The 144179-nt window shown below is 40.5% G+C and overlaps 1 protein-coding gene across 1 annotated transcript; it reads right to left on the minus strand.

Moving 5' to 3' along the window:
* Positions 1-8081: 8081 nt before the first annotated feature.
* On the minus strand, positions 8082-113740 carry LOC114662687 (insulin receptor-like). Its single transcript, XM_028816306.2, has 21 exons — positions 112854-113740; positions 93737-94285; positions 28013-28337; positions 23908-24050; positions 23629-23782; positions 23320-23534; positions 23025-23151; positions 22624-22874; positions 22212-22379; positions 21931-22129; positions 21456-21736; positions 20785-20927; positions 20336-20492; positions 20093-20195; positions 19163-19230; positions 18863-19092; positions 18662-18772; positions 18427-18586; positions 18187-18316; positions 17963-18097; positions 8082-11049 (listed from the first exon to the last, which is right to left on the minus strand). Exons 1-21 carry the CDS (start codon positions 112930-112932, stop codon positions 10695-10697), a joined length of 4083 nt encoding a protein of 1360 aa, XP_028672139.1. The 5' UTR covers positions 112933-113740; the 3' UTR covers positions 8082-10694.
* Between the last annotated feature and the right edge of the window lie 30439 nt (positions 113741-144179).

Consider the following 144179-nt stretch of genomic DNA (forward strand, 5'->3'; position numbering starts at 1 on the left):
CACAGTGCAGTCAGGTAAGTACCGTTCTCCTGACAACCAGCAAACCCAGACTCGTCCATCGGATTGCCAGATTTGTCACTGTCTGCCCTGCTTTAGAGTCCAGTGGCGGGCGGTGACCTTTCCACCACTCCATCCGACGCTTTGCATTGCACTTGGTGATGTAAGGCTTGGATGCAGCTGCTCGGCCATGGAGATCCATTCCCTGAAGCTCTCTACGCACTGCTCTTGAGCTTTTGGAGGTCTGTAGCTATTGACGCTGCAGAAAGTTGGCGACTTCTGCACACCTCAGCATGCGCTGTCCCCGCTCTGTGATTTTATGAGGCCTACCACTTTGTGGCTGAGTTGCTGTTGTTCCCAGTTGCTTCCACTTTGTTATAATACCACTAACAGCTGACCGTTTAATATTTAGTAGCAAGGAAATGTCACAGATGGACTTATTGCACAGGTGGGGTCCTACCCCGGTACCAGGCTTGAATTCATGGAGCTCCTGAGAGCGACTTGTTCATTTAAGTCTGCACGCCCAGGTGCTCAAGTTTATACACCTGTGCCCATGGAAGTGACTGGAACATCTGAAATCAGTGACTTGGAGGGGGGTCCCAATACTTTTGGTAATATAGTGTATATTTGTATGTTTGTAACAAAATAACTGACTCAAAAAAAACTGAATTTATCTTTTAGCTATCTTTAAGTCCTTTTTTGTTGTCTTCATTTATAAAAACATTACGATACGATTAACACAGCAAATACATGAGAAATAAAAGGACGACCTGGCCTAACATTCAGGGGGCTGAGTTAACTTATCTGACAGTCTGAGCATTTTACATTTTCTAGTCACTTCATCAAAGCATCATTTACACATTTTTGTTAATTAAATATTTTTGTAACTGTGAGTCATATTAATAAATAACAGTGGTTGTAAAATGTAAATACATGCATCAGTAAAGAACACAAAATAAGCTTCACAGCCTCTTTAGTCTTATGTTTCCCTCGGTAAAACTAGTGAAAAAAACGTTCAATTATTTTCAGCAAAAAATATGTTACTATGTGTAACGGAAACATGTTGTCACACACGTGCACGTTGGGGAGAGCTTAAAGGCTCTGGTGGTGGTAGTTGAACACCGATCCACAAGGTGGCAGTGTAAACTAATGCCTGTTCTCTTCCTCCCTCCAGCATTTAGCTAGAAGTGTAGCCATCTTGGACTGTCTAATCGCAGACTCAGGTCCTAAGGGATAGTATTTCATTGCTGAAAAGCCTTATTTAATTGACCTATTATATACATGGCCGTGGTGTCACCCCCAGCTTTTTTTCTTTTGTCTTTGTCATCTTTTACAATGTAAATATCAAAACGACATCATAAATACAGTAGGAAAGACATGTCTATAGTCTACTGCTGTGCTGATGCAGATTTTAGCATACGTCCTTCACTATCAGGAGAGTACAGGAGTGTTTTTGCGTGCACTTTTCTTTAATATTTTTTTATTCTGTTGATTGGGTATGAGAGGATAGAATGTCAGTGACTGATCTGCACAACCGACGCAGCCCTTGCATTATTGCAGGCTAGTACAGCACAAGGCTTAACGGCTTTCACATTTCTCCAGAGTGGAACGCAAGTTACTGCATTACGAACCGTGGTTAGTGGGCTAGCATCTTTCTTGTCCTTCTACTTGATCACAATCATTTGTCTTTTTTCCAGGTAGATAAGTCACCCGTTCTGTCATACAGTGCCATATGGATCAGTGTCAACATCTGATAACCAATTCACATTGTTAATCACTATTGCTTGATTCAACTTCAGTTTGTTCTAAAACGGCTTCTCATATACACAGGCGCCATTGTGTGTTTTTGTTAAAGGCTCCACCGCAGTCATGAATACTGATGAGTTACCATAGAGTGGCAAAACATATAGAAACTAGCCGACACCCGCCGTAGCATACGGCCGTGTAAGAATAGGAACAGAAAACAGTGAGAACGGAATTCAGAAATCAAGAAGAAATAAATACTTCTTGAAAGACGCAGTGTGCATGTAGAATTTCCGGTCACGCAGGATTACATGTGAAAGTGATAAATAAATCTGGCTTTCCGAATTTACATACTATGGCCATGGCATCCTGATAGCTTTGTTGCATGTATCTTGGACTTCCTGGAAATGTGGACAGTAATATGATCATTTTGCCTACACGTACGTTGTTATTTTCAGCGTTTGCTTGCAGTGCGTCTGATAGTTCGACGTGCAGATCTTGTTGATGTAATCTGAGATAGTTGAGACGCGTGCCCTCTGTTTTAACATACGCATCTACGACGTACTGTTGGAATACTGTAGTTTGCCGCTGGAGTGCAAAAAACTAAACGTATTCCTCATTGCTAATCTGTACGTGTAAAATTGGCATTGAGTAAGCCTGATTTGGTTGGCGGTTCTTTTATCGGGAACATGTTGTAAATCTTTGTGCCAGCCAATGTCTCCATAAGGGAATAAAAGTAGGTAAACCAAAGGATCACAATTCATATTGAGCGTGGAAATCTGTTTACAGGAGTTGCCTATGGGATAGATGCAAATGTCCCTTTCAGCAGGCGTTGCGCCATCTTCTCCAATGAAAATCGCTGCAACATCGGTGTAACATGTCGGGGCATTGTATCGTCGTAAATCCTGCCTAGGGTTTTCCTTGCAAACCATTCGTACAGATGCTGTTGGATTGGACTGAGCGATTTCATGCATGTGATTGTATGATTTAGCGATGGGGTTGATGGTTCTGAGCATGGAATCTAGCTGGAGAAGTACGTTTTCACTGCATGCAGAGTTTGCTTTATTTTGTAAGCGTACTTCAGTAGCTTGCGCTGTGTCAAAAACATACAACTGTCCATATCCTGGAGAGGTAGAAGTGTTAGCGTATAGTGAAGAGATTTGGTGATAAATTTGCCGGTGTATTTTAAAACAGTATGGTCCGTGGCCAGGAGGTTGAGTTATCTGTGCACCCATGGAAGCAAACGCTAGAGAAGAGTTGTATTCTCGAATGTGTTCGCGATAATTTTTAGCTTCTGGTGTTTGCTGTGTAAGAAGCTGTTGTAAAGACACAGGTGACTCCCGCAACGGTGGTAAAGCTACTATACCATTGTGGCAGCACCTCGAGTACTTGTTGGCTGTATTACGCTCAGCAGGCCAGTATAGTGCATGACATGGAAGAGGACGAACAGGAATCGAGAAATGCCGTGTCGACTGCGTGTGGGCAGGACTGATTTTGAAGTGGAAGCAGGACGAACCAGAAGAGAAATATATAAATATTCTTGATTTTTTTAATTGCAGCATTTTATCCACTAGATGGCTTTTCTAACTTTTGTGCGCGTTATTCGGGCTTGTCAAGGATCATAAAAGTTTATCCCGAGAGACACTCTGGCTTAACCATTTTTACACCAAATTCCAACCCCGAGAAAAGCTTGTGGTTAACACCAAAGAAGCTGAAAGCATTTTGCAATATCACAGAGGCTTGTGGTGGCACAAAAGATTCCAACTCAAGTCATAGAAAAATGCAGTGATGGATGTGCTGTTGTTATTTGTGGAGGGTCTATGACTAACTAGAATTCAAATTTCTTAACCAGAACATTTTTAAATGAAGTACCGATGCTGCACACAAGCTTGATGTAGAGCATGCTGATAAATGATGAAATCAGAGAACTGGTCAATCACTGTGACCTGCAGGTAAAGCAGCCATGAGGTTGTTTTTAACGTGCTTGAATATTCGCTGCATGTCATCGAGCCACAGCTAGGGAGCTTGTTCCCTCTTTCATTCACTTCTACATAAGTTGCTTGCATTTATTTTTATACTCGCAATAAATTGGCGTGGCATGTCACATCACAAAAAAAATCACAAAATCAATTGTTTTTGCTTCCAATGAAATGTGGATCCTTCACATAAGAAGAAAGATGTTCATTCCCTGTCTGGAAGCGTTTACACACACGTCTGCCTGTCATTTAGTATTTAAATATGGAAATAAAATCACCAGAGGTGTGCATATCCTCAAGCAGAAGGTGGCAGCTGCTAGGTGAGGGCTTGGGGGCAGAAACTTTCCATGTAGTGACATTTTTCTGTGGAGAAAACGCAGTAACGTGCACAATGATGTGTTTTAGTGGGAAAAGACGCAGCACGTCACATTTGTCTTGATGTGAACAAGAGGCAAAGCAGAATTTGAGTGGAAAGGGTTATCTGCATTATGCAGCTACAGAAAAGAACACCAGTTAAGTCTGTGCCCCTGAGGCTTTAGGGCAATGTTTCTTAAACTATGGGGCGTTCGTTTAAAACACTGCAAAGAAAAGAACAGGTCACGGCTCAAGGATGTGACGACTTTGGGGGTTATGTGAAGAGTGAGGGTGTCGGTGTAGAGTGCTGTGACAGTGTTTTGAAATGAAGTATCAGTGGTCATGGACAACTGATCAGTTCCTCATTCTGTGTACACCTTTATGGCATACTTTAATAATAATAATAATTCCATCCATCCATTATTCAACCCGCTATATCGTAACTACAGGGTCACGGGGGTCTGCCAGAGCCAATCCCAGCCAACACAGGGCGCAAGGCAGGAAACAAACCCGGGGCAGGGCGCCAGCCCACCGCAGGGCACTAATAGTAATTCTTTACATTTATACTGTATAGCTCTTTTCTCATTACTCTCAAGCGCTTTTCATAGTGAGTGAGGAGCCACTTCAACCACCTTTAATGTGTAACACCCATCTGGATGATGTGATTGCAGCCATTTTTTGCACACTCACTACATTTTAGCTGTTAATTAGTAAAGTGGTGACAGATTATTAACCAGTCAGAGACAGGGGATGAACAGGAGGCCAGCACGACCAGGCTGTGGTGGGCAATTTAGCAACGACATCGGGAAACATCCTACTCTTTACGAAGGATGCTCAGGGATCTTTCATGACCACAGAGAGTCAGGTCCTTGGTTTTACGTCTCATCCAAACTACGGCGTCATTTTCACTGCACTGGGACTTGAGGATCCACATTCAGACCACAGGGTAAGTGTCCACTGCTGGCTCTTCCAAGCTTTCCCTCCCAGATGCTCAGCTTCAGTCGGATGACCACTTCTGAAGTGCAGGTGCTATGGCTTCATCTGAATCTGCAAGTGAGGTGCAAAGAAGACTTTGCATTAAATTTAACGTTCCTTGGTGAGAAAGAATTCTTTCTTGCCACACTATTTTAAAGCAGTTTGATAAATATCAATCTACTGGTAGTGCGAGTTGTGAGACCACTTAGAAAATACCGGAAAATATCAAAAGGGGGAGGCAAGCAGTAGACATTCAGCACAACGTTAGACAGTAGACTTAACATTTCAAACTGGACTGTTTACTGAATTATTCAGCAAGCTTTATCATATTACTCATATAAAGTACACAGAGTATATATATATTTTTTAAGAGTAATTGACTTTTCTTGTTTGGTTAATTGAACTGTTAAATGGAAACTGGAGTATGTTAACCTGTTTGCAAACTCATTTAGAAAAATGTATTGTTAATGGTGGAGCTCATTGGAAAAATGTCATCTTTTAATGCTGTTTAAGACAAGGTAAATGACAAGCGTTTTAACTAATTCATCCCACAACTGCCACCATGAGTCAAATGAGAAAGTTAAGTGGCCTTTCATATTACACTTTCTAAAATGTTGTGCGTGTACAGGGTATGTTTGTTTGTGTGATGGGATGGTGTTGTGTCCAGCGACTGCTCCTGACTTGCACACTATGGCTGCTGTGATAGGCTGCAGCTTCCATGACCCAACTCGGAATAAACAGATTTGGAATATAGATACACAGAGTATTGTTATAGCAATACGTCAGTCTCCCACTTTTTTGGAAGCATATTAGGGTCACAGAGAAGGGAAAGAAATACAAACACAGTGAAAGAAAAACAAGTGTATGTCGAGAATAAAGTCAACATGACAACTTTGTTTGGTTTGTCATTCAAGTAGAATGTTGTAAACTTCATCGTAAAATCAATGTTGAATTTACTCGATTTTCTCAAACCCCGTCATAAGTTATGTAGCACATTAAATGCGTTGTGTTAAGTGTTCCCCAACCCAGTTGTTAATCACTACGCGCTTCTTAAACTGACTTCCTCTTGTACTGAGGAGGCACAGGATGCGCTCGCCGCACAGAATCCATTCACTTCATGATACTCCTGCTCTCTGAACATCTAGAATGCTAAGATAAATACTTCATATAATTTTAATGATAAAATGCTTTAAAGCAGGTATCAAACACGTGGAGGCACAGTGGCGCAGCAGTTGCACTGCTGCCTCGCAGCAAGGGGGTCCCAGGTATACGTTCAGTGTAAAGAACCTTTATAGCAGGTGTGGACATAAGGCGACACCAAAGACTGTAGATATTGAGAAGCACAACCGTTCTTAGAACAGTAAGTCAGGACTAAAGTTTTGAACTGGATCATTGGAGAGACAGAAAGCCAATGGAGAGACAGAAGGAGAGGATTAGTAAGAGTGAAGTGAGGAACAGAGAACACCAGTCAAGCAGCTGCATTCTGGAGGAGCTGGAGAGATCTGACTGCAGATGATGTCCCACCAGGACAGAGATGCCGTAGTCCAGCTAAGAGAGAACAAGTGTCTGAACAAGGAGTTGCATGGCATAATAGTGAGGAAGGATTGAATCCTGTGAATATTATGAAATAAGAACGGACAGGACTGGGTCGTTGAAGATACATGTTAGATGATTGAAAGTGAGGAGTCATGCCAAGATTCCTGACCATGTGACATCTTTTAGGGTGAAGTTTAGAGGCAAATCTGAGGAAGGAGAATCAGAGGGTAAGTACAAGACATCTGACTTTGAAATGTTAACTTTACACTGATGATCATTCATCCATGAAGAGATGGCAGAGAGACAACTGGAGATATGGGCTTAAACCTATGGACTAGAAGACAGAAATGAGAGGAAGATTATATATAATGATCCATTACATTTATATTTTATATATATATATATATATATATATATATATATACACACACACATACACAAAGATACAGATATCATGAGGAAGGGGGCGGGACACACCCCTAGAAGATGCGGTCGCTCCTCCAAAAACGCCCTCTTAAACGCTGATAGAATAGGAACAAATATAGATTACCTCATCTTTGCTCCTCACGCGTCACTGGTTGTATTGAAAGCCCGTGCAGCATCTGTCCTTTTTTGTTTATTGCTTTGTGTCTCTCTCTCCTAGACAACCTCTGCTCCTGTTGGGGGTCCCGCTCCCGACACACACCCCTATAAAGAACTGTCCCCTATGTCTACACACAGAGCTCGTTTTACTTCTGAAAGAGACATATGTTTGAATAAAGTTCCTGTCTGTACAATCTCCTGTGTTTCTGTGCAATTCTGTGACCCAAACGTGACAATATAGACAGAGAGATATCTATAGCTACAGTATATGTATATAATGTATAAAATATAGTGACAGTGTGGAAAAGATATTAGAGGTTTGGAAGAATCTTCTTTTCAACCATAGTAATACATATAGCTAAAGTAAGATGGAGGGTAGACCCAATCATATCCAAGTGCAGAGCAGCTCTAGGCCAGCAGTTCCACAATGGAAGTCAAACTTCAGGATTAGCGTGTAGTATCGACAAGCAGCAACATCACTTCCACCATGAAACTGCTGGTGCAGACCTACCGTGATTTATGGTTCTGCAGTTGGATCCTTCGCGGTAGACCATCTATTAACATTTTGATCGATTCTTCTCCATCGTACAACCAAAATGGTGTTTATAAAGATCTCTCATATTGTGAACAACTTTTCTATTTTAAATCGCTTTTAGTTTCTTAAAGATGAGGCATGAAGCAGTCAGTGGCTCACCATCCATACTCTTATTAATAGAGAATAATGATGAACACATGCAACATCTGGAAGCAAGTGTAAGAGAAAAATATTTGAAATGGATGAAAATGAGTAACCTGCTCCCAAAAACAAATCTCCGCCATAATGGAATAGCCTGCCCTGCCCGGCCTGAATTTGAGCACAAATTAAAGAAAAAAAAAACATGGGGGTTGGACAAAAACCAAAACACACACCCACTAAAATACTCTTACAATTTTATTCATAATTTTAATATAAACAGTTAATTGTTGAATAATTTACACACAGCAATTTTTATTTTCATATTTTAACATTTGTACATGTCACTGCTTGGCTCTGCTTGAGAAATGTTGAAAAAATAAATTGTCAAGCTTCAATAAATCATGGCACATTTGATCTTTAATATTATTTTATTATTTTTTTTTACAATTAAACAAGAGGTATCCTGTGGGACTGCACAGCATTGTGGGAAAGAGAAGCAGCAATTAAGAAGAGAGGAAAAAAACAAAAAACAGGACAGAGAATGGGATGAGCAACAGTAATGAGCTTTCACCCTAAATACAGGGACCTGCACACCTGTTTCCAGATGGAGCTGTGAAACTCATCCATCCCATAATATCTTAAGCGTTATGAAGCCAAATCTTGACCAAATCCAGTCCTCCCCCCACCTCCAAACCCACCTTCCTGACACTCTGAGAAAGACAGGACACTGAGAGACAACACCGCCTAACTGGGGTCCAGTCAGCGTCATCACTTGGACACGAGTCATCTCTCAGCCTGTGGCTGGCAAAGCAATGATGTCTCCCAGGCGCTTTGGATGATCTTGCGTACCTGCATTCTCCGGGGTACCACCTCGAGTATCAAACACCTACTGTGGAGGTCTTGGTAGCCTGCTATCCTCAATTTGCAGAGCAGCCAAACTATCCTATCTGCGTCAGGGTGAGGTGGGCATGCCATATGGACTGCAGCCCTAAAATACTGAAAAAAAAACTCACCTTCTCCACAAAGAGAGGAGCTACTCTGTGCCTCCCCAAGCCATTCCATGTCCGTCACTGAACACCTGGCTACAACAATACAGTTTGGCCATGCGAGGGTGCTGCCAGTACAAATGCCATGTGGGCTCATCACTTGCCTGCTCCTCAGGAAGCACAGCCGTGTCTAAGCGGACCCTTTGGCTCCATTTCACTTCAAAGAACACTGTGGTAAGATGCTGGGATGTGTCAGGCCAACAGATGAGAGGAGGTGCTGGCCCGTTTTCTGTACCCAGTACATCAAACATGGCACCTGTTTAATACGAGACAGCCCAGGAGTTGGAGCAGCACTAATGCTTTATAAACAGCGCCCACAATCTGCAAAGGCTGAACGCACAGGACAGCAGCAAATTAGGACCAGACGTAGGGCAACGGGGGGGAGGGGGGAGACTGGCATCGAGACTGGCTGCTTGGACTCAAAAACACTGTAATACATCTGGAGATCTACACACACACACACACACACACAAGCACACACCTCTCCTAAAAAACACGCTGAGGTAGACTGTGCAGAACAGACGAGCATCTCTTGCGCCCCGCTGTTCCGCCCTGCAATCAATAAAAAAAGCACGTGTTCTAGATATGAAAGCTGGGTTTGTACAGTGATTTCTAGTGTATTAAAAATAAATAAAATATTAACGTCTGCTTTTCATTTCAAATATAAGATTATCTCCTAAATTACAAAAAATTGTGAGAATTCATTTTTTTTTTCTGCTACTGTAGTGTGAGTCACGAAGGACATCAACCAACATAAACAGCATTTTTCTTTGCCTTAAAACTCTGTGCTGGACAATAAAATTATTTCACAATATTTACAAAGAAGATAAAAAAAAAAAAAAAAATCCAAAAAAACTGGTAGCGATTGTGTAATGGTGGCCTCGACGTCACCGCCGCTGCTCAAACAGGAATCCACTGCTGCCAGATTCCTCATGAAGAAGGGTCAGAAACAGCACTGCATCGGAGCTGTGGACACGCGTGTGCCTGCTGAACCTTTCAAAAGATTACATGGACTCAAATTGTCTGCTTTTTGGCCAAGCAGCCCGAAAAATGGCACCTTGCTGCCATCCTTTCCCCACTCTAATGACACCCATCTCTCCACCACCCTCCCAGTACAGGCGTCCACTAGTGAATCTGCACAAATTTTAAGTTAGCCAGAGACAGCAATGCTATAATTGAGAGGAGGCCTACCAACCCATTTGCCCATCATCTCCCTCCCCAGCACTCACCATAAAGCTGGTGCATCTAGAATTGTGCCCTGCCTCCTCCTTCAAAAGGGAAGAATACAAGTGGGCTCCTGTCACCAACGTGAGGCAATCCCGCATTGTGTCATTCCTCTACAGGCGGGCTCCCCTGCGGTTTTCAGGATTCATAATCCCCAAAACAACACCCCAGTCACATATCCACTATGTACAAAATCTAGAAGATGTGCTTAGAGCAGCAGCTATTGGTCAATCAGTGGAACTGTCCTATCTGTGTGTGTGAAATGTAAATCCTTCAGCCATGGCATTGTGGAGCTCAGCAGCAGTCATTCCTTTCAACTATGGTGGCGTAACTGTAAGGAAACCTGGGTGCCACCAGCTCCGCCTCCCCATCTTGGTGGCTATGATTCAGAACACTTGGCAACAAGGAAAATAAAGAAGAAAGAGAGGTGAAGAATGGTTTGTGAGCCCTTCTCTTTCTCTTCCTGCATCTTGCAGCGCCCATTTGAGAGGCACAGTCCTGTCCTGAGATCAGCCCAAGGGCTTTTTTTTTTTTTTTTCAGAAAGAAATCAATAGAAACATGGCCCCCAGGAGCAGCAGGGGATGTTAAGAGGGGCCCGACCTGGGCAGGGATAAAATGCGGCCATTCTTCTTGCCACCGTTCATGTGTGCATAAGGCACGTGCTCCTCATAATTTCCCTGCAGCCCCACTGAGGGTCCGTTGTCCTTTCCCAAACTATCGTTCCTTTGTGAGGATGAGGAGGGGTCCAGAGGAATGCTCTCCATGTTCTCAAAGTCCATGTCTAATTCCTCGCTTTCTGGAGGCTTGTTCTCATCACTGTAGAAGAAAGACACTTCCTGATAGCTGGGATGAAGGTCATCCTTGAGCATCTCAATGATCTCCAAGAAAGTGGGCCTCATCTTCGGGTTATACTGCCAGCACATGTGCATCAGGTTGTGACTGTGGGGGCAAGAGAGGCATCGAGTTAGTCACGTTAGCAGCTGGAGCAGACCACTATACTCATGCAACCCCATTCAACCAAACACGACTTCCCTAAAATCACCTGCACTTTAGAGTCCCATGCAAACCCTCCTCCAGCACACTTTCATGCATACAAGCAGATACACCAGCCGATGGCAGCAACACCTCCACCTCAGCACCAAACATGCACCCACATGCAAACATCCCAGAATGTCTGAAGAATTTTCCAATCTAAAGCAGAATGTGCGTTTCCTTACAATGATGGCAACTGATCCTGGACTTTCTGCATCAAACAATCAACACACCATGCCACTTGTGCTACGGCACTAGAATAAACTTGTTTCTAGAAGGTGAGATTAGCTTTTCTACAGCCATTAGTTTCACGGTCAATTAATCTGGAACTCCTGAAGATCACCCACATTTTGTTTGGCATGGAACCCTGTTCACTAGGCAATTTCCACTTTGGTACACCATTATGAATTCCATTTTCCCACTAGGATCTCTCTGATGGCGGAGTTATTACCCTACCCAAGCAAACAGAGGTAGGGCTACAGACCTTTAAATGCTGTTTTATGGTTCTTTAAGACTTTAAAAAGAAAAGCAGACATATTGGTTTTTAAAGTAATTTTGGTAGGATAACTACTCATGGAAAGACTGACTGCAGTCTCGACCCTTCTCAGTTTGAACAACAATGAGCGACCCCTGTGAAATGGAGCTCCACAGCCTTAGAAATTACGTGCCTCAAGAATCTGTTTACTGAGAAGTTGACTTTGATGATTAGGGCCAGTCACTCGGATGTGTCCTGTTCAGGACAGGCCTAAAAAGGCCCAGCTGTTTACTTAAGTTTTCAAACTGATGACCTTAATTAGCCCTTTAACTGAGTGGAATGCATCATGGGTACAGTTAGCATGTTTGCTTACACTCCATGCCAAACTAATGAGAAGCATGAAATGATGGGCTTGTTATTTCTTTTAAGTCTCACTTCCACCTATGAAAAGAGACAAGTAAATTCACTGTGAAGAATAAGCAACAATGTGTTAAATTAGATGGGGCAAATGGTTTTTCAGTGGGACTGTATACTGTGTGTAGCCACGTACATATTTCATCAAGCCTGTGTTTTTATTGAACATTTTCTAGACTTTAACTAAACTGGATTTTTACAAAGTGCAATGTACAAAAATCACCAGAATTACTCATTCCTTATAGGATAAGTTTGATATTTTTCAAGTCCAAGTTATTTCTTCACAATCATGGTCAGTGTTGGGGAACATTACCTTTAAAAATTACTTACAAAAAAAAGGAACTAAACATATTATATAGTTACTAATTAATTATAAAATGTAATGTGTTACTTTTTCTTTTGTATGAAAAACTGCACATTTCATTGACTAGCATTTATTACTAAATCCTAAGCCTGTGCATGAAACCGACCAGAAACACAGCCAGACTGATTTTCTTGTGCTTTATGAATACGTTTACTCTTTCATGTGCCGTGAAGTCAGTAACACCATTCCCATTTTTCTGTCCCCACTGAGCCCCAAAGATTTGAGGTGTAAACACAGGCCACCCGAACACACTGTTTCAGCATAGCAAGAGCAAATACCTGGGTGAAATCGAAATGGACACTTTACGTTTCCAATAGTGGACTGCACACAGAAAACACTTTTCTGCTTAGTTATGTGAATGAGCCATGAAAAGGACCGACACGACATCCACCACATTTGTTTCTTTCCTTAAACCCAGTGCTGTTGCGATAATCAATGGCTCCCTGTGACTCTAAACTATGCCGTTTAAATTGACCCCTCAGCACATGCAGGATTAAATGTATACTTATAACATTTGTCAAGTTCTTTTCACTTGATTGTACGCATGTTTGCCCTCTTCCTTCACTAGCTGTCACTAGGCCACCAGAGTGCATGCGTACCCAGCGGTATGCCGACAGCAGCAGGGAACATCTTTTTATTAAAGTAATGCTGGTACTTTTACTTCAAAAACACAAGTATTGCATTAGGTTACTTGTTACTTTAAAAAGTAATCTGACTATATAATGCATGTTACTTTTAATACATTACCCCAACCCCAATCATGGTATAGAATTTATTACTTTGCCACACAACTGTTTAACAGTGATGCACATTTTTTTAACATATAGCTACCATGTAGGGCTGGGCCATATTATACCTTTCACGGTAATACCGGTACAATGTTAGGCAATGATAAGAAAATGAAATATCGCAATAGAACATGGCTAAAACGCACATGCGCAGTGCCTTTGTTTTCATACGCACATGGCGGAAAAAGCATGGCGGCGACGGAGAACGAGAAGGGCGAAAGCAGATCGTTGAATGAAACAGATGAACCAGAATTGGTTTGTAAAAATGGTGCAACTTGAGTGGTGTGGAACTGGTTTGGTTTTCGCCCATCAAATACCCAACAAAGCACAATTTTTTGTAGAACAGGCAAGCGGGCCGTCGTGGCAAAGGGAGGAAACACCACAAGCCTATTTCATCATTTGAAGCAGAAGCACTTGTTGGAGTACAACAAAGCTGTTAAAGCACGTGAAGAGGCGTCCGCTTCAACTAGCGTGGTGGTGAGACCAAATAAGCTGACTCAACAAATAATCGGCGTAGCTTTAAATAGCTGCACGCCTTATGACAAAAGTAGCAAATGCTGGGGGGAACTAACTAATGCAGTGACGCATTGTTTTGCCAGGGATATGATGCCCATTCAGAGTGTGGAAAGAGAAGGTTTCACAAAGATGCTTAAAAAGTTCGATCCACGCTACAAGCTGCCCACCAAAAAATACTTCTCTAAAGTCGCCTTGCCTGCTTTATATGAAGAGGTCCGTACTGAGGTGTCAAATGCATTATCTTCGGTGGAGTTTTTTGCGTCCACCACAGACATGTGGTCAAGCCGAACATCAGACCCCTACATGAGCCTCACAATACACTACGTGGACAAAGACTGGAAGCTACAAAACAAGTGCCTTGAAACAAGTTTTTTCCCCCGAGGACCATACAGGGGAGAATATAGCCAAAGGCTTAAAAGAGTTCCTCAGCTCGTGGAATCTTCAGGAGGAAAAACAAGTGTGTGTGACGACTGAAAACGGGGCCAACATTGTGAAAGCCGTCGCACTCAACAACTGGACCAGACTTTCATGCTTCGGACATCGCCTGCACATTGCAATAAGTAAGTTAATTATAATGTCAGATTAAGCATTTCTTGCATTAGTTTATATGATGGTAATAATACTGTTTTAATTAATCTTTAGTTGTCTCTCTATTATAAAAAGAAATCCTGTCCCCTGTCCTGATAGTCTACGATACGTGATTTTTCTCGGAAGATAATTTAAAGACCCGCGAGACGAAAGAGACCTGCCACGGTGCGTCTCACGGGAACATAGAATGAGAGTCCTGCAAGACACACCCTACTTACAAGCAACATAAAAAAAAATAACAAATCAGTAGTGTAAAGGCAGTCATGCAGCACACACAGCTCCAGGGCTCAGTGCATATAAAGTGTATAAGGTCAATACGGTAGAAATGAAACATCGACGATTAAACGAAGAAGAAAGAAAAGCGCTGAGAAAAGAGACGCAAATGCGTTGGACAGAAAAAAGAGCAAAAAAAAGAATAATCGAGGTGCAAATTCAGAAAATAAGGAAAGTAATTATCAGCCTGGAACAAGTGGAACTGAAAAAAAAGAACGTCCAATCCGGCTCTTAAATAAACGACAGTGAGTAAAATGACAAAGTAGAACTTCATAGAGATGTTTACAAACGTTGGTGCTAAACACATGCAGAGCAGGTTAGAGACTATGAAACCAGGGAAATTAGAAAGGCTCAAAAAAAAAAATAAAGTTGGCGCTATACACATGTGGAGAAAGTCAAAGGATATGAAAGTAGGAAAATTAGAAAATATAAAAAAGTAAAGATCGCAGTAGCGCAAACAAACAAACTGCCTCATTTAACTATGCACAAGTCTCACTTTGGTTTGGCACAATAATTACTAGACTATTGCACCTTAACACTTAATTCTACTTTATTCACATAATTGTACTTATTTATTATGTTCTACTATACTGTTATCTTTCAATCTATGACTTTTTGTTAATCTGATATTCTTCTAACTTTGCACAGTTTTTGATAAGCGGATCAGGATGCATTTCACTGCGTGTTGTCCTGTATAACTATGCATGTGACAAATAAAGAAACTTGAGAATTTCAAAAACGGAGTTTACTGCACATGCATTGGTTACTTTGTTCATGTATATATATTTATCTGTCTGCTTATTTAAAAACATAAATTTACCCCAGGAGTCAAAAACGTTCTGTCTAGCCCTTGTACAAAAACCTAGACAAAAGCTGGGGTATCACCTTGGTAACCCCATGTACATTTGGAAATGTGAGAGGAAAATAGCTCGACTTTACAGACAGGAGTCCAATGCAGAACTCTACTTACATTGTTACTTTGTAAAAAAAAAAAAAAAAATTAACTGCTGATGATGTCGATCGTTTTGTCTGTGCTGAAATTCCAAACAGAGAAACCTGTCCTGACCTCATTAAAAAGATTCAGCATATTGGGACTCGCAAGATTACAAATATTGTTTTTACAGAAGTTCTGAAATAAAAGTGAAACTAATGAAATAGCAACAATTCAAAGAAAAAACAATTTTAAAAGTGTGTATCCGGAAAAACCAAACACGGGGGTTGGCGAGCGAAGCCCTCTAGTCTTTAAAAATGAACAGGCAGTCTGGATGTGGGCAGTTGTGCTGCAAGATATATATAATGTGCGTGTGTGTGTGTTATACATAAAACTCAAATGTCTCACATTCCACACCGCATTAATATTGGTGTCAAGTAATGAACTGTGTTTCCTTTTAAATGTATGTCTTTTAGAAAGAAGTGTGAAGGACCCAAGGATCAAACGAGCAGTTGGAGTGGGAAAGAAGATTGTTGCTGCTTTTGGCCACAGCTGGAAGCGCCAGCGAGCTCTGCAGGCTGCTCAAAAAGAACTGGGCCTACCAGAACACAAACTCATAACTGAATGTTGCACTCGTTGGGGTTCAAAGCAGAGAATGATCCAGCGGCTGCTGGAACAAGAAAAGGCTATAACACAGGTTTTAGCTGCTGATAAAACCACAAGGCACCTCATGTTGACATGGCAAGACACTGAGGTGCTTGACTCGGTCAGCACTGCATTGAGTCCACTTCTAGAGTTTACAGATACTTTTTCTGCTGAAGAGTATGTGACCATTTCATGTGTTAAGCTTGTTCTTCAGATGTTTAACAATGACATGTTAAAAGTAAAAGAGAGTGACACTCAGCTGACCAAAGACATCAAAACAGCAATACTTGACTACATGAACAAAAGCTACAAGAGAGGCTTGTTAACATGGCTTCTCTCCTTGATCCACGTTTTCATACAGAATATTTCAGTGAGAGTGACAGCGAAGCCATCAAAGTTCAAGTCATGAGTGAACTAGAGCATCTTGTGTCACACCAGGGTAGCGCAGCCACAGGTTTTTCAGAAACACTTCCTACATCTTATGGAGACCAAACAAGTCAGGGAGCTGTTAAAAAGCCAAAGAGTCGTCTCAGGAGCTTTTTGAAGGGACCAGTTAGTGGCAAGACAGATGTAACTGCAGAAAGGTTATTATCTGAACTGAGCAGTTATGTGAATAGTCCACCAGCAGACAGTGAGTGTGATCCTATTTTGTGGTGGAAAGTTCACACAGTAAACTTTCCCCACATCAGCAGATTAGCTAGGAAATACCTCTGCATTCCAGCAACTAGCTCTGCATCTGAAAGGTTGTTCAGCACAGGTGGAAACGTTAGAACTTGTCAAAGGTCCTCCCTTAAGCCCACATCTGTGAACATGTTAGTGTTTCTGACAAAGAATCTTAAAACTTGAAATGTACAGTAGAAAACTTCCATGAGCAGTAGCAATAATTTATCCATGTTTTTTGTTTGTTTGTTTTGTTTTTACTCGAGAGTTTGTGCAATTTTATTATTTGACTTATTTATTTGGCACACTGCAGTTTTATGTTGCAAAGCAACTCTTTTTAAGTTTTGTGGATATTATACATGGTTATGCTCAGGATATGTCAGCCCATTTCCACTGGAAATGCCTTTTGGTTAAACTGTCAGCAAGGAATTTGCATTTGCACTGTTAAATTTTTATATAGCTTTAATGCACATAAAAACAGCTGCTTGTTTAAGTGAAAATAAATTGAAGGGGTTTTTTTGCACTAATAAAGTTGTGCAGTTGTAAAGTATTTTGTCTCGTGTCAATCATATCGTCAGTTATATCGTTATCGCAAATGTTCAAATATATATCGTGATGAATATTTTTGGCCATATTGCCCTGCCCTACTACCATGTTCTTACATTTTATAATGTATGTAAACCCCGTCACTGCCAAAAAAGGCCACTGCTCTGCTGGGCCCTTGAGCAAGGCCCTTAACCTGTAATTGCTCCAGGGGCGCTGTACAATGGCTGACCCTGCGCTCTGACCCCAAGGGGTATGCGAAAACTAACAAATTCCTAATACAAGAAATTGTATAAGGCGAAATAAAGAACAAAAAAAAAAACTCTAACTTGAAAAAATACCAAAACTAACCTTTAACTACCTGCTGTGCACAGATACACACACACACACACACAAGACAATTCCATAATAAACATTCAAACCCAGCCTAAAATACACCCATAAGCCTCTCTTATTCTACCACACATACACAGCTACGTATTTCCACCAGACATGCACATTCCAAATCTAACCAATCAAACAAACCAGGCTTCAGCAAATGTGCTCCTACGCAGCCAGACAGAACTCACCCAGAAGTCTGACACCTGCAAGTTAACCCCCTATCCCCCACCCAAAATACTTACAGTCTCTCAGGACAGTTGTCCGGACGATCCAGGTATCCCCCATCCATAACAAACTTGAGCACCTGTTCATTGGATAGTCCTTGGTACGGCTGCTCCGCTAAGCTGCTGATCTCCCATAGAACTACTCCAAACGACCTGACAAATAAAGGACAGTCTCTTTAGAAACACAAAGCACAGGTAATGCCATGTCCATGAAAATGCCTGTGTAGCTCCCAGCCCTTTACCAGCAGTCTGAGTGGGAAGTGAAGACACCATCTTTCAGGGATTCAGGTGCCATCCACCTCACAGGCAGAAGCCCTTTTCCTCCTTTGCGGTAGTAGTCCGTTTCATAGATGTCTCTGGTCATTCCAAAATCTAAAGAAGTATATGTAAATTAAGTTTTGCCCACTCCAGCAAACTGAAACAAAATAGCACCTTGCAACCCCCCAACTGACTCGGATTTCACAAGGTCTGTCGGGACACACCTCCAATTTTTACTGTGAAATCCTCTGCCACCATGCAGTTCCTGGCAGCCAAATCTCGATGAACAAACTTTTTGAAATTGAGGTATGCCATGCCATCTGCAATCTCTGCTGCCATTTGGATCATCTCTTTTAAAGTGGGTGGAGGCCGGCCTGGGTTGTTCTACAGGGACAGATAGCAGTTAGCAAGTAAAATTGCAAGAGCTATCCAAAGCTATGTCCGCAAATGCACACTTACCTCGGCTTCAGGTCGCAAGGAACGCAAATAAGTCTTTAAATCACCATGGCTCATTAGCTCCATCACAACCAGAGTGGGTTGGCCTTTGGACACAACTCCCAATAACCGCACCTGGTGAACAGGGAATTCACAGCCAATTAGAAAGGTAAGGTCAAGCTAATTCTGGGTACCTGCACAATTCATTTCAGTAGATTCCCTTACCACGTGGTGGCAGCTGAAGGCCTTCATTACAGAAGCCTCATTAAGGAACTCTATGCGTTCCCTCAGACTCGCAGATTCATTTACTGTCTTGACTGCCACTCGGGTCTCTGACTCTCCTCGGATAATTTCCTTTGCAATTCCTTCATAAACCATGCCAAAGGAGCCTTGACCAAGTTCTCGCAGCACAGAGATCTTCTCACGTTCCACCTCCCACCCATCAGCCACATACACTAAAAGAAGCAGGAGGCTGTTAGAGTGAAGTCAAACCTACTAATTAACCCCCAATGTCCCACTACGTACCATCACCAGTGCTCACATACTCTGGGTTCGATGAAGCATACAGTGGTCCTGTGGGTCCTTCGGTTTGCCTGTATTATAGGAGAGTCACAATGAAAAACTGTTGTAATAAACACTTATAGAACTCACCACTGATAACACACTTCAGGAACCACACAGACCTTGGAAAGTTCAACCTCAGAAGGACACACAAGGCATGAGCTGACCAGTACAAGAAAAGCAAAGATCTGATTTCCACCTTGTTCATTCACAGTGGACTAAAGCGATGTTCATTATGCAAAAATAACATTACATGTTCAAATTGTTTAATCCAATTCAAAGTGCCAGAAAGCCAAAGCCCACCTTGGCAGTATCACACACAATGCAGGAAAAAACCCACGACAGGGCACAAGTACATTAAACAGTGGGCTAATGTTGAGATGTGGACAGGGAACTGAAGCATCTGGAACACTGGTGTAACTTGTCAACCCAACATCAGACATAGGACTCAAACCCAGAATCCTGGATCCATCAGGCAAAACATTTACCGCTGTGCAAATAAGCCATCCTCTCATGATACACAGTGCTTTTAGGGTAATAATGCTAATACTCACCAATGGTATGAGCAGACAAAATAGGCTTGAATTGCAATGCAGGATCATACAAACATACACACAAACATACTTTTAATCACGTACACAGTCCGACACTGTAGTATACAGTAATGTCGTTACAACTGAAAATGCAAAATACATATCATATACTGAACTACACACACACATTCGTGGACAACCTCAGAAACAAAGCTACATAGCCACAGGTAAGATCACACTTCAGTATTAATTTAAGGAAATATACATCAACACTAAATACACTTTCTGCCACACACATGCATACAAGTCAAGCAGGCAAGCCAGCCATACACAAGTAGTTTCTCTCAACTGTAGCACTTGCCTTTTCTTTATGACAACGAAGACCCCTGCAAACACCAGAACAAGCAAGACGATGCACACCACCAGACTGATGACAATCTTCAATAGATTTGATGGGTTATCTCCTGCATGAAAAAAAAGAAATGACAATACACGCTATTAAAGTACAGGAAGATTTTGGCTGCTGGAAAAATATAATACAACTTCTTAAAAGGCTATAGTTAGAATAAGAGGTCTCCACACTATCTTGCTGGGTAGAACTCACTCTCTGGGACATAGAAGTAGGAAGGTTCAGTCCAAGATCCATTTCCAGCCAAGGATGTGGCACGGATGCGTACAGAGTAGTTTCCAGAGTGCAGTACAGTCATTTTGTACCTCCTTTCGACAGAGTAGACACGTCTTGAGATACAACTGTTAAATTCCTATTAGTCACAGGGTTTATATAGAAAAAAAAAACGGACATTGTGACTATGGTGTCAGGTAGAGCATCCAGCCACTGCTTATCTACTTGGTCATTCCACTTTCATTCAAAGGCCTCCCGCTTACTCTCTGCTGCAAAGTTATATCCAGCACATCTTAGCATCAATTCCTAAAGTGCTTCACTAGTCTTCTAGCAACTCTATGTTCCTGATGGTCATTTTGCTTAACTTCACATTCACCATGTCCTAGTCTCAAGTTTCTAAGTAATTCACTTCATATGCAGCACACACTCACCTCAGTATCCCCAACTCTTTTGTACTTGATGTCATAAAGGATGATGAGACCATTTGGTGCTTCGGGCTCTTTCCAGCTGATATGAATCTGGTTATTTTCCAAAACCTCGTGTGTCACAGGACCAACGATGTCATCAGCTTTGGCTGCAAGAACATCAGAGACACAGTATAACATCCATCATCATGTTGCAATCAACTACAACACTGACATACGAACCTATCACCCCTTATACTGTAATTACTATATTTTTTGGGTTTATTTGTGGAATTCATACATTTTTAACCAATACATCTTTCACAGAGCAGGATTTTGTAAAATACTGCTCCCTCACACTTTTATTAAGTGAACAAGGCCCAAGGTGAGAGATACCGGAAGCAGCTGTGCTACCTCAGCAGACGTGCCACTCAGACTTTCAATCTGCTACAGTGCCCGTGGGTTTCTGATAGTAACCAGGCAACCACTTGTTTTCCAGTTAAATAAAAATCTGCAGAGGAAAAAACAACCTTGCAAGATCAATTGGGGGGCACAAATCAGATGGCCTCCAAAGTCTGGCGCCGTATCCTGCTTTATAAAAATCAACTGTTCCCTTGCTAATAGTTTATCAAGTTGATAATAGCATCCCCACAGGAAAAGTTTAGTCTAGGATGAAAAGTCAGCAAAGCTACTGCTACCTTCTGGCATTGTTCTGGCACTGACATAGGCCGCCACACTACAACTCTGAGATTGTATTAGGTTCTCATTGCAGGCGTGGATCTCGATCTGGTAGCCAGTGAAGTGGCGCAGGCCAGAGATGACCATAGACTCCCGGAACCAGACCTTTTCGGAATACACTTGGTACACCTCCTTTGGGCTGCTTGTGGAAGAGGTGCTGGACACTGAGGCTGGTGTTGTTGGATCTCCTACAAAGGTGCTATTTGCTACAGCAGCCAGCTCCCTGCGCCGGCGTGAGGGCCTACAACAAGAAAAGTGAGATGATGAAGGCTGAGATAAATGCAGATCTACTTGGATCATATGTCCTTTAATAAAGTTAAATCTTCAAACTTTACTTACAGTGTTACTCCTCACATATCGAGTTAAAAAGATATATATATATATATATATATATATATATATATATATATATATATATATATTTTTTTTTTTTACCTGGGCACAAACACCACATTATGCAGGTAGTTTTCAAACATTTTTCTGTATGCGGACTCCTCTGCTTCACGCTTCAATTGCCGATCGTTTTTTGGACAGGTGCAGCATTCTCCAGTCTGATCAGAATCGTCAGTCTGATTTTGCTTATGAGCATCATCCACCTCCATCTGGGTTGGAGCTCGTGATGGCAGCTTCAATCCTGAAGAAAAACAAGAGTGGCTGGTGAACAAAGCCCACTTAACCCAAAGCCAGTATTCCAACTATACCTCGGACCTTCTTACCCTTTTGGCAGTAGTCAAACCTGTTGAGTTCACTGTCCTCTGGCTGCTGCTGCCAGTAGACCAGATAGTGGGTAATGTTGCCATTGGGCTCAGAGGGAGGCTTCCACTTTAAGATGATCTGAGACGAGGAATTTGACGATGAAACTGGGTCCAAAGGAACAGAAGGAGCTGTAGAAAAAAGCAGTGCACGTGGCAAAGTTTAAAGGGGGCCACTGCTTGCTCACACGTGCAAGTACCCATACATACACACAAAATACATCACTGCAAACTCAAAACGAGACCTGTGTCTCTCTGATAACTATGGTAAATAATGAGGGAACATTTTTATGGACCCCCTTCCACTTGCCACCCTCTATTTGGTCTGGATTACAGCAGTAAATAAAGCACACCCCTCTGAATGCTGAAAACTTACTGCTTGCATTAGTACGCACGTAGATAATCTCACTCTTTGCCCCTCGTGCCTGCTGTTCTTCAGATGCAGAGAGTAAAGTCTTGACATAAATTGCATACTGTGTCCAGGGTTTGAGCCCTCGTATGAAGAGACCTGGTAAGCTCTGTGACTTTGGATCTGCTGAACGAGGTGGAGGGTCTACGTCCACAATTGACCAGCTGTTAGACCCGCAGGCATCATGTCCATCAAACTCATTCACATTCTGTTGTGGTCTAGATGCAAAAATGTAAGCAAATCTTAGGCCTTTGGCTGTTGCCAAGAGAAGTTTGTAGGTATGGCTGAGACTCTAGGGCCCTCACAGTTTATTCATGTATATTCCCCATCCCCTAAACCCCACCCCCCTGTCCCAATAAAACACATACGCTTCTTTGTAGAACAGCATGAATCCCAACAGGTCTCGCCAATCTTTTGTCCAGAAAGCCTCCCAACGAATAATGATTTTGTCTGGAGAGGTCTTGATGCTGACAAACTTTAGAAGCTGCGTTTCACCTGGTGGAATAAGTAAAGCACATTGTGACAACAGGGATTAAAAATGCAAGGTTTTTTTGGCAACAATCCTGTCCTTATTCAGCCATGATTCACTTTTAGATTTGATTGAAGCATACACATGAGAACTAGGTTGTAAACTAAACTTTTCCTTGGTACATTCTCACTCACAAGAGGCTTGATCTCCATTTGTCTTGGTGGCAATGTTGTTTTCCTCATGCCGGCCCTTGGTCCCAGTCACTTCCTCCATGCGGTAGATCTCACTCAGGCACAGTTTGGAGTTCAGGTGGAAGAAGAGCTTGCCCTGGGCAATGGTCAAATTGTGTTTGGACCAGTCCCAAAGCTGACGCAGATTTTGGTTATCCAAGGCATAGAAGGAGTAATTCCTGAGGAAACCACATATCAGTCCACAGATGATGTTTAATTTCTGAACTTCTTAAATTCAATCTACACTATGTAAACATTGCTTTTAGTACTCACCCAACCTCACCCATCTCCTGTACCTCCCCACGAATTAGCTTAAGTTTACGGAAAAAAGACAAGGAGACTAGTGCATAAGAGCGTAAAATCTTCAGGTATCCTGTGATCTCCTCAATCAGTCCCAGATTGTTTTCCAACTCTGATGCAATATTGTCTGGAATGGGAACAACACAGGTTCATAAAAGGACATTGATTAAATGGTAATCAGCTTTCAAACAGCCACCTGACCTACAAACAACATTTCACATAAATGAGATAGTCCTCTGCTCCAGTACTCACTTCCTGCTCTGATGTTGATGACCAAGCTCCCATTAATAACGGTACACCCTCGAAGTTCCTGGGCAGCAGTTAATGAGTCTATTGTTTTTACACCAACCTCACATATTTTGGGACAGAGTCCTGCACAGGGAGTGCAATTCAACCTGGAAATAAAAAACCGCTATATTATATTATATATATATATATATATATGCAAAAGTAGGATTGTACACACTTATTTCTCCTGCAACAAAAATAACTGAGTAATAATCAGCCAAGATCTAGAAACAAGGCTTGTTCCAATAGCAATCTTCCTCACTGCCACACTTAAAGAACATGCCCTGAATTGATACATTTTTCTTGTACGCCATTTTTTGACGTGACTGCAGTACTTTACCTGCCAGATCATACTTTAGTAGCTATCTCTCTCATCACCTACTTTCAAGAACTGACTTATTTCAGTAAAAGGTCACACAGAGCCAGAACCTCCGTGGAAGATGGAGAGCAACCCTGAAATGTGAGTAGCAAGTCCAGGACCACCGATACCTCAACTGTTCTGTCTAAAAGAAAACTGACTGGGGTTTTCTGTACAAATATAATTTTAGTCTCCACTACATAATCTAAGATTAACATTTTCTTGAAGCAAACAAAACTATATACTGTCACACACGTGCGATTAGGAGGCAGCTAGATGGCCTAAATAACAGTACCACGCCAGACCTGGTACTAGCGAGCTGCACTAACTTTTTCTCTCTGTCCACTGTAGACTATCCATGGGAAATCCCACTAGGTGCCGGCGCTATTGATGGCATCACTTCCAGTACTGGTGCTATTGATGATGTCACTTCCGGTTTAGAACCTATGGATGAAAAGCCTTCCGGTTCTGGCCCTTTTTATGACATCACATCTGGGTCCAAGCCTATGGAAGAGGACCCTTCCACTTCCACCCTTGATGGCTTCACTTCACTTTCTGGACATTAAAGCCGCCATATTCATCTAAACTAGTCAGTTCTGTTTTGGACTCAAACCTGTGAACATCTCTTACAAAATTACCCAATTTGCAGCCAGGGCACAATATACGAGTGGCTGCCCCAAACTTTTTTCAATGTCTCCGGACTGTTATTGTGACAATACAACAAACTGAAAAAGAACAGAGACAGCTGAAAAGCGGTCATGGTCCAAAGACATACGCAGCTATGCCTTCTACCATTTCTTAAAGTTAGATAAAGCCCAGTTTCCACCAGTGCTGCCTTTAGAGGAGGATACTTCTAGTTATAAACATGACTAAGTCAGTAAAGTGGTAAGAGTCTTCTTGTCTCTGACATGGGCTAGGGCCCTTATTTCAGAGTTCATCTAATTTGCTGATATCTTTCAAATAGATAATCTTACCATACAAACCTAGAAAATTATATATATATAATTATATTAAATATATATATATATAAAATTCTAAGGATCGTCAGTCTGTCACATGATTACTCCTGAACCACTGGGGCTAGAACCTTGATCTTGATCTTATTGAAAGCTTATGACATTATAAACACAGGTGAAGTTAAAAATGTGAATAGCGGCAAACTCCACAAAGTTATGTCTTCACGTCTTTCCTACAGCAAACTGTGCAGGTAATCTGACTGAGAAGGTGACAAGATAAAGAACAGCAGTGACATTTTCCCAGTGTGAGGCAAACTTCAGAAGCTGAATTATATACAATTTATTTTTGTACAAGGCGGCACGGTGGCGCAGTGGGTAGCGCTGCTGCCTCGCAATTGGGACACCTGGGGACCTGGGTTCGATTCCCGGGTCCTCCCTGCGTGGAGTTTGCATGTTCTCCCCGTGTCTGCGTGGGTTTCTTCCGGGCGCTCCGGTTTCCTCCCACAGTCCAAAGACATGCAGGTTAGGTGGATTGGCGATTCTAAATTGGCCCTAGTGTGTGCTTGGTGTGTGGGTGTGTTTGTGTGTGTCCTGCGGTGGGTTGGCACCCTGCCCAGGATTGGTTCCCTGCCTTGTGCCCTGTGTTGGCTGGGATTGGCTCCAGCAGACCCCCGTGACCCTGTGTTCGGATTCAGCGGGTTGGAAAATGGATGGATGGATGGATATTTTTGTACAGCCCAAAATCACACAAGAAGTGCCGCAATGGGCTTTAACAGGCCCTGCCTCTTGACAGCCCCCCAGCCTTGACTCTCCAAGAAGACAAGGAAAAAGAAACCTTGGGTAAGGCAGTTCAAAATCAGACCCCTTACCAGGTAGGTTGGGCGTGTAGTGGGTGTCAAAAAGAAGATTGTCAATACCATACAAAGAACAGAACAAATCCTCAATACAGTGTAAAAATAAAACTTTTACAAGAACGGACCAGAATTTAACAGTAGATGATACCACATAATATGATTGGAAAATTATACCTCCAACCTCTGCAAACTTATTGGGGTTCTTGTCTTTCTTATGGTAAGCTGCATAGGCAAATTGATCAAGAAGGTAACATGGCTGCCTAACGTGAAGCAAAGCTACAGAAGCCGATTACATGATAGGAATAGAAACCATGATAGCGCCAACCTCTGCCAAGTTATCGAGGTTTGCCTCTTACTTACCACAAGCTGTATAGGCAAACTGATCCAGAAGGTGACATGGATACGGAGTGTAAAGCAAACTGCAGAAGCTGATTACGTGAGAAAAAGAATGAAAGCTTTAGCACATGGCGCAGCAATCTGCTGGTACTTGTAAACTGCTGGGGCTGGAACGTTGATCTTAGAAGGACCAGAGGTCCATGTGTTTTTAGGCAAAGATTAAACTGTGTTTCCATATGAAAACCATCATGCTAGTTGTACATTTGCATTACCAAAGATTGTGTCTCCCAAGACAAATGCTGGTTTGCCCTGTTTGACATGAAAATTTTACCGCTTAGTAGTAGTTCCTGTGAAGTTGCCAGGCCTGCTTACTTGTAAAGTACAGTAAGTCAGGCTTCCTGGGATATTTAGAAAAAGCTTTATTCATATATTCCCTTGATCCAGAAATTTACTGGTAAATTCCTAGCATACCCTGCATATGTGAAAGAAACTTCAGATTACAGAATTAACAAGTGCACATAGAAATAGCTCCTGGCATGATGGTCCTGAGCTGGAAAGGGATAAAAAGCTTGGTCAGAAGCAAATGGGCCAAAAATGAGACAACAAACATCTGAAAGACCCAGAAATATAGAAAACCCTGTCCACAGGATTACTACCTCAGGAAAATGAGACTGAGATGCAGGTGGAGGTGCACACAGCCCTAAAGTGTAAGAGATGGTACCACATTACCCTAAGCACTCAGGAGGAAAAGTGGTCACAGAGATTAGGACACTTAAATGTACATAAATACCAAAGGACAGTAGAGGGCATTGAAGCCACCCTACTTCCAAAACTGATTTTGGGACTTGATTGCCAAGTAACCCCAGGAGGACGTTTAAAATCCACCTCACATCACAGGAAGATGCCAGGATCTTGAGAGAAAGACAGAGGAAGAAAAGAAGAGAGAAAAAAATAAATGGGTGTTGGAGAAAGAATTGCTTTAGAGATATTTATGAAGCAAGTGAGTCAACCCAGCAGATAGACAAGGAACAGCCTGTAGCTTTGGCCAAAAAAGGCAGCTGATTATGTGTTGTTGTGTCTAGTTTCCTTTTATACTTTGAGTTCCCACTTGTGTTTTCCCCTCCTTTGTGTGTGCTATTACAAATAAATGCACCATTTTTGACATATCCCGTGTCCTTGGCATTAGTCTCTGTCTGATAAGGAATGAAATCTACATTTGCACTATGCACTGTTAAACCAAGTGCAGTAACATTATATTACATTTTTTTTAAGTTTTTAAGTATTGTAACTGATGTAGTCATTTGCAGCTGTGTGTCCTAGATGTTATCAGTCTAGGCAGTGATATTTAGTAACCTATTTATTCAAAAGAGGCTTGTAATGGAATTAGTGGTTAAGAAAATGAATCCTAAAAATGTGCATGTGAAAGCAAATGGGAACGGGGATATTGGTGGGTGATTAGAGCTGGAGGTCATACATATGTATGTGGCCCACCTCCGCACCCTTACTGTATCACTGAATGCCACAAACTCTTACAAAGGCAATTGGCAATCTCAACCATTACTTACGTGCTAGAGTTCATGGTGTATCCAGATGGACATTCTGGGACACATTCTCCATTGTGGATGACATACTGGTCACAATTTACATCCCTGAGAGGATTTTTGCACTTGTTGTGAAGCTCCTGGCAGAATTCAAAGGACACACAACGCCAGCCCTCAAATCGGTAGAAGCCAGGTGGGCATATCTCCACACAAGTGCCCTCATGAAAATAGTTGCGGCACACCACACACTTTCTTGGGTCTCCGGGTTCTGTACAGCTGCCCAAGCACTCATTGTGACAGCACTGGCCATCCAGAGTACACGCACGGTGCTTGCAAGATGTGGGGCACACTGCAAAGAGAGAAATAAGGCAGTTATGGCTTTGCATTCCGACTTGTGAAAAAAAAAATCATAACCAGGTAGGGTTGGCAATTGCAGATACACAGTCGCATCATTTAATTTGTTTTATGTATTATAATAAGACAGACAGCTAATGATGACAAACGCAACTAAAATATCATAAAAGTACAATGACAGCAAGCTTACTGATATATAGCCAAGTGACAAAAGTGGATCACCACAAGTGAAGAGCTATAAAGCTAGCGTAACAAAAAAAAAAATAAAATAAAATCAAATAACAATATGACATATCCACAGAACAAAAAAACATTCATTAACAATTTGACAGTCACAGAACAGTATGGTTTTCAGTCACTTCTTAAACTCAATGAGGGAGTCAGCAGTACAGATGGAGGTGGGAAGCTTGTTCTGCCAACTAGGAGCTACATGTGAAAATAGTCTGGATTGAGATTTTAAACCACACAGAGGTGGCATCACCAGATGATATTCATTGGCATACCAGAGTGGACAAAAAGGAGCATAGCACCTCACCAGTGTCTCCATATACACAGGTGCTGACCCACTGACTATTCTGTAGGTGAGCATGAAAGATATGAACTTAATGTGTGCTGCTACAGGGAGCCAATGCAGGGACTGAAAGAGAGCAGTCACATGTGTCTGTCTTGGTTGTTTAAATATACAATGGGCTGCTGCATTTTGAGCCATGTGCAGTGGCTTGATGGCACATGTGGGTCCTTCTCCCACTGGTGACTTGCAGTAGTCTAGATGTGACAAGGCGAAAGCCTGGACCTGAAGTTGTGCTGCATAATCAGTATGATAAGGTCTGATTTTGCGGCTGTTCTACAGATTCATAAATGATACATTCCATGCCAATGTGCAATTTAAAATATCTAAATAAATAATCCTATCAGATACATATTGTGGACGATTTTTTGTGACTGAAGACAGAGAAGAAAATTAAAATTAGTCAAAACCTTTTATTAATACATACCAAGCAAGGGTAAAATGTCAGAGAAACACAGTCCTAGGACACCGCACTTCATCTGCCTCGAGCGCAGATGTCCTTGTTCTTTTATACCTTTCTAATCTCCTGATCGTTGACCATGTAAGCAAAAAATAGCATCCTGACTCATTGTACTTTTCCAGTTTTTGTAAAGTCATTACCCTAAAGGTATATTTTCTTGTCACACACATCATCAAAAGAAACTTCTAGAAAGTATACATGCTTTTTGTCACGCACGCCAAACACAAACAAGTTTCATCACTCTGTCCTATTTTCTATACACACATACATTTTGTTCAATTACATCTTGAGCCTCTGGTGATCCACCCGAAATCCTCCTTCCGCCCGCACCGTGCCCAATATCCTTTGTCTCCCGAAGCAGAGGCTGGCATCTCCGCCGTACATCCCGATCTCGTCAAACGCGGTACCGCCGATGGACATGGACCGTCATGCCTCAGGGATACAGAGAAGCCCTTTGTGTTTCTGGTTAAGCTCTTGCCCAAAAATTTAAACGGCGTTTGGCCGGAAAAACAGTATGTAGATGGAAATCGCGACGGAAGAAAATTGTACAATAGACACCCAGAAATTGTTGCTGTTTCTGTGGGAAAATGGCCATAAAGTTTCTAAGGTTAAGCTGCAGCTAAACAAAACAACAGGTTATGTCTGTTTTAGGTATTCTGGGCTACTGCAGACAGTGGGTTCTAAATTTTACTGAAAGAGCACAGCCGTTGCAACAACTGGCTGAGAAGGCTCTGTAACCTCAAAATTTACTCTTTTATCTGCGCCTGCGCTAGGTTTGCCTGATCATTCTCGTCCATTCACTTTGTTCGTGGACGAAAAGCAGGGATTTATGAATTCAGTACTGACGCAACAACATGGAGATAAACAAAGACCGGTGACTTATTTTTTCTAAAAAACTGGATCCAGTGGCCGCAGCACTTCCTCCGTGTCTTTGTGCTATGGCTGCAACAACAGAAGCTGTATTAGCAAGCACGGATGTAGTTCTCATGAAATTTCTTCTGTCCTTTTCTTTTTTCTTATGTTTGTTTGTCCTGAAGAGTTGAACTTGCTTTTCTTCAGAGTCCATTTGTTTCTGTTTCCTTTGCTGCATTGTTTCCAAATATAGTGTAAATATAGAATAATACTGGGGTGAAGTGTGTTGAAAATGGTTTGGGTGATTTTGTGTGTTATAGAGTGTATTAAAAGGGATCCCTATGAGTATCAGAATGTACTCTGTACTTTGTCAAATGCTACAATTGAAAAATGGAGCGCCCTCAACCAGTTACGCAGTGGTCCAAGGGGACCGCCTGCTGGAAGCAAATCAAATTTCATAAAGCTAAGTGCACAAAACAGCTGAACTCGTAGCACTCACTTAAGCATGTCAGCTGTCCGAAGGGAAGATCGTAACAATTTATACAGATTCCAGGTATGCTTTTGGAGTCTGCCATGATCATGGAACACTATGGAAACTAAGGGAATTTAAGACCAGTCCTGGAGAGCTCTAACTAAAAAACTGAAAAAGATAATTATCGATTTGTGTAATTGGTTTAGCGCAAATGAATTGTCTCCACTTTTGTTTAAGGCTTGTAAATATACAAAAGTATTTTTCCTTTTAAACCCTGATCAAGTTTGAAGGGAAAATGCTCTTTTAATAATATTACATGAGAAGGGAGACAAGTTTTTTGGCGATAAGCGGAATGTGTCTAATTGTGATATGAATGTGTGTGTCTAATTGTGATATGAATGTGTGTGTCTAGTTGTAATATGAATGGAAGTTGTGTATTTTAGGTACTATAAAGGAAGAGCATGGTGACGCAGTGGTCAGCACACTTGATACGAATAAAGGTTCAAGCACGTATGTTTTCCTTGTTAATAATAAGCATGAAGGAAAAGACGCGTTTAAATATATTGCATAGATAACCTTTAAGCACAACTTAAGACCAGTACTGGCAAACCCATCCAACATCAGAAATTGATCGAATCCCTTTTAGAAGTTATAACCAAACCATCGGAGCTAGCGATTGTTAAATGTCAAGCTCACACAGGAAAACAGGATCCTGCTAGCAAAGGGAATGATTTAGCTGACCACTTTGCTAAAGAGGCTGCATATAATAACACACAAATTTCTTTATTCCAACAGAGAAATGACCAGGACCCTGATAATCAAATTATTTCTTTACAGAATGCAGCCACGGATATCGAAAGGAGAAAATGGTCCAAAGAAGGGTCCCTCTCTGATGGAGTCTGGACTCATAAACACACTAACAAACCTTTTCTCCCAATGATTTTCTCTCTAGTCTTGCAGGTTTGCGAACCTCGTTGAAGGAAATCCACCAGCAGGTTGATCAAGCCTGGAGGACCAGTTCCTTTTCCAAGGATTTATCAATTCCTTTGGGCACCTGGATCCTGGTTCGAGATACTCGGAGGAAACACTGGCACCAGCCTAGGTGGAGAGGACCATTCCAAATTCTTCTATCCACACCACACGCCGTGAAAGTTGAAGGACTGCCGGCCTGGATTCACGCCTCACATTGCAAGAGATGGCACCCTTGATTGCTGTGCTACTATGCTTTCCTTTTCCTTTGTCTACTGCCCTGGTCACTTTGACTTTCCCGTTGGGAATTACCACATCAGTGCAGTTTGATTTCTGCTCTATTATCAACTGTGGGACTGGTCGACAAGCCCAGTGGACCGGATCTGACAAATACGTGTGTATGAGGGGAAGTGACTGCGACAACTGGCAATGGGTTTTTGCTAACACTGGAACTGAGGACTGGGGTTATCAACCTTTTGAGGCCCAAAAATACGGTTTGAAAAATCGGTTTTCTATCATAAAAGGACATGCCTCTCATTGTATGTGCTGACAACCATTGTAACTCAGGTATTTATGTATTAGGGGTATATGTATCTGGAACAGACCCTTTAGGGAGATTTCTAATTAAGATTGACGATCCTGTTACTAACACCCCTCATTCTCTGGCACACACACCCATCTCCCCAACTTTTGGTTCAGATTTTTCTCCTGTTAAGATTATGAATATTTCCACCTTTTCATCCATTTTTTCAGTAGAAACTGGTTATGAGGATCAGAATAGATGGTTGCAGTGGGTTCTCTATTCAGCTAAGCAAGTTAATCGTTCTCATTGTTATGCGTGCGCTGCAGCCCGTCCCCATTTAGCTACAGTCCCTTTCCCATTATCTAACATTTCTGACCCCGTGGGGTTGCCCTGCCTTCTGTATTTATTCACTAATCTATCTATTCTTTTTCCCCCCACCCGTCACATGGATACCCCTATGTTTCAAACTCACGAAGGAGCGACATGGGTAGGTGAATTACCATTTTCTTTCTGTTCTCAAACTTTTCAGGTTAACTTTTCTCTGAACACCGTTCTGTCTTCCTTTCTTCTCTCCCAAACCACTCCTAGATCAGATATTTGGTGGATGTGTCGTAGGTCCAAATTATTTGCCACCTTTCCCCCTAATTGGTCTGGTACCTGTGCTCCAATCCAATTAGTTATGCCTTTTAGACTTCTATGCCTTTTAGACTTCTATCCTTACCTCCCTCTCCTTACATGGCCCTGGAGTATACATAGATGCTATTGGAGTCCCTAGGGGTGTCCCAGACAGATTTAAAGCTAGGGATCAAGTCGCAGCTGGTTTTGAATCTATCATACCCCAAATTACTATTAATAAGAATGTAGACTGGATTAATTATCTTTATTATAACCAACAACGTTTCCTTAACTTCACCAAAGACGCTATTGAAGACTTGGCAAAATCGTCTAGCCCTGGACATGTTACTTGCAGAAAAGGGAGGTGTCTGTGCTATGTTTGGTGATGCTTGTTGTACATATATTCCAAATAATACCGCGCCAGATGGATCAATAACTCGTGCATTGGCAGGCCTCACTGCTCTCTCTAAAGAACTTTCCACTAATTCTGGCATTACAAATCCCTGGGATCAGTGGTTTGCATCCTCCTTTGGGTCCTGGGGACAATGGATAAGATCTGTTTTCATTTCTTTGGTTGTGACATTTTGTCTCCTCCTCCTGGTTGGTTGTTGTATTATCCCTTTGTTTCGCTATATAATATCTAAGTACTTTACCGCCTCTATGGAAAGGGCATATGTGCTACATGATGAGCGCATGTCTCGTATAGCTTCTTCCATTTTCTCTCCCCTTTCCCTTTCATCAACCATTTCAAAATAGAATTTATAGGCCCACATCATTTTTGTTCAAAAAGGGAGGAGTGTGGAAACAAAAAAAAGATGTAATTGAACAAAATGTATGTGTGTATAGAAAATAGGACAGAGTGATGAAACTTGTTTGTGTTTGGCGTGCGTGACAAAAAGCATGTATACTTTCTAGAAGTTTCTTTTGATGATGTGTGTGACAAGAAAATATACCTTTAGGGTAATGACTTTACAAAAACTGGAAAAGTACAATGAGTCAGGATGCTATTTTTTGCTTACATGGTCAACGATCAGGAGATTAGAAAGGTATAAAAGAACAAGGACATCTGCGCTCGAGGCAGATGAAGTGCGGTGTCCTAGGACTGTGTTTCTCTGACATTTTACCCTTGCTTGGTATGTATTAATAAAAGGTTTTGACTAATTTTAATTTTCTTCTCTGTCTTCAGTCACAAAAAATCGTCCACAATATTTAGAAGTTTTCTTCAGCCTGTCCTTTGCTATTTAAATTATATACATTTTTAATCTAATTAATGAGTAGTCCTCTCCAGGTAACGGCTGGAGAGCTGACTTGTGTGTATCACGCAGGTAAGCACAACTTGACAACATTTGATGTCTCTGTTTTTTAATATTTAATTGTTTGTATAATTGTTAGTACCTCTGGTATGCTGTCTTGTTTGGTGGTCATTGTTTCTGTTACACAAAACTGTGCAATAACCTAACTGGAATAATTTAATATGCATAGGCAAGTGATTATCAAAATTGTTTTGTATTACAAATTAATCACCAAGTTAGTTCTGCTTCACAGAAACTTTTAATATGTTTGTAGCCAAATCGTGATTAATATGCAGCTAATTTCAATTAAAAATTTTAATCACACAAATAATAGTGATTACATTTTTTAATTCGAACAGCAGCATCACACTTAATGATTCTAATATAAAATGAACCAGATATTAGGTCACATTAAGTCTATCAATTGTATAATACAAAAAAAAAAAAATATATATATATATATATATATATTCATTCAAGTAATAGTAATTATACATCATGGTATATACATTTGCAAGAAAACCTTTGTAAACTCATAAAATCACCTGGATTTTTAAATTATTCATTTACAACAATGTGACAAAATCCTTATCTGATATGCAATAATAGACAAAAGCAATCAGTTTAAACACAACAACAACTGGATGACTTTTTGTCAGTAATGAAGACATTGTTTAAACATTCACACTGTAGGCTGAAAGTCTGTGAGCCTATAGGCCAATGTTTCTCAACCCATGGGACGCTGGACACCTTAAATGGGTCATCAGCTTAAGTTAAAAAACAAAGGTTAGGCGCACACGTGGATACAGTGCATTGCTGCACCCACACCACATGACAAACCACCTCAGGATCCCAGATTAGGACCCGAGTGCAGCCATGGAAGGGGTGACACCTCAGCACCACACTACTTCAGATGGAATGGAGCCAGTGTGAGGTTTTTTTATGGTGGCTGGAGTGCCAATTCTGCCACCAATCCCCAGGTTTTTCCCTGCAGGTTGCAGGGCCTATATGCAGGGCTGGATGCAGATTAATCTCATACCCAGGATGGTGCAATTGCAGGTTAACCAACAAAGTAGAGTCACCTTTGGCATTTACAGGATTCGAACTAGCAACCTTCCGATTACCAGTGCAGAATCCTGCCTCAGAGCCACCGCTCCACTCAGTTTGGCACCTACTCAAAGAGACATTTGGCTGAAATGATAGAGATATGTCCAGTTCTGAGCATGAAACATTTGGTTATAAAGACATTTGGAAACAAAGCATGCTACTTACAGAAGTAAATCGTTTTGACTTTTTTTAAATATAAAAATTCAAATTTTAAGGCTTCACAAAAAACATTGACGTGTTTATACAACAAGCCAGCAGGCACTCGGGGCATCTCCTCATTGCACATTGAACTGCCAAAAATAAGAAAGCACATACAATTTCAGAGCGAGCCACTATTCTAACTATATGCAACAAAAATTGAGACAAGTCTGACTCCTGCAAATTGAAACACATTCCTCTCTGCACTCTCTTCATGTACCCCTGAATTCATCAAACTTGTGAAAGTGAGAGAAGAATAGGTTAACCCATTAAAAAGACACATGGACACCAAAGTTCATTCAGTAATAAACAGCTATGAGTCAAATTATTTTTGGATGAGTCCTGTACATATTGCATCTATTATGTACACTGTATTTAACTGAAGAGTGTATATTTACAGTTATTTGCTAAAGTGTACCATTCAGGGTAAAATGTTGGTTACTTAACATTAAAGGTACAGGTGATAAAGGAACATCACTGAACAAAAATGGATAAAAAAGTGGGTCCCAAGACCACATAATGTTCAAAGCCACTGCATAGGCCATACAGATTTTCCAAAGGCCTGTGTTACAATCAGTGAGAAGAGACCGAGGGTGCAGTGCACTGTAATAAAAAAATAATACATAAAGTCAACTTATTGACAGAGTCTGCTCTTCTCAAGTAAGACCTGTTCACATGAACCATGCCCTAATCAAAGAAATTTCAGAGGATCTTAGAAGAACTGTACAGATTTATAAAACTGAAAAAGAAAAAAAAAAGCATTTCTGAAGGCCTGGACATTGATAAAGTCCACAGTAAGACGAGATGTCTACAAATTGAGGAAAGCCAGTCCTGCTGCCACTTCCGCTATGAGTAGGCATCCTGCTAAACCCATAGGAAAACAGCAAGTTCAAGTTCAAGTAGGCTTTATTGTCACTTCAACCATATACAGTTAGTACACAGTGAAACGAAACAACGTTCCTCCAGGACCAAGGTGCTACATGCAACATAAATTTACAACATAAATTAACAGAAAAACTAAACTAGTTAGCTAAGAGGCCTAGTTAGCTGGCTAGCAGAGACAAGACAGATTGACCTAACATAAATTACCTAACATGAATTACCTAACATGAATTACAACATAAATCAACAAAAACTAACTAGCTATCTAAGGAAGACTTTTTTTAACCAGACAGCAGACAACAAAGTGCACGTGCAATGTGCAAGCAAAAGCAACAAGTGACAGTGCGACAAAAACACAAACGTAACATAATAAAATGGTGTTGTGGTGATGGGTTGAGGTAGTGGAGAAACAGTAAACATTCCTTAGTTTAGCAGCATAAAAAAAAAAAAAAAAAAATTAGGAAGTAAAGAAGTTAGTGCAAAAAGTAGTTCAGTAATGGATATTGTGCAAAAAAAGAAAGCATTTACAGGTTGGTGTGTACGATAGTTTGGTAGTGTAGGTCAGTGTGTTTGCGCTTGTGTTGATTAGTCAGTCCAATCTCAATGTTTTGAGGTACTTGAGTTAAGCTAAGTGATAATGTTTGTGTGTGTGTGTGTGTGTGTGTGTGTGTGTGTGTGTGTGTGTGTGTGTGTGCGTGCGTGTGTGTGTGTGTGTGTTTATCAGTCCAGTCCCTTTTTGTTGAGGAGACGGATGGCTTGTGGAAAAAAACTGTTGCACAGTCTGGATGTGTGTGCCCGAATGCTTCGGTACCTTTTTCCAGATGGCAGGAGGGTGAAGTGTGTGTGAGAGGGGTGTGTCCGATCAGCCACAATGCTGGTGGCTTTGCGGATGCAGCGTGTGGTGTAGATGTCTTCAATAGAGGGGAGAGAGACCCCGATGATCTTCTCTGCTGTCCTCACTATCCGCTGTAGGGTCTTGCGGTCCAGTGATAAAAGAAGGTGAAAAAGAACCCCTGCAGAAATCTTCTAAAGTGACCAAAGTCTCGGTTCATTAATCCATTATAAGAACACCACCACAAATCAAGACATCATTACTATGAACATGGAGAGAAAGCTAATAAGCTTTTAGCTCAACAAATCCACAAGCAAGAAGTTCGCAATGCAATCCCAGCAATTGCCAGCACAAATGGAGACATAATCATTGACCATAAAAATATAATGCACACATTTAGAGACTACTATAAATCCTTATATTCTACTGAGTTTAAAGAAAACAAGACACAATCTAATGCATTTCTGGATGCATTAGAGATACCACAAATAGATACTCTTAGTGCAGAGGAATTGGATTAATCTCTGGCGCTACCAGAAATACTAGATACTATAAAGTCACTTCAGAGTGGGAAAGCAGCAGGCCCTAATGGCTACCCTACCGAATTTTATAAGAAGTTCTCCACTCAGCTAGCTCCCCTCCTATTAGCAACATTCACAGAAGCCAGAGACAATAAAATTCTACCTCAAACTTTTCGTCAAGCATTAATCACTGTGTTTCCTAAACAAAATAAGGACATATTACAATGTGCATCATACAGACCAACTTCACTTCTGAATAATGATGTTAAGATACTCTCCAAAGTCCTAGCTAGAAGGATGGATAAAGTGCTGCCTTCAGTAATATCACAAGATCAAACTGGATTTATTAAAGGCCGACATTTAGCGTCCAATCTTCGACGCCTGTTTAATGTAATGTACTCACCCGCAAAGTCAAACATCCCAGAGATTTTATTATCCTTGGATGCAGAAAAAGCATTTCATATGATTGAATGGAACTACCTTTTCACTACATTGGAGAAATTTGGGTTTGGCCCGAACATTTGTGCATGGATCAAACTACTGTATACCAATCCAGAAGCTTCAGTTTGTATTAACATTAATTTAGACTACTTTAAACTAGAACGTGGTACCAGACAAGGATGCCCCTTGTCACCACTACTTTTTGCAATCGCCATTGAGCCACTGCCAGTTCACTTTCGAAATGCTTATGAGAAAAAGGGGATGATCAGAGAAGGACTTGAACAGAAAATTTCTCTATATGCAGATGATATGGTACTGTATATATCAGACCCACAAAATACTGTGCCTACAGTCCTAACAGCACTAACAGAATTTCAAAAGATTTGTGGTCTCAGAATTAATTTGACTAAAAGTGTGATCTTTCCAGTGAATTCTCAAGCACACAATATTAGATTAGACACCTTCCCTTTTATTATTTCAGATCAGTTTAAATACCTAGGGGTAAATATCACAAGTAAATATAAAGCTCTTTATCAACAAAATCTCGCTGTCTGTATGGAAAAAATCAAGCAAGACTTGCATAGATGGTCAACCCTTCATCTCACTTTAAGCTGGAAGAATGAACATTGTTAAGAAGAATATCCTCCCTAAGCTTCTCTTTTTATTTCAAAATATTCCAATATACATTAATAAATCATTATTTAAGAAATTAGATTCAACCATAACCACATTTATTTGGAATTTAAAACATCCATGTATCCAAAGAGCGACCCTACAAAGGCCAAAGGCAAAAGGTGGCATGGCTCTACCTAACTTTCAGTTTTACTACTGGGCAGCAAACATACAACATATTAAAATCTGGACACAAATAGATGAACATATGCAGGCTTGGTCTACAATAGAAATAGAATCCTGCACTTCATCTTTATATTCCTTGCTTTGCGCACCAATACATGCAAATTATCGCCAATATACTAATAACCTAATAGTGCTTCACTCACTCAGAATATGGAACCAATGTAGGAAGCATTTTAAGATAGAGAATCTTTTATCCATGGCACCACTGCACGAGAACCACCTTTTTCAACCCTCGCAAACATTTGCAGTTTTTAATGTCTGGAAAACATCTGGGATTAAATCACTTAGAGATCTGTACATAGACAACGTCTTTGCATCCTACGATCAATTATATTCTAAATTTAACTGTCCAGCAACACATTTCTTTCACCATCTTCAAATTAGAAATTTTGTTAAACAGAACCTGCCCAATTTTTCTCATCTCCCACCTCCCTCTATGCTGGAAAAATATTCATCAGTTTCAAGGACTTAGACAGCATCTCTGCAATATATAAAACCATTTTACAGTCCCTCCCTTTCAAAGATCCAAGAGGACAATAGGAAAAGGATCTCTCCCTCAACATATCAGAAAAGGACTGGAAGGTAGCAATGCAGAGAATTCACTCGAGCTCCATATGTGCAAAGCATACAATTATTCAACTAAAAATTATCAAGCACATCTGTCTCGTTTAAAAATGTCCAAAATGTTTCCAGGGCAAGATCCAACCTGCGAACACTACAATCAAGTGCCAGCCTCACTGGGTCACATGTTTTGAGCCTGCACCAAATTAACATCATTTTGGACCAAGATTTTTAAATGCCTTTCAGACAGCCTTGGGGTCACAATCCCTCCTAATCCATTAACAGGTGTGTTTGGTGGACTTCCAGATGGGCTTAAAGTGGAGGACAAACGTAGACTTATCTTACTCATCTGGAAGAATCCCAACTCTCCCCTTTTAAGTCAGTGGGTAACTGATGTTTTATATTATTTGAAATTGGAAAAAAATAAAATTCTCACTTAGAGGATCTGTGCAGAAATTTTTCAAAACCTGGCAGGATCTTATCAATAACATTTTAGAATAAGCTTTTAAAGCACTGAGGAAGCAGATTCTCTCCCTATTCTCTTTTTTTCTTTTTCTTCTCCATTTATCTAGATTCACTTAATTTATTTATTTGCTTATTTTTACTAGCTTTAAGTTTTATTCTGCTGCCCATGCTCTCTTTCTCAGGGGTGGGGATTGATTTGTTTTCAATCCTATTCTTATAAAATTGATATATATGTGTATGGAATGTTGTAAGATTTCAATAAAATCAATAAAAAATTCAAAAAATAAATAAATAAACCACCACAAAAACATTTTTACCTGGCCTCAGCTCTGCAACAGACCCATAATACGTCTGGGCCATTCTGAAGACAAATTAGATCAAAATACAAAACACTGCTTACCAAAACCTCATCTCCGCTGTGAAACACACAGTAAAACGAGCATCATGATTTGCTACCTCAGGGCCTGGACAGCTAGCTGTCAAAGAGATGTAATTAACTCAAAATTACATCAAGAAATTTTACAAGAGAATGTCAAGGCAGCAGACCTTCAACTGAAGTTTATAATCAGACGTAATTCTGGGCAAAAGAAAAAAATGGCCCCAAAGTAAACCATTTTGTCACATAAAAAAAAGAACACAAATGCCTCCAAAATTACTATTAGTCATTATTTAATAAGTGTCACTGTCACTCCTGCTCTACAGTTGGGTTATGGTAAGCGGATTCCATCTGAAATTGCGTTTTTTTTTTAACCCACTTCTCCCAGTTTTACTTTGGTGTGCTGCCAACATAAATTATCTTGCTCATAAAACGGACTGCTTCATTGTTCAGGCTACTTACTGACTATTAAAACAGCTATGGCAATTTCATGAAGAGCAGTGAAAGCACCATAAATAAATAAATAAAAAGGTTTTGGCTATACCAACAGAGCATCACATTGAAAACCTACCATTGGTCCTCAAATTGTGAAAACTGACCACCTGTGGTCCACAAGCATGAATTAAGGGCTCTGCAAGGTGTCAGACATCTTATAAAAACCAAAGTAACTTTAAAGTTGGTCACATACATCAGTCCATTACATAGAAATCTGTCTAAATAACACACAATGATTACTGCCCGTCTGTCAGTTACAATAAAAGGATGCTCATTTCCAGGTAAAACCAGTTTTGCTAAATCTCATGAAAATCAGCTTTCAAATTAGCACTCCAACCAAATCGTCAAACACATTTAAGCAATCAACAAAGTCAAATAAAAATATGTGAAAAAACACTGCAGAGAAGTGTGCATCAAACTTTACAAATTTAATAACCTGAAGAACACGTTTTGTAAGAGAAGGTGCAGATAAGGGTACAAGCAGAACAAATGTAACTGATGAAGAAGTGCACAACAGCCGTGAAAGTGAAACAGCAGCGGATAATTACAACATACAAGTGAATATGAAGAAGCAAACATCTGCAAATATTAGAGAGACCACAAGAAATAAAAGAAAAAAGTCAGTGAAACTCTGCATCAACATTCACAACAGGATGGCGATTACCATCAATAGCAAACACAAAATCTCATTTAGTAAAGATCCCTGAAAAAAAATCCAGCAGAATTTGCATAAACAAAGGAAGAAATGATTCCTGAGCATTACTGCAGTGTGGTGCTATGTGATGTCTGAAAAGTTGACATCGTCACATTGTCATTTCACAACATCACCTCTTGGGTGGTGGGGTTGAGATGAGAGATGCTTGTGGATTAAAAATAACTAGCTGCTCTACGTATGCGCCATAGAAAGTGTCTATACAGGCCGGTGGGGGAATGGTCTGCAGGCGTTTTAGTGTAGGATGCAGGAGTTGGTTTGTCGTCTCACAGTTTGCCTCAATGCAGCAGACGTGGCAGCATTCTGTAATGTTATTACAATGACTCAAAGCAGATTCTTTCACAGTTCATTTAATACAAATCACAATGCCATATTCAATGAAACTCAAATTTGATCCGACTCTTCATAAAATTGATTTATATAAATATCTAGCAATAGAAAAGTAGAAATTACTAATTACTTTAACTCACTCAAACACAACATCCTCAGTTTTTCGCTTTCTACCATGTTCTGAACAAAATCATACTTAGTTGTGTTTCATCGTGGCTTGGGTGTAGCACATATTTTGCCTTTTCTTATCATGCATATAAATGACATGCTGCAAAAAGTGCCTAACGCAGAGTGTCGACTGCTACTGGGATCTTGCAGCGTACGATGTTCATGCAGGAGGACAACATCATTGGCCTTGTATATTACAAAAAAAACAAAAAAAAAAAAAACGCCTAAGGCACTGCTTTGATTTATAGTGGAATCAGTTTAATTCAGATTTATTATCTTGTTTACAAACTGCGATTACATTCCTGTTTGCAAGCAATGCTTGAAGTGGAACCAATTTACTGAAGCTCTGAGTGCCACTGGTACAGGTCCACTTCAAGAACTGCCCTGCAGTGCCAAACAAGCACCACCATGTTGCCACTTTCCTGGTCCAGTGCCAGAATTTCACTGCATAGGGCATGTAAAATCTAACATGACAAGGATGGGCTCCGGCTGCCTGAGGACCCTGCCTAGGATAAGCATATTAGGAAAACGTATGGATGGTGAATGAAAAATATTGCAACATCAATGCCAAGTTGCAGTCACCTACAGTATGAGCCGACATTCCATCATGGAATCAATCGATTTTTATTTACACTGACAATGTGTCCAACTAACTAATCTATGACAAACGATATCATTGACCATCGACTCAGCCCCCACTTCGATGTTGTTCCTTCTTGTGCCGCTCCTGTGCACTTAATGCAATTGCCCCTTTTTTCTTGCTCAACACTTCTCCAAATTCAGCCCCACTCCAGTCCTACCTTTTTAATCACTTAGTAGATCTTTCTTTTAAATTATACTGTTTGTCACCCTGCAGAGCCCACCTGTGGCCGCTGCAGTTCTTTAAATCCATGCCATCGGTGATTTGTGCCACTTTTGCTGCATCAATGCTGTCAGGCTACCTTCTTATTGTATCTTCATGACCAAGGGGAGGTATGGATCACATGCTGTAATTGGGGCTTTGCAATGCAATAATTAAAGAAATTTAATCTATATACTGCTTAATTTGTAATACTGTCCTAATTTTGACTTGCACTATTCTGGAACAGCAAAATGTTATTTTGTATATTTTGCAAAATTATTCCTGGATTTTAGTCCCTAAGAAAACATGAAACACAGGAGTAAATCAGCAACAGAATGGCTTAAACAGAAGAAAATTTCTGTTCTGGATTGGCCAAGTGAGAGGTCTGACCACAACCCAAATAAAGATGTTGTGGCCTGACCTGAAGAGAACTGTTCATGTAAGCAATCCTAGAAATTATCAATGAACTGAAACAATTTCGTAAGAAGGAATGGTCTAAAATTCCTCCAAACTGCTGTCCAAGTTTGATCAGCAGTTACAGGAAATGTTTGGTGGAGTTAATTGCTGTTAAAAGCATAAATACAAGGAAGGGTTCACATGCTTACTGCAGCCTGGACATTGACTGTTTAAACAATGCCTTCTGTATTGACAAGTCATTCAACAACAACAACATTAATTTATATAGTACATTTTTCATATAAACAAAGTAGCTCAAAGGGCTTTACAAGATGGCAATGAGAATGTTACAAGAAAAGAAAAATAAACCAGATTAGTTAATAATATTAAAGAATAAGTAACAAAGAAAAAACAAAGCTATAAGAACTTTAAAAAAAAAAAAAAATTCAAGTAGAACGGTAGTAGTGTGTATAATAGATGTTTGTGTCTCATTTGCTTACCCAAATCGTCTATTATTGTGATTTACTTAAAGATGAGTACAAATTTACATGAGTAATGAATGCAGAAATCTAGGCTGACTTTTTCTTGCAACTGTATCTTCCTCAGAGGATAGAATTGCTGATCTGCTCAACACACCTGAGTTGGTGAATGTGGGCCTTACGCAACAATCAGGAAAATGTACAGTTACTAAGAAACATAAAAAGAGCATTTATTATCTGCAGTATAGAATGAAGTGCAGAGGTGGCAGTTCATCATGGACATACGTATATATTGATAATATGCACACTTCTTTATAATGCCACCATTGAAAAGGTAACACAGTGTTACGACGGTTTTCTTGTAAGGAGGCTACTCTTCCAGTTATGTGCCTTGCTTGGTTTTTACCAATTTTAACTTTTAGAAGCCACCTCAATAATGTCTTCTTTTTGTCTGACTACAGTCACAACTACCCACCTCTATTACAGCTTCAGAATTTCCACAATATGGATTACATACTGCAAACGTGGCCTAGCGTGGGTTTTGTGCAGTGTTTAATTTTTGTTTTCTTCTCCACACTTGTATATTCCAGAATTGTTCAGAGCCGGGAATTCTGTTTCAATATGCACCCTCTCTCACTCTCACTACTCTTCTTCATGCTTGGTTACCAGTTTTGGTACAGTAACCTGGATCAAGGCATGCTCTTAGTAAAGCCATATTCCTTTCATGGTTTTAGTTCCAGGCCAAAAAGTCAAAAATTTGGAAATAGGAGAAAATTCTTCTAAAGTTACTATGGCATTTCCAATAAATTTGCTTCAATATTTGTACATCTGACATCACATTAATATTTACATATTTCACAATGAGGAACAAATAAAAAAACGAAAGGGGAGTGAAATGAAAAAGCAACTCTGTCAATCGAAGATGGGCATGGAAGTCCTTGTTTTTCTGTCTGCTTAAGGAGGAGACTCATTACAGTATATGCTGACTCACTTCTTAAGAAAATGCACTCAAGTATCACATACACATACAATAGCTGCTTCATTTTAGTCATTCTGATTAATCACAACACCGATTACTGGACGGAAAATAAGCATTGCTTATTGCACTTGCACTAGCTGCCCTTTCTGGAACTGTATGTAGTCACTTAGTAATGGGCATGCAGAGTATTTTTGATAAGCATGAGGTGTCTTTTGCCTCAGTTTACCAAAATGAGCCAGATCTCCCAACTCCATGTCCAGTAGTACTTCCAATATCCCAAACAAGCAATAAACAAACTAACCACTTCTCTATATTTGTAATGTAATTTTTAAATTAAAAACCACTGAAGAATTGATGTGTGACTATATACTCTGCCTCTAAAAACAAAAAAGTCAGACAGAGTCTAGGCAAAGAGGGAAAAACAGTTTACCATAAAACTACTTACATCTGCATTTTATTAGTTTTCAGAAAACAGCAAATAAATCAGAAAATAAAATGTAAATGGCTAGACCAACAGAGAGACATTGCTGTTTATAACACAATTTAAAAAAAAAAAAAACACACTTTTGGTAAAGTTAAATGCAAGACCATTTGTGTCAGTTAAGCTCATTGCAGTGGATACTCCCGGTCACCTGTAAAATTAGATAAACTCTTGAGGTGTGCGAGAAGATTACAAGTCCATTTTGTTTAAACAAAATACAGAATGTGTAGCCCCACTGCTGCTTTTTGGCATCCTTGTGGTTTTCTTGGAGGAAATGTGAATTATTTAAAATACCTACTAATATGAATGGTGTGAACAAAAACATATTAAAGCTACCTGGACCTCAGATTTTGAGATTATGTACAGTGTTTACATTACAAACTGAGTTTGTACTATGCAATATATAAAAGTAACAAAAACTACATCTGTAACAGTCACGGCTAGGAACATCCAAAGTGTTCAAAGAATGCAATAGTTTGAATTTTGTTTCATGATCATTGACTCTGTTTAATAATGAACACTTCCTGGGTAATGCCTGTGTCATAGAACCAAAAGAATGATCATCCCCAAAGGTAACACCTTAATTCTAAGCAGAGTCTGCAAGACTAAAATGTAATCCCTCCAATTAAATTTGACATTACCTGGTTTAAATAAATTACACCTACCAAGAGTACTTTTGGGGACCTCTGTGGGTGTGAGTTTCTATTCCAAGTAATTTCGCAACTAGGGCATCATTCTCACTTTCCTTTAATTGATCTCATGGTTTAGTGAAATGTCTTGTTTATTCTCTCAGACATTTGTATATTTGCCTTTTATGGAGTTTGCTCCCTTAATTATGTCAAAATGCTTACAAAATCGATAACTAAAGGGGAGCAATTACTGCAACAACATATTTATTTGTCTTCTCATTTGTAAGAAACATAAGCCTTACATGTAAGAAGCACATAAGGGTATATCAAACAATACAAATATTTATTACATTTTATTAAAAATGTTTGTAGGCAAAATAACTAAACAATGAGATACATTAATAGTAAGAATGTTTCACCAATAGTGAAATTGGTTCAAGTAAAAAGCTACCGCCAACACTGAACCTGTAAAACACTGGTTTAATTAACAACACAACAGGCATATTTAATTTGATTGCATCCAACTGTTGTCTGCACATAAATGAAAATTAATATTTCTGGATGTTATCATTTGAGACATGGTGGCACAGTGATTAATGTTATTGCTTTACATCTACAAATTCCTGGGCTTAAATCCCAGAGGTCCTGTGTGTGCATTATTCATGTTCTACCCATGTCCACTCCAGGTATACCTGAATTTCTAAGTCAAAAGCTACGGGACTCAAAACTGGCATGGTGAAAAAGTGAATGTGTGTCCAAGATTGGTTTCTCATGCTCTTTGCTGCAAGTGACTCAGATACCCCTCAATCTTATAATGTTACAAAAAGGCCCTGGACATGGAAGAACAAATGGATTGGATAAATCAACCAGCTACCCTGCTCTGTTTCTGTAAAACTAGGGGGCTCCGCCCCCTGCTCGCTTCGCTCGCCAACCCCTGGCGTTGGGACATGAGAAAGAGTCAGATGTATGAATTAGATATAGAATAGTGTGCAGCTTTGGATGATGCCCATAGAAATAACAAATAGAGTGTTTGTCATATATTAATGTTTTATTGGAATATTTCTGTGTATACAACATTAGCAGTAAAGATGGTGTGTTGTCCTTGAATGAGTCTTCCTTGGCATGGATTATTTATAATTTTAACTTTAACGTCAGATGAACGGCGAACACGTGAGAAGGCAACATAAAGTTGTGCATGTCCAAAAACGGGTTCAGAGAGGTAGATGCCAACCTTGTCCATGGTTTGTCCTTGTGATTTGTTGATGGTCATGGCAAATGCAGGTTTAATGGGGAACTGTCGGCGTTTCAATGTAAAAGGTAATTCTAGCTCAGAACTTGTAAGGTCAATTCTAGGAATGAGAACAGTATTGTTAGCATGTGATCCTGTAAATACTGTCGCTTGAATAACATTGCGTGTCATGGTGTTGACGACTAACCGTGTGCCATTGCATAAACCCTGTTTTGTGTTAAGGTTTCTTAATAGCATGATTATTGTTCCGTTTTTAAGGGCAAGGTCGTGTTGTGGTAATCCGGCAGGGTTAATAGTGTTCAAATATTCTAAGGGGAAATTTATATGTTCATTGTCGTCATCAGAGTCAACTTTGTCTGAGCTTAGAAAGATCTGTGTCTCTCCAGGAAGTAATGAAATGACTTGGTTATTAATGTGATTAACATTAATATTTTTTGGACATAATATAGTGTGTTGTGTTAACAGGGGTATTTGGTCTAATGTGATTGCTGTTCCAAATATCTCTTTTACTAAGTCGTCTGAGATAAAGGATTGTGGAATGGAAATAATATCTGGGTGAAGTCCATCTGTATTTGTGAGTGTACCATTTCCCAGTTGTATTAGCCAACTGTTATATTCTGGATCTGGACATCGCATGTTTTGTACCAACTGTATTGTTTTAAAGCAATGCCAATTGTCTGCGTATTTTAAGGTGGACTGAACAATAGCTGAGCGCATGGCATGTGGAACAATAGCTAAGCATTGTCTAAAATCTCCTCCTAATAAAAGAACTTTTCCTCCAAAGGGAATATTATTATTCATCAACGTTTGTAGAAGTTTATCAATGGTGTTGAGTAAGTGACTGGATGCCATTGTACATTCATCAATAATTATCAGTTTTGCAAGACGGATGTCTCGGGCATTGCTACTGTGAATGTTCATAGTGGATACTGATGTCTCTGTGATTGGGACCGGTATTTTGAATATTGAGTGACATGTCCGACCATTTATTAACAGATTTGCTGCCACTCCGGAGGATCGCAGTCACTGTTAATATGTTTCCTTTTCTGCAGTTGAACGGTTAATAGTGCTTTATTGTAAGGAGATCCACCTATGCTGACACCTATGCTGTCTAGTGTGAAGGTGTTGACGTTCACTTTAGAATATGTGGCTTTGGGTGTCACTTCTTATGGATGTGTGTGTGTGTGGGGGGGGGGGGGGGGGTGAGGATTGTTGTTGCGCGAGCGTCTTCTTTCTTTTTGTGTTCCTGTGTCTTGTTTGAATCCCACTCTTTGTGTGTGTCCCGTCCGTTGCTTGTAGGGTCTGTGGGGTGGGCTTCGCTCGCCAACCCCTGGTGTTGGGAATGACAAAGAGCGTGATGTATGAATGAGATATAGAATAGTGTGACGGTGTAGATGATGCAAATAGAAATCAAACAATAAAGTGTGTGGCACAGTGTAAAGGTTTATTTGAAAATTTCTTTGTACACGCCGTTTAAGTGTAAAAGGTAATTCCAGCTCAGAACTTGTAAGGTCATTTAAGATGGTTATTGTTGTGATCAGAGTCAAGTTTGTCAGAGCTTAGAAAGAGTTGTGTCTCTCCAGGAAGTAATGGAATGACTTGGGTATTTATGTTTTCCACATTAATATTTTTTGGACATAATATAGTGCGTTGTGTTAAAAGGGGCATTTGGTCTAATGAGATTGCTGTTCCAAATGTCTCTGTAACTAAGTCGTCGCAGATAAAGGCTTGAGGAATTGTAATAATATGTGGCTGAAGTCCATCTGTATTGGTGAGTGTACCATCTCTCAGTTGTAATAAGCAATTGTTATGATCTGGTTCTGGACATCGTATCTTTTTTACTAACTGTATCTTTTGAAAGTAATGCCAATTGTCTGCGTATTTTAAGGTGCCCTGAACAATAGCTGAGTGCATGGCATCTGGAAGAATAGCTAATCACTGTCTAAAATCTCCTCCTCATAAAAGTACCTTTCCTCCAAATCGAATATTATTATTCATAAACGTTTGTAGAAGTTTATGAATGGTGTTGAGTAAGTGACTTCATGTCATTGAACATTCATCAATAAACAACATTTTTTCAAGACGGATGTCACGTGCAGTGCCACCGTTAATGTTCATAGTGGATACCGACTTGTAGGATCTAATGCAGTTGATAAAGATTTAACTTTCAGGTACATCGTCAGTTATAAGCTTCTGTAGATATTCAGTATATGAATGTAAAGAAGGCAGTCTAATTTGACCCTTTTGACAACAACGTGTAAATGTATAACTTGTATTGCCAGTCGTTTCTTCAGGGAAGTGAATTGAATGACAATGATTGCAAATGACATTCATTAATCCGAATGAATTTTCCTGGTGTATGTTTTCCTTGTGCCGTTTGAGAGGTGCGTTGTTGCATGTGTAGTATTTGGGACGTGTTGTTTTGGAGCTGTAATCGATTTGCCTGTGCTGTGTGAGAAGCCCGTTGTAGCCTTCGCTGCCATTAACGTATGTCTGAGACGGGAGGTGTTTCGTTTTGAATCCGTGCTTGTTGCGATGCAACACTTTGATTGATAGATTGCGTCATGTGGATCTAGGATGTAGATTTGTGCATATTTGCGTTGTTGATTTGTTTCAGGGTGCACTGTTCCAATGCGATGCAGTATTTGTGCACATATGCGAAAGCAGTATGGTCCATTGCCTTTTGGTGGCCTGATATTTACTCCGGTATATGCAAAAGCAAATGAACTATTGTAGGATCTAATGCAGTTCATAAAGTTTTTACTTTTAGGTACATCATTAGTTAGAAGCTTTAGTTGAGCTTTGCGTTTTTGGAGTCGAGACATTTTTTCTTATGGATGTGTGGGGGGGGATCGTTGTTGCGCGAGCGTTTTGTTTCTTTTTGTGTTCCTGTGTCTTGTTTGAATCCCCCTCTTTGTGTGTGTCCCGTCCCTTGCTTGTAGGGTCTGTGGGGTGGTTTTGTGTTCTTTTTTTTGGTCTTCCATGGGCTTGTTGAATCCCCCTCTTGGTGTGTGTCCCGTCCCGTCCCGTGCCTTTAGGGTGTGTTTGGGGGGGGGGGGGGGGGGGGGGAGTATGGTCGTGCCTTGCTATTGTGCGCTCGTCTGTTCTTTTTTTTTTGGTGTGTTTAGTTTCGTGTGCAATGTGTTTCGTGCTTTCCCCTCGTTTGAATACTCTTTCCCCTCGTTTGAGTACTCTTTTATGTGCCTTTTCCTTATTTTGGTGCTTGTTGAGCCTCATTTTTGTGACTCCTTTCTGTATGTGCTCACTCCTGTTTTCTGTGCTCTTGTCGGACTCTTTTTGCGCCTGCGTCTCTCGCGGCCCCTCATCCGCCTCTCTCCCCCTCTTTGTGTGTCCCGTCCCTTGCTTGTAGGGTCTGTGGGGTGGTTTTGTGTTCTTTTTTTTGGTCTTCCATGGGCTTGTTGAATCCCCCTCTTGGTGTGTGTCCCGTCCCGTCCCGCCCCGTGCCTGTAGGGTGGCGGGGGTATGGTCGTGCCTTGCTATTGTGCGCTCGTCTGTTCTTTTTTTTTTTGGTGTGTTTAGTTTCGTGTGCAATGTGTTTCGTGCTTTCCCCTCGTTTGAGTGCTCTTTAATGTTTTTTTTCCTTATTTTGGTGCTTGTTGAGCCTCATTTTTGTGACTCCTTTCTGTATGTGCTCACTCCTGTTTTCTGTGCTCTTGTCGGACTCTTTTTGCGCCTGCGTCTCTCGCGGACCCTCATCCGCCTCTCTCCCCCTCTTTTGTCCGCCTTTCTCAGGTCCTCAGCTGACTCTCGCGGACTGTTTGTTGCGCCGGCGCAGTACGTCTTTTTGCAGCTACGGCCCATGGCCGGATGTGCCTGCGTCCATCATCCGGTTTAGCATTCTCGGTTAGTAATATGGATTACCAAATCCCCCCTGCCCCCTGGTATTGGCTACCAGGGAGATATTAAAATACTCAGATAGTCATGAACATACTTTGTTAGTAAAATATATCTAATAAAACAGAAATAAACCTAACACAGGGCCAAAGCATACTGTCGTGCTTACTACGATCACATTGCGGGAAATAGAGAAATTCTGTTGGGTCGCCACACCCCTGCTCTACTGAATTGACACAATGTTTCTAATGAAATACATTATACATTATTCCTGTTTTCTTTAAGTGACAGGTAGTATGCAAATTTTACCACATTAAAAAAGCAACTTTCATTATTTGGAGTTAAGCGCAAAACTTCTATCCACAGTGCTATGCTGCACACAATATCTTATTAGGGAAATATTTTTTTAGCTCACTAAAGTAATGTTTAAGATTATTGCACCAGTTATTTATTGTGTGTGTATATATATATATATATATATATATATATATACACACACACACACACACACACAGTGCATCCGGGAAGTATTTACAGCGCGTCACTTTTTCCACATTTTGTTATGTTACAGCCTTATTCCAAAATGGATTAAATTCATTTTTTCCTCAGAATTCTGCACACAACACCCCATAATGACAATGTGAAAAAAGTTTGAGGTTTTTGCAAATTTATTAAAATTAAAAAAACTGAGAAATCACATGTACATAAGTATTCACAGCTTTTGCTCAATACTTTATCGATGCACCTTTGGCAGCAATTACAGCCTCAAGTCTTGTTGAATATGATGCCACAAGCTTGGCACACCTATCCTTGGCCAGTTTCGCCCATTCCTCTTTGCAGCACCTCTCAAGCTCCATCAGATTGGATGGGAAGCATCGGTGCACAGTCATTTTAAGATCTCTCCAGAGATGTTCAATCGGATTCCAGTCTGGGCACTGGCTGGGCCACTCAAGGACATTCACAGAGTTGTCCTGAAGCCACTCCTTTGATATCTTGGCTGGGTGCTTAGGGTCGTTGTCCTGCTGAAAGATGAACCGTCGCCCCAGTCTGAGGTCAACAGCGCTCTGCAGCAGGTTTTCATCCAGAATGTCTCTGTACATTGCTGCAGTCATCTTTCCCTTTATTCTGACTAGTCTCCCAGTTCCTGCCGCTGAAAAACATCCCTACAGCATGATGCTGCCACCACCATGTTTCACTGTAGGTCCTTCAGGTGCCTTTTGGCAAACTCCAGGCGGGCTGCCATGTGCCTTTTACTAAGGAGTGGCTTCCGTCTGGCCACTCTACCATACAGGCCTGATTGGTGGATTGCTTCAGATATGGTTGTCCTTCTGGAAGGTTTTCCTCTCTCTACAGAGGACCTCTGACAGAGTGACCATCGGGTTCTTGGTCACCTCCCTGACTAAGGCCCTTCTCCCCTGATCACTCAGTTTAGATGGCCGGCCAGCTCTAGGAAGAGTCCTGGTGGTTTCAAACTTCTTCCACTTACAGATGATGAAGGCCACTGTGCTCATTGGGACCTTCAAAGCAGCAGAAATTTTTCTGTAACCTTCCCCAGATTTGTGCCTCGAGACAATCCTGTCTCGGAGGTCTGCAGACAATTCCTTGGGCTTGGTTTGTGCTCTGACATGAACTATCAACTGTGGGACCTTATATAGACAGGTGTGTGCCTTTCCAAATCATGTCCAGTCAACTGAATTTACCACAGGTGGACTCCAATTAAGCTGCAGAAACATCTCAAGGATGATCAGGGGAAACAGGATGCACCTGAGCTCAATTTTGAGCTTCATGGCAAAGGTTGTGAATACTTATGTACATGTGCTTTCTCAATTTTTTTATTTACAATAAATTTGCAAAAACCTCAAACTTTTTTCACGTTGTCATTATGGGGTGTTGTGTGTAGAATTCTGAGGAAAAAAATGAATGTAATCCATTTTGGAATAAGGCTGTAACATAACAAAATGTGGAAAAAGTGACGCGCTGTGAATACTTTCCGGATGCACTGTATAGCGAATACTTACTGTGCAGTTACTAACTACATTAAGGAATGATTAATACTGTCAGTCCTGGACCCAGTTTTTTGTACATGGTTCAATAGCACTTCTGGAGTGCGCTGTTCACTTAAGCACTGGCATGACTCTATTTAATGGGAAAAGTACCATACAAATAAAGACACCAGACTTATCAGCATGACTGGATCTTCACTTAATGGACAATGTGAGGGGAAGTGCTTGCTGGCTATTAATCAATGGTATGCAGCAAGTGTCAGGAAAGAGGAAGTGCCAGAAGACAACAAAGCTCAGAAATAAATGGTGAAAGACAAACACACATCCGAGCAGAAGACCAATCCAGCCCCCACACCACCACCACCACTTTTTCCTCCGCCTCATCTCCTCAGTCTCATTAGCATCATGTGACAGTAGGTCAGCAGAGATGGAGTAAAAACAACGTGAGCTCTTTGCCTTTCCCAGAGGTTTGTCCTGCTGACTGCAACTCTCACTGTGTGAGACTACAAGTTTTGAGGGAGAGAAGCTGGCTGCATTTTCCCAGCCCAGCTCCTGACTCAAAGTCTGTGCCGGGAAGCAGATGCCACCAGAGATCCGCCCTCACACTTGGCCAATGTGTTTGCTGGCTGGGAAAGCAGCCTCTCAATGGCTGCGTTGATATTGCTGGGGGAGGGGGCACTGATACCTTAACCCTTTGCTAAGCAGCTGCAAAGTCAAGGGCAGCACACAAGGCCCTTCATAGGAAATTACCTCAAAAATGCACAGGAGAAAAAGTGTTTGGCAAAGATAATACTGAAAGGGGTTACCACTACCTTGCCAGTTCACACCTGGTAAGCTCTCCATAAGCCTGAAACTTTGTAAAGAATTCACAAGCAAAAAACAAATGTAGCCGCTCAGACTTTTACAGTAGTCGCATGCTTGTAACCACCACCATGACAATAAATAAAATGTACTGCTGGTGAGCTTTAGGCAACAGGCTTCACAGGGAAGTTGGTCTTAAAATCCCAGGACCAGGCTCTAAACCCAAAGGACCTTATATTAAATTTTGTCTTGATGTTTAGTCACTTTGGACCAGTTTGGGGTTTATGGACTACTTCTTATCCTTTTTGAATTTATTTTTTATGTATTCTTTACTGTCTTTTTTGCCCTCTTGTTGATGACATTAGTCTACTGCACCACATTCGTTTTCTACTAACACCTTCCTGTCAATGTCGCTTTGTTGTGAATATGTTGATTGATTGAATGCCAGACACCATCTTATTTAAGAGCAAGGAAGTACAGTAATTCATTTACCTAAAATAAATAAACAGATAAATAAAGGAAGGACTACTTATGAAAAAGAATACAAAATACAATTTTTATTTCTGAATTACAGCTTCATATTCTTGCTCTCAACTATGATTATTGGCTCTGTTATGAATGTTTGCTACATAAATGGACCCATGTTCATCTTATGGTTAAAATTTCAGTGTGTGCTTAATTCTCTGCCATCCATGGAAAAAAATATATATCACCGATAGGATAAATTAATCAGAAATACACTCTCTTTGGTGACAACTGTGTTATGGAAAATAGAACATCACTGCTGAAAAATCCCTGACTAACAATGCCAATGCAGAATGTTTCATGCCAAAGAAGCACGTAAGATTCTTAAAACAAAACAAAACAATAATTTTTGGGACTTGCTTGCTAGAAGGAAGCAGCCTGTCAGAGCAGCAACTCATACCTGCAGGGCAGGAAAACTGGCAGAACAGCAGGCAGCCAACTTGCTGGAACAGGCATCAAGAGGGATGCTGCATTTACATGGGTCTTAAAGAACTACTTAAGCGTTGACTACAGAAGAAACACACTAGTGAACCTTCAAGCAAACTAACCAGAAGTACAATTGCGAAAAGTAAGGGCCAGCAGTAGGCAATTGACAAATAATGCAAATAAATTGGTTGGCTTTACAGGAGCAACAACGAAGCCAAGCTATGGTCCAGCAGTGCAACCAAGGTAGAGTTGCCAGATATGCAGGAAATTGGTCAGCAGTGCCATCAAGGTATGAAACAGGGCTGGCAAAGCATCCGAGTAAATGGACTAACAATGCAATAGATGCAATGGGGTCCAACAGCAGGAAAATAAAAGGACTAACATCACAGTCAAGGAGACAGGTCAATCACAAAAGAAACTAGTGGAATACAAAGCAAACAGGCCAGCCAGCAATACAGTGCTGGGAAAAAACCAAAAACATTCAGGGAAAGGGCCAGTAATGTATTTGCATAAATGGGACCTTCAGCATAGGAAACTGGTTGGCAACAAAATTAAAAAGACATGGTAGCTGCAGAGGAAATCAATTGACAAAGCAGCCTATCTATCAGGTGGGCCAGAAACACAACTGAACAGGCAAGATGTCTGAAGAGAAAAAGCAATCATGTTGGTTAGGAGAGCTGGAAAAGAAGTGCCCATGGATTTGCAGTGTAATCAAAGAAGCATGCCCATTACAGAAGGAGAAGGTTGGCTACTGGGGAAAGGGTCAGTGAAGAATGTTGGCCCTGTTGCATTGAAATAACCCAAGAACACATTTGCATGTAACAGTCAGTGGATCTGACACTCCATAATATAGCATTCAAAACCACAAAGGAAATTGTCTTTCCTTACCTGGCTAAGAAACAGGCTTTCATCTAAATACCAATACCTGTGACCCTGGTTTGCTCCCAGGGCTCCAGGACCTGTTGCATATTCTATTAGTATGTTAAACTGCCCTGCTTTAAATTCACCATTGAAAGATTGATCCTGGGCCATTGCCCCATTAGTATGGTTGATATGATGGATATATAGGTCAGTTACACATGTGACTAGCATGCAGATTCTTGCTTACAACTTCTCACAGAAGGATGAGAGAAGGATATACAGTACTACGATGGAAGCATAAGAAAGAACCGGCCCGGTCTCCTTATCATCTGCAGCCTGTTAGCTTGATTGGACACCAAGGCTGATAGACATGGCCTTCCTGCTAACCTCCTTATGATCTTTAGGAGTGGATCTGCACCACCTGACCCAAAGGCCCCATGCTAATTCTGTCCCATGACAGTACAACTCCAAAATAACTAACTGGTCATCTGGGAGCAAGCAAGCAGAATTAGGACATGCACACTGTAAACTACTAAGTATGTTCATATGTATGTACACTTGCTTGATCACTCACTCACTAAGGCAAAAGTAGCTAGAACAACGAATTAAGTATCAACACACACAGACGTTAAAACAAACACGTTACACTGACAAAAGATGAATTTCTATCCACATATTTTTCAAGACTATAAGATAGCCAGGCACTAAATCAAATACATTTATAAACATATATATACCTATACAACTTTCTCTCTCTCAAAGAGGAATTCTATTTTGTTGCTGTGAGTGGCCAAAGATTACTTCCTATGTATTAAAATATTAATAGAAACGTTTCTAGCATTAGTGGTTTATCATGTGTGTTTCTTTTTACAGAATCAAGCCAATACGAATGCTGAGTTAAACAACTTCTTTCAGCTGCTCCAATCTGAGGACTACTCCATTTGATGCTTATATCAGTAAAGTCAACTACACAAGAGTGGCTGCAAAATCAAGACAAAAAGGTTTTAACCAGGTGACACAGAACTGCTCATGTATATACACTATATGTCATAAAGCTATTATAAAGTTCTATAAATAAAAACTTAAATAACAGTAATTAATGTCGGTCATGGCACACAGAGCCATGGTGGATCTAGACAGCAATGGGTGCAGGGAAAAACCTAACCTGGACTGACCAGTAATAGATTAACACTGCGTGAGTGTGATTTTAGTTAAATCTGGTAATTAACTTTGTGTATATTTTTTATGATGGGGGAGGAATGCTGCATGGACTAGATTTAAAAACTGGGTCTGGGAAGCTGCAAAATATAGCAAAACCTCATTTCTAATATCAGATCATTGAGTCCGAAATGAGATGCACATCTTAATTTCTTAATGGATCCAGTTTTCAAAAGTCGGCCTGCATATGCCATACTCAAGGCAGAATGTTTCTGGTTCAGACCTCATTGCTTAGATCATACCCAGTTCAACAAAGCTGACCAAACGTCAAAATGTTTCACATTTGTTTTAAAGTACTGTGGTAGTGTTTGATAATGCGGGTCTATAATAAGTTGTTTCACTCAAAAACAATTAATTTATGCAAACAAACGAATACATTTACCTAACAATGCAACCATATAGTGCAGCATGACAAATGAGTGAAATATAAACAAGCAGCACAAAGTCACTAATGTTAGGCCTGCGACACAGATATCCATTACTGGCTCACTATATAATGCATCTTCATTTCCAGCAGGCTCTTGAAAGTACCTGGAGATAAAGGGAAGCCATCATGTTTTTATTCTCAAAAGATATGGCTCCAATAAACAATGTGTGCAACAAAGGTTTTACAAAATAATCAACACAATTGAGAAAAGATACATCATCCCATCATAAATTTATTTTTTCCCCAAGTTGGGTTGCCATTACCTCATTCCAAATGTCAAGGCACGCTATGCAGCCACCATTAATTTGTGGTCAATAAGAACTATGGAATCACACCTGACACAATTTCATTACATCAATGAGGAATTACACTGAGAAGCAGATGCTTCCAACATCATTGTAATTTTCCAAAGATCAAATCAGGAACACAATTGCTCAAGGACTGAGGGAAGCACTGACAGAATGGAGCTTGCAAGAGAAGCATCATGACAGGTAGCAAGGTGAAGGTAGTAAGCGCCACTGCTGTCAAAGACTGGGCCAGACAGACCAGTGCTTTGGTGAAAGGGTGCACTGAGGGATTAAAGAGTTTCCTATGGACATTGATGCTGAAATACTGTACATACCTTGATGATTGTTCTGCTGCAATATTGCCATAGCTTATACCGAACAATTCATTACCAAATAAATTTTCAAATATGTGTGTAAGCAAACAGTGAACTTGAAAAGTATTTGGACAGTTCATTGTGATTTGACAGTGCTATAGACATATTCTAGTATACTGCATCAGTGGCACAGTGGTAGCAGTAAGCATGTAAAACATATGTTGCCATCTAAGTATGTCCATTTCACTGTATATTGATACATTTAGAGCTTTAATATTTAGCATCCATACCACATGCATTTCAGAACAGGTAATCTACCTGAAGCAAAGCACGTCTGGACCCAGCCAATACTTGGAGGGGAGATCATCTAGGAAAAGCTTGGGTTGCTGCTGGAAGAGGTGTTACTGAGGTCAGCAGGGGTTACTTACCCCGTGGTCTTGCATGTACATCCCAATTCCTCAGTGGCACACTGTACTGCAAGAAAATGGCACTATACCTTAGATGAAATGCAAAAACGAAGTCCTGACTCCCTGTGGTCATAAAAGATCCCTTAGCATCCTTCGTAAAGAGTAGGATTTTTCCTGATCTCCTGGCTAAATTGCCCAAATTGGCTAACTCTCTCACACACCCCTACATCACCTAATAACATGTGTGGTAAGTGTACTGGTGAAGAATGGCTGCTGTCACATCATCCATGTGGGTGCTACACATTGTTGGTGATTGAAGTGGCTCTCCCAACTCTATGTAAAGCAGGCATGTCAAACATACGGCCCCCGGGCCACATGCGGCCCGCAACAGAAATCTCTGCGGCCCGCATGACAGATTCTAGTTAGCACTAAACTTGTACAAAATGATTACTATCGTTTGTGATTGAATCATTCTGCATCGTCGGTGTTACTTATTGAATTATCTTACTTCTGCCTTCTGACAAAAGCGCGTTTTCCCATGACATTACGGTACCGGAAACGTCACGAGCCTTGTCCAAAGTTAATAGCCGCGATGTCGCAACTGAACTGCTAGGCTACAGCAGCCTGGCAGCAGGGGCGGCCTTAGGCATGTGCAAACTGTGCACCTGCACAGGGCCACTACGCCAATATATATATTGAATATAAAACAGAAAGAGAAAATAACACAGCTGACAGCAATGTGGCCAAAAAACACTGTTTCTTGTTAATTAGTACGCTGTATTTACTAATGTCGCTCGAGTCGGAGCAGTAAGCTATATGTAGTATTATAACGTTCTGCCGTAATGAGAATATCAGGGGCCGTCACTTGGTTTTCAAGTTACGGACACGTGCATATAGAAGTGTGTCATGAGCACGAGGCAGCAATGCAGTGTCCGCAACGGACGTGGCCATCTGCCGTGCATAAGATACCATATTGACATTGGCGGGCGAAGGGGCCACCAATTCTTTCTCTGCCCAGGGCCGCCACGTGCCTAGAGCCCCCCCCTGGCAGGCTACACTACTGGCTGTGCTGCTGAGACTGGCCACTGGGCAGAACTGACCATCACGAGTAGTGATAGCTCACATATTTTCACGTTTTTTTGCTCTAGTTTTATGTATGCTAGTATTGTAACGAACAGTTAGTGCAGACTACAGCTGAAGATCTGAAGTGGACGCAAGAAGTTGGTGAGTTGTGTATTAACAAATTTTTGTGATTTTGAGTTTGTAAAATTATTGTAGGTCAGGTGGCTTTTTGCATATCGGCTTATTTTACAATATAATCTTTGAAGTAAACTTAATAAAGTAAAATTTGGTTTTTGGAGGATTTGTTTTCCAACTTGAATTACTGAGCAATGAATTCAGTGAGCATTTTCGTAATTTCAGTTCACATGAACAGGACTTTGCGCTGTTTACGTCACCATACTCTTACAGCGTCGAGAATATGCCCGAGAATATCCAAATGGAATTGACTGAACTGCAGTCAGATTCTATTCTGAAAGCAAAATACAACGAAGTTGGTGTGCCAGGCTTGTATGCTTACCTGCCACCCTTGTATGTGCTGATCCGTAAGTTGGTATCGAGAGTACTGTCTAGGTTTGGAAGCACTTACCTTTATGAGCAATTGTTTTTGTTAATGAAAGCTACCAAAACCCCACATCGCTCAAGACTTACCGTCGAGCACCTTTCATCCCTCATAGAAGTTGCAGCTGCACAAGATTTCAAGCCCGATACTGATGAACTGGTTACTAACAAGAGATGCCAAGTGTCGGGACAAAAGAAATAGATCTGTGAGACTCCTATATAAGCAATGAATATACTGAATATAATAATATAAGGACCTAGCTAAGAGGCTAAGACTCTAATTGTACGCTGTTGTACGAAGATTGTATGGAAATAAATTGCTTTTCTTTAAACTTTAAGTGTTACATTTTTTTTTTTTTTTTTTTTAAGTTTTCAGTATTGGAAAGAAAGCTATAGTAACTTTGTATAATAGTATTTGTTACAGTGCGGCCCGCTGACGCACGTATGGCAGTCGACGCGGCCAACCAATGGTAGTGAGTTTGACATGCCTGATGTAAAGCACTTTAAGTGTTCTGAAAAGCACGATATAAATGCAAAGTGGTCATCTTCTTTTAAACATCTGTTTGTCAGGACTATCCAATGGGTTTACATCAACATAAGAGTTTCACAATATATTAATTTCATTTGAAATTTATTCTGTGCTTTGATTTTACATAAACACTACATGTAAGTTATGTTTACTCCCTATAGCAGAACCCTACTTTAAATATTATCCCACATTAAATACAATTTTAGAGGATGGTTGGGGAATTTGATTTGAGCTTTTAACAAGTAATACTTGTTTTGAAAAATAAAATTAAATGTTTGTGTTATAATTGCACTAACCAAAGCATGTACATTTTAAGAATGTGGGAGAAAATTCATATGGACAAACAAAGAATATGAAAACTATTCGGTGTAAGATTTTAATAGAAGAATGTAGATCTGCGAGACAGGAGTGCTAATCACTGTGCCACCATGTTGCACAGATACCATTCAGAAATATAATATTTATTTTCACCTCAATGCAGATGATACTGAACTATATTTAGCAATCAAACCAGCTGATAGGTCTTCTGTTGTGCCACCAACTAACTCAACTGTTACAATAAAGTGAAAGTGGATGAATAGCAATTACTTGTTTTTAAACTCAGAAAAATGAAGCCCTATTAGTTGGTTTAAATTCTGCAAACAGCAGCAAACAGTTGTTACTAACAAAGAGGACCCGAGTTTTAGCTCTGCTCAGTCAACTTAGAATGAAACTGTTCTTTTGATAATGATCTGCCTTTTGGGTCTCATACTAACTGTACCAAGATCTGCTTTATCTGGCAACAAAATACAGGAAAATTGATGTGGTTTTGCATTTTACAGAACACAGAAAAACTAGCAAATTTGTTTAAACTATATTTTTAAATAGTTTATATTTTTTAGTTTGTGTTTATGCTCAGAGCCTATCACCTAATAATGGCGTCCACTGTAAATTTCATTTGAGAACTGCAATCTTACTTAAAACTGTCAACTGACCACCTACTACAAATTCTGCATGATCTGTTCTTACTTTACAACAACCTCTTTGCAGCTCCTAACCCAAGCAATGTTTATATTTTGTCTGGGCTACTACAATTTAATCAGTGTAACACTTCTAGGCCTTGCCAGCAGGCTAATTCAGCTCATCTAGAAAACAACATTTTGTCACTGTCACATTACACCATGCTTGATTCATCCTCACGGCAGACGTGCGCCACGTCAGATTTTAAATTTAAAGATTGACATACTTGGCTATCATACCAGGACATTTCACCTTATAGTACTCAAAAAAAAAAAAAAAAGCATTTTATGCCAATCAGGTTTTATGATCAGGGTGGGCGGTCTGACAATGCCAGTGCAGAAGGACAACAAATTTTCCTCCCAACACTTTGTACATCTTATAATTTCACATCCTCTTCACCATTAGGCAAACAACTAAATCCATCTGCAGATTTTGAAAAGAAATAACTTACCTTCAGTCATTTAAAGGAATACTCCACAAAATAGTGATACATACTTTTTTAGCAACGTCCATACAGAAAAGAAGAAAAATCTCACATTACTCATGTCTCATAATTTTGAATTGAAGACCTCTATCTCTCCACCTCATGCGTTGGTCAAGAGTCCTGTCATCAGATCAAAAAGTCATTCCCATGAGTCTTTAGTTTCCCATTTATGTTGTGCACTGATTATATACTTTCAATACTTTAATTAAAAAAAGTGTAAGTATTGCACATTTTCAGCTTACGACTGGATAACGACATGTGAATTCTGCAACGCGGGTAACGTGTTTTTTTTTTGTTTTTTTTTTATATTATATATATATATATATATATATATATATATATATATATATATATACCTGTAGATGTTTTTCTGTGTTGTTCAGCATTGGTCACTATTGACTTCTATTACCTTTTTCTCTCAATTCTGCATGAAAAAATGAGATTATTATTTTTTATCAACCACGACTACAAACTACATGGGGTAAGTAACATACAAAAAATATGTATTATTTTTGTGTGGAGTATTCCTTTAAGACCCAAAGCCTGACTCTGTTTTTAATTACTTCTGCATAGCTTTTTGCTCTGATCTTATAGCTCTAAACAAATTATGCAGATAGTTAATATTCACTTACGAAAAACTGATAACTAAATAATTGATACTTCCACTTGTACTTTAGACAAAAGCATCTACCAAGTAAATGAAGTATAAACAAACATACTTTACTGCGAAATGTTCATATCACATAATTTTCATAATATCACTCACTAGGCACACTCAAGAGATGTTTATTCTGAAGGGAAAAAATTAGCAATTATTTCATTCTAAACAATTTAAGCAAACGGTACAACACAAAATTCAAGCTCTGACATGGCACTAATCACAAAATGACTTTCAAGTCGGCCACATGGTGGCGCAGTGGGTAGCGCTGCTGCCTCGCAGTTGGGAGACCTGGGGACCTTGGTTCGCTTCCCGGGTCCTCCCTGCGTGGAGTTTGCATGTTCTCCCCGTGTCTGCGTGGGTTTCCTCCGGGCGCTCCGGTTTCCTCCCACAGTCCAAAGACATGCAGGTTAGGTGGATTGGCGATTCTAAATTGGCCCTAGTGTGTGCTGTGTGTGTGTGTGTGTCCTGCGGTGGGTTGGCACCCTGCCTGGGATTGGTTCCTGCCATGTGCCCTGTGTTGGCTGGGATTGGCTCCAGCAGACCCCCATGACCCTGTGTTTGGATTCAGCGGGTTGGATGATGGATGGATGGACGGACTTTCAAGTCACTATATGGAGCAGTATACTAGACAATTAACCATGATACTTAAATCACTTCAAGTACATACATTAACTTGAGGTGGCAGTGTGGCACAGTGGTTAACACAGCTATCTTGCATTTCTGGGAGACTCCAGTTTAAAATCTTGCCCTGGTGCCTATTTAACTGTTTTTGCATGGTGATTTTCTTGGGGTACTTCTGTTTCCAGTAAATGCCTTAATAACTTGCCCAGGGATTGACCCAGCTTTGTACCTAATAAGAACAGGAAAAGGTTGTGGTTCCCAGCAACCTGACATTGGATAAACACGTTCAGACACTAGATAAATGGATGCATGTTTGTTTATTCTCCAGAAACTTTAAGACAACATCCTTGACTCGGTTGTAAAATTTCAATGTAAAATATGAACACTTCTCTAAATAGAGCAATGCAAACCAAGTCTGAGGATGAAGCATGCTTTAGTGATTCACACATTACGTTTCCTCATCTGTAGTGTATCTGGATGATGAGAGTGTCTGACATCATAAGCTGAAAACTAAAATACTTGATACTTTTTTACGGTGAATGTAAACAACCATATATTGCCACAATCCATCCATTTCCTGTTGTGCACTGGCTAGTAAAAGGAATTTCATCTAGTAAGGCAAGAAATGCACGTCGGCAAGTCCTAAAGGCATTCTGGCAAGACACCAACCACATTATCCATGTGCTGACGTGTAACCTCACGCTTTTGTTTCTATTCACCAGAAACAAACAGGCCATTAATAACAGATCATTTGCTGTGCAGCTACCAGGCAGGCCTCTTCTGCTGTGTTGCATGAGCACTTCTTAACCAACAGGACAAGGACCTAAAAGGCAGTAAACAGCCTGTTTGTCGCATTTTGCCTTTTGTCCAACTGTTACCACAGAGATCCGAGTTGAAATGGCAGCACATGTGGAATCTTTGCAGAAAGTCTCAGCACACAAGCCAAGCACTTCCAAAAGTCACAAGCACATTTACTGAAACCCAGAGAGATCAGATTTCATTGAAGATCAAAAGGCGCCATAAATTCAGCCATAGCCGCATCCGTCCCATGTTCTGCTCCACTACCATTCATCGCCTTGACTTGTACACTTTTTTTAAAGACTGTAGCCAGTGCCAGGCCAGGCCAATCCAGGCCATGAGAAGAATTCTGGCAGACGGCGCGCGAGAGAGAGGCAAGCAGAAACACACACAGAGAAACCCTACAACTTCTTTCTTATCTAACATCATACAGGCACTACTAACAGTTCCAAGGAATCAGAATTGAGCACCCTCACAGGATTCTAACAAAACGGGTTCAAGGTATCTACGATGGCCAGATCCAGGTCAAACAGAAGAAATTGTAATTCTTTGAGCTCTAAAAGTGGAGGTCAGCATGTACTCAAGACCAAGAATACTTGGGTGTGGCACTTTTGTTTGGCACAAAGGGGTGAAATGTGCATGTGCCCATTTTCACAAACCAAACCTGCGTCACTTGTGAAGCTTTTGGAGAGAGGCCTAGTAGCTTAAGTTCAGAACCCACTATTGAATTAATGTGTAGCCTCAATGAAGCCATTTAGTTTCCTATGCTTGTATAAAAATATGCAACTCTGTAAAGGTAAGAGAAATCTTTACACATAAAATAATTTGTACTGTTTAACATGAATGGTGCTGTATAAAATGTATATGGACTTGCAGGACACTGGGGTGGAGATGGAGCCTCGGTGATCAACATTACGACCAGTGCCTTTATCTTTTTCCTCCAGGGTCTTGCCATTAGAATACCTTACACACACACACACACACACACACACACACACACACACATAAAGTGACTTGCACAAGAGAAGCGGGTTCTCCTCCTTCATGTCATGTGAAGTTGGGCAATCAGCCGTCTTGCCAGCAGTAAACAGCTTAGCTGAGGAATGTAAAAACACATTAGCCAAGGAATCCTCTGTGCGGGCAGAGCAACTCGGCACAAGCGGCCCCTAGACCCTCTCTGCTCTCTAGGGACTCCTGCCCAGGCTTTGCATTAGACTTATTCAAACCCTTCAGGAGACAGGTCTCAAACCTGTATTGTATGCATAAGATCACCACCGAGCAAGAGTAAGTAGATAAAATGAAAAGAGGCTTACAATAACACAGGATGGCTGGGCCCACTTCAGAGAGGGCTGCCATGGAGGTACTTTGGCGTATTAGAAGAAGAGCCCACTAGTGGCAGCCAGAATCAGGTTTCCATAAACAATCAACAAGGACAAAGGTGACCACAGCAGTGCAGAGCAACCTTTGGACCCAAGAAAAGCTTTATCATGATAAACACTGGTTACGTCTTAAAGCCGCCTGTCCTGCACTGTTTGAACAGGGAATAACAATAATAAAAAAAAAATGTATTTATATTCCAGCTGCGTCACTCTAAATCTGCATTCCAAACTGCATCAAAGCTCGTCCTGTACAAAAGTTCTGGCATGGGGAGGTAAATGTTCAGTGCGCTCCTTCTGATAGAATTACAGGCATTCAGAGAGATATGGCACATGAAATTACTGGTATTTTGTATATCTCCAGGTTGGAGCACATCTAATAGCACACGAACACCACCATGACAGTGAACACTGAGGATTTCAGAGCTCTAAAGACATTGCTTGGCCAACCATTTTCCAAACAAACAACTTTATCCAAGTGATTCCTTTTGGTTAGGCAGTGATAGTTCAGAGCTGTACACAGTCATGAAACTTTCAAAAGAAAGGGAGGGAGTCTGACTAAGCAGATCTTGCTTAGAAATCAGAAATGAGACTTTGTGCCTAAGATGACACTGAGCATTTTTTCGGCCATATTCCTTCACTAATGCAAAATCTAAATACGCAAGGAGGAACCCTTTAGAAACACTAAACTACACTATACAGTACAAAAAAATAAATAAAATCTCCTAGACTCTGTCTCAGTCAACAAAATTTCACTAGGCTCCCGTGTCTTATACAAGTCCCTTAAGGCTTGCTCACAAAAATCTAAAAGAATGTGACACAGGGCTGGTTAGCAATTAAAATTCCTGCCTCATGACAAAGGGTTGTGCCCTGCTGTCCAGGGAGTGAAAAGTTAGACAGAAGCCTTCCTCACACTGTCATCATGCAGTTCAGTGTGCAGAATGTATGACAGAAAAGTAAGCAAGGAATGAAGTCAGTCGGATAGCAACCACAGCTGTTTAAGTCTTTGAATGAAAACGGACACCCACCAGTTAGGGCATGAATGACACACACATCCAACCAGCCCAGTCTTTCCTGCTCACAGGTGCAGCTTCCACCAAAAATTTGAATATGGCCCAGAAATTCCTAAGAGTACATATATGAAGATGAGTGAGCAAAATGTCTGACTACCACAGAAGGTACATGAAACACACATCCATGAAACGGTCAACAACAGTTTCAGACTGAAACACCAAGGTGTATAAATAGACATTAGTGAAGCCCAAGATGTCAAAAGAGGACTGCAACTCTGACAGCCTACATGGAAGAACTACCATATTGGGAGCACAATTTATTAAATGCTCCACAACCAGAGGCAGGGAAAACAAAAACAATCATCCTGTACCATAAGCTACAGTATCAGTAAAATATATTATTTATAGATGCTGTATCATGACATTTTTTAAATCTGGTCTTTTATTTTCTTATTTAAATTACATTTAGATTTCTCTAACAGACATTTTCATCCAAAGTGACTTACAAGTTCACAGTACAATAACGGCAATAATTATACATTGTCAGCACTGTCATGTTAAGCAATTTGGTCAGGGTCAAACAGCAAGTCAGTGGTGTCTAGAGAACCAACAAACCTTATGGTTTACAGTTCAAAGTCTGCACACACTTTAATAGCCACAGAATTATTACTAACAAACTTGAAGTTCACAAATGTCAATTAAGCTAAAAGGTTCAAAGGCATCACGTCAAACATGTGACAGAATGATTAATTCCAGACATTGCTATTATGGGGATTATTTTGACATATTAAATATTGTTTTGCCCAAAGATTCATGAATGTTAATAATTTTCCCGTTGCACAGCACTAATGTTTTCGTGGGGTTGGGAGAGGGGGTGCTGCTGCATTTTTGCAAGCAACGCACTGGCAGAAGGGGAGTGGTGAAAATGTCTGCAGACCCGCTGTGCCTTGCTCAGAAGCTCACCCAACACCAGGTAAGTTCCAGGAGGTTGGTGCCACTGTCTTGACACCACACTGCCCATCTGGAGCTGCCAGGGTCCATCCACCTCAGGACCTGATCGTGGAAGGCAATATGGCTCTTCTCACCCAGAAACACCAGCTCCAGTACAGCCTGACACCAGCTGTGCAGTGCCATAGCATAGCTGTGGAGGCATTTGCAAGACAGCTCAGGGCAGCTTGTGTCTGGGTTGGAGGCAACTATGCAGTAGAAGGTGGTAGAAGTGGCAGAGGAGGAGTATGGGTCTGGTCTCTTCCCTCTCCCCGCTGGTTTCACCATCAACACAAATGGTGCCCTCCCTAACAGAACCCTCCCCATCCCCTATGAGGGTGACCCAATGGGCAGTAAATAATACATACTGCCCCTGCAGGTGCCTACTTGTCCATGTGTCAGTGGTAAAGTGGACCCTTCTGCCCACGGTGTGGTCAAGTGAAAGACTTTCATTACATGCCACATGCTGGAGGAGGGCTGGGACAGCCTTTTTGGCAAAATAATGGCAGCTGGGGATCTGCCAAGTGGGGATGCCGCAACTCATCATCTGGCAGAAGGGGGAAGTCTCCACCAGCCGATAGGGAAGGAGCTGCATCGCCAAACATTTTGCTGGGTGCCCATTTAGATGCTGTATTTGGGAGTGGCTAGGTGGGCAGGGCCTCTTACACTCCTGCACCTGGGTGATGGTGGACTGTTTCTGTACACTAACAGGAGGGGTACAAGAGAGAGTGGAAGAGGAAGAGCTGCACACTGGCCGCCTCCGGGTGTGTGCTTCTGCAGCTGAGGACTGGCTTCCATTGGCAGACTCTGATACAAGGGTTGCCGAGAGGTGGGAGCAGGCAACACATTCTGTAGATGAGCCAATGGAGACCTGTGAGCCCTGCCCTATGCCGCCCTGATTCTGATTTTACAGCAGCCTGTGGTGGTTCTTGTGCCCATCCACCGTTTGAAGTTGGGTAGTGCCCATATGGGAACCAGGTAGTTTGGTAGTGCTCATACGGGAAAAAGACTGTCCCCTGCGTACCTTCTGCCAGCAGAGGTTGCAGATAACAGTGGCCTGATCCTCTCTCAATATGCTAAAATAGGCACAGGTGGACGATGTGTGCAGCACCACCCTGGGTGCCTTGGTAGCAACATGTGGCACATGATAGATCTGGGTGTCTGCATTGCCTACCAAGACAGGAGAGGGCCTAGCTGTGGGCTCTGTGGTGACCCTGCAACCCCACTGCTTCCACTGACACAGGTGCCTCTCCAACTTACTGCTGGAGCTGCTGCTCCACAACTGGGTAGATGACACTCAGGGTCTATCACTTTCACTCTCCTCCTCTTTCACGGAGTCAAACCCCAGGTCAACAGAAGCAGCTATAAGAGGAACATGCAACTGCTCCTCGTTTGCTGCCAGGGTCTGATCCTCAGCAAGCAATGCATTGTGCCTGCCCCACTGTGTCACTGTAGCTGGTGGAAGCTCCAAGTCCTCACTGTCTACCTCCCTAAATGTGCCTAGCACCTCCCCCAACAGTTCCTGTTTGTCACCTTCCAGGTCTATATCCTTGCCTCCTTTTGGAATTCTTCCCAGCAATTCTCCAATGTGTGATCACACAGCAGAGGGATTCCTCCTCAGAGGGACATGTTAAGGATCTGAAGCCATGGCCACCGCTCGTTGGCTGCACAGCTGCTTGTTGCTACCACTGGCCATCTCCACAAGACTGACAGGTATGGCCACTGTTGGCTTAGTGGATGGGTTGGTTGTAACACCCCCTTGATCAACTCCATGGCCAAGGACACAGCCACAACCAGCTCTCCTACCTCCAAGCCTTCATGGGAATGGAATAGTTTTTTTGAGGGGAAAAACATAAAATACGTACACATCCGAAACAGCTGGAGGAAAAATACTAGTGTGTGCATTTAACAACAAAAGACATGGATGGAACGATAACCATGAACAAAATACAACAAATGGCCACAAACTAGCAATAAGTTTTTTTTTGTTTTTTTTTTTAATAAAAAGTCCTTTAATATCTTTCACTCACTCACTCCTCTACCTCTGACTAAGTCCCACAGAGTCTGTAATGCAAATGATCAGCATTATATAATACCCCGGGGGCAGCCCCATCCATCGTTGGCCGTTGCAGCTCCAGGAGATGTCACGCTGGCATTGCAAAGCATTATGGGAAGCTGGGGAGAAAAAAAGGTCTCCTAAACCGGCCGAATTATCAGTGAATAATTCAACGAACACAGCAAATTTGCTGCGAAAATGCTTTGGTTTAATTTGCTGATCAACAGTAGTGTGCACCCTGCGATCGACTGGCACCCTGTCCTGGGTTTGTTCCTGGCTTGCACCTAATGCTATCGGGGACAGGCTCCAATACTTCCACCCTCTGTGACCCTGCACAGGACCGAGCAGGTCAGAAAAAATGTTTGACGCAAGCAGAGCTGCATTCACCATCATGCATTGTTTACATTAAGTAAGTGTATTAATATTACTGTGATGTTATTTTTTTGTTTACCAACATGGGTAAACAACTCAAGCTAGATTTCTTTTTATTATTATAACAACAATTATTATTATGATGCATACATTTTTGCTGGCTTTCGTGAGGCCGGATTTTACAAAAAGACTTTGAGGTCATGAGAGCAGAAACAATTAAATTATCATCAAACAAAAACTGTGACCTTTAACAGCAATTGTTAAAAACACAAGATTGGATCATGAAGTTACATTACATTGTTGACATAGTTTAGCCTTTGAAAACATTTAACTTGTCAAATTTTATTTTTGTATGTTTCCTGAAGTGACAGCTATAATAAAAAAAAACAAGATCAAAAGAAGAATATAAAATTTTGGATACAAAGAACTAAAAACAAACTTTAAAAAAAAAAAAAAAAAAATCTTCAGAACTGAACTGACCAGATAAATGGGCAGAAAAGAGAATTGAAGATTATAATTTCAACCAACTAAAGCTTCTTGTGATCATTCATTTATAAAATTTCATTAGTTAAATTGGAAGACTATTTTTCCTGAAAGTCAGAACTCGAGTAGTTTTTTTTGCTGGTTCTGGATGCACTTAATCTCAATGAATTAAAGAATGACCTGGCTATAAATGGAGGAGGCATACGGACTGATCTTTCCTTAGATGATATGTTAAAAACCTAGGAGACTAATTTACTTCTTTGTAAAATTTAGGTAGAACCCAATTCAAGATCCTCCTTTCATGTGCTCCTTGTGCAAAAGAAGATTTTGGAATGTCACTGCAATAAAAACCAAATATCAAAATGGGCTGAACATGATGCTTACATTAAGGCTGTGTTTAACAAACCTTACGCCAAATATTGAAGATGTGTGTCATACAATGTCTGCACATCCTTCTCATTTACAATTATCATGCCGGATACAATTTTAATATCGTATCTTATGCATATTTGCTGTATACATACATATATTTATAAATATTTTCTTAATTAAATATTTGCACATAACTGATTATTTTGTACATTCCTTTTTATTTCTAAGTTTTTGTTCCACAGATAGAACCTATTTTTTTGATACAGGGCACCACATGTCCAATACTTTTAAGAAACACAGCCCTAACATGATGGACAAAACAACAATACATTCACAATAGAAACAAACACCTCGTGTGATATACATAATTAAAAGAGTATGTCTTTGTCTTGGTTATAAACTTTTAAGATTTTAGAGAAAATAAAAAAGCTTGACTTTGTTGCAAGTGAAACTGGGGCATATGTTGAAATTCCCATTACTAAATATTTTCTAGTTTTAAAACTTAATTTTGTTATACATGACTCTTCTCCAGAGTATGACCCTAGCACCACCCCCCCAGATGCCAAAAAAATTTCCTATGCTTGTATTATCTTAGTTGGACTGCCCTTCTTTGTGGACAGAGGATAAACAGGTTACAACAGGTCTAGAATGCTACTGCCATGACTTCAGATTGCTGGCCTACACAGGCTTCTTGTGCAATACGGACTCACCTTCAGAAGTCCCGTTTAGCCCAGCGCTGTTGCTGTATCCCTGTCTACACCTCTGACATTATATAAACCTGCTAGACATTTGACAGTTTGTGATATTGGCCTTTTTGTTGTTCAAACACCCATTAGATAGCTCTTGCCAAATGCTCATTCAGCTTTGTGGCTCCTACACTTTCTAGGTGTATGCGGGCAGATTTCTCAGTATTGAAGTTCAAAAATGATGACAGTTGTTCTCTGTGGCTTCATAATTGCAGGTTCAGCTTTTTTAGTTTACTTGAATCTAAAGTGTAGGTGTTATCTTTGACATTAATGTAATCGTTTCCACTTTCTAAAATGAGTTTTCAACAGTATTGCAAGTCACCTTGGATAAAGGCATCTACTAAATAAACAAATAATATTAAACAAATAATAATTATAACTATATTAAGTTGGTTTCTTGATTTGCAAGACCCTGACATGCTAGTTCATTCATATATTTCAAGCAGAAATGCAGCTTTACAGTTCATTCAAAATATGAGAAATGTAACTAGACAAAAATAAGTCAAACATATATAGTGCCTATAAAAGTATTCACATTTTATTGTTATACAACATTGAATCACAGTGGATTTGTGCCTTTTTGGCACTGACCAACAGAAAAAGGTCTAAATTCATCACAGATGCAACATGTTAGTTTTAAAAATCACTTAATTCAGTAGAGATCACCTGCCTGGGGTTTCAATTGGTTTTAGTATAAATGTAGCTTATCTAAAAGTCCCAGTTTGAGGTGAGCCAGCATCATGGCCTGATCTAAACAATGAAGAGTTAAGAACACTAAGAAACTGCTGAAGACAAGAAAATAGACAAGACACCAAACGTTCCTTGGATTCCAGTTAAATCAGTCATTAAGAAATGGAAAGCATAAGGCCCAGTTGTAAATGTACCTACAGCAGACCATCCACAAAAACTAAATGATTGCTCTACCAGACGACTAGTGAAAGAAGCCACCAAGAGACAAATGAGAACTCTGAAGGAGTTACAATCTACAATGGATAATATTAGGGAGGGTGTGCATACAACATCTGTATCCAGATAATTCACCAGTTGCAGCTTTATAAGAGAATAGTAAAGAGAAAGCAATTGTATGAAAAAAATGCACAACATCCCAGCTACAGTTTGTCAGAAGGCACACGGGAGACTCTGTAGTCAGCTGGAAGAAGTTTCTATGGTCTATTGAGACCAAAATTGAGCTTTCTGGCCATTAGACAAAATGCAATATTTGGTGTAAGCCAAAAACTGTACCATCTCCTCCATAAAGTATTGTGGTGGCAGCATCAGGATGTGGGCACGCTACTCTGCAGTAGACCCTGAAAGCGTCTAAGGGTAAAATGAAGACAGCAAAATATAGGAAAAATCATAGAGGAACACCTGATGCAGTCTTCGGGAAACCTGTTTCTTGGTAGAAGATTTGTTTCCCAACAAGACAGTGGCGCCAAGTATAAAATCCATAGCCACACAGCAACAGCTTACAACCAAAAATGTTAATGTCCTGCAGTGGCAGAGTCACAATCCAGATCAAAATCCAACTGAGAATTTGTGGCCAGACTTGAAAAAGGCTGTTGTTTCACCATCCACATGCAACCTGAGCTTTTAAGCATTATTGCAAAAAATAGTTGGGAAATGTTTCAGTATCCAGATGTGCAAGCTGATACAGATCTGTGCACACAGACTTGAGGCTGTCATGGCTGAGGTGCTTCCACTAAATACTGACTTGAAGGGGCAGAATATTTATGCAATCAGCGATTTAGTGTTTTATATTATTTATAATTAATTTAGATCACCTTGCAGACATCAATGAGTCATCTTCTGTTGGTCTGTTAAAAAAGCCAAGTGAAATCCACTGTGATTCAATGTTGTATGATAAAATGTGACAACATCCAAGGGGGTGAATACTTTTTATAGACACTGTAATGGCAGTTATATCATTATGTTGGATTCCAGTTAAGTTTAAAGACAATTTTGCTTGTGCTACATTAACCTCTTAATTTTTACATTACTGTCATTTAAGATTTTATCATCTGCTTTGATTTTACATACACATGCCAGTTTCCTCAATACAACAGAACCCCAATTTAACACTCCCACATTTTACACTTTTGAGTGGTGCGTTGCGGCAAGTTTATAAAAAAAAAAAAAAAAGAAATAAAGGAATGTCTGTGTTATATTTGATTTGCATTTTATAATTATTTGAATATTAGTAATTCACTGTATTAAAAACAGTGACAAAATATTTAACAAGTGTGCTGTATCTTTATTGCAAAAAATAAAATTAGTTTGTACACCATATTCAATTTTTCAACTAATGCAGCATTTAACAATTTAATATTAACAATTTTTAAATGCTTCCTAGGTAAATGGTGATTTGTCTGTACTGTATTTATACAGAGTACTGTATATGCAGTTAACAACACAAAATATTTATTACATTGTAGTATTATTGATCAAAATTAATCACAATTATTAAGGACATTAAAGATCAATTATGAATTTTGCAATTATGAAATCATCACTTATGCAATTTGCTCATGGAGTCCTGAATGAGGCACATTACCAACACTGTGAGGGAGTGTCAGTTACAGCACTACGGCCATGTGGCGCGGTCCGACACATAGGATCCTCATTGTCGAGGACCCAAGCGACTGGACCAGGCCAAGGGAATGCCCACGTAACACCAGATAGATGGTCATTTCCTGGAGGGTGGGACTGGGCCGTTGTCTGCCTGGGGAGTTGCCAGCCAGGATCCCGAGCTGTTTCGTCGTGTGGTGGGTGTGGCAACATGCGGTACCAGTGCATACTCTCCAACCTGGCCTGATCTGATAATCATGCACCCCTATATTGCAAAATGAAGTGCACTTGATAAGAATAAATAAAAATTAATAAGAAATTATATTGTATATAGAATGGTGGTAACGGTTGTAGTATTTTCTGCTAGCTTGGAAATCTCCCTCCTTAATTTAATAATTTATGAATTAACTAGAATTCCAAAAGTAAAATACAGGTCAGCATCAAAATGTAGTGATATTACAAGAGCACGAGACTGAGAATAACAGACTAAAAGAGAAAGTCTGCTACAGAAAACAAAAATTCTCTTAAGTACAGTATTAGGAAGTAATCTGTTACAGTGACTGGAGGAGGAAAGAATTTGCAAAAGAATGAATACTGCTTCCCCTTGCCCAAGTTGCTAGGAAATATTTGTGCATCTATATAACAAGTACATACACGTCTTTAGTAAGGATTCAGCATGGCAGGCATCCTTCTGTGTAAAACTGACAAAAAAAACAAACAAAGCAGTGGGCTGGAATAGACTGGCTTTTTCATTAAAGGTTTGGTATTTTCAAGTCAAAATTAACTTTTCACAGTCACAGTGTACATTAAAACATAATGTCCCATGGCAAATTAAAGTGAAGCATTTTTCTTATAAAATTTTAAAAATACAGAGTCTGGGTTTGCAGTTTAAAATGAGGTCCAAAGTTAGAACAAAAGCCTTACAACAAACTAAACACATGCACTCTGAGGTTGCAAAAGTTACGACTTCACAAAACATGCCTTCCTTGTTTGTAACCCTTGCAGTATATCAGGAAACCAGATAAAGGTCATGTGAACAACAAAGAACAAGAAGGTTCTACCAAGATGGTTCAAGAAGTTGGCTGACTATCATATACCCAGTAAGATATGAAAGGTCACATACACAGGAACTCAAGAAGTATTAGAAAGTATTGTAAGGACCAAGAATATGAAGAAATATTTTGCTTTGAGGTTAGATGAATATGTATGTAAATTCAGTGGTTTATAAAATGGACCTCTGCCCTTATTACTTTGACCATTCTGTAACAGACTGCAGTGAAGGATGCTCCCTCTTCAGCATGGTGCTGCCAGAGTAAATGAATGACGCAGATGGACAAGCTTTCATCTGCCTAATTACCGACTCAAAAACGTTTTATTAAACTTGTCCTGGTCGAGGGTAAATAAGTTTCTTTCTTTAATTAATATGTTAATTTCTACCAAAGATGACATTTGATCATAAGATTAAAAAACTTGGAAGTGAGCATCAGTTGGTTTTGCACCCTAGGAACCAAGTTAACCGAACTATTCTATAACATTTCAGCAATTATTTACCACTCTGATGCTAATCTTTTCTGATCATAAAATAGGTCATTACAATAGCAATTGATATGAAGAATTCTTAATTAATTCCTCTTTAATGTTTCTTTCTCGTGCACAATATAGCTCAAAAACTAATCAGCACATCATCATATCTCATAACAGGTTTAGTTTTCAAGTTTGGTATTTTTCCATCCAGCCGCTTCAGCTCTAGACCGTCCTCAAGAAAATGTGACACACAGACATACATCATTGAGATATCGATGTTTTTGGTATCAGGGGACCCTAAAAAACGTCAATATCCATTGAAAACTGGATATTGAAATTTTTGACAAATGTATAGCTTTCGCTCCTCCACCTTAGACGATAGGTTTTGGTGGAGTGGGGCGCAAAGCAAAAAGAATGTTGGTATAAACAATATGGTGAAGGCAACGCAAAACATGAACAAAATGGCAGTACCCACAAGAAAGACAGTCAAGACAGCACCATAGTGATAAGGCCATCATGATATATACAATACAATTTATTTTTGTATAGCCCAAAATCACACAAGAAGTGCCGCAATGAACTTTAACAGGCCCTGCCTTTTGACAGCCCCCCAGCCTTGACTCTCTAAGAAGACAAGGAAAAACTCTCAAAAAAACCCTTGTAGGGAAAAAATGGAAGAACCCTTGGGCAAGGCAGTTCAGAAAGAGGCCCCTTTCCAGGTAGGTTGGGAATGTAGTGGGTGTCAAAAAGAAGGGGGTCAATACAATACAACACACAGAACAAATCCTCAATTCAGTATAAAAATAAAAATTTTACAAGTACGGAGCACAATTTAACAGTAGATGATATCCCATAATATGATATGTATGTCCATATATAGTATGTACTAACAGGTGTATAAACATTTAATAAATAGATGTATAGTATAAAATAGTAAACAGGGATCCCAAAACTTTAGTTTAGAACAATACAGTTCAATGGAAGCATAAACCTATCTTAGTATAAAATGACAGCACATTTCAACTAGCGTTAAGAAAGCTCACCAACACTTATGTTTCCTCAGACATCTGTTCTCACTAACTTTTATAAGTGTGCCATGGAGTCCATCCTTACTGCATAACATCCCAGTATATGGTACCTGCTTGACTCAAGACTGTATAACAATGAAGTCCGCAGGCAGCTCAGATCACTAATGGCACCAAGTGGGCTTCTGCTCAGGAAATCTACTGTATAGCACACACTGCCTTAGAAAGGCAAAGAGGATTACTAAAGACGTTTGCCATACAGCATGGTCACTCTTCTCACAAAATGGTACAGAACCATTCAAATCTATACCAGTAGTTTCAGTCTCTGTTTCTCTGACATACATTATCAGGTCACCAATCAGCCAGTCACAGTAACAGAAGCTGTAGGTGTTCCTGTATATGTATCTTGTATATATGTAGCATTTTAGAAATGCCATTTTTTGCACGCATCTTTTGTTGGCTCTACATTACTGCCACTATTCAAACAAAATGTGCAAGTTATGCAATTCATTGTACTATGTACACATAGCTATAAAATGAAGAAAAAAATTTGCCTTAACCGCTGAAAATACTCGAAATTTACAAACTGGAAAACACATACCTAGCGACAAAAGGTAGTCATGGTGGGAGAGAGACAATGATGTGAAAAGCACTGCCAGACATTTTTAAAAATAACAGAATCTCACTAAATATTTTTTCCCTGACAACTATCTGAGTACACTTATTTTAATGGCATTTGTGCAAATCTCAAGATGATGATCAATACTGAAATAAGTTTTGTGTTGTGTTTTATGTTCACACTCAAGCCCTTTGGAGCCTATTTTAAACTGAAAACACAATCACTGTATCTTTTAAAGTGTAGGAAAAAATTCTTCACTTTAGAACACAATTTCTTATGGCAAGTTAATATACACCCCGAACTCCGACCTGAATATTACCAAAGTTCTCTTAACTGAATTTAACATCCACTGCTTCATTAGCTACTAATTACTGCCATGCACATCAGGCTTCTAGGGATAACTATTGCTAGTTACTGTGCGTTTTCTGTTAACAATGTTACTTGTGTATGTTAAAGTGTGCTCAAAATTATAAGTAACCTTGATGAAAAATCAAGACAAATAAAATCCTACTTATTTAAATAAAACTCTGTCCTAAGGCCCCTTTCTTAAATATCTTGCATTTTACAATGCAATAACAAGAGATAACATTTATAAGAATCTTTTGTTATCCAGCACAAAATGAAAAAGGAAGGAACCAACGAATGAAAAGACCAGCAGTTGATATCCATTAATCAGGAAAAGGTATAAAACATAAAATATTTAATATACCACCATTAAAGTGATAGACACAGAAGAAATTCTGATCCATTTAAACAGTAGGTAACTAAAATGGGGATGCAAGTGTATTTTGTCTAAACACAGTAGGAGGAGAAAAAAAAATCCACAAGTCACAGATCATGGCTGGATGCAGCATGAGGTGAACATCAAAGTTTACATAGTACAATAAGGCTAACGAGCTGCTTTCAAATGTTGCCAGAGAAAATCATGGAACTGGGCTACAGTATATGGACCAAAATTAGGTATCAATTACAATTTTGGCAACTTGTACTATTAGAATGTAGGAAGTATCGAAAGAGGAATGCACACAAGAACAACAGAAAGTCCACCTTAAAATCTGGTTGCTACTGTTGTTATGGTGCCTCCAGTGCTACAATAGCATCATAATTCCTTGTAAGTACAGAGACATTCTGCTCAAAATACTGGCTGCGTCTGCCAGAAAAGTGCAACTTGTAAATGGACTTTCCAGTATAATAGGCTCCAAAACAGAATTTGCATCAAACAAAAAGAATTGGTTGACTGAAAACAAATTACTTTTTTTGAAATGACCACCTGAATCTTACAACTTTAACTAAAGTGAAAAGCTGTGGACCAACTTTTTTAGAGCCATTGATAAAATCACTGGGGGGGCGGAAATCATGGACAAAAAAAACATCCAAAATCCATTTCCATAGCGCCTCCAAACCTAATAAACATGAAAAGGATTAATGACAATATCTGTGCGAGGGTAATATACGGTAAGTTCTAGACACACATGTTCAATAAATTTTGAAACCTTTTTTATTTGAGGTTATTTTTTAAATAACTGTTGGAATAAACCAATCATGTTGTACTTTAAGTTTTTTGTGATAAAATAAAGCTAATTTCCTTACTGTATTTTAAAGTAGTAAGGGATGTTCATCTTTTCATTAAGGGTTCCATTAATTCTCTTTTCTATTCACCTCTTTACTATCATTCAGCTTATTTTGATGAAGACCACAGTGTCAACATGCTGAGCTTGACGGACCAGACCCTATCCTTCAGCAACCATTTCTAATTCCTCCTGGGGAATTCATAGGTATTTCCTAAATGAGTGAAACATACAATCCCTCCAGCATGTTCCAGGTCTGCCCCTGTGAACCCCCCCAAGGCCTGTACACACCTCATGAGGCAGACACTTAGGGTGCAAAGTAACTAAATGACCACCTCACCTGACTCCTCTTAATCTGAAAAATGAGGTCCTCCCATGTCACCCTGTCACAAAAACAGTGAATCCAGCAGCCCTGTACAAGAACCTTATTCTTGAAGGTTAGATACCCAGCCTCGTCCTCACAGGTGGCGCAGTGGTAGTGCTACTGCTTTGCAGTAAGGAGACTGTGGAAGATTGTGGGTTCGCTTCCCGGTTCCTCCCTGTGTGGATAGCGCTTTGAGTACTGAGAAAAGCGCTATATAAATGTAATGAATTATTATTAATGAATTATTATTCTTTTAATCATTACACACCCAATAATTCTCGAGTTCTCCATGTTTAGGTTAGGCTGGGGAGCATGCACTGGTACAGCTCGTTGCCACACCCACCACATGACGAAACAGCTCGGGATCCTGGCTGGCAAACCCTCAGACAGACACGCAGTCCAATACCACCCTCTGGAAATGACCCTCTATCTGCCACAGCCAAATGTTACGTGGGCGTCCTCTTGGCCTGGTCCAGCCACTTGGGTCCTCAACAATGAGGATCCTGTGATCTGGATCACCATCGGGGAATTGTGCAACATAGCCGTAGTGCCATAACTGACGCTCCCTCACAATGCAGGTAAAGTGCCTTATTCGGGACTCCGTGAGGAACTGTTCATTCGACACAAAGTCAAACCAGCAGTAACCAAGGATTCTTCCAAAGAGACACAGTACCAAAGGATTCCGGTCTTCATCTCAGGTCACTGGATAGTGTCCATGTCTCACAACCATATAGCAAGACAGGAAGCACCAGGACTCTAAAGACTTGGACCTTTGTCCTTTTGCATAGATATCGGGAGCACCACACACCCCTTTAAAGCAACCTCATGACCCCCCATGCTCTCCCAATTCGTCTACTGACTTCACAGGAAGAGTCACCAGAGACATGAATGTCACTGCCAAGATAAGCAGATCACAGCATCGTTGGTTAAGATCAGTGAATCTTTCTTCAACAATAGATGCCCCACAGCCACTGGACCCCCAACGACTTTGCCCAACACCCAGTCCATTCAAGCATTGAACATAGTAGGAGCAAGAACACACCCCTGATGAACCCCAGAATCAACTGGAAAAAAACAGAGGTTCTGCCTCCACTCTGCACAGCACTCACAGTACCAGTGTACAGGCCGGCCATGACATCCAGCAACCTCGAGGGGATCCTGTGAAGTCTCAGGATGTACAACAGGGCAGCTCGATCAACTGAGTCGAATGCTTTATGAAAATTGACAAAGGCTGCAAAGAAACTGCCGATATTTTTGTGTTTGCGCTCCATGAGAACCCTCAGTGCTAGGAATGCAGTTGATGGTAGAGTTCATAGGCATAAAACCAAACTGCTCCAGTCACTGGTAGGTGAGCAAGTGATCACAGATCCTATTGAGAACAACTCTAGCAAGGACCTTACCTGGCACTGAGAGCAGTGTGATCCCCTTGTAGTTGCCGCAATCCAGGCAATCACCCCTCCCTTTCCAGACAGGGATGAGACGGGCCATTTTCCAGTCAGTTGTGATGGCACCAGTCTCCCAAATGGAAGCAAATGCCAGGAGGACACCCTTACCACCAACCCTGGAGAAGTTCACCCCGGATACCACAGATCCTTCCACCTTCCCTACCCTCAGCTGGTTCACCACCTGCGCAATCTCGGTGAGATTGGGTGGTTCACAACTAATTGGAGGATCAGCCTCAAGAACCATGGACCCAGAGATATCCAATGTCCTAGCTGGAGGATCAGCTTTAAACAGCTGCTCAAAGTAGCCAACCCACTGGGTCACAACTGCAGTGTACTCCGTAAGGACCGTTCCATCAGCCGCCTTGACTGTGACTCTCTGAGGAACAGATTTGGATATGCATAATGATTCGATTCCTCTGTAAGCAGGACATGGGTCACTAGACCACAGATGGTGTGTCACTTGCTCACAGATTCCTCTAACAAATTCCTCCTCATCTACCCTCAGAGTCATCGCAGCCATCCTTTTCAGTTCCCAGTACAGACCGGAGTTGCCATCAAGCTGCGCACTGCAACTCCTCTGGTAACACCAACATAACCTCAGCAACCATCAGGGTCTTGTCGTAGATGGTCTCCCACAACACATTAGGATCGGCAGTCGCATCCAAGTCCACAAGTTCCTCACACAAACTATGTGGAGACTCATTAGAAACAGCCTGATCTTGGTCTAGCCTCATTTTCCTAGTAGGTGGTAGCTTACTGGACCTAAGCTGGATCTTCAGAGTAGCAACAACAAGTCTGTGGTCAGAATTCACAAACTGGGTGCTTCTGTAGACCCTGCAGTTTTGTAAGAACCTCTCTCTCCATTTTTGTTTAACAGCAATTATTACATGGATCTTGCATTTAAACATTAAAAGAAAAAAATATATAAACTGGTACCAAGCATTTACCTCTATTAGTATCTTGCAACAAAACATTCATTTATTTATTTACATTATTTTTTGGAGATCTCAACGTTTGGAGGAAAAAAGGTAATATCCAACACTTTCATAGGATTTTATAGCTTACGCTATGCCAAAAGTTTCTAAGGAAAAGATACAGACAAATTCAGAGAGAACATGACAAATATTAGATGAGGAACCCATGAAAACAAATGCAAAGTAAAAGATGCTGGAATTCATCAAAACTACTGCTGGGAATGAAAATAGGAAAAGCAAGTAAGGAAGGAACAAAGTTGACAAGACTCCTCACCAAGCAACTGGGGAATAATATTATCACTCACGCTACTCAGATGACTACGTGTATCCGTTTATTTTGGCAATGAGGGTCACTTCCAGTGTCTGCTATTCTGCATAGTGCTCACTTCATCAATGGGCTCCTGCTTGACCCCCCAAAGCGATGGTCTGCCTCTCAGTCACCTCACGTTTCCGTCTGGGACTCCTATGGCCCCATTAAGAGAACATTACACATCCCATCGGGTCCATTCACACCCGTTGAACAGGAAAACTGCACAATGGCAGGAAACAATCGGAAGGCCATCCCATGAACTTCTGCAAACCTTCTATTGTTGGACATGAAGATTCATTTGGCGCCAGAATTTCCGACAGCACACTACGCTCCCAGCATGTCAGTCCACTATGACACACAAACGAAAGAAATACAATGGTGACAGCCATCATACAGAAATACAGAACACCAAGGACACATTGCCAGCCCTGAGAATACTACTGGTTGCTTAGCAACCAGCAAAATAAGCCCAAAGAGCTTGAAGATGGACGTTTGCCTGTGCACAGCCTCTGGCACTAGACTTGGAAACGGATGGGCGAGGACCATGGGGCTCCTCTGTGAGAACCAGAGGTAAGGTCTTAAAAGAACACACTAAAGCAGGATGGAGAACAGTGACCCCAGCAATCAGCTTCCATCTACACAATAGAAAGTTGTGTTACTTCAGAGAGGTCATGCAGAAGATGCAAAAAAGTAGAACAGATCAGCAGAGGCTAATTTAGGGACTCACAAACCACTTGTGTAAAGCAAGGTTTGCACGCACACACTGAATATTCACAATAATGGGTATAAAGAGTAACACAAACCAAGTCAATTCAACTGAAAGTTGTTTTGTAAGATTGACAAACAGGATTGCTAAAGAATTACAAAATATAAACCAAAAAAACAATCTGACAGACCTTTCTACGCAACACACAACTTGTTTAGTGGTATAGGTTTTTTAAGCTATGCTTTCTATTCAATACATCTGCTTTATGCTATGGCTGATCCCCAATGAAATGCTACCACATTAAAAGCTATTGCTTCTGAAAGCACACTTACAAGATAACCTGACTTGCACACATTGTAAGAAAAGTATGATGGCTTCCTGTATGTGATGTGCATTCACACATAAAAGTATCTGCTACAGCAAATATTAATGGTGATGAGGACACTTGTGCCAGATGATACAGACTTTACAGAGATCTTTCAGCAGATGTTATAGTGCCATGGACTCTGACTTTTAAATACTTAACAAGTAGTTAATGTTAAGAATTTACCCATATCTGAAGCTTGCTTTCAAGGCAAACAGCATGTTACAACATGGCACATCACAATAATAACCTTAGGATAAAGTCTGCATATATGGGGGTGAAGCACACACTTTGAATCCTTCATGGATGGATCACAGCATTTATGATTAAAGAATTTGGTACACATCAACCAGTTGATATCTGTTTTTCAGTGTTTAATACAGCAGGTTAAGAAACACTACTGGTTAATTAACATGCAAATACATAATTTTAAAGTATGCTTTCAGTAACCCCCCAGGAAAACAAAATAGCACCAAGAGTTTGTAGGGCATGCTGGAACGCGACTCAGGAGTGTTTCCACCACTGTATAAAAATAATCAAATGCTGTAGCATTTCAATCCAGTACTTTTATGAGCCAATGGTGTTCTGATAATGGGCTGTCTGTCGGGCAGACTGCAGTTTGTGAGGGTCAAGGACTGTGTAAGCAACACTGGCGCATCACCAGGAACAGGCCTGCCTCCTTTTGTCTTCACTCTGTACACCTCAGACTAAATATAACACCAGGTCATGTCACTTGCAGTAATTCTCAGTTGATTCTGCACTTATGGGGGTATTGATAAGGGGGGTGAGACAGAGGAGTCAAGTGGATAACTTTGTTTCTTGGTGCTGAAAGAACTTTCTGCAGCTTAACATCTGCAAAACCTTAAAGAGCCTCAATGTCTATTTAGGGAGTGGATGTGGAGGTGCTTCACTCCTACAAATACTTGGGGATCCACGTCAATGACAGGTTGGATTGGTCTGGTAACACAGAGAAACTATATAAGAAAGGGAAGAGCAGGCTATTTTTCCTTAGGAGATTGCGTTCCTTTAATGTGGGAAGCGAAATCCTTCACATCTTTTACAACTCTATGATGGCCAGTGTGATTTTCTATGCTGTAGTTGAATAAAATAATTTCAAGAGAGGTCCACTGCATTAACAAGCTAATTAAAAGAGCAGGCTCAGTTATGAGACCCCTGGAGTTAATAGAGAAGGAGTGAATTAAAACAAAACTGAGTTCCACTATGAACAATGCTGTGCATCCTCTCTCTGACACACCAACACTGAGGATTTTCAGATAACAAATTATTCAGCAGAAGTGTGTCACGAAAAACTACTGGGGGTTCTTTGTACCAACAGCAATACATCTGCATAATGCCTCACTGGGACTGCCAACACAGAAGTTATTTTTCCTTTTAGTCATTCTGGTGTGTGTTCAGACCATATATATATGTATTTATTTATTGAAATACATTTTGGTTCTGTAAAATGCCAAGATTTTCCCCTGGGGACAAATAATGTCTTTTAATCCAGATTACAAACATTCATTGGGTCATTACTGTCAATTGTACACATTACAGTTTGCCTAGATCAAATGCCTACTTAAAGGCCAACTTAATTCAGTAAGCATCAAGCTCTTGAGATTTTTTAAAAGTTAATACTTCTACATAAAAGCACATTGCACATTTACCTGCAGAAATTGGGTAAGACGAGTCAGTAACAAGCTACTGTATTATGCTGAAGAAGGCGGCATGCAGAGGGAAATGGCATTAACCATAGGGAGGACTCTGTACTAGGGTTGCGCAGTATACCAGTACTGAAAAAATACCAAAGCTTTTTTTAAAACAGCACAGAACCAGCATGTTGTAAATGGTAGTTATCAATCACCTCATGCTCAGTGATTTATTAGCACACAATCAAAACTCCAAAGGCAACATCATAACACCATCAAGACTGTTCAATTTACATCTAGCACAAGTCACCAATTGGAACTCCCCACTCTTCAAACATGTATGGAATTGAAGGGGACCCCAGCAACTACCCCAACCACAGACTCACTCTTCTTCAAAATATGTGTAGTGTGGCATAGCAGGGATTCACATGTATTTGCTTGGGCACTGAGATCCGAAAGCTGGCATTGATACTGAAGTCAAAGATTTTAGTAGTGATTCAACATTACTCTGTACACAGAGCAGCAGATATGATGCGAGTATGGAGTTTGTGTAAAAGTGAAGTGAGACTGACAAAGATGACACTTTTTTTTTTTTTTTTTTTTAAACTGCTTTGTATACTTAAAGTGGATTTTAACTCCCCCCCCCCACCCCCACTTTTAGAGCACATTTCTATAGTGAGCACTGTCCCCAGATGTTTTACAAACATATACATTAGTGAACAACTGGAGCACACCATCGCTTACTTTCTTTATTACAGCTTACTCATCCTCTCTGTCTCAGTTTTTATCAGTACACAGGCAAAAGAAAACCCAGCATCTTCTGTACATCAGCATCTTATCAAGCTGCACTGGAATGCATTTTCAACTGGTCCTGACACAAAACTCATGCAGGTGAGTACAACATGTTCACACAAAAGTTCATGTACATGGGGTAATCAAAGCATTCTGGAGCCTGACCTATGAACAGAAACACAATTAAACAAAACAAGCTTTCATTTTTCAGCACAGTCGCAGTAAACACCATAACACTCCCGTTATAACTCTCACAACTCTCTGAAGGTAAAGATATGCGCTGGTATCCAGCAGGTTGCCGGTTCGAATCCCCGTTACTGCCAAAGGGGATCCTACTCTGCTAGACTCTTGAGCAAGGCCCTTAACCTACAACTGTAATCAATATGGACTACAACTTTATCATCATGAAGTAATCTGCATACACTCTTGACAGCACTGGCTTGGACCTTCACAACTACATTGCTTTTGATTGTTGTTTGGACTCTGGTTTGTAATAAGGCGATTAAATGTAACTCCCGGATAGTAAACACTTCTTAAATTTCTTCCAATCCTTATTTATTAGTTTGAGGTTCCCCCTGGTTCCCATTAAATGCACTGATGCTTCATTTCATGAATGTGGGCACACAATATGCACAGAGCTTCCTCATGATTAACTAACTGTTCATGATGAAAGTAATTAATCCACCCATAACCAATTCATATAGTGTCTCCGCTAAATACAACCTCCTTCTTCAACTCTTCTTTACAATTCACTAAAAGAATAGCAACATCTCCTTTGGTTGTCAATGTCAAAGAGCAGACAGACCTTGGACAAACTTAGGGAGATGTCTGGCCGCAAATGAATTCTGTTGTCCATCCCCTGACTGTGGCATTAGGAAAAGGACCAGTCTGGAAATATGTTAACTAGGTGAATATTTGATGACATAACTTTATCTCTGATTGGAAATTCAATGAGAGCACAATACTTGATTTTGTGGTTTTCTGTGTCAATGCTAACTTGGTTTGAAACAGAAAATACCCAAAACCACAAACAGTGGAGAATTGCAATTGACATATTTAGTACAAAAGGGCTAATCCTTGCCCACTTACAAAAGCAGCATCAGAGAGTCCCACTTTCAGCAATAAGCTTAGAACTTTTTGATCACTCCTTATGCAAATAGTCTTGCACACTTCCATGCAAAACCATATACACGTTAACAGTTTTACATGCAAGTTATCAAAGCATCTGCAGTACATCTACAATACCCTACACGCACACAGGCTTGCATGACATACATAAATTCAGTCACTTTCATACTTAAGACATTTCTCATGCAACTTAAGTAGGTCAGGGTCTCAGAAGACCCAATTATACACACAGTATACATTAAAGGACCCATTCTCACACACACCCTGACTTAGGGCCAATTTAGTGTCATTAATTAGCCTAAAAAGCAAATCTTTAGGAGGAATACCACAGTACACAGATAACACCACACAGACATGGTAAGAATGTGTAAAATCAATAGACAACAACCAAACCCAGGATTCAAACCCAAAATACTGAATCCAGTAGGCAAAAAAGCTAACCCCTCCTGCCAGCCACCACCCTTAAGGATTATTAAGCAATAGCTAATGCTGCCATCTCCCAGAACTATTTCTTAAAACTTCCTAAAAATGTCTACAAATGTGGTTAAACACTTGGATGTAGTTTATTCAGTGTGGCAGTTAAAAACACCACCAATATCTTTTTGCCCTCTTTTTTGTTTAAACTTGCTCAAAAGTTACAATAGAAAATATCTGACATTTGGGAAATCACTTAAATATCACATCGTTAATACATTAACAAAAAAGCAATGTATTTGACTGTAGTGGAATGTCGAGACTGCTACAAATTTAAATAAATGTGAAAGTCTGTTTATGTTCAAAAAAACAAAAACAATGTGCAAAGAAAAAGGAAAACACAATGGGCTAACTACCCTTGTATGGAAAAGCACTTCAGGTCATCGAAGGCGGCTGTAGCGTAGCCGCTGCCAGTAACGGGCTTGTCACTTTTGACTATCTGGCTTCGTTTATCTTCGTTTATCTTCCAAAAGAAAATACACAGCAGAAGGTAAAGTGACATCTATTCAAGGGCTACATTTGGTATTTGAGTAATTAGTTATTTTTTCACAACATTGATTTGTTTCTGAAACAAACCATGAAGTACCTGCCAAATAACACAAAGAGTACACAACACGTGTTTCGCCCTATTTGGGGCTCATCAGGTATATATAAACATGTCTACCCCCTCATTTAAGAAATTAAGGACACAACTTTCTGGGGCAAATGAACACATGCCACAAATGTGAAAAAATAACTAACAAACATCAAAAATGGTAAAAAAAATATCCTTCTGGTGGGTTTTTTCTGTAATAATTGAGTTGTAGTGACAATAGCAAATTGAATGACGTACATTCTGAGCTGTCAATGTGACAGACTATTCACTAGATTGTAAATGTCATATTGATTTTACTGACTCTAGCAGTGAGGACAAATCTCTACATTATAGAATTATCACTTAGATATGTGCTTTGTTTTACTTTTATTAGTATGCATTTTATGATACAGATCACAATATCTGGTAATAAAAATAATATTTTGCAGCTACTGTACTTATGTTTTTGTGTTTTTTGCTTTATTGAAGAAAAAAAAAAAATACTTTCCCCCTACATTTAACACAACTGAATGAATGAATCAAATAACAGAGGAACTAGACTCAGTCCTTTCTACCACTTAGCCAGGACAATTCCACCTCTCCAACCAAACCCTACACCTCGCTGAATGTAAGCAGCGCCTCGCTGAGTCACCCCGCTGCGCAGTTGTACAGCTCCCTGCTGGAGACCACACCACAAGCCAGCAATTACAGTGAGCTGGCAAGCTTTTTAAGTGTACCAGCTAATCCTTCCCAGGCGGCGGATTAGGCATGCCACAAGCATTGGTCTACATTGCCGTGTGAAGTCTTCCCATTCTCTGTCAGTGAACAGGTTTACTGAACAAGTTTTGGAAAATGAAAGCATGTCAGGATCCCATTCTGACACAAACTGTAATCATCTCAGCACAATATAAAGCTGGCTCTGTGGTTTGAGGTAAATGGTGTCTAAAAAGATACACAAGCTCAGTACCAAGGGGCAGTCGGAATCTTTAAGAAATAAAACGGGTTGACTGGGTCTAAAATTCTAGATACCTCAAAATATAAACTGCTGTCAAATTCTCTCAAGGCAGTACAAGGTGATGCCGCTTCAAATTGCTAGAAGGAGGTGTACCAAACAACAATCAATTCTCACTTGACACCTTGTACAATGAAACAGTGGCTTCCTCTTAATTCTGGAATGCTTTGGCACTGTACATGCCCTGCCATGTCAGCTGCCCTGGCAGACTAGCAAAAGAAGAAAATAAGTACACACACACACGTGGCAATGTCAACTCAGGTAGTGATAAAATAGCAAGAATAGTTGTCTGGTACGAAAAGAAACAACTTAGTACTATGTCACACAAAAAACAGAAACCGGATGTAGCACTGAGGAAAGAGATGCAAATAATGGGTGAGGCCACAGAGCAAAATGACAGGAGCAGCTGGGACAATACATGCTGGCATCACACCTATCCTGCCAACTCACAAGGACCCTCTTGAGCAACGACACAATAGAAAACCAGATGCAAATAAATTAAAGGAGACAAATGAAAAGTAATACTGTAGTGAAGGAATAATCTCAATTCACACAACAAAAGTAAGTCAAAAGCTTAAGAGACTAAGCATGTTACATATTCAGCTTTAGTCAGAACAAGACACTTCATCCCAAGGGCAAAGAATAAAAGATAAGGAAAAAAGTGAAGATCCATATTTTAATTTGGAGGTGGGTAGGGATGTTACTTGATCAGCCGATTCCGATACCAGATCCGATTTGTTTTTATTGTCCCTATTAAAAAAAAAAAAAAAAAAACTTTTTGCACTAAGCTTCTGCATAACTAGACACACAGAAGCCTTATTTCCTATATTAACTCTTTTAGGGCTAATTTTTTTTTTTGTTTCTTTTCTCCCAGGGCTGAATATTTTTCCAAAAACTAACATTTTTTAAAAAAGAACACAAAGCAATTGTTTAACATATCAAATCAACAAAAAAATATTTACTTTTGACAAATGTTACTGTCTTGCATGTTGTATGAGCCTGCATACTCTATGATTTCACATACATATCACATACATTTTACACAGCAAAGTCTGATCTCGCTCAAAGCAGCCAATTTCAGTCATTGCCACATTGCACTCCTTACAATATGTGTTGCTTTGGTGCCTATTTTTCAATTGTCTATTGCTGCACTTTCTCACATATATTGTTAGTGTGTACTGTAGAGAGACAAGTCACCCATTTGCCATCGTGCCATGCCACTGTCACTAAGTTTTCTGCCTGCAAGAAAACCGTATTGTCACCTCTTTTCATCTTCTGAAACTTTATGAACTTTATGTATGGCATTATAGCCTGGCTCACCCCATGGGATTTGCTTCTGTTTATTACAGAAGTGAATAAAACTTTGCAGCAGCACGTACCTAAGCCACCAGGGGACAAAACACGTTTGGACCAATGCTCCCTGAAGTTATATCACCAGTTCTGTCCCATCTCTATTTGTAATGCCACAGCGCGCTTCATCTTGTCTTTCGTTGTGGGTTTCCACTTTGAAAAACGAGAATGCGATGCAAGCGCAGCCCGCGATTCAAAAAAAATCTCTGCCTACCTGTCTGTCTCGTCTGACAGCAGCTGAAAAGCAGCATCAGGAGAGAGCAGCCTGAAGTACAGCAGCTGGTGATCTGTCGTGTCCAACAGCAAGCCATGCTGTCTTGTAAACTCCGGTAGCCAGATCGGCCCTCAACGGATCAATGTCTGTGTATTTATCTCATGCGAACCTTGCCGTAGATGCATCGGCTGCGCGAAGGCACTCAACTGGCAGCAGATCCGCTGGCGCGGCATCGGCTGGTGTCTGATCAGCTGATGCCTGCTTCTCACTCTCTTGCTCGATCTCCTGATCACTGCCAATAAAATCAGACTCCACGATAATGCGCAAAACATCGTCTGCCGAGTGTTTTCTTTTCTGCACTTGCTTCGCTCCCTTTTCACATGTCGATGCCATCTTGCCACTGTTTACATTTCGCAACTCACGCACATGCAAGGTTTAGTTGCCGAGTCAACGAGTCTAGCATTCCTCCAAGCACAGAGGGAATGCCTGTGACGTGACAGTGAGATTTGTCGCCATTAACAGCTGATTGTCGCCCCCTATCCCTGGATGTCGACTTTTGTCGACATTAGCCTTCAACCCCTCCTGTCGACAAAAGTCGACATCCGCCCTAAAAGAGTTAAAGTGTATTTCTATAACTAAACTATAGAGCACAGGTGTTAACTGTTCATTTTTTAGTAACAAAATGAAATTCTGTAGGCTTATTGTTTAGTGTCTATAAAATACTAAAATAAATACAATTTCCTTAAAATTCATACTGTACTTTAATACAATATGTTCAAAACTGTTTATCCATAATCCATGGCATGAAAGACAGTAAAATGCTTCTCACAATTACAAGCTGTCATATTGTTTCATTTTTACTGTAATGTACCTATCTGAAACAAAATTTAATTAAAAAAAGTAGCTCTCATCATTTCTCTAACAACAAATACACACACACACGTATATACAAGGAGAGTCAAACTAAACTGGGATTTATTAGAAAATTGAAGAACCTTAACAAAACTGAGAAGGTAATTTCTCAATGTAGTCTCCACCCTTCTCAATGTACTTGCATTGCCTGCCTGAAAGTGCCTGGATACCAGCAGAATGAAAGGTTTTTGTCTCGTCCTCGCAACCACTCGTGCACCACTTTCTCCACATCGTCATCTGTCTTGAATCGATGACTACCCAGATGATTTTTTAGCAGTCCAAAAACATGGAAATCACACGGTGCCAAATCTGGTGAATAAAGAGGATGTGGCAATACCTCAAACTTCAGTGTCTCCAAACAAGTCTTGGTATTCTTAGCAGTGTGTGGGCAGGCAGGCATTGTCTTGCAGCAAAAGGACTCCTTGAGACAGCAGTCCCCGCCACTTGGATTGAATAGCAGGCTTCATATTGGTCTCCAGCAAGTCATTGTAACTTGTACTAGTGACTGTAGTACCCCTCAGCATGTAGTTTTCGACAATAACTCAGGTGCACAAGTGGTTGTGAGGACAAGACAAAACCTTTCATTCAGGCAGGTGGCACAAGTGCATTAAGAAGGGTGGAGACTACATTGAGAAATGACATTATCAGTTTTGTTAAGGTTCATTCCATTTTCTAACTTTAGCTTGATTCCCTCTCATATATTATATTACAAATATATATATATAATTATTTAGTTATGTCAGTGTTTCTGTAATGTGATTGAGTGGGCGAGAGGTCAGGTGGGGCTCATACTCGGGAAAAGAGAATGACTACACAGAGACTTTGGGGGGGTCATTGAGTTTGGGTTTTCCGTCATTTTCGGAGGCTTTTGAGCTCCAGGTGGTGTACACGCAAGAACCTGTTGGATGTGAAGACTGGATGAAGACATCGTCAAAGGAAAGGTGTTGTTGAGATTAGCATCACAGGTGAACTTGCTTTGTTAGCCTGGGAAGAGGCACGGGATACTTTGGATAGCGCTCCAGGTGACCAAAGGAAAGCCTGGCAGCTCCTCAAGGAAAAACAGGAAGTTTCACCCCATTTGGACGGACTAGCTCCTTTTTTCTTGCAGTGTTGTGCAGTGAGCCTGTCTGCAGGGCAACTCCATCGTTTTTCCGCAGCGTGGAAGCATTTTGCTTGGACAATGGACACGGATATTCACTCCGCTTATTTGTGAGTACTGTGACCTTTTATGTTGGCTCGTTAGAGTGAACAGGGCTTAACGTTTTTGGCCACCATGTTCCCGAGCGTCGACCAGGCCTGCAACGAGGGGAGTTTGTGTTAATATTATTTTTATTTTGGTGGCCGCTGGCTTGTGTGTGTGTGTGTGTCTGTGGGCCCCTAAAGTTGTTAAGTTAAAGTGAAGTTTTAGTAATTAAGTTTGCTCATATTATAGATTTGGTTATTGTGTTTTCTTTTAATGGTGGGATGTTTTAAGTGCTGGTAAAAGTTCATTTGTAAGGTATAAGTACACTGCCTATAGGTATTTGTTGTGAAGGGTAAATATACTGCAATTTGTGTGAGTTTTCTAATTTCTGTAATCTATGATTTGTGGGCATTTTGATTAGACTTAACTATAAACAGTTTTTTTATATATTTTTCCAATTTAGTCAATAAATTTTGCTATAGTTTGGGAACATATTTGTATTGTGAATTGTGTTACAAGTTACTAATCGTGAAACAGCTGACAAGTTATCACTGGGGAGTAGGTATTAGTTAAGGGATTCTAATTTATCCTTTAAAAACACGTATTTAAAATTAAAGGGGTTTTCATAAATCAGCTTAGGGAAATAGAGTTTATGAACTTAGGGCGCTATCCTATGGCTAAAGGGTAAAGAAAGTGCTTACTGTATATACATACATACACACACAGTACATACATACACATACTCACACAATCAATTGATATTGGCAATTAAACACTGCTTAAATGCAAATGTAAATATACTGGCACTTATAGGTTTTAACCCTTTTAAATCATTAATTGCACCACAGATTTTTGCTGTTAAAACATACATTTACCATATTTATACAGGCAAATTTTTTTCCTTCAGTGTATCAGCTAGACATTCATAATCCTTGAGGCTTAATTATAAAATATGGATTACCATTTTAATTATGCAGTACTTGTTTCTTACCAAAACTTATGCTCTATCACACACAGCAACAAATAATAAATGCAGTACAAAAAAAAACAAAAAAAACAACAATTTCAAATTCGTCTTTTATCTTTTCTTTTTCCAATTAATGGTTTAAGCTTCTGCATTTTAAACAACCTCACTATCTATTTTAATTTAAAGGACAAAATAAAGGTATGAATTCCATAGAGTAGCTTTTCTTGCTGTTTGTATATTTGCATAGGACGACTTCTCCGATTACTTTTTTTAGTTTATTACTCCACCTTCTTTAACATAAAACTGTACACCAATAACCTCTCATTCACTGATAAAACAAGCCTCCACTTGCTGCTGTTTATTTACACTACAGGAAGTTTGTTGCAAAAGAGGGAAAAAAAAGACAAGCTGGTTCAACTACCATATTACCTTGCGTAAAGGAGATCCGCAACTAAATTACCGTAAAGCTTAGAAAAGCAAGGGCTGAAAATGTCAGTTTTGGTGACTGGCCTTTTTTACCGATCATCAATAGTTTTTTTTTAGTGAAAAATCAGCTGATTCCAATTTGCAGCTGATCAATCAGAACATCCCTAGAGGTGGAGTTGTGGTTTCAAAGCCTGCACCACAAAAACTACAACTATAATCTACTTGATAGCTAACAACTCATGACGAAATTGACTTACCTCTCTGACAGTGGTCCTGTGTCCAGCAGCGCTCACTGAAGTGGTCATTGAAGGCAGTCTGTGGACAGCTGGTTGTCCCCTTGATGGTACCAGGGCACACATTCCCACATTCCCTATCATCCTTATTGGAGACAATATAATTGTCTTCCACAGAGTCAAGGATTCTGTACCAGTCAATTGTGGACAGGTAACACAGGTCTGGGTTTTTCTCAATCCGCACTGCCCCCCGTGTGATGTTTACCAGGCTGTACAAACCAATGTCCTTGAGCTGAAGCATCTCAAAGATCACCAAAGCATAGTTGAAGAAGAGGTGGGTGCCCCGGATGACGGTCAGATTGGGAAAGAGGTCACGGAGGCTCTCGAGGCCATAGATGCGGAACAACAGAAGGTAGTCAGTTATCATAATCAGCTTGGGGAAGTGCAGGCCACGGAAGTCTTCGGGCTTCGTCTTAAACATGAGCAGGATTTGCAGGTGGCCCTCAATAATTGTGCAGTTTTCTATCTTGCGCAAATGCATAATGTCATTTCGGATATCCATGCTCCGGCAAACTGCAGAGAAAAAGAAATAAGAGCAGAACACAGTTACACAAAACAGAACAGTAAATGCAAAGGCACATTTAGGTGGACTTGAAATAGCAGCTTATCTACACATTCATTTTCAGCATTGGATAAATCTCGGCTAACAAGAGAAAAAAAAAAATTCACACTTTTACACGTGCCAAACACCCACAAAATGTGAGCATCATGACCTCTCCTGCTACAGCAGACGTCTTTCTCTGCTGAAGATGTAGATTTCCACAAGTTAGGGCAGTCACACATGCTGCACCTGCTTGTCTCATGACTCACCTAACCATAAAGACCAATAGGAATCCTATTTATAATTAGCATCTGATTACTGGTCAACTGCCAAAAGATTAAATTTTCTGCTCTCAGGCCAAGGGGTGATCAAAATTAAACCAGACAGCAGCAAGCGCAATTACTCATGAAAATACAGCACTGCAATAAGATCTCAAAAAACCCAACCACAACTGCCTTTAATCTTTCTCCAGACTTTTTAATTTTTGCCCTTAAAACACAACTTTACCCTTGTGAGTGCTAACCTGGACAGAAAATGGCAAGAAACCAAGTCACTTTAGAGCAGAATCCCTCAGTGAGACTACTACTGCAACTGAGCTTAGGAAGGAATTCCTTAAATACCCCTTAGGCCTTAGTTGTCCCAGCAAAGGGAGGTAAACAAGGGTGCACTGCCGGTCTTCTGCGGACCAGTTACATGAAAGGATGCTGTGATACTAGCTTCAGATAAACTCCTACAATTGGGAACTCATTACGGAAGGTCACTACTGTATAGTTGTTACTTAGTGTGCAATATTAGCAGTGAACACCTGACTTCTCAAAATTATGTGATTAGCTGATCTGGAAAAAGGAATTAACCACAGATTAAAATGACTCCAAAAATAAATAAATAAATAAATAAAGAGCCAAATAGTCATCTTTAAGAGCAAAATACAGTGCACATTTCTTGGCAAAACAAGCTTGTGGCCACTAAACCAAAAATTAAGGAACTAATTAGTTTATGGTGCACAAAACAAAATAATGTAGTCCACATTTAATGCAAAAAACATTCACATGGTGTAAAACAAGATAAACACAAAAATAAAAGTTTGGAAGAAAACCTTTTTTTTATGTTTCAAAATTTATGAAGTGTTTGTTAAACTAGCATAGGTTTTCATCTGTGGTCTTTCACAAAACATTTGTCTCAGACATTTGCACTTTATGTTAACTGATGACTCTAGGTGGGCATGCAAAGGGACATCACCTTTGTGTATATTCATGAATGAAAGTCAGGCCGGTAGGGAAATTGCAAACCAACTAAAAGTGGTTGCTGCCTTTAACATAAAACTGGAGAGTCTGACCCCATGCAACCCCCTAATAGAAAAAGCATTTTCAGAAACAAACATTTTGGCTGAACTCTTTTAGGACACAGTCTATGTGGGGATTTGCATGGGTTTTTGTTTTTCCTCTGGGTATTCCACTTTTCTATCCATAGTCAAAATATATGAAATTTAGGTCAGGTGGTGACTCTATACCATCAGAATAGGTCCCAAACCCCCATGACCCTGAAATGGATAAATGGGGTCTGAAAATAGCAAATTAATATTCATTTTCAGAATTCCAAATGAAAACCTATTAACATTTCCACTTGCAACCCACAGTTATTTAAAACAGTAAGAAATCGCAAATTAAGACAAAGATGAAATAATGAACACAGAGGATTTGTAAGCCTATGGATATCAGTTAGATTATCAGCATCTGTATGATTTTCCTCCGACATCCCAAGGAAGGTTCATATTAGGCTAAATGAAAAGCTAAACAAAACTTTTTTGAGAAGAAAATTGATATGTTCATTTGTTTGCGTTGCAATAAATGGATTACAAAAACAGATTGACAGTTGCCGTGCATTTTATTTGTTCAACTTTGATGCCCCCACCCCTAAAAAAATGAAGGCCTCTTGTTGCATTTTTTCCTTTGTCCTGTGGCTGTTCATTTATTGCTTTCAAGAGACCATGCCACTAAACTCCAACACCTTGCTGATACAATTTTCTGTAGATATTTGACTCGAGTTTAATTTCAGTACTCATTTCATTGTTTTTTTTTTAATCTATCTATAATTCTTGGGTTAACCACACAGTATAATTACTTGGATTCCCAATGCATTCATCCATACGTGGGCAACCCAGCTATTTTCCAGATCTATAGATTTAACACATTAGTTTTTTATCCCATGTAAGAGGAAGGAGATCCAAACACATTACCAACCAAATGACTGCAAAGATTCTCCATTTTTGGTCTGAAAACATTCATCGGTTAGAAACAAAGATTGCATTTGAGACATATTACTAGGAGTGAAAAACTGAAAAATAGTCTGGCAAAATTTAAAATCATAAAGGATCCATATATGTATGGTACTACAGTCCTACTGCTTTTCAGCCACAGCACGCTCCAACCTGAACAAACCCCTTACTGCTTCTGGTTTAATGAAACACCAGTACACTGAACTATTTCAAGGCGATTAGAATCTGCTCCTTTTCCAAACAAACATTCTTCAAAAGACTAACCTTACAAAACAAAGTTCAACAACAATTTAGTCAGCAGTATACTTTTATTCAATACTGTTAGGCCTTTCCTATGATTGGTTCATTTGCCATAAATGAGGACATCATGACATTTTGTGTGCTTTTCCAGGCAGTTTTCAAATTCCACTTTCAGTGTCACAAAAACATATCTACTCATTCAAAGCCAAATACAAGGATCAGGGGCATTTTAAAGTGTAGGGCCCCACATCATACTATATATTGGCTCTAATGATTAAACACACATATAATAATAATTCTTTACATTTATATAGTGCTTTTCTCACTACTCAAAGCACTCTCCACACAGGGAGGACCTGGGAAGCGAACCCACCATCACCACCACTGCAGCACCTGTGAGGATAATAATAATAATAATCAGGCTTCTAGATCTACAGATATAATTAGATACCCTGACTACATTAACCACCATCAAAACTCCATTCAAGACTTCAAAAAACAGTAAGACATGTCACATACTGACCTTAACAATGCAAGTCAGCTGCAGTATACAGGACAGTCTTTCCTACATCCTACATGTTCAAAGCCTATATAGTCTGCTAGTGGGTTGAGGCTTTGAATGTAAACCAGGTAATTTTACTGCAGACCTTGTTCATCTTTAACCCAAAATCATACCCTAGGCAAGACAACTACTGAAAGCAAGGCCAACACAAGCACTGCGTACTAAACGAGTATTTCCTGCAAGTGGTGAGAAATTAAACTTTGCTTTAATTTAACTCTACTCCATCCTAAACAATGTGGAATATGAACAAGGTAGCTTTAATGCCATGTTATCCATCCATTTAGTACTCAAAGAGGAAAGAAAGAAATGTCCTAATCTCCTTTACAAAAATACATAATGATTAAAAAAGAACTGAATACGTGCAAAAATGTACTACTCATAACTACCACATGGACAAGCTGTCTAAACAAGTTCAGAACGAAACACTTACAGGTGTTGCCCCAGTCCTACAAATGCTCAATATTCTGCCACTGGTGTCACATGGTACATGTCAACCAATCAGTCCAGGGGTTCTTAACCTGAGGTCCGTGGATGGGTTTCAGGGGGTCCGTGAGGGTCAGATAAAAATGAACATTTACAGTATGTTCACTATATAGCCCGATAGTGTTGATTTACAGTAGATATAGTAGTAGTGGTAGTAGAAAATGTAGTAGTAGTAGATCGGTTTGAAATTTGCACAAGAGGATTGTATTTCATAATTATAATGACTGGCCCATTACTTTTGCATAAAAAGGAGTGTTTTTTAAGACTGTTTACCTTAAAGTTTAATAATACTTTGTGTATGTCATATGTATGAGACAATCAAATATTGATAAATAAAGTACATTATATTCATTGCATGCAAAGTTGTGTTTATGTGAATATTTCTGGGGAAGGGGGGTCCATAGCTTTCATCAGATTCTTAAAGGGGTCTGGGACTCCAAACAGGTTAAGAATCACTGCTTTAGTCTAATTCATTCCAGACTCTTTGCAAACTACTTTACATGCTTAACAAATTTCCATTGTGCATCCCTTCATTTCCTTAAGCTTAAAAATCCGCAAAAAAAAAAACAAAAAAACAACATAACTCTACAATTTGGTGCATATACAATTTGCAGTTCTTTTTGAATCACCTTGAATTATACAGCATTTTCCACATCAGCACAACACTTATACAGTCTTCAGCTAATCAAATGTAACTTAGAATTTAAAAGAAGGTGATCAGTTTTTTTTTTTTTAGCAGAGCCAAAAAGTGGAACCACAAGGTTCAAACCAGGGGTCCTCAATCACAGTACTGGAGGGCCGCAGTGGCTGCAAGTTTTTGTTCTAACCCAGCTGCTTAATTGCAAAGCAATTCTCTCCAATAATTTAATTTCATGGCCTGTCAGTGCTTTAACTCTGCAATGTCAGGTCATTCTTATATCCTAGAATTTCTTCCCCTTTCTAATGATATCATCCAAATGATTTGAAGGCTAAAATGGAGGAGTAATTCTCAGCCATTCACTTTTTTCTCTTCACTTTCCTTCCAAGTATTTAATTAAACCCAATAGTGCATGATAAACACACACAGGTGTAAATGGGAACAAGCTAAATGGAAAAATGCTGGTCTCTTTTGTCATTTGCATCTTATTGCTAATTAGGAGCAATTAAAAAACAAGAATACAGCTGCTTAAGACTAAAATAAGCAATAAGAGTTCAAAATCTTAACAAGTGAGACAACTAAAGTGAAGCAGAAGTGTTACTTGAGCAACACGTGCTTCTTATTAAGCAATTGGGTTGGAGCAAAAACCTGCAGCCACTGCGGCCCTCCAGGACCGTGATTGAGGACCCCAGTTCAAACCATGAAAGGCAGTCCACCACTGAACAAGGTGGACATGTGCTGCATTTACCATATATTGTGTTTACTGCCCTCAAAAGAAGTTTTAAAACAGTTCTAAAGGACTGCCCAAATATCAGCCTATATGAAAAGGCTTAAAATTCAGGGGTGAGCAACATTGGTCCTGCAGGTTTTTGTATCAACCCAGTTGCTTAATTAGAAAACAATTCTTGCCAGTAACAGTTCTTATTTAATTTCATGACTTGTTAGTGTTTTAACTCTGCAATATCTAGTCACTCTTATATCATAGACTTTTTTCCTTTCTAAGGTTATAACCCAAATGATTTGAAGCCTAAAATGGAGGAGTAATTTTCAGTCCTTAATTTTTTTCTCTTCAGTTTCCTTCTAAGGATTTTATTAAACCAAATAGTCCATGATGAATACCCACAGGTGTAAATGGAAACAAGCAAGATGGAGAACCGCTGGCTTCTTTGTTATCTTCATCTTATTGCTAACAAGGAGCAATTACAAACAGTGAATACAGCTGTTTAAGACTAAATAAGCAATTACTGGTTTAAAATCTTAAAAAGCAAGACAACTAAAATAAAGCAGAAAAATGTCACTTGAACAGTAAGTGCTTTATCAGCAATGATTGACTTCTTAGGCCAGGGATATACAGTACTTAATGGTACAAAGAGAAAGAAAGAGAAGAAGCGCGAAACGACTACAGTGACACAGAAGATGGTATGCGAGACCTTTAAGTGTATCGTGTCATTACAATGGTAAATATGCGATGCTTGTATTGCCTATGAGAGAAATGGATGAAGACATTTACATATCAGCATTTAAGCATGACGATTTGCTTCCCTGTATTGAACCATTCATCAAACATCAAAGTACGCAGATTGGTCCTGTTGGCGCTGCAAGTAATGATGCTGATGTTAGGTACCAAAACATTAACTCATGTGCCACCCATATTTTTGCTGATACTGCAACTCACGCACATGTTGCATTAATTTCTGACGATGTGCTCAAACAGCGCGCCAAAAGAACACTGGGAATGTGTGGCACCCATAATGCATGTGCAAAAGCATTCTGAGTGTGAAGTATAAACAGGCCCTTATTAAGAAACGGGGGGTTGTAACAAAAACCTGCAGCCCTCCAGGATTGACGCTACTCACCTCTAGTTTAAATTCAAACTGTTAGCTTTCGACCAACTTGTACACATGAATATCGCTTAAACAAAGCACAGATAAGACAGATGTCCTGTACTTTATTTTATGCAAGGTTAAGTATTTTGGTAGATGATAATCAGCAAAGCTAAGAACCATACAAGCGATCTATCCATGGCACTTTTGCTTTGTAGCACTCCATGGCAGATGTCTCTGAAGGAGCAACACTTTAAAAGTTACTAGATTATACAAGTGTTATTTTTTTGTTTTTTTAGCCTCAATGCAAGATTATTATTCCACATTCCGTATTACTCAAATGTTAACCTTGCTTAATAAAAGCAGACGCCAACAGACGCCCAGACAGTCTCAATATTAGTCCTTCCTGCTTTGTACATCCTCACCCTCAGCAGTTAAGAAAGTAATATTTGTCATACTTTTAACTAGAACATTCAATTCTCCATTCTAAAAGTCACTTTAGTAATATATTATGCTTACTGAGAAGCGGTGAAAAACAAATTAAAAAAGCAAACTACCAGTATCAAAAATTCTTCAAACATAATACCTCACTTCTAAAAAATGCTGATGATTTAAAATTAATGCTTGTCCACAAGGCTTCAAAGATTCAGAGTTCAGTAACCTATCCCCAATTCCTAATAGTTCTTTGAACTCTCATTTAACTTCATTTTCCCACTAGCAACAAAATCAAAAATATCACTCACCAAAATAAACATGTTACAAATGTAAAATCCAAAATATGCAAAATATGAAACAACAAAATATCTTGTAAAAAAAAAAAAAAAAAAAAGTCAGGTGATCAGATTACATAAAAGAGAAACCAAAAGGTTTTCTATATCCTACAAATAATGTTTAAATACTAACACGACCCAATTACCAGAAATATCCTCCCTCTGTCTTTGTAAATGCCACCTGGACAGACGTGCGAAAGAATGCGAGAAAATACTTTTTTCTCAAAGCGTGAAAGAGAGAACAACCTTGACAACTGTCATTAGCACAATACAGCTTAGCCCAATTTGGCAGAAGAAAAGAGAGGATGATAGGATTCACTGAGCAAGGTGTAAATCTCTTCTACAACAGGACTTCTGTATGGTAAAGGACAGTTAAAGTGGATTTACATACAAATACTATGTAGGTGTAAGCTTTAAATGGAGAAGAACTTTGTGGTGATCTGTACCAGTTAGGAAACGTACTGATCTGCTTCTTCACCTGTGCCATTCTGGTACAGAAACATAACAGCCTACCTTCTAGATCCGTGAGCAAAATCCCACACAAACACCCCTTCCTGAGCTGTCTCTTAGCCCCTATAGCACCTCAGACCCCCACATTCCCTGCCCCAAAAAGGGATACTGCTTCCTGTCAGATCAAAGTCTGCTTGACAGTATCGTCGTGTTTACCTCATGCTCATTTATTAACCCGCTTCTTCTCAGCTTTTTAACCTTCTACTGTCTGCTTTCACTGTACCACCACCACCACCCCCTCTCCCCCTCCCAACCTGATCCTCTTATCTCTAAGTCTTGACTGCCAAGTGAAGCAAGGATGATTGTACGAGTGTTCATCTTACATTGCATTACACCATGAACAATGGAAAATAAAACTTGCAATGTTAAATACATAAAGGAAAAGAGCTGATGGTTCAATCCCAGTATTCATTAGGAGTTTACATTTCCTTTAAATAAAAGGGTCAGGTAGTAAATAAAATGTACCATTTGTCACTGTACTTTTAAGAAAGTTATCGGCAACTGATTTTTAGTCTCATGCTATGTTGTCTCCTCCTGGAAAAAAACAAGCAAGAGTACTTCCATTCTTCAAGCAGCAGCACTAAGGAAACCTGAAAAACATGTCAGATAGCCAAGGGCTGGGCAGCACACCCACCATGTCATCACTACGTTGTGTATAGTACTCAGCAGATGAGTAAACCTGGAAGTTGCATCATACAGCACATAAGCATTCACACACACTCACAGCAGAGAGACCGAAAACTACACATCAACCAAATGTAAAATTCATTGGACACAAATCCACTCTGTGACATATGAGGAGACACCTGTTCAGTCCAGCTACGGATTTCTACATCACGATCCACCGCACTCCTGCAACACCACTCTATGTCCGCACGGTAGTCACACGGGTGGTTCTTGAACAGACAGCAGAGGTAGCCGGACAGAGCTGGAGACACCCAGCGAGCTGTACAAATGTGGTATTTATAACCAACAATGGACTGACTGTTCAGCCGGCAGCAGCATGATTCCACTCCCACTCTGGAATGGCGCCAAGCGCATCAAGAAACACCGAACTGGCAGCCACTGCCACCACATCTCAACACCAGTCGACTTAGTCCCAAGCACTGCTGAAGAAACAATGGGATGAGATGAGAAAAAAAAAAAAAAGAAAAGAAATAATCTCTACTCTCCCTCCTTAAATTCCAACCTCCTTTAGCTTGCCTTCACCACAATGTTTTACGGAATAGGCCGAAATAAATCGACTCAGTACCATCCATAGCAACAGACTGCATTCTGCCTTGATAAAAGTGGACAAAAATGCCAACCGCAGCAACAAATATATGATTTTTATATTTATTAAAAACATAAAACACACAAAACATTTGGACAAACATAACTGAACAAAACATAATAGCACAGCCAAAAAAGGAGATGACAGACGAAGGGAGAAGGAGTGCCAAGAAAATGAAATGGGACAAGAGATAACTAGTACTTTACAGTGTGTCAGCCTCCATACCTCGTGACTCTCCCCCAAGCCCAATGAATGAGGTTTTGTGGGTTGCAAGTAACCTGCCAATATTCCACATAACCTGCCAATGTTCCAAATACAGCAAAACTGTTATACCCATCAAAAGACCATGATCTGGTATTCACAATGGCAAGCTGCTGCATAAAATACTTTTTCTGTGGCACCAGATGTTGCACCGGGAGTGCAGTATACTTTAATGATGAATAAGAGTGATAAGTCTATTTACTTCATTCTTGGTAACACAGTTTGAAAATGACTGCATGTGGGAGGCCATTTTACGGAGTGTAAATCTCATGTTCACACCCAAACCTAAGTGACAAGGGGCTGAATCAATGAAATGACGGCACAAGCGAAGGAGGGAAGAAAAAAAAATGGGAAAACAAGCAATTGATGCAGTCAAAGGTCAAACAGCTCCTCCCACACCCGAGGCCTACAATTCTGAGAGGCCCGACAGAGCCCTGTCCTTCAGTTCAGAGGGGCATAGGAAAGGGGGGCCATTGAGCACAGTTGCACAACTTGCTGTTTGTATGCGATGGCGCGCACACAGGCAGACTGTTTTTCCACAGGCCCTATCTCAATTCAAGGTAACACCACATGACGCCAGTTGAGGCCTCATGGGGGTTTTTGTGAGAGTACTCTTATCAAATGAGTCAAGTGGATCCAGCAAGAAAAAAAAAGAAGACAATCTAAACAGTTTGGTGAAAATCTGCAAGGGTGACACACCAGGCCCTTTCTTTCTTCAGGCAAAAAAAAACTAGCAATAAGATGACTGAAAAAAGAAGGTACTCTAAATAAATATCTGCTCCAACTGCCAGCTACCTGCTCTATGGAATTACACCTTGTCCTATTTGTGTACATGGCTTACAGAAGGTCGCTAAAGCACCTGTGCATCAGAAGGTGAAACTGCACAAAAGGTCTGTGAGAAGGACCATGCGAGCAAAGCCAGAGTGAGCAGAAAGAAGAAATGTGTATAAAGAACCTCAAAGGGGAAAACAGTAAGTAATTAATCGGTGAAGATACAGAAATAAACAAGTAAACAGAGCTTCAATGAGAGACAGACAAAAGGAAGGAGAGGAGAACTTAATTTTTCTAAGCCCATACAACATCTTGGAATAGTGTAGACTATGGGAGGGCACTACATAAGGTTTACATGTACTGTAAGTGGAGAGGGACAGCAAAACTACACAAAAAGGACAGATAGCCGAAAAGTGAAAATTGGACAACAGCAGGTTAGGCAAGTGCATTCATGGGGCGAAAAATGACCTAAATAAAGAATGAGACGATAGATAGATAGATCGATAGATAGATCGATAGATAAATTTGTACCCCAGGGGAAATCTATCTATCTATCTATCTAAGGAAAAATAAAATTTGACAACAGATAATGTAGGCAAAAAATATCTAAAATGGCAAAGTACCACTGAGAAAATGGTGGGGGGCTAAACAGAGAATGATGTGTTAAAGAAGGGTTTATGTGGACTACAGTGGATGGGAGGAAAACAAGTTATAAGAGGAGACATTAACTTGAGGTGCAATGATATGGTAAATGAAAGTCAAAAAGAAGTAACAGAGCTACACAGATAATTACCTTAAGCACAGCGTTACTATGGAAATTATTAAGTCCCTTTTCTTCTATTTATTTGTCCCGAGGAAATTTGAACAAGCCAAGAAAGTGGCAAACTCTGGGCAGAGAGAACTATTTTTTCTTCTATTTTTGTAACTTGTGTGTGTTTTGGGGGACTGTCTGTTATATTTCCATACTTCTTGGACTTTTGTAAAAGCTAAATTTCCCCTTGGGACAAGCAAGTATTATCTATCTAATTGGAATGAAATGCTATAAGGAGAAAGGAAGATTACAGAAGAAGCAAGCAGAGAAGTACATGAGATGAGAACTGGGGCTAAAACTTAAAAGTTTTAAATAAATTACAGTTTGGACAAGGAAGCAAGACAGAGTAGCTTGTGTATCTGAGGCTCAGCAATATTTTGAACATTCAAACACCAATAGTTGACACTAACCCATCTCAGTATGCACCCCCAACAAGCACCACTGACTCGCAATGTGACACTATTTTATAATTACTAAACCTGTGTTCCAAAAATGGAAATATGGAAACAATTCTGCACATACACTGCCTTGACATGATGCCTATATCGACAGAGGCAATATAAAGTAAAATGTTAACTCATTGTAATCATTGTTTCCTTGTGTTTTTAGGAGACAAACAAAACACAACAGCAACAGACAGCAGCCATATCACCTGCACATCACAACAGGTAATTCACCTGAAGCTAAGCATGTGTTGGCCTGGCCAGTACCTGGGTGGGAGACCATCGAGGAAAAGCTTGGGCTGCTGCTGGACAAGGTGATAGTGAGGCTGACTGGGGGTGCCTACCCAGTGGTCTATGAGTAGATCTCAATGCCCCAGTGCAGCAACAGGGACACGGTGTAGAAAAATTGTACCATTCTTCAGATAAGATGTAAAATCAAGATCCTGACTCTCTATGGCCTTTGGGTATCTTTCACAAAAAATGAGGGTGTTCCCCACTTTCCTGGTTAAACTCCCCTTTATAGCCTTGATCGTTCCTGGGCACCAAATCATCTCCCGTCTCTGACCCATCACCACCTAATAGCTAATGTGTGGTGAGCATACTGGTGCAAAGTTGCTGCCATCACATCAGCCAGGTGGATGCTGCACATACTGTAGGTGGCGGTGAAAATAGCTTCCCACTGTCTATGTAAAGCACTTTAAGTAGTCAGAAAAGAGCTATATAAATGTAATTAATAAAAATAGTACGACAAACAGGCAGTGTTTATCTGTGATCTAGTGGCCAAAGTACTGGTTCATCACCCAGGTTTGGATCACTTAATCCATATGTGCCTTAAATGCAGAAATAAGGAAACACTTCTGTCAAGTACTGTGCACTGGCGTTGGGTAGTATTAACTTAGAAAAAACAACTAGTAAAGATACAAGACGCAAAGGATGACGTAAAAAAACAATCACAATAATAAAGGACAGCTGAAAAGAAGCAACAAACAAGAACAATACATGTCAAAAAGCAGAAAGAAAAAAGTGCAAGAATAAAAAAGTAGAAAAAAAAAAACAGGGTAGAAGTGAGATTGTTTGTAGGACATGTCAATCTGAAGAAAAATGGGTAAGGGGATGGAGAATCAGGGATTAATACTGTGTACCAAAAATCTAGGAAAGAGTTAGGTTTGCAGAATTACAGGTACAAAATTACAGCTAAAAAGCAACAAATGCAAATCAAAAAAACTGAAAAATACAGCAATGAACATTACAAGAAAATATCAAGGCGGGAGTAGCAAGGACATGAGAACATGATATGTCTGGGGCAAAGGACAACCGAAACAAGAAGTAACAAGCATACAATAATGGCAAAAGGGGCAATGGGCACAAATAGATAAAGGGAGGAATGAAAATCAAAGGGAGAGAGTCCAATGAATTCAAAGAAATGATAAGAGTGAAAACACAATATGGACAAGTACGGCCGAGAAGCCACAAGACACACTACCTCGGGCAAAGACAGACCTGCAAAGTGAAGAGATGGAAAGTACAAAGAGAGGAGCAACAAACAATAACATAAGATAATTGGGGTGCTAGGGTAAAATAGAGGTGGTATGAAATAAATAGAGATTCAAAATGGTACAAACATACAAAGAGCCCTAAACTTGCTTGATCTTATTCAGTGTCACAAGGGGGCTATCCCAGCAGTATTTGAAGGTGGGCTCCATGCCATCACAGGACCAAGTCATACATGTACACAGGATTCACTAACTACCGAATACAAATCGAAGTCAACCAATACCAAGATTAGATGGGAGCTGGGGAAGAATGAGTGCGCAAAGAAATCCCTAGAGATGCAAAAAATGTGCATTCATATACTGAGAGCTTCGTCCTCTGTCCTCACTTCACCTCTGTGTGGGGATGATGTGCCCAACTAAGCTTCTGAATACAGTCCAGTCCTGCACCTCCTCCCCAGTCAAACCTTTTCCTTCAAATCTTCTTTTACTTTATCAATCCATCTCTGCACTGGCTTCTCTTGATTTCTTCTCCCCTGTACTTCCATTTCCATCAGACTGTTGCCCACATATTCATCGTCTCATTACATGTTCTTACCACCTCATCCTGCTTTCCTGTACAGCTCACCTACGTTTGTTGTTCTTCTGATTGTTCATTTCTTATTCTGTCCTTTTTTGCAACTCCACACATCCAACTCGACATACTCACTTCTGAGACACCCAACTTCTTTTCTCCTACTGCCCATATCTTAGCTCCATACATAATTACTGATCTTACCACGGTCTTAAAAACCTTACTTTCAACCTTCATCTTAATTCTTCAATCACACTACACTCCTGATAGCTTCTTCCAGTTGTTCCATCCACATTGCACTCTGTGAGTTATCTTTGCAGCTCCAGCTGCTGCTGATCCTAGTTATTTAAACTATCACATTCATAAAAATGACTTATGAACACTTTGAAATAATTGTAGTTTTTTTTGTCCAGCACCTTCTGAGTCACCTGTATGAGAAAACCTCTACATATGATATACAGTAATCCCTCCTCCATCGCGGGGGTTGCGTTCCAGAGCCACCCGCGAAATAAGAAAATCCGCGAAGTAGAAACCATATGTTTATATGGTTATTTTTATATTGTCATGCTTGGGTCACAGATTTGCGCAGAAACACAGGAGGTTGTAGAGAGACAGGAACGTTATTCAAACACTGCAAACAAACATTTGTCTCTTTTTCAAAAGTTTAAACTGTGCTCCATGACAAGACAGAGATGACAGTTCTGTCTCACAATTAAAAGAATGCAAACATATCTTCCACTTCAAAGGAGTGCGTGTCAGGAGCACAGAATGTCACATAGATAGAGAAAACAATCTCTAGCAAACAAATCAATAGGGCTGTTTGGCTTTTAAGTATGCGAAGCACCTTGGCACAAAGCTGTTGAAGGCGGCAGCTCACACCCCCTCCGTCAGGAGCAGGGAGAGAGAGGGAGAGAGAGAGTTTGTTTTTCAGTCAAAAATCAATACGTGCCCTTCGAGCTTTTAAGTATGCGAAGCACCGTGCAGCATGTCGCTTCACGAAGCAGCTGCACAAAAGATAGCAATGTGAAGATAATCTTTCAGCATTTTTAGACGAGCGTCCGTATTGTCTAGGTGTGCAAACAGCCCCCCTGCTCAATCCCCATACGTCAGGATCAGAGAAAGTCAGCGCAAGAGAGAGACAGAGAAAAGTAAGCAATCTAGCTTCTCAGCCATCTGCCAATAGCGTCCCTTGTATGAAATCAACTGGGCAAACCAACTGAGGAAGCATGTACCAGAAATTAAAAGACCCATTGTCCGCAGAAATCCGCGAACCAGCAAAAAATCCGCGATATATATTTAAATATGCTTACATATAAAATCCGCGATGGAGTGAAGCCGCGAAAGGCGAAACGCGATATAGCGAGGGATCACTGTAATGACTCATTTTGACATCCAGTTATGCAGGATGTCGTACTTTTTAGAGTTTCCCCTATTTTGACACTCTCAACACCACCACCTCCAACCCAAATAAAAATATATTTTGAGGTAAATTGTACCCTTACGATAAAGAGAAAACCAAAACCAAAAAAATGATCAAAAGAACTTGAAGTTGGCATGCCATATTAATTGTCCCGGGGATAACCCCCATATTGGATACAAGGGGTCAACGTTTCTCCTTTTCACAAAAATTCAAAATTTAAAAAAAAAAAAAAAGTGGCAGTGTTCTCCCTAGCGTCTTTGTTAGGTTAATTTAGGTGAGCACCCGGCTGTCATCTCGCATGGCATTGTGAGATGACAGCCGCAGATGGAATGATCTGCAGAGATGGCAAGGGACAAGCGGGCGGGTGGGCAAATATTTTAGAAGTAGGATCGCAAGTTGCAAGGTGCTAAAGCTAATAGCGGGGTCGAGGCGGAGCGGAGTTCACAAGCAAAGAGTATGGGGAGGTGGGCTTTCGAGAGGGGGGTTGTACATGGTAATAGTGGGGGGGGGGGGCAGAGCGGCACTTCAAAAGCAAAAAGTATGTGAAGGTGGGCGGGCAAGAGGAGGACTGATAAAATAAAAAAAATGTGGAACCAGCCTATCAGAAAAAGGACGTCAGGAGGTGACATCTCTGTTCTCAGTGTCAGTGCAGTCTGTGTAGTGCTGCTAAGCTTATGTCAAGAATAAAGTTGACATTTCCACTTTAATCTTGAGATAAACGGCGAGAATAAAGTCGACATGTTGACTTTATTCTCATACTTTCTCATTAAAGTAGAACATCGTAAACTAAACTTCATCTTAAAATGAATATTCAATTTACTAGATTTTCTCAAACCCCGTCATAAATTATGTAGCGCATGAAATGCTTTGTGTTATCGTGTGGTGATTGGTTATGTGGAGAAAAAAAAAAGGAAGGACAGGAATTGGGGTTTTGGTACGTCAGACAGAGACAGCACGCATGCAATAAAGAAAGCCTGCTCAGAAGAACATCCATTGAATTCTGTGTTCGTGTATCCAACCACCAGATCACGAACCCAACATTTACACAGTATTTAAGTTAAACCTGTGCGATACTCATTCATATATTCAGTTTTCTGGAGCCTCATCACACTTGCCATAAAGTTCTCTACACTGAACGTACACCTGGGGACCCCTTACTACGAGGGAGCAGCACTACCGTGCATGTTTAATACCTGCTTTAATGCACTTCATCATGAAAATGATATCAAGTGTTTATTTTAGCATTGTAAATGTTCAGAGAGCAGGAATATCATGAAGTGAATGGATTCTGTGCGGCGATCGCAGCCTGCGCCTCCTCAGTACAAGAGGAAGTCAGTTTAAGAAGCGCGTAGTGATTAACAACTCGGTCGGGGAACACTTAACACACAGCATTTAATGTGATACACTACCTTATGACGGGGTTTGAGAAAATCGAGTAAATTAAACATTGATTTTAAGATGAAGTTTAGTTTACGCCATTCTACTTTAATGACAAAATAAACTATGAGAAGAAAGTGGAAATGTCGACTTTAATCTTGATATAAACTGCATGAATAAAGTGGAAATGTCGAGAATAAAGTCAACATATCGACTTTACTCTCGACATATAGTTTTTTTTTTTCTTCAATGTGCCCGGATTTTTTTTTCTTCACCGTGGCCCTAGTACGTTTCCGTAGTTTTCTTAAAGTGACCCATTTGCCATTCCTTTTTTTGTTCATATCTTGCCCTGCCGTAGTGCAAGTGTGCATTGATTATCCAACAGGCTCCCACTTTCCCACTCAAAAGTCTTATTCATTGGTACTTTCAATTTTTTCCAAACGTTTTACCAACATGAGCAAAAAAAGTGTTCAGAAAACAACACTGCTCAGTTATTTCAGAAAAGAGATGCCACAAACTAATGAAGGTGCGGTGTCAACTCCTGATGGGGCAATTTCAGACAAAGACATTGCAGAGGCTGGTCCATCAGGGGAAGTCTCTTCAGCAAACACTCTGCCAATTGATAAATCTAAGCACTGCTTATCCGGCATAAACAAACAATGATTTAAAGATTATGATTGGCTAATGGTCAAAGAAAATGGTATGTGGTGTTTACTGTGCATGAAATATTGAAACAAACACCCCCAAGAAGGGAGTTACCTTGGGTAAACGTGCCATGCACAAGAATTTGAAAAGAAAGCTTGCTGGACCATGAAAAAAGTAAAACACACATTGAGACTTCTGCTGACCTTTTAGGAAAGTGTGGGGCAAACTGGAATCGGTCAAATTGAAAGATCTGTATCTGTGTTACATAACTTACAGAGAGATGCCTTTGTGGGAGCTTTAAGATCCATGTATTGGTTGGCAAAAAATGAGTTGCCACATACAGTACAACGTTGTTTGAAAAGCTGTTGGAACACTGTAAAGAAATAGGTTGTTCCTTTTCTAGGAAGAAAAGAAGAATAAATATTTAACTGAAGACACCTTCTGCATATGCAAGTTGGTTTTGAAGAATATTTCTAATTTTTTTCATTGTTTTCACTTTTCTTCCCGACAGCGACAATACTTGTGCCTCTTGGTTTATGTCATAATAATTGTTATTAAAAATGTTTTGTTAGGGTTGCAGGATCCTGAATTGGATACTTCTTAAACTTAATAAAAAATATTCTGGCACAAGTATCAAACCTTAAAAAAGGAAGTCATATTGAGCATTGGAGAATAATTAATAATAATTAACTAATAAAAATAGTGCACATTTAATTTTCCCCACCTCGACCCACCCGGCTACTTTTTCATGCCACCCGGCTGGAAAAAATTTCTGGGGAGAACACTGAAGTAGGACCAGTAAAATTGATATGCGGCCTGTCATTTTATGTTATTTCAAGACTGCTGATCACGAATATAACATTTGTGATATTCAATTCTTTAACGTTGGTAATAGCCCTGTAAGAGCCTCTCACAGAAAGTCAAAAATGACAAATTTCAAAACTATGTGATGTTTCATTTTAGAGCATTTTACAATCAGCGATTACAAATATGATTTTATTTTTGATCCTTTACTAGGGATCTAGTTCTCTATGGCAGTCTTTCTCAACACTGAGTAGTGACCCACTTTTGGTTCAACGGCTGCCTTTGGTGGGTTGCAAAGGCACAGAAAGAAAAAATAAATTTCAGCTACTGACTTGATCATAGGTATATATGCCCAACATTGTTCCAGTGCAGGTATTGACAGCACCGTGCAAGATCTTTCACCATAACATTAGCATGTGGAGTATGTCAGTGATAACTAAAGATCTAGCCCTCTACCACAGGAAACGTGACACATTTCTAGCGCAATCAAGAATATTTAGACTTTCTAACCATTTAAATTGAAGCACACATCTTGACATTTTAAATAACTGACGCAACTATTCTTGTTTATTATATACTTAATGTAGATCATTACATTTCTCAAGAACTGGGGCGGGTTATACTAATTCAGATTTTCTACTCTTTGAACCCTGATCTCCATGAAACCTATCTATTATCTTCCTCAGTCCTCCATTTTTCTACCATCCTCTCCACCTTCTCATTGCTGGCACTGCACAACATAATGTCATCAGCAAACCGCATGGCTAGATTATCCATATACAGAACCCTAAACTCTCTTAATCCGACTCAGGGTCACAAGGGTGCTATCCCAGCAGCGCTAGCCGCAAGGATGCAATCCATCGCAGGATTTACATATACATGTAACACGGGGACAATTTACCTAATACGGACCTCAGCCTACAAAGGCAGGCACGGCATTCTATTTCCAAATGCTGAATTAGTGAGGCAACACGGTGCCACCATGCCGCCCGGACACAAGACGCGCGGAAGAGACATCTGACAGCACAAAACGCTTTCTGCGCCTGTCTATATTTTATATAGCAACGTTGACAGGGTCTCCAGTCACGCGCCGCTCAAGTTTGTAAGCAACAGGCAGGCGACTGCATGCCCTCCCCTGTATCTGTACACGAACTGTAGCACTCGCTTTAGGTTTATTTTACAGAAACGGTCCACAACTGGGTTCCTGGGCATATGCTGTCCAGTGTGTACGAGCAGAGGCACCTGTAAGGGGAGTACTCGCAGCTCAATACGCACGCGCACCAACACGTAGGCTCGCGCGCTCACGTACACCCGCCAGACCCTTCGAGATAATAACTGGGACCCAAAAAGTGGCGATCGATTGCTACTCACCTTCGCCCTCCGCCTGGCCGCAGTCTTTGAGTACGAAGAGCAACGCGGTCAGAAGACCCGCCGCAATCCAGGGCCGCATCCTGCGCCGCGGTGTGGCACTCTTGCTTTTTCCTCCCTTACTCTTGCAGTTGCCGACAATCGATCTTCTTTCGGACGCGCACTAGATTATGTGATCCTGGTACTTGAGGACACTGAAACTGGACAGCTGTTTCATGTTTAAATTGCCTTTCTTCTTTTTTTTTTTGTTGTTTTGGTGGCAGGTCCAGCTCAATGTTTCGTCAAGTGGGGCTTCAAACTACGAGCATCGCGTGCCTCCCCCCCCTTGGGGGGCGAAGCAGACAGCCAGAAAGAGAGAGCGCGCTACAGCGGACGAGACGGGACGCGGGCACCCGGGTACGCGGCTTGCATCAGATTCCCAAAATATCCGCTCCTTGCGCGGCCGCCGCTCCTATTTATTTGCGGAATGTTGTACTTCCTTTTTCGCAGGAAAATAACCGCGTGAATGCATCCACAGAACTAACAAAAAAAAATAATAATAATAATAAACACACCCCCTCAGGAAAGCGAGTCCCACGGGCTTTCCCAAAGCTGACCTCCCGGGCGGAATCCAAGAGGGAGGCAACGCGCGGCCACGCTGGAGGCCGAGCGAGTCCCGGCCACTTAATAAAAATCACAGCTCGCCGTTGTGTTAGCAAGGAGGCCGGTTCGGGACTTCGGGAATCAGCAGAACAAGGCCGGGAACAAAACAATACGCCACAAACGCGAAAAAAACCGCAGTGTTGTGCTTAAAGCCCAGGTGCGCCTCCGTCTCCCCCTCGTCTCGCTCTCTGAGCCCGTAAACAAGAGCTGCCAGTCAGCTGGGGCCCGGGACGGGGGCGCGCAAGAGCCGGACTGGAGCGCTGCTGGGGTGGAGCGGACTGGCTCAAGGTTGGAGCTCCAAACGATATAAGGAAAGGAAAAAAAAGTTTAAATACGACAGAGCGTAGAAGGGCAAGGGTCATCTGCAGTAATGCAACGTCAGCCTCAAACATAAACGACAGAAAGGGACATCCCTCTGTTGAAAACGGGCATTTACAGGAACGGAAGATGACATGCCTTAAAAAACAACAGAAGAAAAAAACCTTCAGAGAAAAGCGACGCAAAATGTATAAAATCAGACAAAGGAGCATTCTGAGGAAAAAGAAAGGGGTATTGTCAGACATACAGGTTACTAATCAGTGAAGACAGACAGGTGCATCCTCTGAAAATGCGATTTTAAGGTTAAGTCCCCCAAAATAAAAAGTCTGAATTGGCGTAAATGATGTCCTTCATGAGGTAGAAATACAAAACAAACAAATAGTTCTGTCAAATATCTTAAATATGATTTAAGTTAAATTTTTAAATGTTCTCGATTGGAATAGAAATTTGTCACTTTTCAGTCTCTGTGAGAGGTCCGATGGTTCTCAACCTTTTTGGGGCCCAGTTTTACCTTCTTAAGTTCACTGACGGCCCACAGACACCAATTGAAGCTGGGACAGGGAACCCCTTATTAAAACGAGCATGATTACAAGACAGGAAAACATCTGGAGTAGCACTGTCAGTACCTGCGGTGGAAGAAGGCCAGGAAATCTTGAGCATACACCCATGATAAGTCAGTAGCTGAAATAACTTCTTTTGTTTTTACCTTTCTGTGCTTTTTGCAACCCAGCGAAGGCAGCCAGTGACCGAAAAGTGGATCACAACCCAGTGGTTGAGAAAGACTTCAATAGAGAGCTAGGTCCCTAGTAAAATCATATCTGTAACCACTGACATTGAAATGGTCTAAAATAATACCCCACTTGCTTGTGTTTGAAATTTGTAATTTTTAGCCTTCTGGGAGAGGATCTTAGAGGGTTAGGACCACTTCTAAAAGAATCAGATATCAAACATTTTATCATATTTGTGATTAGCAACCTCAAGATAGCATAAAGTGACACTCAACATGCCAAAGTTTTGTGAAAAGGAGTAACTTTGACCCCCTTGTTTCCCATTAGGGAATCAGTTGATGTGGTATGCGCAGCTTCAAGTCCTTCTGATCATTTTTGCCGAAGACACCTATTGATTTACTCTTTATCTTAAAAGAGTAAAATGTGCTGCACACCATATGGTACAAAAATTACCTAAAAATTTGTGATTTTTGAGTCTAGAGGGCTAAAAATAGGAGGAACCCCATAAAGCTCAAAGTCAAATGGTATATCGTATGTGGGGTTTTTCTTGTAACAGTAAGTCAGGATGCAGTGGACAAAAAAAAGTGTCGTAAGTAATTCCTATGAACACAAAAAATACAGAAAGGGACCTCTTCAACACTGTACTGAGATAAGCATGTCCGAATGAATGAATAATGAACATATAGATAGATTTACAGTAATCCCTCCTCCATCGCGGGGGTTGCGTTCCAGAGCCACCCGCGAAATAAGAAAATCCGCGAAGTAGAAACCATATGTTTATATGGTTATTTTTATATTGTCATGCTTGGGTCACAGATTTGCGCAGAAACACAGGAGGTTGTAGAGAGACAGGAACGTTATTCAAACACTGCAAACAAACATTTGTCTCTTTTTCAAAAGTTTAAACTGTGCTCCATGACAAGACAGAGATGACAGTTCAGTCTCACAATTAAAAGAATGCAAACATATCTTCCTCTTCAAAGGAGCAAACAAATCAATAGGGCTGTTTGGCTTTTAAGTATGCGAAGCACCGCGGCACAAAGCTGTTGAAGGCGGCAGCTCACACCCCCTCCGTCAGGAGCAGAGAGAGAGAGAGAGAAAAAAATCAATACGTGCCCTTCGTGCTTTTAAGTATGCAAAGCACTGTGCAGCATGTCACTTCACGAAGCAGCTGCACAGAAAGTAGCCAACGTGAAGATAATCTTTCAGCATTTTTAGACGAGCGTCCGTATTGTCTAGGTGTGCGAACAGCCCCCCTGCTCAATCCCCCTACGTCAGGATCAGAAAAAGTCAGCGCAAGAGAGAGAGAGAGAGAGAAAAGTAAGTTGGGTAGCTTCTCAGCCATCTGCCAATAGCGTCCCTTGTATGAAATCAACTGGGCAAACCAACTGAGGAAGCATGTACCAGAAATTAAAAGACCCATTGTCCGCAGAAATCCGCGAACCAGCAAAAAATCCGCGATATATATTTAAATATGCTTACATATAAAATCCGCGATAGAGTGAAGCCGCGAAAGGCGAAGCGCGATATAGCGAGGGATCACTGTATTTGTCCCCTAGGGGAAGTTAAAAGAAGCTCAAGAGGCAAAAAAATATAAATATTATAATAAACAAACAACCATCCCCGAAACACACATATAAATTTCTGCCTGCCGCTGTCAGTAAGAGATCCGTCGGTGGTAGTAAGAGGGTCAGACCTGTCCAGTTGTACCACAGGTTTGTATTTAAAGCCATTAACAGCTGAATTAGATTCACTTTGATTCAGCTTTATTTTCATTAAAAACAGTACAAGTACCGTGACAATGAGATGCAGTTTTACATACAACCAGAAATGAAAAAGGAAGTTAATATCAAGTAATCAGATAAATATAAATATTTAGTTGCAGATGAACTCTTTACAGTATCCTCAAGATCAGAGTGTATTGAAGAGAGTATGCAGCACATCTCCTGGTCCAGGCTTTGGTCTTGTCATGTCTGGACTACTGCAGCTCCCTGGTGGCAGGTGTGCCAGTGTCACCAAGCCACTGTAGATGATTCAGAATGAAGCAGCACTTCTGGTGTTCAGCCAGCTGAGGCAGGAATGTGTCACTCCTCTTTTCAGATCGCTACATTGGCAACTGCAGCAACACATGTTAAATTCAAATCCTTGACGCGTACCTACAGAGTAGTCCATGGGTCGGTCAGCAGCAATGTATATGGGAACACTTGTGAGGGCATATGCTCCTTCTTGACCACTCAGGTCTGCTGATGAAAAATGCGCGGCGTCAACTCTCAGACTCTTTTCACGTGTAGCTCCTGATTGGCGGAATGAGCTGCTTATCTCCATTCGAAATTTGGACTCCATCAATGCGTTTAAGAAGGTTTTCGTAATCTGAAAATTGGCATTTGCTTGTATTTTGTTCTGGAGCTTTTCACTTGTGATGATCAGTTTTATAACCTTGTCCAGTAACACTTGTCCCCAAACAGTACCCTGCACTGATGTTTACTCGATTATGTTGATTCTTTTGTAAGACACTTTGGATAAAAGTGTCTGCTAAGCCAGTAACTGTAAATGAATATAGCAGTGAGAGATTGTACTGACAAGAGTACATACAGAATGATTAGTGAGAGTTAAAATACAGAATGGACAGTGTATAGAGTAAGTTTAGAATAGAATAATCTATATTACTAAACAACAGTTTAATTTATGCACGAACGGCAAACCTCAGAGTCAAACCCAGCGGCTTCCCAGAGTCAGTAAGTGGCGCCCAAACAACACAACCTGTGAACTAAACTTGCTCTAATCCACTGTGCCAGCAGTCGGTGTCAGCAGAGGCAAAGGAGTCACGGCTCCAAATGGAAAGAGCTCAACAATGTGTAATACAAAACCGAGCCCGTAGTTCCCAGAGTCAGTGCGTGGCGCCCAAACGCCACAACCTGTAAACTAAACCTGCTCTAATCCACTGTGCCAGCAGTCAGTGTGTGTAAGTTGGAGTATGCTTCCTGAAAGTAAATGACTTCTACCTAATGACACAGCCACGGAACAAAAAAGATGAGACCGCATGGATAAAAACAATACACGGAGGCTCCTACAACGCGCTTCAGACACACCAGAAGCAAAGACATCACGGCTCCACAATGAAAGAGCTCAACTAACGGAAATACAAAATGAGCCCGTATGAATAAACACAATGAACGAACGCACCCACAACGCACTTCTGACACAGCACAGGCAAAAGAGTCACGGCTCCAAATGGAAGGCGCTCAACGATTAGTAATACAAACACGAACCCGTATGGCTACGACCTGTAAACGAGCCCGTATGGATAAAAACAATGAACGAAGGCGCCCACACAAAGAAACCGCTTTAGTACAAATATGTTTATTTAATTAAATGAAAACTTTACCATGGCTACGACCTGTGAACTAAACCTCGGGTAAAGCGTGCACGCCAGGTTGTACAGCCGCCCGAACGTGACCGCCCACACCACCGCATATACCACGTTCGTTTAGTAATGTAGCCCTCCATGCCCGGATCCGCTGCCATGGTCACTTCAGCACGCGAATCCGCCGCCATCAGCAAACGACTTCTCGCTGACGACACAGCCATAGAAAAACAAAAAAGAGACAGCATGGATAAAAACAATAAATGAAGGTGCCTACAACGCGCTTCGGAAACACCACAACCAGATGAGTCAAAGCTCCAAAAAGAAACCACTTTAGTACAATTATGTTTATTTAATTAAATGAACTTTCCCAGGATGCACCCACCCTCCATGACATTTCATCCCTCCAAGTATCGGAGGGAACAGAAAGTGATTGCCATTCTTGGATTTGTGATTCTTTTGAGAATCGTGGGTTTGCTGGTATAGTAAAATATGAACGCAGTTTGAATAATAGAAACTGTAACATACAGACTGTTGTATAGGTACAAGTACAGCCGAGCCGTGATACTGCTAAGGTATTAGTGGTTCAGGCCTGTGCTGTAAACATGACAGACCTGTGGCAGATACAGAGTCCTGGGGTGTACATGTCTGATGAGATGTGAAGGGGTCCAGCTTTTTGTGTCCACAAAAGGAAACAATTAGTATATAAGCTTTCCAGGCTGTATCAGCATGCAGCTGCAAAGTACAACAGCATGAAAGGTTTTTTTTCCATGCTGAAAAGAAAAGAAGATAAAAGACAACATCTTGGTTTTATAGCCTTCATCAACTGAAAAGGAAAAGTCAGGTAACATAAATAAGAAGGGAAGGAGGGAATAAAGCCAGGGCAGATGAAAGGAGAAAAGGTGAGGGTAGGAGTGAAACAACTGCCCTTAGAGAAGATGAAGGGAGAGATTAAAAAGTTAGTCGGTCATTGAGACCTAAAGAAATATGTGATCCCAAACTGAGAAGGAGCTGAGCTTCTTCTGTTTGTCTTCGAAATGTGTCTTTAAAGCCCTGTGAAAGAACACAGACAGAGAGACCAGCGTGGCCACGACCAAGGATTGTGAAGTGTTACACAAAGGTTTGTCAGGTCTTTGATTGTTGGACGTGCCTCCTGTAATGGTCAGCTAACCATCTCCTTGCCACACCTCTGTGGATGGCTGGACATTTCTTACAAGAAACGCAGTAAATAAGATTTTTAGACTGGAAGAGGCTTGTTGTTTAATTCTGAATTTACCAGAGGGACCAGATGCAAGGGCATTGTTGGTGACATATCTGCAAGTGACACAGTGGCTCCTGTTATAGCACAAGTGCCTAGTGTGGGGACACTTAATCCAGCCTAACAGGTTTCAGGGTCACATGAGGCTGGCGCCTATTCAGAGAGCAATGGGTACAAGGCGGGACAGTGGCTTTGTGACGCAGCAGCTCTACCCAGTGTGCCACCCTATAAATATTTCATTAAACTAAACTATATGCCAGTCCAATTGTAGCGTCTTTATTTAAAACACAGCGCCATGCGTGTAAGGATGTATTTTGCGTAAGTTTGCCCAATGGATTGGCGTCACATCCAGAGTTGTTTCCTGTCGTACATCCGTTGCTGTAATCTCTACCCCCAGGGACCATTTATTGTGAGAAACAAGTTAAGATGTTAAATGAAATGTTAGATGGTATTAGTGTTACGGTAATATGTTGTGCTACTTGTAATTTGGGTTATATATAGCAAGACTGGCATGTGTTTGTATATTGTCCAGGGATTTGTGCATCAGATGCAGAACAAAATATTTAAAAAAACACAAAGACCCCATAAGAATGAAAAAAAGCGAAGGCTATAAAGAAATTTTGTAGAAATAACAAATGAAGACCATTAACCCATTTCTTACTAATTTAATCCTCTCTTAAGATTGCAGGAGCCAAAGCCTGTCACTGTGACATCAGGAACCAAACTTGTGCATTACATTGCATTGCAGGGCACAGACATTTTCACAAAGTGCCACTTTAGAGCCCTAACTTGACCTAACAAGGTACGTTTTTGTGTTCCGAGTAGAAAACCACACCCCAAATAACAAGAGAACATGCAAACTCCACATGGACCAGTAACCAGAATGGGATTCAAACCCAGGATTCAGGAACTGAGAGGCAAAACAGCTAAAAACTGAACCGCCCTCAGTAAATCTAGGAAGTACAGCTTGGCATTTGAAGAAACATGAAAGAAGCTTCAGTGGAGTATATGGAGAAATGCAGCTTGTGTCTCTGGAATTGAGGGTGAGAGTTATTGTAGCTGCTATTGATGCAACCAATGCTAAAATAAGTAGAACCATCTTCTTCTAAATGTTTTTCCACTTTTGTGTGATATTGGACCAGGCTCCTTGTTGTACACTTCCTCGTAATGATACCCCTTTCTCCCTTAGGACCCCCTTCACACAGTCCATCCATGTTTCTCTTTGGTCGTCCCCTTGTCCTCCATTATTCTTCTCCCCATGTTATTTACCTTTCTTTCTATGATTTGCTCATATCACTTCAACCTTCTTTCCTGAATTTTCTTAAACATTTCTCCAACTGTATCCCTGCTTCTCTCATTCCTGATCTTGAGAAGCTCTGTGACTTCACTTATCTTCATTTCTGTAGCATCCAGTTTACTTTCCCGCACCTTTTTAAGTGTCCAGGTTTCTAATTAATACAACAATTCCATACCTTTTTCCAGTTTTTCCAACCTGATTGCATTCTTTGGTTTATTTCTAGATCCAGCTCTCCATTCTCTGTTTTTGTTAATTTAAACCTAAATCAAGGATGCAGAAAGGTGCAAGTTAAATGTTCTGCAGTATTTTTTAATGAGTCCCAGAATATCGTTTCAGCTATCTACATGAATAATTCTTCATAATCTATAATGAGTGATCATCCAACAAAACAGGAATATTTTGGGGTGCCAATACGGCACTCCGCATTTACTGTTGAGGTCCAAACAAAAGCAACGCTCGATGGTGTGAGAAAAAACAACAAAAGTAAATGCCACGTAGTGCTTCAGTTCTGCAGATGGGGCTTCTGATTCAGAGCTCCTTCTGTCAGGTCATCTCTGAGATAATGATGCCTCCTTCCAGGCAGTCATTCCTTTGAAGCTCTGGGTCCAGAATGGGTGGGGTCAGTTGCCCTCACTGGGCGGTTCCTCAAGACTGTGGAGGATGAAAATGACAAGGCCATTAGCAGCAGCGCCCTCTCTTGCTCTGGGGTGGTATTGCATACCTGGGAAGAGCCTAGACGGTGATCCTCAGACATGCATGCTGGACAGCTGTTATACTTCACATAGTATAATAAACCAAAACAGCAGCAACTAGTCCATTTACATTGCCTACATTTTTTTGTGCCATGACATTAGGAGTGATGCTGTCAAATATAATGTCTAAGCATGTATCACATCATGTTGGTTATACAGGGTGTCCATAAAGTCTGTGTTCAATTTAAAATAGTTGTAACTTTGTAAGTATATGTGATAGAAAGAATCTGTAAAAAGGATTGATGTATGTAGTTTTCTTTTTGTCTTTAGAAGTTTTATTTTTGCCGTATTTGGGGAAGTGAAAATCCACATGAGTTTGTCGAACACGAAAGAGATTCTCCCAAAGTTAATGTGTGGTGTGCTTTGGGAAAAAATCAAGTCATAGGACCATTCTTTTTTGAAGGGCGTGTTGTTAATGGTGATAGCTATTTAGAAATGCTGTAAAATTATTTTATTCCTCAACTTGAATAATTAGGACTGATAGAGAATACAGTGTTTCAACAAGATGGTGCTCCTTGTCACTTTGCTTTGCATGTTAGACAGTTTCTACATGAGAAATTCCCTAACAGATGGATTGGTAGAGGTGGAACATTTTCTTGGCCTCCACGTTTGACAGATTTGACTCCACTGGATTTCTTTTTATGGGAACATGTGAAAACGAATGTTTATTCAACCAAACCTCGATCTTTAGGAGACTTGCAAGCGAGGATAACTGATATGATTGCTGGTACTACTGAGAATCAACTTGAAAATGTTTTCTGAGAACTACAGAATCGTATTACCCTTTGTAATAGTAATGATGGTGGACATGTTGAAAATGAACAAGAACAATAAAAATGTGTTTCTTCTTTCTAATCCTTTTTACAGACTCTTTCTATCACATATACAGTACTTACAAAATTACAACTATTTTAAATTGTAAACGGACTTTATGGACACCCTGTATTAGCTTAACATGTGCAGGCATGGCATGCTTTTTAATATCTCCCTTACACCAGCAGAAATGGCATCCTTGTGAAGGCAACTGAGGAAGCTACACACAGGAAAAAATGGAAGACCAGTTATCTATCTGACCATAAGACTTATTCTCACCTGGACAAAGCTGGCAGCACTGGGAGGATTATGGTTTTTTGATTTCTCCAGTGCCTTCAGTACCATTCAGCCATCTCTGTTAAAGGGTAAACTTGGAGATATGCAGGCAGATGAGCCTGTGATGTCCTAATAATGGACTATCTGTTGGGCAGACCTCAGTTTATGAGAATCAAGGATTGTGTCTCTGATACGGATGTGAACAACAGTGGATCGCCACAAGGAACAGACCTGGCTCCTTCTCTCTTCACTCTGTGCACCTCAGTCTAGAAACATAACACCAGGTCATATCACCTGCAGAAACTCTCAGATGATTCTGTATTTTTGGAGTAAATTGATAAAGGGGGATAAGAGAGAGGAGAGGAGTCTCAACAACAAATTTTGTTTCTTGATGCAAAGAGAATTGTCTGCATCTTAACATCAGTTAAACCAAGGAAGTGGTTATTGACTTTCACCCCACCAAAGAGTCTCAATGATCGATCAGAAAGAAAGGGCAGAGCAGGGTCTTCTGACTCAGGAGACAGCATTAATATAGGAAGTGACATCCTTCACATCTTCTACAACTCTGTCATGTCCAGTGTGATTTTTTTACCCTGTGATGTGCTGGGCTGGTAACATCACTTCAAGATAGGCCCACCAACAAAACAAGCTGATTAAGACGACAGGCTCAGGCTGCTCATATTCATTTCTCTTCCTTGTCCACTATATCCATCCATTTTCCAACCCGCTGAATCCGAACACAGGGTCACAGGGGTCTGCTGGAGCCAATCCCAGCCAAAACAGGGCACAAGGCAGGAACCAATCCCGGGCAGGGTGCCAACCCACCGCAGGACACACACAAACACCAAGCACACACTAGGGCCAATTTAGAACCACCAATCCACCATGTCTTTGTACTGTGGGAGGTAACCGGAGCGCCTGGAGGAAACCCATGCAGACACGGGGAGAACATGCAAACTCAGGTCCCCAGGTCTCCCAACTGCGAGGCAGCAGCGCTACCCACTGCGCCACCATGCTGCCCATCCACTATATCATCTTTAGAAAAAGGAATTTCATTTATTAAAAATCTCTTATTTATGTAGAGCAAGCTGCTAGCACAATATTTTTATTTTTTCAATAATCACCAAATGGTGTGGGATAGGGTCGGTGCCTCTGGGCTGCAGACTTTATTCTTTTTTACTTTCTTGTATATGGAAAGTATTGTAATCGTCCAAAGATTAGATGTCAAGATTTTGATGAATCTCGATGTTTCAGAACTCGTCGGAAAATACCATTTTTAGAATTATGTCTGTGTGTGTGTGTGTAAACATGATAATTTAAGTACACTTTTACTTAGGTCAGCCACATTTTGCATACAAGTATTAGGTACAAAACTTAGATTTCTTTCAACTTTTTGACTATTTCCATTAACCAGAAGTGGTACTTTACCTTTTATTCAAACAGCTGCAGAGTCTTTACTATTATAATTAATGATTCAATATATTATTAATTTGATTTGATTTGTTGTTGATGGTTCTTTAATGTACATAATATAATCATTGTCTGACGGTTTACTCCTCAAATATCCATCCCCATATCTGAGTATATGAGAAAGTCAAGGAGAGACCACTCCCAATTTTTTAATGTTGCACTTTTCTTATGTGTTTTTTTCTCCTCTCTTTAAAATTAATAAAAATGTTTACAAAAAGTATTTTATCATTATTTTCACTACACTTATTCTGATTAGGGTCAAAGTAGGAGCAGGCAAAGCTGGACTGAACAGGCCTCCCAGTCCCTAGCACCTTCCCCAACACAATTTGGGTAATTCCCATCCCTCCAGTATGTCTTGGGTCTTCTCCCAGTGGAATGAGCCTTGTACATCTCCAATGGGAGGTGAAAATAAACCACCACAACTAGGTTCTTTTGACCAATAGAAGCTGCAGGTCCACTCTTAGGTCATTCAGTATTGATGGGCTTATCACGGAGCAAGAGCCCAGCAGTCCTCCGCAGAAGCCTCACTTCTCCAGTCACTATCCAGAGCTCATGTCCATGGAAGAGGCTAGGAGCACGTAGAGCAACTGCTAAATGACACAGCTTAGCTTTTGTAAAACTGTTGCTTCTGCACAAATCTATTAGGCAACCTCACAATGCCTTCTGCTCTTGCTCATGAATAAGATCATGAGGCATTTGATCTCCTCCATGAAGACCAGCTGCTCATTCCCTACTCACCGATTCCCATCCCAGCTGCATGACACTCTTAGCAGTGAGCCATTCTAGTGCATACTGGGCATCAGTCTAATGAATCCAAGAGGATAAGTTCAGCAGCCATACCAAATGTGCATCAGAATAGGTCATCCGACTGAAGTGAAGCATGTTCGGGCCCAGCCAGTACTTGATGGGAGATTATCTAGGAAAAGCTTGGGTTGATGCTGGAAGCGGTGTTGATGAGGTCAGCATGGGTTCTAAATGCCCCAGTGCAATGATAGGCATACTGTGCTGTAAAAATGGTGTTGTCTTTCGTATGAGACATAAAACTGAGGTCCTGACCCTTTGTGGTCATTAAAGATCCCTGGGCAACCTTCAGTGTATCCCGATGTCCAGGCTAAATTGCCCACCACAGCCTAGTCATTCTGGCCTCTTAATCACCCCCTGTATCTATTTAATTGGCTATCTCTCTGACCTTTCACCACCTAATAACTAAAGTGTGGTGCGCACGTTGGCACAAAATGGCTGCCGTCACATCAACCAGGTGAATTCTGCATATTGGTCATGGTTGAAGTGGACACCCCCCTCTCTATGTAAAGTGCTTTGAATAGTTAGAAGTGTGCTATATAATAATAATAATAATAATAATTATTATTATTATTATTATTAACTTTGTCTGCAAACAGCAGAGCTTAGGTTCCTATTCAAAATACCCTCCAGTCCAGGCCATGGCAGTAACTTGTTATGCTCTCCATGAACACTGCAAAGGTGTGTTAATTAAAACACCACCACAATATCTACTGCTTTAAACATTTCTGGTCAGACCTCATCCAGCCCCTGCTGACTTGTCAGAACAATGTTTTTTGATTACCACAGTGACCTCAGCCAAAGAGCTGCCATTGCCACTTCCTCCTCCATTAAGTGTATATTGGCCAGTTTTGGGATTTTTCAATTTGCCCCCTCTACCTCTAAACAATATCCTCAAGTTAGGTAATCAGTTCCGAACAATTGCTGAGAACAGTCTAGATGATGTCCTGCCTGTCCTTTCTGAGTCATCAAATGGTTTCCCAGAACATCTCGAGGGCTGCTCTTAACTTATCCTCCAATGCCTCATCAAACTCTACCCACACACAAGCTTTTGCTTCAGGCTCTGCTGCAGTTTCTGCCTTTATGGCATGCCATTCCCTCTTAGTCAAGTGTGGACACCCTTGTGATAACAAAGCACAGATGGCCTCTCTTTTTAATTTGACAGCTACCCATCCCACTGATGACCACCAACAGGGTCACTGGGTTGCTGTCATTATGGATGTCTGAAAACAGCTCCTTAAAGATGTCTCCATTAGTGATGGTTTTAACAGGTTTCATTTGGTCTTATAGTATGTTGCTGACCTCTGCTGAGATGCAGATTGAACTCATCCTGAAGCGAGGCATCCTTTAGTGCTCCCAGCAAACCCTGATTGTCCATTTGATCTATCTAATAGCCAGTGAGTGAGCCAGCTTACTGCCAAGTATTTAACAACTCATCGCCTCTCTTTACTTGAGTGTCCAGAACATCCAGCCTCAGAACAGATGACGCAACAAATAAAATTGATTATTGACATTTTCCCGAAGGTCCCCTGGTACCAGGCACACTTATCAGCATCGTTTAGTTTGAGAAGGGTGTTTATTATGGACAATCCATGACTAGATAATCAGAGTCATATTAGGCAGACCACTCCCTGGAGTTTCCCATTTTGACTAAATGGCCAACTCAGTATCGCTAAAGAGGCCGAATACTCTGAGTGGTTGATTGGTTTAAACACACAAGCAACAGTCAAACATTTCTCCTCTTCAGCTCCAAGTCAAGTCAAGGCGAACCTCTCTTTCAAAGTAATACATTTTGACTGTATAGTACTAAGCTGGGGTCTTCAGAATATGTCTACAGCTTCCCAGGGCTTATCTCATGGGGTAAGACAGAGACTACCGTTGACGGAGAAGTTTGGTTGCAGAACCAAAGTTGTCCTTAATGGTAAGTCTGAATACATCTAGCCAGTATTTTACAGCCACTTGCACAAGCTCCAGCTCCCCCCCCCCCCACCCCCCCAACAGAAAAGATACATTTCACGTCCCCAGAGCCCACTTTCACTGCCAAGGTCTCATATGCCTGGATTGACCCCATGTGTTCCTATTGTGCAACTGTACCCAGCTCTCATCCTTCACCGTATGAGTGGTGAGCCCACATGGCACACTGGCCACCACACTCTCACCAAGGAACCTCTCTTCCAAGCCTGGCTTTAAGAGTGGGTCCCAGTATTCCAGTTTTGGTGAGGGTCTCTTGGACTTATTTGAGGCTATCATGAGGTTCATGATGGACTGGTATTTGTATGGCTGCTCCTCTGTGACTGGTTTGCAAAGGATAACCATATCAAATTTCTAGACAACATGGTTGTAAGGATGATGAAGGCACACAAGCCCACCCACCATGCCAAGGTCACAATCCTAGGAATTGTGGTAGAAGTACTTAATTGCAGAAATGCATGTTATGCTTTATCCATCCTTCGGGTGAGATGTAAAACTGAGGTCCTAACTCTCTGTGGTCATAATAGATCCTTGTGTATTTTTTGAAAAGAGTAGTGATGGCTAAACTGCCCACCATGACCTCACCCATTCTGGACCCCTAATCATCCCCTTTCTTTAACTTCCTAACTATCTCTCTCACCCCTTTCTCTCCTAATAGCTCATATGTGGTGAGCAGACTGGCACAATAATGGCTGCTGTCGCACATCTGGGTGGATGTTAAATATTGATGGTGGTTGAAGTGGTTCTCCGGGGTCTATGTAAAGTGCTTTGAGTGGGTTAGAAAAGCGCTATATAAACACAATAAAAAGTGCAAAGCAGAAGCCTTGACAGAACAGCATCTGACGCCCCATTAAAATGAAGTCTGGCAGAAATACATCAAGCTTAAGGTGTGCTTATGTGAAATGCAAATCCACACAGTTGAAGCTAACTCCTCCATGTTGGACACAGACTCCCCATTTATGTTGAGTAAGACCACTGGCTGTGTTTGGGTCTGAAATTCCTTTCCCCGGAAAACTTTATTTATTGACCACTCCTGTGCTTTATTAGAGCAGGGACGCTAGGGAGCATTTTCATAGTAAATATGCCCCCCATGGTGGGTTTAGTCAGTGACTTTTTTGTTTTGGGGCCAATTTTTCCCCTGGGGAATTTATGTAGTGACCTCACCTCCAGCACGAAAAAGGACAAATCTCAAAAATCCCACCAAAGCAGTTAAAATAATCAAAAGGGACATTTGGTGGGCTACTACACAGCCTCTTATATAAACGTGATGTGTGGAAAGCACCACTTACAGAAGTGCATATTGAAGATGGAAGAATAAAATTTACAGAAGTGTGTGTGAAATGCCCCAGTAAATGTGATGAGAGGAACTGGCAGGAGAAGGAAGTGTGAAGGAAACGGATGTGTAAACAGGAGCTGGCGGTCCTCACCCTTCTCAACACTCTGCTTTTCTCCATTGTGCTGTAAATCTGCTATCTGCACTGCTGTCAGAAGTGACTTTGATGTTCACTCTCAGTGTCACTTCACACATTTAGCTGGTCGTGTTGTTTTTTTTAATGCAGAGCCTTTCCCAGAATTTTTACATTTTAATTGTATTCTTTCACGTATCTTTGCTCTTGTGAGTTATTTAAAGACTTCCTCATGGCTTTGCCCATAAAATGTGCTATAAACAATAACACAATGCATAGTACCGGACTGACACCTTTACCCAAAGCGCCCTACAACTTTTCAGATACAATCGGTTAGATTTTGGTTTTGTTTTTTCAATTAGAGCACAGGCAGGTGAAGTGATGTGTTCATGGTCACACAATGGTGTCAGCAGTGGGATCACAACCCCCAATTTCAAAATTTGAAACTCAAAGCCTTAACCACTAATCCACGCTACCTGTAAACATGCATTAAGGTGCACTGCCAAAAAACATAATTTGGGTTTACTAAACTGTTATACGACACGAGGAATTGTTAATTCAGCAGTTTTTCAATGCAATGTGTTTTTATTGAGCACACTTTGTGTAAAAGCTCAATGTGCTTACCGGTCCACTTTTTTAAATGAGACTATTTCCAACTGTCCCAGGTCACAAAAGCCCCACAACAGATTACTGTGCTGGCAAATGACAACTTCATTTGAATGCCATATGTCTAAAAACAGGTTCTAGTCCACCATTTATCCTTGTCCACACATCAACTTCAAGGCAAAGTGCCACCATGGACACCGTGACAGAAAAGAAAATGGCAATTGCCAATAAAAATAATTGAAAAAACAATATGAATGGCGTCAACAGCAACTCTAAGAGTGACAACCCCACCCACGGTTGGTTCCCACCTTACACTAAGTGTTTCTGGGATTAGCATTAGCTCTCCATGACCCTGACTTGGATAAACGGGTTTGGAAATGAATGAATGTGTCGATAAAACGGCAGCTCCACTCTCATCCAATCAAAGGCACTTCAGCTGTGACATTTAGGTATGTGTGAGTTACATTTCTAAAATAGTATTCAACAGGAAAGGCAGCATGGAGGTGCAGTTGGTAGCATTTCTGCCAGCTATTAGCAGCTGGTTGGGTTCCTGGCTGGAGTGCCTCCTGTGTGGAGTTTGTATGTTCTCTCTGTGCTTGTGTGGGTTTCATCTCCCAGTCAAATGTCACTTGGAGACTGTAAGTTGGCCAATTCCCGTGTTGTGCTCAGTGGTAATAAATTAGAACTTTGTTGGAATAAGGGGGTTCAAAAACTGTATGGAGGGTAGCAAGGTGACACAGCATGTAGCGAGTAGCATTCGGTGTAGGTTGAATTCTGACTTATTGCTTGTGGAGCTAAAAGCAAAGGGGTGACCCTAAACGGGTCCATTATGAATGAGTATTGTGTGTGTGCACAGATGTATGCCAGCACAGGATGGACTGGCATCAAATTCAAGGACAGTCCCATGAAAGCACATCTCTCATGCCATCTTGCAGGTATCCAAATGGGACTCACCAAGAGCGATGTTGCCACCCAGTGTATGGGGGAATGACATGTGGATGGGAGGCAGCCTCCCACTGCTCTTCACTTCTTTAGGTCTCTCGACCAGGAAAGGGAATGCCATGCTTTGCCCATTATATAGTCTGTCCATTATACTGGCCTCCCAGCCAGGTATGGGTCTTCTGTCCACACCCACCGTGACACCAGTCCATCTGTTTCTCCTACTGTGTGGGTATTCCAATGGTAGCCTCCTGGCTGAGGCAGAGAACCACCTGCTTCTCTTCCAGACCATCTATCACAGGGGTCCTCAATCACGGTCCTGGAGGGCCGCAGTGGCTGCAGGTTTTTGCTTCAACCCAACTGCTTAATAAGAAGCACTTCTTGCTCAAGTGACACTTCTGCTTACCTTTAGTTGTCTCGCTTATTAAGATTTTGAACCCTTATTGCTTGTTTTAGTCTTAAGCAGCTGTATTCTTGGTTTTTAATTGTTCCTAATTAGTAATAACATGCAAATGACAAAGTGACCAGCATTTCTCCATTTAGCTTGTTCCCGTTTACACCTGTGTGTATTTATCGTGCACTATTGGGTTTAATTAAATACTTGGAAGGAAAGTGAAGAGAAAAAAGTGAAGGACTGAGAATTACTCCTCCATTTTAGCCTTCAAATCATTTGGATGATATCCTTAGAAAGGGGAAGAAAATCTAGGATATGACAATTACCTGACATAGCAGAGTTAATAATAATAATAATTCTTTGCATTTATATAGCGCTTTTCTCACTACTCAAAGCGCTCAGCAATTGCAGGTTAAGGGCCTTGCTCAAGGGCCCAACAGAGCAAAGTCCCTATTGGCATTTACGGGATTCGAACCGGCAACCTTCCAATTGCCAGTGCAGATCCCTAGCCAGTTAAAGCACTAACAAGTCATGAAATTAAATTATTAGCAAGAATTGCATTCTAATTAAGCAGCTGGGTTAGAACAAAAACCTGCAGCCACTGCGGCCCTGTAGTGTGATTGAGGACCCCTTATCTATTACATCAGCCTTCAGACCAGACAAGAGTAGAGGGTTCGTCTCAGCCCGTATGCCAGCCTCTTCTTGAGACTGTTTATTCTATTGTGCCCTTCCTTTTTATGCAAATGACACTCCAGAATATTAAGCATTAGATGACATCTGATTTTCTTATTAGAACATTAGAACCCTCTAGACGAGAACAGGCCATTTAGCCCAATAAAACTCGCCAGTCCTATCCACTTATTTCTTCCAAAAAAACATCAAGTCGAGTTTTGAAAGTCCTCAATGTTATGTTATGTTATGTTAAATAAGGATAAAACAGAGACCACACTGATAGGGTCCAAGGCTGCTCTTTCAACAGTCAGTGATTTTTCTCTTAATTTAGATGGTCCAATGGTTACTATTTCTGGTACAGTTTGCAATCTTGATGTTATTTTTGATTCCACACTCTCTTTCCAGACAAATAGTAAGGTTTAAATAAAGCCTCATTCTATTACCTACAGTACATACCATCGCCCGTCTCAACTTTTCAATGAATTTCCACAGCCCAGTTCACACTTTAATTACCTCATGCCTGGATTACTGCAATTCACTACACTTACTGGTCTCCCTGTCAAATCGCTCAATAAACTGAACAACCAGGCTCTTCAACCATACAGTACCAGGAAATCTGCACATGTCACTCCTGTTCTTTTCCGATTACACTGGCATTCTGTATCCACTCTAACATGATCTAAACTGCTCACACTTACATTCAAAGTGCTTAAGTCTCTTTCTCCTTCTTACCTTTCTATTTTTCTTTAACTTTATACACCTGCCCACTCCTTCAGGTCTTTTGACAACAGTATTTTCTTTTTTCCCTCCATACAAAACTTTCTACTTTTGAATAGAATTGCACACTATAGGACATTGGAACATTTAGATGAGAACAGGCCATTCAACCCAACAAAGCTCGCCAATCCGATCTACTTAATTTTTCCAAAATGACATCAGGTGTAGCTTTGAAGGACTGTACTGTCTCCTGCACTACTTTCTGCTCGCTGTGATGAGTAGAAAAGCATCTAAAAATGTAAAACACATAAAACCCTGAAGAGGATGGGCTACACCAACAGAAGACCACGTCAGGTTCCACTCCTGTGAGCCAAGAATAGAAAACTGAGGCTACAGTGGGCACAGGCCCATCAGAACATGACAGCAGAAGACATGGTTTGATCTGAGAAATCTCGATTTCAACTGAGGCACAAAGATACTGGGGTCAGAATTTGGTGCCAACACCAAGAACAGTCATATGAAAAAGTTTGGGAACCCCTTTCAGTCTGCATAGTAATTGACCCTCCTTTCAACAAAAAAGATAACAGTGGTATGTCTTTCATTTCCTAGGAACATCTGAGTACTGGGGTGTTTTCCGAACCAAGATTTTTAGTAAAGCAGTATTTAGTTGTATGAAATTAAATCAAATGTGAAAAACTGGCTGTGCATCATGTTTATGCATTTGGGTCCCCTTGTAAGTTTGCTGATTTGAATGCCTGTCACTGCTCAATGCTGATTACTTGCAACACCAAATTGGTTGGATTAGCTCGTTAAGCCTTGAACTTCATAGACAGGTGTGTTCAATCAGGAGAAAAGGTATTTAAGGTGGTCAATTGCAAGTTGTGCTTCCCTTTGACTCTCCTCTGAAGAGTGACAGCATGGGATCCTCAAAGCAACTCTCAAAAGGTCTGAAAACAAAGATTGTTCAGTCTCATGGTTTAGGGGAAGACTACAAAAAGCTATCTCAGAGGTTTAAACTGTCAGTTTCAACTGTAAGGAATTTAATCAGGAAATGGAAGGCCAAAAACACAGTTGTTGTTAAACCCAACAGGTCTGGCAGGCCAAGAAAAATACAGGAGCGGCATATGTGCAGGATTGTGAGAATGGTTAAAGACAACCCACAGATCACCTCCACAGACCTGCAAGAACATCTTGCTGCAGATGGTGTATCTGTACATCATTCTACAATTCAGCGCAATTTGCACAAAGAACATCTGTATGGCAGGGTGATGAGAAAGAAGCCCTTTCTGCACTCACGCCACAAACAGTCGCTTGTTGTATCCAAATTCTCATTTAGACAAGCCAGATTCATTCTGGAACAAAGTGCTTTGGACTGATGAGACAAAACTTGAGTTATTTGGTCATAACAAAAAGTGCTTTGCATGGTGGAAGAAGAACATCGCATTCCAAGAAAAACACCTGCTACCTACTGTGAAATTTGGTGGAGGTTTCATCATGCTGTGGGACTGTGTGGCTAGTTCAGGGACTGGGGCCCTTGTTAAAGTCAAGGGTTGGACGAATTCTTCAGGCTAATGTTCAAGCATCAGTCACAAAGTTAAAGTTATGCAGGGTTTGGGCATTCATGCAGAGGGAGAAGTACAATGTTCTGGAATGGCTGTCACAGTCCCCTGACTTGAATATCATCGAAAATCTATGGGATGATTTGAAGCAGGCTGTATGGAAGAATGGTCAAAAATACCTCCATCCAGAATCCAGACACTCATCAAAGGCTATAGGAGGCGTCTAGAGGCTATTATATTTGCAAAAGGAGGCTCAACTAAGTATTGATGTAATATCTCTGTTGGGGTGCCCAAATTTATGCACCTGTCTAAAAGCACAGCCAATGATAAACAAAAATCCAAAGAATTAAGAGGGGTTCCCAAACTTTTTCATATGACTGTAACTTTAATCACAAAAGCACCAGACGTATGCACCTCTCATAATACCGCTCCTGTTTAACTGTCAGATCGCAAGAGACAAGCGAAGTCTAAATTTGATTTGAACAAAAACAAAAAACCGTCCAATATTAAAGTGAAAGGATTTGTGCCCACTACAGAGCGATAACACCTGCTCGTTTTCCAGTATAATAACATTATATAATCTCACCATTAATTTATTTCACTGGTTGCTCTGAATGCCAGGGCAGGTCAGGCAGCAGGCTACCGGGAAAGCTCCCGCTGATTGTAAAAGTCAGTCCGGCTCTGTTCTTTACCCAGACAAGAGGCTCTGAAGAGGCAGGTAGGCATTCCAGCCAGGAGAAATGAATGAGCCTGACCCAGAAAAGATGGTCAGAAGAGATGGACGAACAGCTCATCAGATTCTGCAGGGGTATATTATTCCCCCGGGATACAAGATGGCAGCAGCCCTCCATATTGATGTCCATTTGGGAACTAGCAGGGAATATTGGGAAATGTATTCCCACAACACAAACCTACAGGGAATAAGGGTGCCACAAGCGGGTGCTGTGGGGAGATGCGCTCCCCAATTTATGGGACTTCCATCCTTAATAAAAGACACTGCATTCCCTTATCCAAGCAAGTCAGAGCTGGGAGGACGTGAAGCAACACTCGACTGGAGGAGGGCAGTGCATTAATGAGAGGAATTCTTAAGAGAGGAAGATAGTGAAAGATGATTTGTACTTGTGCTTTGTACTCTTGTTACTTTTTGAGGAATTGTGTGTAATAAACACACCATTATTTGAACCCGGGACTCTTTGTGTTATCATGTTTAGGGTTTGGGGCTCGCTGACACCCCTGGTTTCATTCACAATGTGTCAACACTAAGATCCCACTCCTGTGATATGCGCTTATTTCCTCCAGGTACTCCGGTGTTCCTTCCACAATCCCAAAGATAAGCAGGCGACCCTGAACTGGCCTGATGTGAGTGGACTCTGAGGTGGCCTATACACAGCTGGCTCCTGCCTTGTCCTGGTGCTGCCAGGATGGGCTGCGTCCCTTCGCGACCATAAATTGGGTTAAGTGGGATTGAGAATGCTACAGTTTGTTAGAAATGGAAGGGTTGTATTTAAGAAAAAGTAGTGAGCTTTAACCAGATATTACATTCACCATGTCCCTCAGCTAGCTCCTTTCCTTGAAGAAGCGCTTTATGTTTTTGTCTTCCACAAGTTTGCAGCAGGTGTTCTTGGCTACATTTTACACTGGGTTGTATATCTGGTCAGTCATCCTTTTTGAATTTTGGAGCCCTTATCCTTCTAGACTTGCCAATGCCCTGTGCTTCTTCTCTGCTCTTCTGTGTATGTCTTTGAGAGCTGTGACTTCTTGTTCTGTTTCATTGCAGTTTCTTGAATTGCACACACATAGCTCTCTATTATAAAAGAAAATCTTGAGACAAGACTATTGCCAAGAGGTTTTTTCAAGTCCCACCCTCCTCTCAACCATTTCCAGTTAACGGCCCATGCCCACAGTCCTCTCGCCTCTCATTCATGTGAATGCTTTTGTCAGACACATAACCTGCACTCTCAGATCTTATAAATTTTTACATTTTCCTCACTTTAAGTTCCCAATAAAAGAAGACTGATTATTTCCAAATCTTATTGAACAATTTTATCACGAAGGGTCAGTATGCTGCTGCTGAAGAATGTGAATTACCCGTTGGGATTAATAAAGTATCTATCTATCTATCTATCTATCTATCTATCTATCTATCTATCTATCTATCTATCTATCTATCTATCTATCTATCTATCTATCTATCTATCTATCTATCTATCTATCTATCTATCAACAGAAGAAATGAGTACACAATGAATCCTAGCACAGAGAAACGATGAAGTCAAACTAATTAACACGAAAATTGTTGATCCATTACACGGCAAATTGGTTAAATACATATCAATAGACTATGCTGAAATAGTTGGTGTGGATGGTGCAGAAGATGAAAACATCAACTTACAATATCCCGTAGAATATCTACAACCATTAACACCATCCGGTCTTCCATTGGCCAAATTACTGTTGAAAGAAGGATGTATCGTAATGTTATTGTGTAATTTATGTCTGAGTGATGGGCTATGCAGTAGGACAAGATTAGTTGTATTCAAAATTGGTCGAACAATTTTGACATGTAAAATTTTAACAGGCAACAAGAAAGGTAATGTAGTACATTTTCTGCCGATAACATTAGACACCAAAGGAGATCTTGATATGCCATTCGTGTTAAAATGTTTACAGTTTCCCATTAGAATAGCTTTTGCTATGACAATTAACAAGTCACAGGGACAAACATTTGAAAAAGTCGGTTTATTTATTAAGGAGAAAGAAATTATATTCACTCATGGACAGTTATACATTGCGTTGTCACGATGTAACTCCAAATACAGAATCAAAATTCAAAGCGATATTGACAAAAAGTTAATTACAAATATGGTTTTTACTGAAGTTTTACAGTAAAAGTGAAAGTTGAACAAGTATTTGTGTGTTAATTTCAAAGCCAAACAGAACGAAAACGTATAACACAATAAATACCTCTAATGCAACATGAAACATAATTTTTTTTCAATTTATTACGTTTTACTATTTTTTACTATGGTTAATTACTCGCTGTAATGTAAAATATTTAGTTCTATTATCCATATGTAACAATTCCCATGAAAATAACAATCTATTTAAATTGTACATTCGTTTCCCCATACACGAGCAGGAGAGCTATGAAGTGGCTAGTGCGTAGCGCCCATCCAAGGGTTGGTGAGCGAAGTATTTGGTATTCGATATTTCTTAAAGGATGGAGTTTTACTGCACCATTTGTTCCACCTCGGTCAAGTCTGGACCCCACTCCTGCATCTTGAATGACAGTAACACCAGAACCAGTTGTGAAGGACCCCTGCACAACATGTATTCTCTGTAGTAGTATTTGTGAAATGTGTGTTGTAGAAGTTAAAACTGTGACCTTCTCAAGCCCACTTATTCTAATTCTAGGATGCGGGGAGGCAGAACCCAGCCCTGGATGGGACACCAGCTCACAGCAAAGCCCACTTACACACACCCCCTTATAAGGGGCTGGTTTACAAGTGCTGATTAACTTAATCGTCTTTGGGGACGTGTGGCTAAAACTGGAGTGCCCAGACGAAAGACACAGAGACATAGGAAAAACTCAGCTGCTTTACCGAGATGATGATCGGGTGCGGGGAGGAGAACCCAATGTCAGATGCACCATTATTGTTAACTCAGTTTAATCTGTAACTGTGCAATTGTGAGAAATATGCTGCATGACGTGTTACATGGCGGTCAGATGTACATGTAACATTTTTACTGTGTACATGTGACACCATCACCACCACCACCACCACCACCTCTACTGCTTGACAATGAACACAATGAACCTTGCTAAGGTGTCAATTGTCACACTCAATTATTGATCATGGGCTCAAATCTCACACCCATCAAGTGCTTTCTAGAATATTAATAAAGTATCTATCTATCTATCTATCTATCTATCTATCTATCTATCTATCTATCTATCTATCTATCTATCTATCTATCTATCTATCTATCTATCTATCTATCTAATCTATAAATGTTGTGTCATTTTGTAATCCACTTTGTCCTGAATTGGGTCATGGGATAGGGGAACAGAAGGTTATCCAAGCTAATAAGGGGCACAATTCAGGAACAAACCCTGGAGAGGGCGCCAGGGCAAACACGCACACAGACACCAACCACACACCAGAGCCAATGTAGTGTAGCCAATTCACTTAACGTCTTTGGAGAGTGAGAAGACACCCACAGAGTCATGGAGAGAACACGCAAACTCCACACAGGGAGGTCCCAGGCCATGAACCCTGGCCTCCTAACTGTGCCACCGTGCCGACTTCTATAAATGGTCCTGTACAGAATAAAGATTGAGTGATAGACACAAAACAAGACAGCTGAACTGTCTTCCTGGATACCGAAGCTCCTGTCAAACAAGACCCAGCAATCACCCATCCTTCAAAGTCACGGAAGTCCCACCATCCAGTCATAATTAAAGGTCACAAGGCCGGCCTGTCATTTTTAGACATTCTGGAATGTGAACTGCTCTTTTAACTCAGGAAGCACACCTGTGGGGAAGCAGATACTGTCAAAGTGCATTGTGTCCCTTCAACTGAACGCACCGCTTCCGCATTTTTTTTTCATTATGAACCCGTACCACAAAGATGATTCAGAGTGAGTCGCCAGCTATTCTCTACAGTGCAATGGCACCAGTGCTGCTGATTTAATGAAATAAAAAGTTCTTGTTTAATTTTTTTATAGAGTTCATCAGATTATTACATTACTTGTGGCATTGACAAGACCATCAAATGGAGAGGCAAGATGGAGCAAATCATTAACTATCAGGTCTCAGATGTTTTCAGGGATCTCAGACACTCTCAGAGCTGCATGCTTATGTGATAAAGTATTGCAACATTAAAGTTTATGTGGAGACCGTAACCACTCTGTAAGCAATGACGAATGCTAACCAGTCTGGGGACCCACGCCTACAGTTCAGTTAGCCGGTTTTGTAATCCATGCTTAAAGATGAACGCTTTATAAAACAACCCGTACTGCTCACAAGCTCCATAATCCACATCTAATGTTAATTTAGTTTGTAACCTAATGTTAACATCAACCAGTTTTCTAAACTATGAATACTGTTAAAAAATGTTACTGTGCAAACTGTAACCTGAAAGGTGACACACGCAAAGGTTGGAGTAAGTCATCTGTGGCTAACTGAGCATTCAGGGAGTGCAGGCCAGAGAGGCCATTTAGGGTCCTCAGAGCACCTCATGTCTGACCGAGTCTGAGATCGGAGGGTGTCACAGACAGACAGACAGGTGGATAGATAGATAGATAGATAGATAGATAGATAGATAGATAGATAGATAGATAGATAGATAGATAGATAGATAGATAGATAGAGTCATTTGAAAAAGTATGGGAACCCCTCTCAGCCTGCATAATAATTTACTGTACTTTCAAGAAAAAAGAGAACAGTGGTATGTCTTTCATTTCCTAGGAACATCTGAGTACTGGGGTGTTTTACGAGCAAAGATTTTTAAAGAAGCAGTATTTAGTTGTATGACTCACATGTGAAAAACTGGCTGTGCACAAATATGGGTCCCCTTGTAATTTTACTGATTTGAATGCCTGTCACTGCTCAATGCTGATTACTTGCAACACCAAATTGGTTGGATTAGCTCGTTAAGCCTTGAACTTCATAGACAGGTGTGTCCAATCAGGAGGAAAGGTATTTAAGGTGGTCAATTACAAGTTGTGCTTCCCTTTGACTCTCCTCTGAAGAGTGGCAGCCATGGGATCCTTAAAGCAATTCTCAAAAGATCTGAAAACAAAGATTGTTCAGTATCCTGGTTTAGAGGAAGGCTACAAAAAGCTATCTTAGAGATTTAAACTGTTAGTTTCAACTGTAAGGAATGTAATCAGGAAATGGAAGGCCATGAGCACAGTTGCTGTTAAACCCAGCAGGTCTGGCAGGCCAAGAAAAATACAGGAGCGGCATATGTGCAGGATTGTGAGAATGGTTAAAGACAAACCACAGATCACCTCCACAGACCTGCAAGAACATCTTACTGCAGATGGTGTATCTGTACATCGTTCTACAATTCAGCGCAATTTGCACAAAGAACATCTGTATGGCAGGGTGATGAGAAAGAAGCCCTTTCTGCACTCACGCCACAAACAGAGTCGCTTGTTGTATCCAAATGCTCATTTAGACAAGCCAGATTCATTTTGGAACAAAGTGCTTTGGACTGATGAGACAAAAATTGGGTTATTTGGTCATAACAAAAAGTGCTTTGTATGGCGGAAGAAGAACACCGCATTCCAAGAAAAACACCTGCTACCTGCTCTCAAATTTGGTGGAGGTTCCATCATGCTGTGGGGCTGTGTGGCTAGTTCAGGGACTGGGGCCCTTGTTAAAGTCGAGGGTTTTTTTTTTTTTTTTTTTTTGTTCTTTATTTCGTCTTATACGATTTCTCGTATTAGAAATTTGTTAGTTTTCGCATACCCCTTGGGGTTAGAGCGCAGGGTCAGCCATTGTACAGCGCCCCTGAAGCAATTACAGGTTAAGGGTCTTGCTCAAGGGCCCAGCAGAGTAGGATCTCTTTTGGCAGTGACGGGGATTTGAACCGGCAACCTTCAGGATACCAGCGCAGATCCTTAGCCTCAGAGCCACCACTCCGCCCCATAAATGAATGAATTCAATGATGAATTCAACCCAACCCAATACCAACAAATTCTTCAGGATAATGTTCAAGCATCAGTCACAAAGTTGAAGTTACGCAGGGGTTGGATATTCCAACAAGACAATGACCGAAAACACAGTTCGAAATCTACAAAGGCATTCATGCAGAGGGAGAAGTACAATGTTCTGGAATGGTCGTCACAGTCTCCTGACTTGAATATCATCGAAAATCTAAGGGATGATTTGAAGCAGGCTGTCGATGCTCGGCAGCCATCAAATTTAACTGAACTGGAGAGATTTTGTATGGAAGAATGGTCAGAAATACCTCCATCCAGAATCCAGACACTCATCAAAGGCTATAGGAGGCGTCTAGAGGCTGTTATATTTACAAAAGGAGGCTCAACTAAGTATTGATGTAATATCTCTGTTGGGGTGCCCAAATGTATGCACCTGTCTAATTGTGCTATGATGCATATTGCATATTTTCTGTTAATCCAATAAACGTAATGTTCCTGCTGAAATCCTACTGTTTCCATAAGGCATGTCATATATTAAAAGGAAGTTGCTACTTTGAAAGCTCAGCCAATGATAAATAAAAATCCAAAGAATTAAGAGGGGTTCCCAAAATTTTTTATGACTGTATATATGAAGATTGTTTAAAAGTTTTTTTAATATACTTTGAATTATATTTGGATGTTGTATAGGTTTTGGTATTTTTTTACTGTGTATTTATTTTGTTTTATTTTTGTTTCAAATTTTAATGAAGTGCAGCATATGGTCACATTTTTAACGTTTTTTCCCTTTTTCCCTCAGAGTGACTGAATAGGCTACAAGAAATGTTTTATTTTAGTTTTTTTTATTAATGAAACATGTGAGTGGAATGATCTGTATTTTTAAATGTACCTGTTACATTTATGAACCACTTTATCAGAGGTTGTGTTAAGAGTAAAATGTATGTATAAAAGCTGAATCTACTGTCTCATCATTCATAAAAAATTCCAAGACAAAATGGTGTTTGTTGGTTTTTTGGGTGTGTGCCTGTACAAGAATTGTGTATAAATATTCTGTGGCCTGGGTTAGACTTGGAATTCCCGGCCTGAATAACCTTCCCGGTCCGGCCCTGGTAAAGAACCATCCCCTCCTCTGGTCAGGATGCCCGTCCAACCCATATGGCACTGACAATATGCAAATTCAACTCTGAGAGAATATCTAAAAGTTCTGAACCAAAATTAAACCAAATGAAAAAAAAAATTTAACTGCTGGTTGCAGAGAGATATTACAATTCATGAAAGTGTCTTACTGCCAAAGGCTTGAGCTCATATCACTTCTAGATTATCTGGCACTGTCACTGTACACTCCTATAGATTAAGGTGCCATGGTGGTTCATTAGAGATGCCATTTTTTGGTTTTAATAAGACAGGAAGGATCCAGAAAGATCCTTTATTTATTTAGATCTGTAACAGGCTCCATAGAGAGCCATGAAGAGATGATAACAGATTTGTGCCTGTCATCCAGGCTAAATTCGGGTTTTATCGATCTGTTCATATCCTGCTATCTAGCCTACCAGACATTACAGAGTTCTGTCGCGTCCACATATTTTAGGAACCTTTTCAAAGTCCAAAGAACCAACATCATGTTCAGAGAACCCTCCACAGAATGAAAAGGTTCTCTATCAAGCAATGGCTCTATGAGGAACCCACACAGCCCAGTAAAGAGCCATTAAAGAACCAAGAGTGTATGTCAATAAGAGAATGTGCAAGTCCATTGATTCCTTATTGTTTAAGATTATCTGAAGAACAAAACCGAATGTATTAAAAGAGACAGGTTGTTAAAACGTCACAATAATGGTGGTCTTAATACCTTGGCTCTTCAAACAATTCATCAGATGTTCAGATTAAACAGGACTATTGTTTATGTCTAGCACAGGCTCTCCCTGCTGGATCCCAAATTTCAGCATTGTGGTGGCGAACAGCTTTTGCTGTCCTGTAATTTCAAGTGTAGTGAACACCCAACTAGACTTTCCAATGTTCACAAAAAAAACACACATTTCATGGAAAATCACATTTAAACATAACTTCTCTCCCCACAACTGCCTAATTTGAAGCAATGAGAACATATTATCAGGCAGCAAATCTTTATTTGTAAATGAGGGGGCAGACCAGAACGTTCTTTTTGTCTTTAAATGGGGAGATCTTTCCACTTTTAATGGTTTTTCGAAGTTTTGACGAGGAGCAAGTGTTTCTTAAAAAAATGACTTGAAGGTGACAAAGGGCATTCCTGCTACACTCTTAAAAATGTGGGATGTTGAATGGCACTTTATGGTCCTGTAGGGGACATGAAGGCAGTCAGTGTGGCAGAAAATGATGCGAAAGGCAGGGGTAGGTGGAGACGGACAACGCTGTATTACACTGTGGGACGGGTACTTTGGGCTTTGAAGAACTTCTTTATATTTAAAAAAAAACCTGAAATCTTCAACTGATGGCAGGCTGCAGGACACTAATAGATGGAGAAAACCTGAACTTGGCCTGTGTTACTGTGTGAATGCAGCAAGAGTCAAGAGCCACTGGTGTTTCAAAAGTCCGTTCCCATCTCTTCATGGTTCTTTACTCTATGGAGACAGTTATGGATCTAAAGAATTCAACATTCTTCCTGGAACCTTCATGTGGATTTGTGCTTTGGGAACCAAAAATGGTTCTCCAATGGCACTATGGTTCTGAAGAGGCGCCTTGATTTTTAAGAGTGTAGATTTAGAGTTTTACTTAAAGCCCACTTGAGTTACGGCACTTTGTCTAAATATGCTCTACTTTAATCAACGGTATCAATAATAGGAACAGGAACTGTAAAAGCCACTGCATTAGAAGAGCTTTAATCTCATGTGATAGAACCTCAAGAGCTTATGCTAAATGGAATGATGTATACACCAAACTCGGCTTGAGTAATATGTGGAAAGTCAGGAAACTGAGTTGAAAATCCTTTACTCTTATTATCCTTGTAACAGGCGGCTAAGTAAAATGTCAAATAATGTGTTCTCCCTTATGTTCATTTCACAAAAAAGAAGATGAAACCACAAATCATTTATTTTAAACCTGGACCCACACACAAAGTGCTGTTTCTTTAATGGCACTTTGTGGTTTTTTACTGGGTTGTGTGGATCCTCGTAGAACTTTTGCTTGACAAACATTCAGTTGATTCTGTGACAGATTCTTTGCCTATGATGTCAGTTCTTTGCACTTTAAAAAACATCCTAATATGTACAAAAAAACTGAAGTCTTTAACGTCTGGTAGGCCACCAAGTGGGAAACTAACAGATTAAGAAAACCTGAACTGAGCCTGTCTTACTCTGCAGCGCATTGCTGCACCCACCACACGACGAGCCACCCGAATTGGGACCCAAGTGCAGCAGGTGACACCAAGGCACCATGGTATGGAACAGTGTGAGGTTTTTTACAGTGGCTGGAGTGCCAAACCTGCCCCCAACCCCCAAGTTCTCCCTCTAAGTTGGAAGACCTGGTTGCAGGGCTGGATGCAGGTTAACATCATAGCCAGGAGGGAGCCATTGCAGGTTAAGGGCCCCACTCAAGGGCCCACTGGAGTAGAGAGCCCTTTTAAAATCATGACGCTGTTGGGATTTCACAAATCTGTTATCATCTATTCATGGCGATGGAGCCTGTTACCGATATAAATAAATAAAGGTTTGTTCTGGAACCTTCCTGTGGATGGGTCTTTTGGGAATCAAAAATGGTCCCCCTGCGGCATCACTCTGCAGAATTGCTCTGTCACACACAATAGTATTTGTGCAGAGGTTTCTGCTCTGTTGTTTGTAAGTTTGTATATGCTTTTAAAGATTTCTGAAAGTGTGATTTTGATTTTGGATACTCAAAGGAGAGATTCTGATCTTAATGACACCTTAAAGTTACTTTGTCTCTTGGGAAAATATTATACTGTATTCACATAGCCAGAGCTGTAAACTGGAGGATTGCAGGAATGTTGGGTAGAGGAGTCCTTTCATCGGATTGGCTGGCCCAGTCTTGACTCAGCTGTGAAATGGCCAATGCGGGGAGGCAACTCTGAACAAATCCAAATCCTATTATGTGATGTCATCTCCTGTTGAATTCTGCTCTGTACTTGTAATATTTCTATTGCACTATTATATTGTATTGAGGATTACTTGTTTTGTTCTGTGTACTGTATTGTATTGAACCCCTTTTTTTGACACCCACTGCATGCCAAACCTACCTGGAAAGGGGTGCCTTTCCCCAAGGTTTCTTCCGTTTTATCCCTATAAGGGTTTATTTTTTGGGAGTTTTTTCCTTATCTTCATAGAGAGTCAAGGCTGGGAGGCCCATTGCGGTGTGATTTTGGGCAATACAAAAATAAATTGTGTTATATTTTATTGTATAAACTCAAAACATAACTTGTTCTCTGGTGATGTGAAGGCTAATAAACAACAAAGCTACTAAAACATGGACTTAAAATCAATGCTCTTATATTTATTTGAATTTTTAATAGTGTATGTTTAGAATGTCTGCGTATCAACAGACTAAATTCAATTGTTTTTCGATAATTGTTGTCAGTTCTCACGATTGTTTTGTATTTGCGTTCTTATATAATTGTCAATAAAGAATTTATTGTTAAAACAAAAAGAGATTAAGGAGTGGATTAGGACGATGCGTCGGTAAAGCGGCAGCCCT

This window comes from Erpetoichthys calabaricus, chromosome 12 (assembly GCF_900747795.2).
Source record: "Erpetoichthys calabaricus chromosome 12, fErpCal1.3, whole genome shotgun sequence".
In the NCBI taxonomy this organism is placed as follows: Eukaryota; Metazoa; Chordata; class Cladistia; order Polypteriformes; family Polypteridae; genus Erpetoichthys; species Erpetoichthys calabaricus.

Excerpts from the sequence above, each read along its gene's own strand:
- LOC114662687 (XM_028816306.2), bottom strand. The coding sequence starts at position 112,932 with ATGCGGCCCTGGATTGCGGCGGGTCTTCTGACCGCGTTGCTCTTCGTA. Across the intron at positions 24,051-28,012 it reads TACACCATGAACTCTAGCAC|GTTGAATTGCACTCCCTGTG; the intron begins GTAAGTAATGGT and ends TTTTATTTCCAG. Across the intron at positions 22,875-23,024 it reads ATGCTGTTCTACAAAGAAGC|ACCACAACAGAATGTGAATG; the intron begins GTATGTGTTTTA and ends TTTTGCATCTAG.